At 36.6% G+C, this 144,179-nt stretch overlaps 5 protein-coding genes across 9 annotated transcripts in view; 4 read left to right on the top strand and 1 right to left on the bottom strand.

Annotated features, from left to right (window-relative positions):
- The window catches only part of LOC132111057 (toll-interacting protein-like), a 4,644-nt gene extending 3,422 nt beyond the window's left edge, over window positions 1-1,222 (bottom strand). The window contains exon 1 of the mRNA XM_059518228.1: window positions 1,091-1,222. Coding sequence (XP_059374211.1) covers window positions 1,091-1,123 — 33 coding nt within the window. The 5' untranslated portion in view covers window positions 1,124-1,222. The remainder of the gene's footprint in view (window positions 1-1,090) is intronic.
- Window positions 1,223-2,370: 1,148 nt separating this feature from the next.
- On the top strand, window positions 2,371-6,823 carry LOC132111048 (GDP-fucose transporter 1-like). Its single transcript, XM_059518222.1, has 2 exons — window positions 2,371-3,007; window positions 6,108-6,823. Exons 1-2 carry the CDS (start codon window positions 2,497-2,499, stop codon window positions 6,677-6,679), a joined length of 1,083 nt encoding a protein of 360 aa, XP_059374205.1. The 5' UTR covers window positions 2,371-2,496; the 3' UTR covers window positions 6,680-6,823.
- Window positions 6,824-10,792: 3,969 nt separating this feature from the next.
- On the top strand, window positions 10,793-38,592 carry LOC132111038 (RAS guanyl-releasing protein 2-like). Its single transcript, XM_059518213.1, has 17 exons — window positions 10,793-10,899; window positions 25,474-25,629; window positions 26,143-26,245; window positions 26,639-26,692; window positions 26,788-26,919; window positions 27,531-27,681; window positions 28,580-28,753; window positions 30,838-30,954; window positions 31,046-31,327; window positions 32,460-32,540; window positions 32,732-32,854; window positions 33,697-33,812; window positions 34,779-34,920; window positions 35,410-35,446; window positions 37,832-37,990; window positions 38,102-38,164; window positions 38,281-38,592. Exons 2-16 carry the CDS (start codon window positions 25,560-25,562, stop codon window positions 38,158-38,160), a joined length of 1,800 nt encoding a protein of 599 aa, XP_059374196.1. The 5' UTR covers window positions 10,793-10,899; window positions 25,474-25,559; the 3' UTR covers window positions 38,161-38,164; window positions 38,281-38,592.
- An 8,851-nt stretch (window positions 38,593-47,443) lies between these two features.
- LOC132111014 (signal-induced proliferation-associated 1-like protein 3) lies at window positions 47,444-95,040 on the top strand. Of its 5 annotated transcripts, none has more exons than XR_009424713.1 (18): window positions 47,444-47,625; window positions 47,793-48,108; window positions 62,751-64,357; window positions 66,295-66,419; window positions 67,765-67,953; window positions 68,478-68,652; window positions 69,084-69,187; window positions 70,117-70,274; window positions 70,377-70,980; window positions 71,688-71,962; window positions 73,164-73,526; window positions 81,916-82,045; window positions 84,725-84,848; window positions 88,317-88,415; window positions 88,560-88,644; window positions 89,707-89,785; window positions 90,017-90,096; window positions 94,673-94,810. XR_009424713.1 is itself a non-coding variant. In XM_059518188.1 (18 exons), exons 3-17 carry the CDS (start codon window positions 63,238-63,240, stop codon window positions 90,075-90,077), a joined length of 3,807 nt encoding a protein of 1,268 aa, XP_059374171.1. In that variant the 5' UTR covers window positions 47,444-47,625; window positions 47,825-48,108; window positions 62,751-63,237; the 3' UTR covers window positions 90,078-90,096; window positions 94,673-94,810. The 5 variants fall into 5 exon arrangements, 4 of the variants coding, with proteins under 4 accessions (XP_059374171.1, XP_059374162.1, XP_059374185.1 ...); XM_059518188.1 differs by having other exon boundaries at window positions 47,825-48,108; window positions 89,901-90,096; XM_059518179.1 differs by having other exon boundaries at window positions 89,901-90,096.
- Window positions 95,041-100,096: 5,056 nt separating this feature from the next.
- On the top strand, window positions 100,097-140,930 carry LOC132111004 (sodium/potassium/calcium exchanger 3-like). The gene is made up of 17 exons (XM_059518169.1): window positions 100,097-100,596; window positions 105,195-105,287; window positions 122,047-122,123; window positions 122,224-122,298; window positions 122,862-122,946; window positions 127,117-127,220; window positions 127,379-127,453; window positions 127,637-127,662; window positions 127,884-127,937; window positions 131,463-131,605; window positions 131,733-131,899; window positions 132,774-132,987; window positions 138,216-138,382; window positions 138,470-138,584; window positions 139,064-139,176; window positions 139,270-139,335; window positions 140,607-140,930. Exons 1-17 carry the CDS (start codon window positions 100,488-100,490, stop codon window positions 140,715-140,717), a joined length of 1,794 nt encoding a protein of 597 aa, XP_059374152.1. The 5' UTR covers window positions 100,097-100,487; the 3' UTR covers window positions 140,718-140,930.
- Window positions 140,931-144,179: the final 3,249 nt, after the last annotated feature.

Below are 144,179 nucleotides of genomic sequence, written 5' to 3'. Positions count from 1 at the left end.
CTTTGTGGATGATTAATAAAGACAGAAACATTACTTCATTAGATATTATTATAGAAAGAGAACATCCCTGGAGCAACACAGTTTAACCTTGCGTTGCATGAAACTCAGGTGATTTGCCTCCTATTAGAGATTGTATAATGTTTAAAAATTAATCTGCAAATAAATAATGCGAATAATTGAAAACATTAAGGTTGAACAGAACACTAAAAGCACATCGCTGTTGAAAAACCTACATTTTATTATTATTATTATTTAAATGTACAAGCATGTTAATATAATAATAATGTGATTGTTCTAAAATGTGCAGAATTTTTTTTTTTTTTGGGAATAGTCACAAACTCTTAAAAAAATAAAATAAATAAAAATAGGGAATAAATTGTGCTTTAGAATTTTTTTTTAAACAGTGTATTATACCTTGTTTCACATTGAGAGGAAATGCCATTTCACTTGCTTCTTGTAACAACAAGGAAATTATCTTTTAATAATTCCCAAAAGGACTCCATTCAGCTTGAATATGCAGCTATAAATCTCACAGTAGACACTTACAAAAAAAATGCTGCCAATTTAAAATATATTAAAGTGTAATAAACAAATAACATAAAATTACACATAATTTATAAAAAAAAATACATTATGCAATCCAAAAATAAGAATTCCTCCATGAACTGAGTTTGACAGCCCTGATTTACAGTATTTGTTTTTTATTGCCTCCGACTCTTTACTATTTGATATTTCCAAAAGATGAACAAAACACGGTTGAACATGCTACTGTTTTCGGTCTAATATAATGCTGATATATCTGTCAGTCACTATTCGGTTGTTATGTGTTCCCAAATTTACGACAAAGTAAATACAACGTTGTAAGTAAATGAGGAAATGAATCTAGTGTTGACGCGCACACAAACAGCATCAAACATTGAGGTGTTCAGATCCCACTTGATCTGTAACATCTATAACGTTAGATGAATATTGGTGCGTTTGTGACTCTGTTCTGCGCGACTTCCGATGTTTGTTTTTATTTGGAAAAATCATTCTTATGCTAACGTTACTTGAGCAAGCTAGCATTAGACTGTATTAAACCCCCTCTTACCTGTCCCCGCTGCGTGATAATTGTTGTCGCCATTCCGAGGTTATTAGATGTCGGACAAGGCCTGACTTATTTCCCAAATAAACAAAATGCAGTAATAATTACGTCAGAATGCAGTGATCTCTAACGATATGTATCAGCGAAGATCACTACCGGAAATAAGCAACCAGCACCCTCTCAGACTCCGCCCCCTTCCGAACGTCAGAATAAAAGTCCCTTCGGCGTGAACATACACAGAAATCCATGCAAATAAATGAATAAAAGGTTATTGTGTTATATCTGTACTTTCCAGAGCAAGAGGTAATTTATTTTCATGGTCTTTTTACTAGATTAATGCTAAATAATCTATTGAGGTACAGTTTTGTTCATAAAAGTACCTAAATGTGTTTAGAATACATGAGAGTGATTGAAAAGTAACACAAATCATAGAGAATTTACAATAAAGTCATTAAAAGTACACTATTAGCATATTAGTTGAGGATTTTATTCAGGACCAGTAAGGAGAACATCAATATTTCACCATTAAAAACCACCATGTTCAATTGGAAGTAAGTACATTGTATTACTCATAGCTCCGAAATGGAAAAGTAGAGCATTTGTGGCAATTTTATACAGACACTTTGGAAGGATGTATACAACTGTTACCCCCCATTTCTTATGAAATCGTCTAATTCAAGAAGAAAAAAAAATATCTAATTTGTGTACATAATATTAAAATAAGTTATTTTTATACATCAATTCGGATATTTAAAAATACCACCCCATCTTAAAGCTTTAAAATTATAAAATATTATTATAATTTTTGTTTGCAAATATAAAACAGAACTGATCTACGTTAGACAAGTTTAAACCCCTTGTGCTTCTTTATCTGTGTATTTTTATTTAATGTTTTTTTTTTGTAGTTTTTTTTGCGTGACTTAAGTCTGCACTGGACAGATATCTCATCAATAATAATTGGCCCGTTTTGTTGTATTGTAATAAAAACTTTTCTGAAAATTAAAATACCTTTTGCTTTAACTTCAAATGTCTGGTGCCCAGGAAGGTGAGTCTCAAGCATGACATCTGCACGTATTTTGTATTTTTTGTTACAATTTACAATTCGAGGAGATTATTACCATACAGTAGGAAATGTATATGATTAATATGAAACCTTTCCAATATTTTGTATTTTATTTTTTTATTCCTTTATCTATAAGCATTAATATGATTGTTGCCGTTCATATCTCATCGTAAGATCTGATTTTATTCAGTTTTATGATTTTGCAGAGTGTATCTCTTTAAGAAATCTCACGCGGAACCCGGAAGTTGTACTCATGGCCAGTGCAGAGCATCTTCGCCGCGAAATGTTATTGTTGTCATACAATAACTAATGTTCGTTTGCATTGTTCCTCTTCCTTAACACCTGAACCATGAACAGGTCCCAACCCAAACGCTCCAAAATATTAAGAATGGCTCTCTCGGACTCCACTCGGTCGGGAAAAGACGAGTCCTTTATCCTGAGAGCGACTAAGATCGCTGTGGTTGTGGCTCTTTACTGGTTCATCTCGATTTCCATGGTGTTCTTGAACAACTTCCTGTTAGACAACAAGGAGCTGGACGCGCCGGTCTTCATCACTTTTTTCCAGTGTGTCGTTAGCGTTGGATTGTGTTGGATCTTGCACTTTCTCTCTAAATTATGTCCTGGATTCGTGGATTTTCCGTCTTTAAAATTCAACTTGAGAGTGTCCAGAGAGATCATGCCACTGACCGTCGTGTTCATCTGCATGATCACATTCAACAACTTGTGCCTGAAGCACGTGGGAGTTGCCTTCTACACCGTTGGACGGTCGCTCACCACCGTGTTTAACGTGGTTCTGTCCTACGCGGTTCTGAAGCAGACCACGTCCTTCTACGCGGTGCTAAGTTGCGGAGTCATTCTTGGTGAGAGGAACCGTCCAATTAAAGGGACAGTTCACGACAAAATAAACATTCTGTCATTTACTCGTTCTCGTGTAATTACCTTACCTCTATGAGTTTCTATCTTCTGTTAACATTAGAAGATATTTTGAAGAATGTTGGTTAAATACTATGGAAGCCAATGGCTACCGTCAAGTGTGTGGTTACCCACATTCTTATGGAACTCTATAGCTCTCCCTGATAGCACACGTACGTCACAGAGACATCTATTTGACGTATGCATTTTTACATTTATTTTAGTTTTTTTTTCTCGTCTGCAATTTGTCAGTAGGATGTTTCCTATCAGATGGCGAATAGACTTTTAGAAGACATATTTAAGATGTTTATGATATGAAACTAAATGCTTTCTAACTAAATGCTTTAATGCTTTCTGGATGAAGAGATCTTTAACAAACATCTTGCGGACATACGTGTGCTATCTGGGATAATTCTTTGATTTTAGTCCAACAACAAAAAGTGCAATGTGCAGTAAACATTTCGCATAAACAATCATTAAAATATAGAATAAAATATCGGCCTTTATTTTTCCTAATTGCATTTTAAAACCGCAGATGATTTATTTTTTTCCAGCTGATGAACAGTTAAAACTTTGACAGCCAATCACAATCCATACACTTTTAACGAGTTTGAGCATATAATGATATAACTGCAGCACAGGCTTAGAATAAACAAAGCATTACCGTCCTGATGGTAATGTAGTTATAGTTATCTTGGTTGCACTTATATTACAGTATGTGCACTTACTACCTAATTAAGTTCTGTATGCACATGGGTTAAGCTTAGCTGTAGAGCAGGGATAGGCAACTCCGGTCCTGGAGGGCCACTATCCTGCAGAGTTTAGTTTCAGCCCTCATAAAAACTCACCTGCCTGTATCTATCTAGTAATCCCGAAAACACTGATTGCCTTGTTCAGGTGTGTTTAATTAGGGTTGGAGCTAAACTCTGCAGGATAGTGGCCCTCCAGGACCGGAGTTGCCTGTCCCTGCTGTAGAGGTTGCTCTTTATTTTACAATAAATTAAAATGTCGTGGAAAAGTTCATTTATTTCAGTAATTCAACTTAAATTGTTAAAGTTGTGTTTTAAATAATTTCAGTGCACACAGACTGTTTTAAGTCTTTGGTTCTTTTAATTGTGATGATTTTGGCTCACATTTAACAAAAACCCACTAATTCAATATCTCAACAAATTAGAATACTTCATAAGACCAATAAAATAAAAAAAATTAAAAATAAAATGTTTAGTGAATTTTTGGCCTTCTGGAAAGTATCTTCATTTACTGTACATGTACTCAATACTTGGTAGGGGCTCCTTTTGCTTTAATTATTGCCTCAATTCAGCGTGGCATGGAGGTGATCAGTTTGTGGCACTGCTGAGGTGGTGTGGAAGCCCAGGTTTCTTTGACAGTGGCCTTCAGCTCATCTGCATTGTTTGGTCTCTTGTTTCTCATCTTCCTCTTGACAATAGCCCATAGATTCTCTTTGGGGTTCAGGTCTGGTGAGTTTGCTGGCCAGTCAAGCACACCAACACCATGCTCATTTAACCAACTTTTGGTGCTTTTGGCAGTGTGTGCAGGTGCTAAATCCTGCTGGAAAATTAAATCAGCATCTTCAGAAAGCTGGTCAGCAGAAGGAAGCATGAAGTGCTCCTAAATTTATTGGTAAACAGGTGCAGCGACTTTGGTTTTCAAAAAACACAATGGACCAACACCAGCAGATGACATTGCACCCCAAATCATCACAGACTGTGAAACTTAACACTGGACTTTAAGCGACTTGAGCTTTGAGCTTCTCCACCCTTCCTCCAGACTCTAGGACCTTGGTTTCCAAATGAAATACAAAACTTGCTCTTCATCTGAAAAGTGGACTTATGTCCACTTGTGCAACAGTCCAGTTCTTCTTCCCCTTAGTCCAGGTAAGACGCCTCTGACGTTGTCTGTGGTTCAGCAAATTCCTTGACACATCTGTGTGTGGTGGCTCTTGATGCCTTGATCCCAGCCTCAGTCCATTCCTTGTGAAGTTCACTCAAATTCTTGAATGATTTTGTTTGACGATCCTCATAAGGCTGTGGTTCTCTGGGTTGGTTGGGCATCTTTTTCTTCCACACTTTTTCCTTCCACTCAACTTTCTGTTAACATGCTTGGATACAGCACTCTGTGAACAGACAGCTTCTTTAGCAATGAATGTTTGTGGCTTACCCTCCTTGTGAAGGGTGTCAATGATTGTCTTCTGGACAACTGTCAGATCAGTAGTCTTCCCCATGATTGTGTAGCCTAGTTAACCAAACTGAGAGACCATTTTGAAGACTCAGGAAACCTTTGCAGGTGTTTTGAGTTGATTAACTGATTGGCATGTCACCATATTATGATTTGTTGAGATAGCGAATTGGTGGGTTTTTGTTAAATGTGATCCAAAATGATCACAATTAAAAGAACGAAAGACTTAAACTACTTCAGTCTGTGTGCATTGAATTTATTTAATACATGAGTTTCACAATTTGAGTTGAATTACTGAAATAAACTTTTCCACGACATTCTCATTTATTGAGATGCACCTGTACATGTACTAACACTGTACTTACCTAAAAAGTACTCGTAATATAATAAGTGCATAGTATGTATGTGGGAACCAGATCACCAGGACTTTGACAATAATGTGCTACCTTTTTAAGGCTTGGTTCAGGGTTAGTATATGTACATAGTATGTGGACTAGGACTGTAAAAATAAAGTGTTATCTTTATAGTGAACAAACCATAAAAGGCAGAAACCAGCTTTCATAGCTAGTTAATGAGAATACAGCTACTGCAAAAAGTGTTAAGACCTATTTCTAAAGAAAGGAATGCTGTTACTTTGGATATATGAAACAAAAGTGGCTTTTGTTTTACAGATAAGCTTGGTTATCCTTCATTGGTCTAAAAATTAATAGTTGTTGTTTTGTAAACCAGGAACTAGATTTTTGTGATCCTATCACAGTGATTATGAAGATCCCGTTCATCAACACAATGGAGTCATGAAGTGATATGCTTACAGTTTATGCTTTGTTTTTGTTTGTTTTTTTTTGCCTCCAGGGGGATTCTGGCTGGGTGTGGACCAAGAATCTATTGCAGGTTCCCTTTCTTGGACAGGTGTCTTTTTCGGCGTAATTGCCAGTCTTTGTGTATCTCTCAATGCCATCTACACAAAAAAAGTGATGCCGGTGGTAGATGGAAATATCTGGAAGCTCTCCTACTACAACAACCTCAATGCCAGTGTACTTTTCATTCCACTTATTGTCATTTTAGGCGAACTGAAAAGCGTGTTGGAGTTTAACCGACTGACACACTTACATTTTTGGGGCATGATGATTGTGGGTGGAGTCTTTGGCTTTGCCATCGGTTACGTGACAGGACTTCAGATCAAATGCACGAGTCCATTGACACACAATGTGTCTGGTACAGCCAAATCCTGCGCACAGACCGTGCTGGCGGTCATCTACTCGGCCTCCAGTAAGAGTAAGCTCTGGTGGACAAGCAATATGATGGTGCTTGTGGGATCCTTCGCCTACACCTGGGTCAGAGGAGTCGAGATGAAGAAAGTTCAAGTGCCTCCGGAAACACAAGCCACAAACACTCTGAAAAGTAAAGAGGGTTTAGCGGTGTGAAAATAAATTTTAGAATAAATAGAGACTGATTAGCAGGTCTATATATAGGCGACATGTGTATATTTATATGAGCATTTGAATGTTTGATGTATATACATGTATTTTCTAGTGTAAATGATCATTATTAAAACCCGTTTAACAAAACTACTTGTTTTTAAGGGGACGTATGATGTGATTACAATTTTTCCTTTTCTCTTTGGAGTGTTTCAAGCTCTTGGTGCATGAAGAAGATCTGTAAAGTTGCAAAGACTAAAGTCTCAAATCCAAAGAGATATTCTTTATAAAAGTTAAGACATGTCTACGCCCCCTGAAACGGCTCGTTCTAAAACGCCCCACGTCTCTACATCACTATGTGGGAAGATTTGCAGAACGCCACCCACAGAAAGAAGGCGTAGCTTTAATAGTTTTTCTTACACTATTAAAAAACAATCAATACAATAGTTTTCTTTATAGTATTATTTATGCACTATTATGTTTTTATTTTATTATTTTGATTAAGCTTTTAGTTATTTTTTAAGTTTTCTTTTTAACTTATTTATTTATTTATTTTTTTGCAAATTTGTTATGTGTTTTTGTCAGTCTTATTAGGTTTTTAAGCCTATTACTATTTTCTGTGGTTATAGAAAATAATCAACCCCATTTAAAATTATTGCATAAGACGGACAAAGTTTTTTACATTTTTTTTAATACAGTTATATTTACTCGGTGCAACACATTACATCCAAGTGAAAGATAAAACCCCAACATCTCAGAAAAAAAACAACAACAAAAAAAAAACAATCATTGAGTTGGGAAAAAAATCAGCCCTCCTAAAAATGACCTGTAATCACCTTCTCAATGGCACACAAAGCTATTTGTCTTTCAGCTTTGATCAGCTGTGGTTATTCTGATCAGCTCAGCATAAAAAGAGCTTTTCAGGAGACCTTGGTAGTGCAACTGAAGCAAACAAGCAGCTACGAGTGGCAAAGCACTGTCAAAAGATCTGCGGGATAAAGTTTTGGACAGGCACAAGTCAGGAGATGGAGACAAGAATATTCCAAAGGCTTTATCAATGCCTAGAAGAACATGGAAGTCTATTATTAAGAAGTAGAAGGTATTTGGTAGAGCACAGACCCTCCCTGGATCAAGAACGTGTCTCCAAACTGATGAAAGAGCCGGAGGAAACTGATCAGAGAGGCAATCATGACAGCAACTCTGAAGCAGCTGCAGGACTTTATGACAAAGAGTGGTTATTGTGTGCATGAGGAAAATCTGCTGCCAGAACGTTGTCAATGGGAAGAGGGTCTACTTTCCAACATGACAATGACTCAAAGCACACAGCAAAACTGAGCACAGAGTGGTTAAAGGAGAAAAGCTGAATGTCGTTGCATGATCTAGTCAGAGCCCAGACTGAAACCCCACTGAAAATCTGTGGAATGACTTAAAGACTGCAGTCCACAAACACTCGCCTTCACATTTAACTGAACTTGAGCAGCTCTGCAAAGAAAAGTGAGCAAATATAGCAAAGTCTAGATGTGCAAAGTTAGTAGAAAACAAATCCCAGACGGCTAAAGGCTGTAATTAAAGCAAAAGGTGCTTCAACAAAATACTTACACAAAGGGGTGATTCCTTTTCCAACTCACTGATTCTGTTTTATTAATTATTAATATCTTTTTTTTCTGAAATGTTGGTGATTTATTTTTCATTTGGTTGTTATAAGTTGCACTGAGTAAATACAGCTGGAAAAAACAAAAACGGTATCCTTCTTAATGTCAGGCTGCAAAGCAACTAAATGTGATTATTTTAAAGGGTCGATTCTTTTCTGTACCCACTGTAGGTTTAATAAATTTTTATTGCAGTTTTGAGTCAGTAATTTTTGTAGGCTTCTTCAACTTATTTCAGTTAATTTTTAGTTAGTTTTTCTCTTTAATATTCATGTTCTTTTTGGTACCTTCTTTTCAGCGTAAATGGATCATTGTCACGTTACTGGCAGACATATGCTATTGTTTTAGCATTATAAACGTGTGTGTGTGTGTGTGTGTGTACTTGCATAGTGTTTTGGGATTTTATTTGTTTTACCGACTTACTGAATAATGACCCTGGTCTTGTTCTACTGATTTTGTCTTTAGGATTCACAGTTATTTAAACATTGCTGTTTCATCCTATTATCAGTGAATCATACCTCATGTACTCTGAACATGCAAAGAAAAGATTCAAAGTCTCAAAATACTGGCAACAGTGCTATCTGGTGGTTATAAATGTTACTAGGAAAGAACATGACGTGTGGCCAAGTGTGGTGTCCTATACTCTGAATTTGTGCTCTGCATTCAACCCATTCAAGTGCACACAAACAGTTCAGAGGTTCAGTGCCTTGCTCAAGGGTCTCACCTCAGTCCTGGTTTTGAGGGTGGAAGAGAGCACTGGTCATCTACTCCGTCCACTTACAATCCCTGTCAGTACTGAGACTCGAATCTGTGACCTCTGGGTTACGACTCTCTTACCATTAGGCCACAAATGCCCCACAGGTGGAGGTGGATAGACCTGCTTTGAGGGAATGCATCAAAGGTTTGTGGATCCACTGCACGTGTTAGAGCCTGTGAATCAGCATGAGTGCAACAAATTATGCAAGGACACTAGACCTCTTTCAAAACGTGCGTCTGCATGAGTTCAGCAAATTGCAAAACTTAAGGCGGTTAAACATAAGCTCACACTGTAAAAAACAACAACAACAACAAAAAAAGAGCAGAGTTAAAGAAACAGAATTGCTGAACATTTTATATCTACTTAATTTAAATGTGTACAGTCTATTTAAATATGTGCACTTCAATTTACTTTTGAGTTGGGACTACCAATTTTACATTAATTAAAACTGGGCAGTGGCATTCAGTAAATGTTGAAATTAAGTCTTATTTTGTGTTTTTGATTAAAATGGAATGCGTTTAACCTTTAATGTTCAGTTGTGTTCGGCATTTAAAAGATTTCCTGCTGTGCTGAAGAGAAGAGCTTCACTCATTGAGCAATAGCTGTACTTCTGTATCTTCTGACGTGAAGCTGTTTTGATAACATTCAAGAGTTAATAATACTCACTTTTTTACGTAATTAGTAGTTTAATGTATGTTTGGTAAGACAAATGTAAAACCGTGTATTGTCAACCTGTGCTAAATGTTTGCTGTCTTGTAGCTGCACACACAGATTACCGTCAAAACTCTCTGCAATTAGATCCTATGAATTATACACTGAAGCTTGTCCTTTGTAATTTTTTTTTATATGCATACTTTAAGACAAGATTGATCAAGTAAGAGACAAGATCGAGCAGGTCTTTCTTGCACTGCATCAGCCAAGCACAAAAAGTGCTGAGGCATATTCAAAGCATATTTGCTTTATATAAGCTTTCTAGACTGTGCTTTTATTTTTACAGACTGTAAAATATATAAAGACTATAAAACTAGCAAGACACAAATTGTTACTGTAAAAACTTGTTCATTGGTTAACTGTAAAGTAGCTACAATAAATACCTTACCATATATAGCCTACATGTACTGCAGTAATAAAGTCACTTTTTTTTCTCTTGTGTTATTTTACTTTAAAATACTGTGTTTTAGTGAAAACTGTGTTTATATTACTCGTTTATGGTGGAAAACAATAAAAGGACATTCCCAGAAGTCCACGTGACACATCACATATGATTCTATTTTATATAATTTTTATTGATTATTTTAATATTGAATGGGAGTTTCCTTAATGTTGTTTAATCTTTATGTATAGTGCATGTTTTATGGACAGGCCACTTACAGCCATGAACTCTTGAACAACCTGTGCTTTTACAGTGGCTATCCGACAGGAGAGGGCGAGATTTCATCAAAATCAGTCAACAGGTGAGACAGCGCGTACAAAATCGGAGTGTGCTCGTGGGACGCCGCCTTTATCCGGAGCATGTCGCTCTCTCCCTCTAGTGCCACTAATGGACCGCCTTCACACGCCTTCAGCTCCAGAATCAGGGAGAGATTGCTTCACACACGCACTCAGCCTCCTCCGCGTTCGCGTGTGCGCGCTCCCGGTAATTCTCCAACCCTGGGGGATCGAAGAGAAAGACACTTGTGGCACAGAGTGATGAAGAGCAGCTGCTTGTATTCATACTGAGCGCTGCACTCGGATCTCCAAAGTTTAAAGACCCGACCGATGTGGACAGATGTGCTGATCCCGATCTGAATGCGCAGCGTGTTCATCAGTCCATCATCAAGGTGAGCGAGAGCACTGTTAGTCTGATTGGACATCTGTGCGCGCGCGCAGCGCACTGCGCTTATCTGGGGCTCTGAACTCATTCCTGTTATTACGCATTATGCATATATCAGGAATGTAAGCACTGAAACGCGTTTATCTGTGAGAGAAAGAGAGAGAAACTCCTCTCACACCATGAGGTTATTTTAGTTAAATACTTGACACTTCTAGTGTGCGTTTGCGAGTTTTCCGTAAGCTCGCCTCTCATTTACACCCAGAGTGTGGTGCAATGCTGGCAAAGCTTCTAAGCTGTTCTGATCTTAAAGGAATGCTTCACCCTCCCAAAAAAAATTAGTCATAATTTACTCACCTTTATATTATTCCAAACCAGTATGCTTTGTTTCTTCTATGGAACATCTTCTTTCAATGAAAGTCAATGGGGTAGACAGTAGAATACAATCCACACAAGTATGGAAAGGTGAATAATGGTGAATAAATGATGATACTACAATTCTAATTTTCATGTGAACTAGCAATTTAAGCATTAACCATACAATGTCTTTCTTTTTTTTCTGTCAGGGAGCACAAAGTCTATGTTAATGTCTGTGTTAAACTATGTTAATATCCTGGATGTGAATTACACAATCTGGGGGGGGGGGGGGGGGGGCATCATTGATGTGGATCAATGATGATTCTGAAAGAAAACCCGCCGGGAGCGTGCTGTTGCCATTCATGCACATCTGATTGACACATAAACCACACACTCTTATTTGAGTGTTGTGGGACTTCAGCAGTTTGCTTCGTACATTCAGTTTAACAGTATAAAGTTAAAGAGGTCAAACTTTATCATTCAGCTGAACTGCATTTTAGACACTTATATTTAGCTGTTGCTCTGTCCATGCTATAAAAGCACATTCTTGAATGAGACGGGTTTTCTTGCATATTTACTTCTTACAACTAGGTAACATTGTCTCATTTCAGAGGCAGCCAAAATTAGAATTTAAAATCATATTGTATATTTATTTACAAGTTAAGCCCCTCCCCACATATTCCACACCCTGTTTATGACCTCAAAACGCTGTTACTACAGCGCTTGATTTGTGAACTAATGCATTTTGATGTTTGCATCACATGCAGCTCCATATGTTTGGCTTTTCTGGCGTGGTAAACTTGCTCGGGAGCGCACCTGGTACAGTGTGGCGCATGTTCCCGCAAAACATGAGTCATAGTAAAACATTGCAGTGACTTGTAGAAGCAAGCTTAAATGGCATGTTTGCTGTGTTTTTAGCTCATGCTTTCTCATATTAACACTATCGTATGGTTTATGGCAGGGTTTAGAGTAGGTACATTATTTAAAAAAGCAACAGAGCATTACCCTTTGAGCAGCGCTCACTGTACAACATAATAAAACAATTTTAATTCATACTCATTTGTTTTAGATAAAACTGAATGTGCTTTTGGTGCCACCCCATAGATTACCTTTAAATGTCAAATATGCAAGAAGCAACTAGGAAGCAATCATTTTGCAGAAATGTCGGCACAGGCACTTTTTTCCAATAAGCCTGATCTGGAATAATCATTGGTAATTAAAGCAGGCTCACGGGCAGTGTAATGAGTTATTAGCTCTAAGCCGAGCAATAAACATGGATTATTCAGCCACACAGAAATAAAATACTGAGCTGGGGAAAATCAATCCCTCAGCCTAGAGACGGAGAAGCAAGCAGATCAAAGAGCAAAGAGATGCAGATACAGTTAGAGAAAATAAAGTTCACTAAAGGAATGGTTTTGTAACAAAAGGATTTTCTTGGACCTGAACTTATAAACAAAGATAGAAAATGTAATATAAATGAACCTCCTATTGAGAAACATGGACATATTTGTCTCTGACTACAGTAAGAGTCAGACAGAGAAAACAGCAGCATGTTGGAGGTGAAAGCTGGATTAAGCTCAAGATTCAAAAAAGAAATGCCGCAGAGCTTTTTTTAGAAGAAAGATATGCAGAGAGGAGAATTTCAAGACGTGACTCATCAGGAAGACTGATGAAATCGTGTTATGTTTCACAGGAGAAAGTTGTCTGCCAGTTTCCAGTCTGTCAGGGTCACTTTATATATTGGTTCGAGGCAGTGTGGATCAGCTGAGATTCTAGCACAATTAAGGCAGTGTCTCACTAGATGACTTGAAAAACTTGATGGGGGCGTTAACCTGCAGACTCCTCTTCTGTCAGGGGTCTGTCACATTCCCTTCATTAAGAGTAGACGATTTTCACAATACACACACATTGGTTTGCAATGCAAGTAGTTTTACTGTTTACTTTTGGTTACACTTTATTTTAAGGTGTCCTTGTTGTTATTATACATTTAAGTACTGAGTAATATTAATTAACTAATGTACTTACGTACTGTATAGTTAGGGTTAGGATTAGCGTTTGGCTTAGGGTTACTTGCATGTAATTATGCATAATTAATTGTTATTATAATAATAAGTACATGCAAGATGATGTACATAAGATGTTTCTCTTGCTGTCACTGTCAGGAAGTGTTTGTTTTCTTGCGGAAGGATAGCATTTTTAACTAACTTTCTTCAAAAAAGTAATATATCAATACATACATTTTTGGTTTTAATATTAGTACTGTGTGGTAACCGTTTTCTAAAAGGTTCTCGAGGTGTGCTGTATTGTGAATAAGTAATGGCACGAAGCAATTCACAATACAGCACACCTCGAATGCCTTATTGCTTACATAACTTTGCTTTAGTAAGTTAATCAACACATCTAAATAAGTGGACTCATTTAAACCACATCATAAGATTATTAAACGGTTTAAAAGTGTGTTACTTAAGTATGTTAAGATTACTTAAGTGTGTTAAGAAATAGTCATGAATGTGTCTCTCTTTAAGTCACTTAAGTGTTCTTTTTGCTTTGATATTATATTATCTGCAAGTACAGTTTTTAAACAAATATACTTTTTAGATGAAGTACGCTTCAAGCGCACATTAGTACAAATTAAGCGCACTTCTTGTGAGTTATGAAACGTATTTTCTTGCACAATCACAAGAGATAGCTTACATTGCCCACCTCTAAAAATGTATACTGCTAGAACGTTATTTTGTAATTGTTTAATTCCTGCTTGCATCTAATAGTTTAAAAAGCTTTGTATAAAAGCAGGACAACAGCTTGGTAACCTCGAGAGGAAAACATGACTGCTGTGTGAAGTGGAAATATGTACTTTTAGCTGTTAATACAATTTTGAGTTCTGTTCTTAAGCGTCTATTATGGGGATCACCTTTTGTCAGAATATACTCAGGAAATCAGTGTTCACGGAGACGCAGTTATTCAAACTTTCACACACATGCACACAGACGTTTGCATGCATGCAACATACACAGATACGTATCACAGTATTAGCAAAAAACGAATGCAGTACTAGTCTGCATGTTGTTTCAGAAAGATTACAACTGTCTTAACCCTGTGCTGTTCATGCATATCACTCACAGATACATGGACATGCAAATATTTCTCTCAGCATGTCTAATCTCAACAATATAAGGCTGTATAGAGTACTGTCTGGCTCTGTTAGTGAGCCTGGGCCTCTGACATACATGTTGTAAAAACACAGGAAACAGGGCATGACCCATTCTACTGTCAGTTGGGGTAAACAGGAAGGCCATGCATTTAAGAAGGTGTACTGGAATTTTAGGGATGTCTTTACTTAATTTCTACTAGGAGAAGAATGAGAGATGTGCATATGAGCAGGCACACACACACACACACACACACACACACACACACACACACAAAGAGTGTTTCTCTTTGTGAGTTTTAGATGAGAGCATTTGCATTTCTGGTTTAATAAAGCAGCATTGTGTTGCTGCTGAAAGACAGAAGCTGGACAGAAAGAAAAACAAGTCTTCCTGTCTGCTTGTTCAGTTCACCAGACTTGTACAGTAACCTCAGTGCAGCAGCAAGTAAGAGCAGATCGGTTTCAGTTTTAGTGTGGTTTGTTGGCATGACTTCACTAAAAACTGTACTTGTACTGCCTAAGTGTTTGTTGCATAGCTGTGTGCACTGACTAAATATCAGAAGTGCAAATAAGTAATATTAACTGAAATAGATCTCTTTATCTCATTTGTACTATGCTCTTAAAAATAAAGGTGCTTCACGATGCCATAGAAGAACCTTTAATGGTTCCATAAAGAACGTTTTACATCTGAAGAACGTTTCACAAATGGTTCTTTGTGGCAAAAGAAGGTTCTTCAGATTATAAAAAGGATAGAAAGAGGTGTTTTTTTTAAAGAACCTTTGACTGAATGGTTCTTTGTGGAACCAAAAAATGGTTCTTCTATGGCATCGCTGTGAAGAACCTTTATTTGTGAAATACTCACATAAACAGTAACTTCCGCCATTTGTTAAACTGTCAAACTGCTCCAGTTTCAGCACAACAGGAAGCATCTGCACTGAGATAGTAAAATCAACCGAGAACATTCCCTCTTTCTTTCCTTCTCTCCCCCTTTCTCACACACACACACACACACACTGACAGACAGAGGGCCACGAGTTTCACAGAAGGTCACAAACATGTTAAATGTTATGAAGTGAAACTTGAATATGCAATAACAATCTGCTTTCCATTTAATTTACAGATCCACAAGTGAAAGCACAACTTCAGAGATGAGCAAAGGTTGAAAGTATGAACGGCAAACAAACTCACAGAAACAAACAAATGATTAAAAATAAATAAATCAAGTAAATTAGCTCCCTGTCTGAACGTTATTAGAGTTTATAGAGTTACATATGCTAGATCGTCTGATCATTCTAATTAAGCTCTGGCTAATTTGGTTCCTCAAACACTTCATGCATATTTTTGTGTTTATTAGATAGGGCAGATTTATCAGTAGTTGAAACCAAAATTTGCAATGTAGTCACCACTCGCTAAAAAGAATGCTGAACAAACATACACACCCACGATGTACATGCATTCATATACTATTCATGGCTCTGAATATATTTTTAGTGAGTGCAACTAAAGTTATGAGCACAATTCTTAAATTCTGATGGAATATATATATATATATATATATATATATATATTATTTTATATTTTATATACTGCTTTTTAAAGTTGCTTTCTGTAGGCACTGTAGCAAAACACAGAAAAAAGAAACAATAGAACACAAAACAGATACCAGAACAAATATATAAAATATTATTATGTAAAAAAGTACAGTATATATATATATATATATATATATATATATATATATATAGTACAGACCAAAAGTTTGGACACACCTTCTCATTCAAAAAGTTTTCTTTATTTTCATGACTATGAGTCACACTGAAGGCATCAAAAATATGAATTAAAACATGTGGAATTATATACATAACAAAAAAGTGTGAAACAACTGAAAATATGTCATATTCTAGGTTCTTCAAAGTAGCCACCTTTTGCTTTGATTACTGCTTTGCACACTCTTGGCATTCTCTTGATGAGCTTCAAGAGGTAGTCACCTGAAATGGTCTTCCAACAGTCTTGAAGGAGTTCCCCGAGAGATGCTTAGCACTTGTTGGCCCTTTTGCCTTCTGTCTGCGGTCCAGCTCACCCCTAAACCATCTGGATTGGGTTCAGGTCCGGTGACTGTGGAGGCCAGGTCATCTGGCGCAGCACCCCATCACTCTCCTTCTTGGTCAAATGAAATTTTCATAGTCATGAAAATAAAGAAAACTCTTTGAATGAGAAGGTGCGTCCAAACTTCTGGTCTGTACTGTATAAATACACATACATATATGTATGGAAAATTATAATAATAAAAGTATTTTTTAAATTGTCTTTAAAAGTTGCTTTCTCAGAGAACAACAAAGGCAAAACACAGCAAAAAGGAACGAGGCAACACAAAATAGACACAATATATGTGTGTGTGTGTGTGTGTGTGTGTGTGTCAATTAAAAGCTTTCCTGAAGCTTCTTATAATAGACACTTGTTCACAATTATTTCCATTATTCATCATATCTATCTCCACTACATCACAGGCTTTATGTATTTATTTCAATGTCAAGAGATTTTTTTATTGCAATGAGCAATTCATGTTATTCACTCTGCGAAGCGGCTCTGCTGCCCGATTGTCTTCCCACGTAAAGCCTGTGTTCTTACATCGCTTGAAAACAGCAACAATTGAGATAATTCTCGTAAGGGTCAAGAACACTTGGCACAGCAGACTGCACTTTTACCAAGTTCTCTACATCTCCTGTGCTGCAACAGTCCTCCACCCGCAGACCAGCTGTCTCTGTTCAAACTAACACACAACTCTACAGCTAATGCAAAACTCCAATGCAATCATAAATAGTAAGCTCTCAATGAGTAAAATCAGTAACACATCATAATTATTATAGTCAAATTAATATTCAATAATAATAAACAAAATAAAATTCCAGAGACACACTCACTCAAACATACCCACAGTAGTATAAGTTGGCAGGTTGTGTCTGTAAAAAGACTACAGAGAGTGAGAGAGAATAAAAACACCTGCACATCCACATGAACAAACAAGTCTGCCACATTACAAAAAAAAGTCATTTTCTGCATCACAAAGGCCTCTGCTGTGGTTCAGAACAGCCACAAACAAAAAGCAAGCTCATTTTCACTTACAGATGCAGTTACTTTTGTTCAAGAGTTTGAAACGATGATAATATGGAAAGGAAACGTGTAACGGTATCATATCATTTTTATCATATGAAGATCTAGTGAACTCTACAAACCTAGTCACCTTGAGTCATTCAAGATGGATATGAGTTTCTTTCTTCATCAGATTTGGAGAAATGTAGCATCGCATCACTTGCTCACCAATGGATGCTCTGCAGTGAATGGGTGCCGTCAGAATGAGAGTCCAAACAGCTGATAAAAACATCACAATAATCCACAAGTAATCCACACCGCTCCAGTCCATCAGATAATGTCTTGAAAAGAGAAAAGCTGTGTGTTTGTAAGAAATAACTCTGTAATTAAGGTGTTTTTTTTTATCTTCAAACCGTTGCTTCCTCCAGTGAAAAAGTCAATCTCCTGTTATTTCGCACATCAAAATCCATCCACATATTAGTTTAGACCTGTTTTGGACTGTTTTCATGAACTGTGCTTTATCTGTGCAGATATCCCTCCTGATTCAGAAAGAAAAAAAGAAAAAAAAAACTTTTATTGAATCGTATTTTAGCTGGAAGAAATAGTTTTAAGTTAAAATGCCTTGATGATTTGTTTCTTACAAACACACAGCTTTTCTCTTCTCAAGACATTATCTGATGGACTGGAGTGATGTGGATGACTTGTGGATTATTGTGATGTTTTTATCAGCTGTTTGGACTCTCATTCTGACGGCACCCATTCACTGCAGAGCATCCAATGGTCTGCAAGTGATGCAATGCAACATTTCTCCAAATCTGATGAAGAAACAAACTCATCTACATCTTAGATTATCTCGAGGGTGAGGAAACTTTCAGTAAATTTAAATGAATCATTGTGACTTTCTCAGTGTTTCAAATGATTGGCTTCTTACACGTTTAATCACAAGCATGGCAGTGTTAATCATAAACCTTGAGTTGAAAGAGAAACATATAGAATCTTAGTTAGATATGTTTTATTTTGTCTACTTGAAACCAACTAACCCAGAGTGCCTCTCACTTCTCTTTTCGCTTGTTTCTTTTCCCACGACAGTGAGTAGCCACGCTCTAACTTTGACAGCAATGATGAAACATCCAATAATGATAGTGAGATTAATAGTATCATTGAGATAGGCATCATTAGTGTTGAGCTGTGTGTCTGAATGAAAGCTTCTGTGTGAATGCTGTTATTTCCTCCTCTAATGAGTGTTGTGTATCTAATTAGATCTGGACCTTTATTGCACACAGTCATAACAGAGAAAGATGATGTATTCCATAGTTGAAGTTACTCTCTCGATTGGAGTCAGACTTCATTATGTTGGGTTAGAAATATCATTCAAGTCCTGAGCCTTCAGGACACACACTCTGCAGGAGAAACTGAAATATTCAAAACACCTCTGTCATAAAACACCGGACAAACACACAAACACACACACACACACACTTCGATTAAACCCCTGTGAGGATCAATAGTTCTGGGGTTCTGTCACCAAGCAACAGAAGCTTCAGAAAACAGCTGCTTACTGACGACAACTGCACACATACAATACACAAACACTCGCAGGTCTCATGATGAGTGTTTTAATTGCATCAGAGACAAACTAGAAGAGCTCAGAAGCAATTTTATTCACAACTTGTCTACACTTATGCATTTCTTTCAAAAAAGGTGTTAGAAATTCCAGGTTATATTCAGCTATTTCATTATTGATCACCACAGTCCAGGGCAGTAGTTGCTTAAATTTGTTATAAGAAATACTAGACAGGAAAAATTGCATTTAATTAATTTGCATTTGAGTGATAAGCTCAATGCTTGTACTTAAAATCGATATAAATTGAGGTTTTTATTGGTTATCATTTCTGTGGCGTATCCATGTCTTCACGTCATCACATGTGAGGATATTTAACTTTGTAATTTATTTGTTTATTTATTCTACTAAATAATTTATTGTAAGTTAATAATACAGTTTTCATTTGTATTTGGGTGACAAATAAGATTGTAAAGAAAATGAAATATCCTTCAAATGTGGTTTTAAATCACATAGACCAAATTCTTGGAAATTTGGTTTTTTATTCATGATGGTTTCATAAGTTTTTGATAAACTTTTACACCATTTTCAGGAAAAGTACAAATATAATGCCTCTAAAAATGCCATGTTCTGTAAAAAGCAACATGATAATCATTATTATCATTTAGTTTTTATGCATATTGTTCACAGTGAAAAGTATTGTTACAAATATAATTTTTGAGTTAATAATTTATAAATATAGTTACGTTTTTGGGTAGTCATTCCACACGACATTTTACAAACGTAAAATGTAAAGGTTCAACCCCTACTTGGCTTTACTCATTAACTTTTGTTTGTAAGCAGTGTATATGCTTTTCATTTTGTATTTCCTGAGGTTCAAGTATGGCCATTTCTCTGCCTGGCCACATAAAAGCTGCTAGATTTTTTTGCATAGTTGGTTGCACCACATGACATTTCATTGCACCACAAACTGTATTTTCTTCTCCGCATTTGTGTAGACTTATCTGAAACTGACTTGGCAGAGCAATGATTTTAAAATGCACCATGGTCCACTTTGTAGCTTATTCTGGACAAGAACCCATTTATGTTTTTAGATAAAATAGTTATAACAGGATATAGTGCATTATTCTCAATTAGCAATCAGTGCAATCTTAATATTTTACAATAAACAACTTATGAGAGCTAAATTGATGGGTTTATGATGTCAAGTGTGTTCACTATATAGTTTTGTTTTATTATTCGCTTTGATACTATTTTAGCAAACTGACACAACACTCTCATATAACAATTATACTTTGAACTGGTGGCTAATTCATATGAATTCCTATAATTTCATCAAACATGGCCATGCAATCTGTGCTTGTACTTTATTTTAAGGTATTCTTGTTACACTGTAATTATCTATTTAAATACAGATTAATATTAATTAACTACATGTACTTACTATATGGTTAGGGTTAGGACTGAGGTTTGGCTTAAAGTTACTTGCATGTAATTAAGCATAATTAATAGTAAATGCATGTAATGTGTAACAAGAAAACTTTAAAACAAAGTGTTACCCAATCATCTTATGTCCCATTGATGGCTTTATTCAAGGATGGATCTTCATCCTTATGTTTTTTTTTTCCTAAACTCATACTTTTTGTACGTCTGTTACGACCCAAAACTTATTTAATTTGTCTAGGGACATTACAGGAATGTAACATTCATAAAACTCTATAATAAAAGTTAGTATACATTTTAATAGTGCATATAAAATGGTGGGTAAGTTGTGAAGAGGAGAATACTACAAGTTCCAAAAATGCATTTATTAATTTCAACCCCAACCAATACACCAAAAGTAAGCGTTAAATAAAAAGAACAAAAAGCGTTACAGCGGGTGGCAACACTCCTAAACTAATGAACTAATACATCAAAGTAAACTACGTGAAGCCCATTGTACAGTATGTCACGTGACATCTTATCCTGCTCTCTCCTCAACAAGTGAGCAAAGAACACAGACACACTCCATGCTCAAATCAAATAACAAAACTAAATACAAGGGGTGAAACAAAGAAGGAAATTGTTTTACTGTACATTTACTCAATACTTGGTAGGGGCTCCTTTTGCTTTAATTACTGCCTCAATTCGGCTTGGCATGGAGGTGATCAGTTTGTGGCACTGCTGAGGTGGTCTGGAAGCCCAGGTTTCTTTGTAGATTCTATAGATATAGATTCTCTATAGATTCTCTCTGGGGTTCAGGTCTGGTGAGTTTGCTGGTCAGTCAAGCACACCAACACCATGCTCATTTAACCAACTTTTGGTGCTTTTGGCAGTGTGGGCAGGTGCCAAATCCTGCTGGAAAATTAAATCAGCATCTTCAGAAAACTGGTCAGCAGAAGGAAGCATGAAGTGCTCCAAAATGTATTGGTAAACGGGTGCTGTGACTTTGGATTTAAAAAAAACACAATGGACCAACACCAGCAGATGACATTGCACCCCAAATCATCACAGACTGTGGAAACTTAACACTGGACTTCAAGCAACTTGCACCCTTCCTCCAGACTCTAGGACCTTGGTTTCCAAAATAGTGTGTCAGTAATCCAAAAAGACAGTTCATCACTGAATTCAGTGATGTCATCATCCAGCTCAGTTCAGTTGAAATAGTATCTGTGCAATCAAGTCGACTAAATTGCTGTAAATTAAGTATCCCCAAATAAGCAAGCCAGAGGCGACAGTGGCAAGGAACCGAAACTCCATCGGTGACAGAATGGAGAAAAAAACCTTGGGAGAAACCAGGCTCAGTTGGGGGCCAGTTCTCCTCTGGCCAGACGAAACCAGTTGTTCAATTCCAGGCTGCAGCAAAGTCAGATTGTGCAGAAGAATCATCTGTTTCCTGTGGTCTTGTCCTGGTGGTTGTCTGAGACAAGGTCTTTACAGGGGATCTGTATCTGGGGCTCTAGTTGTCCTGGTCTCCGCTGTCTTTCAGGGATGTAGAGGTCCTTTCTAGGTGCTGATACAGCATCTGGTCTGGATACGTACTGGATCCGGGTGACTACAGTGACCCTCTGATCTGGATACAGACTGGATCTGGTGGCTACGGTGACCTCGGAATAAGAGAGAAACAGACTAATATTAGCGTAGATGCCATTCTTCTAATGATGTAGCAAGTACATCGTGTGTTATGGGAAGTGTTTCCGGTTCCGGTTTACCTAATTAATGCAGCCTAAAAATCCTTTAACGGATTTGAATATTAGAAATGTGTTACTGTGTTATGTGAAAGCCAGATACAGAGGTGGGTCTTTAATCTAGATTTAAACGGACAGAGTTTGTCTGCCTCCCGAACAATGTTAGGTAGGTTATTCCAGAGTTTAGGAGCTAAATAGGAAAAGGATCTGCCACCCGCAGTTGATTTTGATATTCTAGGTATTATCAAATCGCCAGAGTTTTGAGAAAGCAGCGGACGTGTAGGACTATAATGTAACAAGAGCTCATTCAAATACTGAGGTGCTAAACCATTCAGGGCTTTATGAGTAATAAGCAATATTTTAAAATCTATACGATGTTTGATAGGGAGCCAGTGCAGTGTTGACAGGACCGGGCTAATATGGTCATACTTCCTGGTTCTAGTAAGAACTCTTGCTGCTGCATTTTGGACTAGCTGTAGTTTGTTTACTAAGCGTGCAGAACAACCACCCAATAAAGCATTACAATAATCTAACCTTGAGGTCATAAACGCATTAATTAACATTTCTGCATTTAACATTGAGAGCATACAGTGGGTGTTGCACTGCATCGGTCCTTGAGAAGCTAATCCATTAAAAAAGTGTCTCACATGGCTCTGGGGTGTGAACAAAGTCCTCCTGTAGCAAATCGATGCATTTTTGTAAGAAAAATATCCATATTCAAAACGTAATAATCACTTGAATCTAAGTTGCGCTCACAGTTGTAAACAAAGCTGATCCAGGGGAATAACAGATGAGGTCAGTTTTGGATAATTTTTCTTACAAAAACGTATTGATTCGCTACAGAAGGCCTTTGTTCACTTTGAGACACTTTTTTTTTTAACTTCTCATGAACCGATGCAGTGCAACACCCGCTGAGTGGCATCAAACAACTTTAAAGATCAAAGACATTTTTAAAAATAACTCTGACTGCATTGTATGAAAGAAGAAAGTCATATACACCTAAGATGACTTCAAGGTGAGTAATTTATGGGCTAATTTTAATTTTGGGGTGAACTAACCCTTTAAGGCCTGCTGTTTAACGGCTAGTCAGTTAATAATAGGCTGTGAGCAGTTAGAGGAATTTGCCAAAATTTGCATCCTTAGTCCACACAGAACACAAGTCAAAAGGACATTTTTCAGCTTTTCTCAGGATTTGTAGACAGCAGTCCGACCGTGGTTCGCGATTCAGTCCTTGAGTCAGAAGGTTTTTGTTTTTTTTGAGACAGAGAGTCTTACTGCGGCTCCTCTATTAAATCTATTATTCTCTTCTCTCTCTCTCTCTATGAGGGCTGTAATTGAAAGTGTCCGCCCACCTCTCTGCAGCAACACACACACACACACACACACACACATGCACACATTCCACCATACAATGAGATCCTATATAAAACACGCTTCATGTAGCTTAATGGAGGCTTGTGTGTGTGTGTGTGTGTGTGTGTGTGAGTGGCCATACATCATTTCCCAAGATGCCTTATTTAAGGATCCACTACTGTCTACATTGTTTTCTTTGTATTTTCGGTGGTTTCTGACAAACAGAGAACTGAGACTAAATTATTAGACAGACAGAGGAAATGGCTGGCTGGGTGTTTTTATTTTATATTTATATTTATTAATAATATAATATATTTTATGTTTCTCTCTATCATCCGTATTGTTCTGTGCATTTCATTCATGTGGAATTCTTTGTAGTGGAATATAATTTGTGTTTCCATATGGAGAGGTTGATGACAATGGGATCAGAGTGTGTTGCCATGGTTTCCTGCTGGCCACCTTGCTAAGACTGCATGAGCATGTGTGTGTGTGTGTGTGTGTGTGTGTGTGTCTGTTGTATCAATACAGGAAAGCATAGTGAGAGATAAGTGTGTATGTTTTGTGAAGGATAGACTGTGGTTTGGTACTTGTATGAACATTTCTATTTTAGGATGTGCTAACTTGAGGCTTTTTGTTTTCTGAAGAGGTCAGTTCCTGAAAGCAGTCTGAAACTCATTATGACATTTATGTGTTTGTGCGTATTATGTTGAATGAGTTTATCACTCGGGACATTTGGTTCGTCTGTCATCCGGTCACTAATATCTCAGAAATAATGTCGTAATAAGTGGCTTGTTTGGTCAAAGATCAAAAAGCCTTTTAAACACACACAAACACAAGCAATCAAACAAACACATTGTTCTGCAGCATCAGCAGCTCTTTCATATTTTGTCTCAATGAAAATATGAATAAAATATGTTAAGTTGTACTAAATATTCTATAATACCTACTGATAAAGTTGCTCCAAAACCAAAATGGCTTTCTGTTTAAAATGTGAACTAAACTATTAAGCATGCCCTTGCGAATTAGAGAATTATAAGTACATTTTAGCATATTTTCAAAAAGAGTACTTATATTTGAAAATAATATACTTAAGTTCAAACTGAATGTAATGTTTTTGACACTTAATTGCATGCTAATTGTAAATGAATGAATGCAGTCCACTTAAGTAGGACACTGTTGTAGTCTGTTGTAGTTGAAATTTGAACGCTGAATGTACTACTAAACTAAAATATACTTTAATGTAATTTCTAATTAAACTTATTTGTCATGTGTTTAAATATTATTGTAATTACGCATTTCTAAGGCTGAAGTTGTAATTTAGTACATTTAAAACATTTACTTTAAATGTAATGACATTATTGCAAAGTGCACTTTTTAAATGTCTACATGAGTTTGAGATGTCTGTTTCTTAAGTGCACTTAAGTGACCTCACGTTGTGTCAATCATGTGCACACACTGCCTCCGAAACATTGGTCTGACATACAACAAATCGGATCAGGTTTGATTTTCTGCGTTTTCGCATCTGTAGCATGCCTTTTGAAAGGAAAGGATGGTGAATACGAAAAAACTGAAAAGCGCATGCGTACATTTCGGACTCGGTGTGCAAAAACCTTCAATATAAATTGAATCTGCAAGTACAGTTTTGTTCAATATATACATTTGAAGTACACTATAAAATGCACTTTTTTTAAGTGTTAAGACACTTGAGTACACTTAAGTACTCTTTTTAAGTACACTTAAGTGGCCTTTTATGTCATTAATACTAAATTAACTGCAAATACTAAATACTTATACTTTATTTTTTATGTACTTTTAAGATACGAAGTATACAAGTGCACATTCAATACAACTTTTTCACAAGGATGTTCAATGTGATCTCCTCCTTACAGTAACAATCTCTATTGACAGTCAAAAGAGAAGAGGAAGATCTCTGGAGGAGAAGAGAAAGACAGAAGGCTGTTAGAAAGCAGAGATAGAGGAAGAAAAACAGAGATATGATGGATCCGTTACCGATGGATTCAGGAACAGTGGACGAGTTGGTGGACTTCTGCATACAATCCTTTGGTGAGTCTGTAAAGATACAGTCCTACACAGTAGATGAAGAAGTTTGGCTGGAACATTTAGTCTGATGAATTAGAGCAGTTGAGAAGCAGAAGTTATTGCTGCAGATCTACAGAAATGGTGAGTCAGCAAACAATAAGAATGCTTTTTATGAACAAAGCTTAGCTGGTAAAGCTGGTCAAGGAAGTTGACCAAGGAAGTCACGACAAGAAAATGTGTCGGTTCATTTGGTAACATTTTAGATTAGGAACATTATTCACTATTACATTGTTTATTAGCATGCATACTAGCATACTGGCTTTTTGCTAGCACTTATAAAGCACATATTAATGCATGACCATATTAACCCTACCAATATCTAAATATAACTACACCAAACAACTACCTTACTGTCAATAAGCAGCAAATTAGGAGATTGTTGAGGGGAAACCCTTAAGTATTAATGAATATGTGTTGCCTAATCTAAAGCGTTATTGTTTATTCTTCATTAATGTTCTGTGATGTTTGTGCTTTCAGACAGTGAAGGCAAAATAAAAGATCCTTCCTTTGTGAAAATGTTTCTGATGATGCATCCTTGGTACATATCCTCCACCGATCTGTCCAAGAAGCTGCTGCTAAAGTATCCTTTATCTGCAAAACCCTCATGTGGTAGTTTTCACACAATCATACTCGACCGATATATTTCAACACCATTAGATGAAGTTACAACCCATGTTGCATTTAGTGGAACTGACTCTTAGATCCTGCCATAAAGTGCTAAATTGGATATTTTGGGTGAAGTTGTAATTCCTATTGTAAAGTTAAAGATACAAAACTAAATAAAAGAATACTTAATGCAAAAATGTATCAAATCTGGACTATGGTGTCGATAACTTTCTATTTTTTGTTTGTGTTTTATCTCTTCTTTACATGTTCTCTTTCATTGCTGGTGTTAAATTAAAATGAAAGGATAATGTCATGGTATAGAGTTAAGTAGTCAAATTAAAACTTTACACACTTAATAAATATACAGGTCACAGGAAGGCAGCACTGATGAGATCAGAGCCCAAATATGCCACCTTGTAAAGTAAGACTTATCCTGTATCTCATTGCTATTCTCCATGGGATGTCATATCTGCTCTTTTGTATTGCATTAGCTGTTCTGACTTTTTTTCCATGTAGGTTCTGGATTTCCGAATATCCAGTAGAGTTTGATCTGAATCCTGCTTTGGCTGACCAGATTAAAGACCTGAGAGAGAACTTGAACACTGGCGGCAATGAAACACAGAGTCAGCTTATCGATGTGGAGAGTGTGTAAGTGCACAGGCACACACCTACACACTCATTTCATGCTCTCAGTCTGCAAAGGTTAAGCGGTTCACCCAAAAAAAATATAAATTTGTCATCTCGCACTGCTGTTCAAAACACGTTTGTTTTTTAAGGAAAAAAAAAATACGTAAAAGGAGATGCCCAGGCTGCTGTTTTCCACACGATCATGGGTGGTAACCGCAACTGTTAAGGACCAAAAAACAGTCCACATGATCTTGTCTTGTGTGAAGTGTGAAGAACATTTTAATAATCTAAACAACTGTTTTCCACTATAAAGAACTTTTTTTGGGGGGGGGGGGGGGGGGATGGAAAGATTCCATGTATAGTAAAGATTCTATGTGGAATCTTATATGCCAATAAAGAACCTTTTTTTTCTTAGAGTGTAGCTTTCAAATTTTATTTCCGCACTTTCAAATGTTGCAAAATCAAATCCACAAGTTTTGCTCCATAAACTGAAGCCAGATAAAATCAGTTTGTCATGTTTGCTATGAAGGATGTTCTTGCACAACTCAACTTGTGAGATTTCAGCATGTTAGTCAGCTGCCAACAATAACAACTTTAGCCCTATCTGAAATAACATATTGTTCCTGCTGCAGGCCCTCGTATAAATGGAAACGTCAGGTTACCCAAAGAGTTCCATCAATGTCAAAAAAGAGAAAAATGTCTCTTTTGTTTGATCACCTGGACCCCTGTGAGCTCGCTGAACATCTGACCTATCTGGAGTACAAATCCTTTTGCAAGATAATGGTACGTATGTGAGTAGAGGTTTTGCTATCATTGTTGGAGTGAAAGTGCTCTATTTGTCCTCAGAAGAGATAGAAATAGACCAAATAATGCCCTAATTAAAATCTAAAAGTGCTGAAAGATGTCTGTCATGTCCGGGTGGAGTGTTAAGCTGATGCATTTATTTTTATCTCACATTAAGAACTGGATGAGAATGGCTCACCACATAGATTTCCATACAGTCCTGAATGTACAGTTGAGTGCATATGTTTGCATTTAACCCTTTGGTGTATACATTATATAAATTATTTTAAAATATTAAATGGTTTGCGCTGGATATGAATGGGAAGTGAAACATTAATTGATTTATTTATTTCAGTTTTAGCGTAAAACATGTTTTTGGAAAATATATTTCATGTTATATTTTAAAGTACTAACTTTGTGTTTTTTCATAACAAACTTCTGTAATTTCTTTTAGTTTCAATTTGTAAACATTTTTTCCCTGTAGCAATAATCTGCCAAGTGTCTTCTTTAAAAAGAGACCAAACTTTAAACAGTGCTCCAAAGCATTGAAGATTTACAACAATTTATAACGTTGTTAACAGGTGATAAATGGAGCATAACTATTCCATAAAAACAATACAATACCCTAAAAATATGAAATATGAAATATTAAAACCATCAAACTAAAATATAGTGCATTCATTTAATTGCATGAATAAAAGTAACTTTTGACCGCCATGTAAACAACACTAGATGGTTAAAAAACTGGACTTTTTTAAAAGAATATTTAGAAAATTCATAACTTAACAGGGACACTAGTGAAACACTCTTAGAACATGTTTTTGTTATCCGTGATAAAGTCATTATGGAGTTATTCCTCTCTCGTGATCGGTGACCATCTGTTGAATGTGTGTTTCAGTTTCAGGATTACCACAGCTTTGTGATGCACGGCTGTACGGTAGATAACCCCATCCTGGAGAGGTTTATAACGCTCTTTAACAGCGTCTCGCAGTGGATTCAGCTGATGGTTCTGAGTAAACCCACCGCACCGCAGAGAGCTGCTGTTATCTCACACTTCATACGGGTCGCACAGGTCAGCAAAAATTCTACTTAGTCCTACTTTATATTAGGCAAATATATGCTTCTATTGAAAAATGTTGGGTACATTCTATTTCCTGTTTTGCAAAACACTTTTAATCCACTATTAATTCATTGTGTTGCCGTTTCTTTGTAACTCATAGTACACTTTACTAGCAATTTCTGAGTGAAAGTTGTTTCTACACCAGTTTTTTCAGTGTATAATGTAAAACATGTGCATTTAAAGTACATAAACACCCCCAAAATTAAAATTCTGTCATCATTTACTCACCCTCATGTCTTTCCAAACATGCATACGTTTCTATCTTATGTTGTACACAACATAAGACAACTTGAGGAACTCTAAAGAAACAAACACACTCTTAAAAATAAAGGTGCTTAAAAGGTTCTCCACAGCGATGCCACAGAAGAACCATTTTTGGTTCCACAAAGAAACATTCAGTCAAAGGTTCTTTAAACAACCATTTTTATAATCTGCATAACCTTCTTTCGTCACAAAGAACCTTTTGTGAAGCAGAAAGGTTCTTTAGATGTTAAAGGTTCTTTATGGAACCATTCAGACTTTAAAAAGGTTTGTCTATGGCATCATGAAGCAGCTTTATTTTTAAGAATGCAGTTGTTGGTCCTCATTGACTTCCATAGTAGGGAAAGTCAAGCATTCTTCAAAATATCTTCTTTTTTTGTTCAACAGAAGAAAGAAACTCATAAAGTTTGGAATGACACGAGGCTGAGTAAATGATGACAGAATTTTCATTCCTTTAATATAAAGTGGGACCCTACTGTTAATTAAACTTATTTCCAGAATACAGTGGCGCATTTGGGCTTGTTAGTGCTTAGTCTATGAATTCTTTGTGTGGTTGAAATTATCATTTAAAGAGTTGGTAACACAGGGTTCTGGTGTAGACCTTCAGTACAATAACAGCTTAGACCCATGTGACTTTTCTTCTCTTTGAATTTTTTAGAAGCGCAGTGGGGCTCCATCACCCCCTGCTCTTCTTCCTCCTGATGATCCCTTGTTCTCTTCCTTCTTATGGGCCCCTGAGCTCTTCCTCTTCCAAAATATCACTTAGACTACCGCTTTATATCTTTCTGGTCCTTCCCTTTTCTCTTTCATAAGGTTTCCTGTCTAATTCCTTTTCATATTGTGTTATCTTTTTCTTTAAAGTCCTTTCATCTCTCCATTCATCTCCTAAAAGCATATTTAGGGGCCAAGCACCAAATTCTTGCACTTATTTATATTTGTATTAGGGGTTCAAGCACAAGTGACAGAACCGTAAGTCAAGTGGGATGCTTTCAAATCCCATAGTCAGGCACACATTCATCCGACACTGTAAAAAATGATTTAGCAAGTTTTTAAATTAAAATTATTGGAGTATGTTTTTACAAGGAAATAGTATTTCAGTCTTTCTCCTTTAAGATGTCACATTTTATTGAATGTGTTACTGATGTTTCTTTGAAATTATTCCTGAAATTTACTGGTTTCAAAGTAAATCCTCCACCTTTTGCATTGTAGGTGCTGATTTGATAACGTCAGTTCATACAGCGGGACATTTGAGACTGTGTGAGAAATTACAAAAATACAACTAAAAACCCATAATAAAGAGGCAACAAATTAATTAAGGAAGTCCATAATCTGGTGGTATAATAGTCAAATTTATGTTTCTACTATATTCTCTAAGTCTCTTTTGGACTTATTCTTTCAAACCTTGAACTTTTTCACAAATTAATGATGGAGTGAATGAATGAATGAATGAATGAAAGCACAATAAAATGTAATTTAGCATACATTCTTAATCAGATTTGTAGTTTCATATATAATAAATGTCGGTTTACTGTTCGTAACTTTATGTTTTACGTATGTTTTTGTTCTGAATGATCAGAGATCCATGGAATCCATACATATAACCACTATACTAAATAAATACCTTGAATTTGTTACACCCACGAGTTTTAAGTTAAGTTTGCAACGTTTTACTAGCATGAGTGTGTTCTTTGCGAACTATTTTTATTATTTTAAATTAACGTCAGATTTTGATGACTTCGTCTTCTCTTTCTTTATCATTAATTCACACTGTATAGAAACTACTGCAGCTGCAGAACTTCAACACGCTGATGGCGGTGGTCGGGGGTCTCAATAACAGCTCCATCTCTAGGCTGAAGGAGACACAGGCACACATCAGCAACGAATCTAATAAGGTACACAGCTGTCAAAATGCACTTAACATATACATCAGACCCAGCACCGTTATTTCCGACAAGTACCAGTTCATCTAAATATCCTTCCCAGATCTTTAACAGCTTGTTGGACCTGCTGACGTCTTGTGGAAACTACAGTCAGTACCGGCGCAGATTCGCTGAGTGCACTGGTTTCCGATTCCCAATCCTGGCTGTAAACCTGAAGGACTTGATAGCTGTTCATGTCGCTCTTGTGGACTGGACAGACCCACAGAAGACCCGCGTCAACTTGATTAAAACTCAGCAACTCTATGCAATCCTGCAGGAATTGGCTCTCGTGCAAAGCAATCCTCCTAACATCGAGGCCAACACAGACTTACTCAATCTTCTTACAGTGAGTGCGTCTGTCTTACGTAAACCATTTCAAGAGGAATGGAGTCTCTTCATGTGATTAGAATAAAACTGACTGATTGAATGGGTGTCTACTTGTAAAAACTGCAGTGAAAATATATTTTTGTAGGTCAAACTGTAAGTTAGCAATTTTTCTCAAGGATTTTCCATTGGCCAAAAAAAAGTTTATGATTCTGACATGTTTTTTAAGGCCTAAATGCAATACCCAGAGGTTAAAAGCTAAACATATGCTATAAGCTTCCAACAACTTATTTAATATACCAATTTTGTTGTTGTTGCATGAGCAACAGAGCTCAATGTGTTGAGCTTGTAGACCGACAGCTGTTTTATAGTTTATTGAAAAAATTTTCTGGTCATGTTTGGCTCTGATAAGTCTAAGCTCACATTCAGCACAGAAATAGAACAGGAAAGACATCTTCTACATTATATACTGTAGCCCATTTGACATTGTGGTGTTTTATGGAAGCTTGTTTCTGCCACTAAATATCTCATAACTTTTTATCTCACAATTCTGACTTTTTTCCAGAATTGCATCATATATACTCGCAACTGCGAGTTATAAAATCATAATCATAAAAATAAAGTTGCAATTTATTTTTCTCACTTCTGAGATAAAACTCTAAGGTCAAAGAAAAAAAGTATGAATTGTGACAAATAAACTCAAGAATTGCAAGAAGAAAAGTCCGAATTGTGAGATAAAAAGTTGCAAATTACCCTTTTTTTTTATTTTTCATAATCATGTGGTGGAAAGTGACTTCCATAGTTTTTACCTCTTTAATCACTTGCCATTTGGATAAATAAATAATTATATGAACACACAAAGTATATATGTGACCCTGGAGCACAAAACCATCTTAAGTCGCTGGGGTAAATTTGTAGCAATAGCCAAAAATACACTGTATGGGTCAAAATTATAGATATTTCTTTTATGGCAAAAATCATTAGGGTATTAAATAAAGATCATGTTCCATGAAGATTAAGATTAAATTTCCTAATGTAAAGATATCAAAACTTAATTTTTGATTAGTAATATGCATTGCTAAGAATTCATTTGGACAACTTTAAAGGTGATTTTCCAAAATTTTGATTTGTTTTCATTGAATCCGTATGTGTAGGTGTCACTGGATCAGTATCACACAGAAGAGGAGATTTATCAGCTCTCATTACAGAGGGAACCCAGAGCGGCCAAACCAGCGGTCAGTTACATTTAGTTAATTTGATATATTTATTCATGTTGGCAATCAATCTGTACAATGCATAAAGTGAAATGTAGATGATTGGAATCATTTACAGTAAAATAAGTAAACTCACAATATTAGGTTTAAATATAAAGTGAACTAACAATACCTGCACACATGTGTGACTTTGTTTCTGGTTACTGCATCAGAACTCAACCTCTTCCTCCAGTCCAGCTCCAAAACAGCTCTCAATGATTGACGAGTGGGCATCGTCGGTCAAGCCTAAAGCTGACCCTGCTGTCATCAGCAAACATATCGAGAAGATGGTGGATGTAAGAGAAGAACTAACACTTTTCATTTGAATTTGTTTACACTTTACATCACTTCAGTTGGCTAAGCCCCGCCCCTCTTAATTGCTGCTGTAAACTCAGTCAAACTCTACATCTTGATTAACCATGCAGTTCTAGTAATGAGTTTACCTGTTCGACAGAGAAATGTGTGATGGGAAGTACTTACGACAGTAAACTAAAGTCAATTAAGCTTCATTTAATCAGAATCACAAGTAAGGGATGTCAAGTACAGGTATTAATTAAATTAATTACATGAGTAAACTGAATACTTTAAGCACAACGTTAATTTCATTAGAAAGTGCGTTATTTCTATATTATATCATATGCACGCCAACAAATTTCATATCATATGCACACGAAAACTGCGTATTATATGCACGGCAAACACATGCATATCATATGCAGGCCAAAGTAAGTTTTTGCATATCAATACCACGAGTTTTAGTTTTTATTTGGCGTACTATTTCTATGTGTGTTCATAAGACTGGCCTCTGTATTCTGTCAATGGCATTGCATCTTGCTGTTTTTGAAGCATCTCACGACCTGAGCACTTTTTTTTTTTTTGATGCTGTGTCAAGTAGCTCATCTTTAAAAAACACAGAGAGACAGTCCAGTGTTCTATTTGTGAACCAGGTCAAGTCTAGTTTTAGATGCCAATGTAGGATTTGTCAGGAATGGTGCAGGGTCAAATATGTATATTTGTTGACACTGTCAAGTAACTGTATATTATATAATTTAACAGGCTCAGTATGTTCATTTACAGCTCATTCCACCAGTATTGTTGGTGATACATGTTCATAAAGCTTTTTCTGTTTTCTTTTCAGTCTGTGTTCACGAATTTCGACACGAACGGCGACGGATTCATCTCACGCGAAGAGTTTGAGTGTATCAGGAATAACTTCCCTTATCTCAGCAAGTTTGGAGAACTTGATAAAAATCAGTAAGTGTATCGATGCCAAACAAGAGCACTGTTGTGTGCACACCATAACATAAATGTAAAAAAGTTTCTTTAGGTTTAACTTAACACAGTGACTGTACATAACGGAAAAATATGGGTGTGATAAGGGTGTATGTTTTCTTTGAAAGCAAAGAAAACATACAGTACACCCTTTTATTCATTTATGATAACTCTCACAATAAAAGCCATCATACAAGCAAGCCTCTTTAATTGCAGCCCCTGTAACGCGTCTTACAAGAAAAGATTCAGCATTTTCAGGAGATCGATCTAATAGCTCAGTTTAATAGAGAAAACAGCACTGATGTGCAATCAATAGAGAAAAGTTTTTTTTGTAGGCAAGACTCTTAAAAACGAACTTAACACAGGATTATGAATTATAGGCATATCTAGTATCATTAAACATTAAATGCCTCCAAAAATAGCAAATATCTTATTACACAACAGGGGTAACTGTTTAAATTGCAGTCTGGAGAATTCAATGCTACTTGTCTGCAGATTTTGATCAGTCGGGGTTGACAGAATTGACAGAAAATCACGTAGTGTATGATGGGCTCAGACAACGATTGTTTTTAGCTCCATCCAGTCAGAGGAAATCAGCCATGTTCAATATTTAGATTTGATTTTTGAACATTTATGTCGTTAGTTGTGTTCAGAATGACTTTAAAGTCTGCTAGTGTGATCCTCAGTCGTTTAGTGCATGATGTTCCATTTTTCTCTGATTTACAAATTCAGCAAGCGTACGCTAACCATTTAGATGTTGTGTAATCTACTAAGTCTACAACTCATGCAGTGGTCTTAGGACACCGGGCCTCTTCTCTTGTGATGTACATGAAGCACCTTTTCCATGGAAGTGTGATTTGTCCCTCACTTATGAAACGATGCACATAAACTCACTTTGCACTGTTTGTTGGCTGTTGAAATGAGTGTCTGTTTTTCATGATCAATCAGAGATGGAAAGATCAGCAGAGAGGAGATGGTTGATTACTTTATGAAGGCCAGCTCTTTGCTCAACTGTAAGATGGGCTTCATACACACCTTTATTGAGACCACATACGTGAAGCCCACTTTCTGTGAACACTGCACTGGCTTTGTAAGTATCATGCAGTCATATAGAAATAGATTCAAAGCTTCCTAAATTATTGCATTTTGTATTTTCTAAGACGGACAGTTTTAGAAATTAGCTCTAGCCCGAGCAGATTTAGCTTTGATCTGTGGGATTATTTATAGCATGGTGTGGTGTGTAGCTTTGTATTGTTTGTTGTACCCCAGTCCCTTCCATTGAGTGTATGTGGTGCCTTCAGATCTAGTGTGTGTGTGTGTGTGTGTGTGTGTGTGTGTGTGTGTGTGTGTGTGTGTGTGTGTGTGTGTGTGTGTGTGTGTGTGTGTGTGAGTGTGTGTGTGTGTGTGTGTGTGTGATGTTTGTGCTCTCCCTTTCATCTGTTGTTTACCTGCTGGGATTCTCTCCCTCTCTCTTGATCGTAGTCCCTCCCTCTTCTCTTCTCCGTACTTTTTTCCACATCCTTTTTGCATCTGTCTTTTTTCCTCAGAAATAACTTATTTTCTTCTTTTTTTTTTAAAGATATGGGGCTTTTATAAACAAGGATACAAATGCAAAGGTAAGAGAGAGCTGTATGTGTATGTGTGCGTGTTTGGCACAGTTGTTATATACTATATATTAACCACTGTAAGCATATAATTTTGTAAATATCAAACCGTAGCATTTTAGTGCTGAGAATCAGAAGCTGTAAGTACTTTAATGCATTTAAGCCCACCAGCAACTATAGTTGCCGCAGTATATAGTTGTCATTTTCCTTTTGTAAGTATCTTTATAGAAGTTATCCATATTTTATTTCTCAATGACATGCAAGAAACCAACCAAATAAGGTATTTCAAAGAAAAAATGGTATTAACTTCCTTTCTGACACATGAGGCTGTCAACTTCCTACCCTATACTTCCAGGAAACTTCCCAAAGAAATGTGATTTTCATGTTAGAACCAAGTATTTTTTGTTGACATATATATATATATATATATCTACATACTCATGAAGGTGTCTAGAATCATCCAAACAAAACAAATCTTCCAGGAGATCTATAGTTGTTTGTATACTTAGTCTAAAGTCCAAGCGGCAACTATAGTTGCTGGTTGGCAAATAACTTATACATATCATGGTAAATGGGCTATACTGTGTTAACAGGTTAATAAATCAAGGTTATTGGTCTTGTATTCTGCTTTTTGCTTTCATAATATCCCACCTAAAACATAACTTAACCCTTTAACTGACATCTCTACTGTACAGTGGTTTTGCCGTTTAATTAGCATATGCATTTGCACCCCTTTGTGCACCCATGGGCGTGCTGGTCTAAAAAAGAGGTGTGTTCAGGCCCATTGCTGGCGCATTGCTATTTTAAGGAGCTGCTCCATAGACCAACTCAAACCTAGTCTAAAGTCAATGGCGCAGTATTTTTTTTGTTATTTAAAGAGTGCGTTGGTAGAAAATGCGCCCCTGGGCGGCTCCACAAGGCGTGTTGACTTTGCTTATTGCACACAGGGATGCGCATCACACAAACATGCCAAATATTAAAAACAAAAGGATTACAGTGTAAAACAATATTACTGTGTAGGCCATATAAATATACATATGTAATGAATGAAATCATTATTATCACCCCATGCCTTCTTCACCTCGCGAACCTTTGGTGGATTCCTGCTTGTCCCGTAGATGATCTGCTCGCACGTTTTAACACGCACGAGCAGATCAGTTTCTTCGCTTGAGAAGCGTTCAGCTTTTCCGCCAACAAATTCTGCCATGGAAATATTTATTTATTTATTTGTTAACTTATTGATACACAACACCCTGTTGGGTCACCTCAATGGCTGCTCTTTGTTCTGCATGATGCTCCATCATTTTAAGACAAATGGATTTGTTTTGTTTTCATATTCAAGAGATTATAAGCCAGATGCAGCCTTTTTCGGGTTTGCATCGAATGTTCTTCGACTTTAATGCATAATAAATTTGTTTTTGAATGAAGATTGATCTGTTGAAAGCAGTTATTTCGAGTCAGATACCAAAAGGTGTCCTCCTATTAAAATTTGACATTGAAGGGGTGAATACAACATATTTGCCCACCGGCATCTATAGTTGCCGCACATTCAAATACAAAAACAAAACAAAAAAAACCTGGGGGAAAATAATTGCAGAATGTTCACATAGGATACTCTTAACATGACTATATGCATGAAACCATTCAGAAAAAGTGTAAAGGTGGACCGTATAAATATTGCTTTGTCCTGCTGTGTAACACTTCCTCAAGATTTCATTTTGTGGTTTATTTTCTGACAATTTCCTCTGCACCAGCCTTTTATTTGATTATTATTATATTATCTGCAAGTACAGTTAAAATATACTTTGAAGATTTGAAGTACTCCGCAAGTGCATATTCAGTACAATTAAGCATCATTATATGTAATTTCATAATTACTTAAATTGTCTTTGAAGTAAGGTTAAAGCACCACTGAATGTATTAGCAAACATTTACAATAAACACAAATAAACTTTAATGTTATATCTTTTTAAACTTGTATATCATGTATTTAAATATATTCGCAAATACACATTTGCAATGATGTAGCTGCAATTAAATACACTTAAAATATATTAACTTTATATGTACTATCAAATAACACACTACAGTTAAAATGATAATCGAGTACTTTAGTATGTTTGTCAACACATCAAAATAAGTGTACTTCTTTAAAGCATCACAAAAAATGATTAAAATATACTACTACAAAGTCAATTAAGTGTGAAACAGTCATTAAAGTGTCTTACATGAACTAAAAGGTCTTTTATTTCATTACTATTATATTTTCTGCAATACAGTTAAAAGAAGTGCATATTCAGTACAATTAAGCGCACTTCTTTTCACATTCGTCCTCCACCCTAAATACTAACCCTGCCTCTCTCTCTCTCTCTCTCTCTCTCTCTCTCTCTCTCTCAGTCTGTGGTGTGAACTGTCATAAAGCATGTCATGGACGCCTGACGGTCGAATGCCGTAAAAGAACGAAGAGCATCAGTCATGAGACTCCACCGTCACTGCAGTCCAGATCCTACAGCTTCCCTCTGCCCAGCAATGCCCCGTCTAACTTGCAGAACCAAGGTACATTGTCTCTCACACACACACACACACGTCTCATAACTGCAGAACCTAGATGAGCTGTGTTTACCAGCGTCTCTCTGCCTATTTCTGCTTGTTCTTGGGTCTCTTCAGTCATCACAGAAGAGGATGTTGAGGCGGCTGAGCAGGGTGTATTTGACTGTCATCTCTAAACTGGTAAACCAACATTCTACATCACAACATGAATACATTTCTCAGAAAAAAACAACAATTTTAAATTGTTTTATTGTATTTATTAACTCATATTTTTCTCTGACTTCACAAATGGTCAGCATGTCAACAAGGAGTCTTGTATTGGGTCATATTTCTGAAGTTGAAGTCAATTTTCATCGAAGGAAAAAAGATCTAGAGTTAGAATTGAATTGTGGGGATGGACTGTGTTCGCTCACTCACACGGTGAGACATGGACATGCTGCTATCTGCTGGACCGTAGCTGCAACTGAACAGACCAACCACCTCTTCCCTGTGAAGTCTGAATGAAATCTCACACATATCTCAAAATCTCAAGCATATTTTTAGGATTTAACATTATGGTGTATAATCCTCCCAGGTTGCGTGAAATACCTTGAATTTTACTTTTTTTATATAAAAAAAGAAAGAGAAGGAGGAATTTTCAGTGACTGTGTTCTGAGGTACAGACTTTTTTTTAAGTACTTTTACTGTAGTAATAAGACATTTTTGTGTGTGTGTGTGTGTGTGTGTGAATGCAACTAAATTGGAGCTTGATGTCACCAAAGCAGTTGCGGCTGGATTTCAGTGTAAACTCATGGTGGCATCGATCAGGTGTGTTTGTGTCTGAAATATTATGCAATCAACTGTAATGTTCTTTAAAATCAAAATTCATGGGAAAAAAAACCCAAACTTTTTGTTTTTCAAATGAATCTGTCTTCTTGAGATAAAACTAGTTGATTTTCCAGCTGTAACTAGTGCATCTATGTTGAAAACTGATAAAACTATATATATATATATATATATATATATTTATATACACACACAAAAAGAAGGCAATTATATAGAATTAAAAAGCCAGTTCACGTTCACATTCAAAGGCCTTCCCTTTACTCCACAAATATTGTGTGTGAACAAGAATTTTAAACAAAACAATGATTTTCTGTAAAGTTATTCACACCGTGACTGAACATTTGTTTTTGTTCTGTCTCATCTGGTGCATGAATACGCTGGTAAATAAGATATCAGCTTTGGGTCACATGTCCAGAGCCTTTTCCAGCCGTGTATCTGAGCATTAAACACTAACTGATAAAGAATCTGAATGATTTCAAAGGGTCAATCACTCATGATGGTTTGAGTGTAATCCAACTGATTAAATGGCTCCATCCACCAAAGGAGATTTTAATGATTTCTGATACCTTATCCTAGAATACTTAACTCTAAAGTCATTAAATATAAAAACGTAAATGACATTTGGATGGGTAAATGACATAACCATGGCCTTTTGCTGATGAACTAAATCTAATTAGATAATGATAATACTGTAAGACGTTCTTGTGGTCCTGTGTTCAAAAGATGTTAAAACATTCCTTTAAAAAATAATGATAATAAATCTGGCTCTGTTGTTGTGAGATGCCAATAACATCATCTGTTTCACAACACTAGGTCCATCTTTCCCCATTCTCTCTCTCTTTATTAATGCACTATATGTTGTAGCATTAGCTGTTAAGATGTGATTTACAAAATTCTTCCGATGATCTGAGAAACTGTTGATATTAGTCTGGGAAATCTGACTCTATGTTAGTGAGGCATGTAACACAGGTATCGCATGCATATTAACTGATGTATTGTTTTGTTTTTATATGTACAGTACAGTGTTTGGCATTAATTAAAAGAGAAATTAAGATGTGTTTAAAATGAGAATGTAAATCTGTGGTGTTGCACACTGTAATACAAAAGATGACGTCTTTTCTTGGTTATGATTGAATGTTATTTTTCTCATGCAACTAACTTTTTTAATGTGCATGTGTGTAGGAATCTTTCAGTGACAATAAATATTGATATCAAAATATCTACACGAGCGAGCACATGATTTAAGCGTAACTTAATCAATTCAGTTTAGACTGCTGTTTAGTTTTTTTAAGTTTTTTTTTTATCCATTTCTATTGTAACCAGAATCTAGCTGTAGCTGAATGTAGGATTGTCTTCTTAGGCCATATAATTGCACTATTACGATTTTCTTAAGTTGTAGCGACCCCTAGTATTAGAAATTGATTATTAGACCATTTATATATTGTTCCAAGGCATAACATCTCAAAGTCAGTACTCTAATATTTACCTTAAGACATGCTAGTTTGTTGTATACTGTGGTAACACTAAAACAAACACAAAGACAAAATAGCTTACAGCTGTGTTTGATTTAATGGCAAGTGCTTTTCTAGTACTAAATTAGCAATTTAGCGTGATTATTCAAGGATAAAAGTTGGAGTGATGATTGCTGGAAATGTTGGCCTATCTAGATTTCATCAAAATTATTATTATTATTACTATTTTTTCCTAAATAGTGATGGTGTCCCCCCATTGTAAATGTGCTGATGTAAGTTGTAGTGCCCCCTAGTGTTAGACACTGATTATATTTGATATGTGTCCTCAAAATATTGTGTTGCATTTGATATATCTGCTATAAGTAAATGTATTTGAAAACGCCATATATTTATGCAAATCACGTGGGAAAATATGGTTATCCTTATAAATACAGAAAGATGACATCATTGGTAAATGTAATATGTGTCTTAAATCCTTTTATAATGATCATGTTAGTTAACTGGTAAATTATAGACAGTGGAGTCCACCATGTTTGCTGGAACACACTCAGAGACACTGAGTCTGTCAGATTTAAACAGAAATTCATCCACTTTTCACAAAAAACCATGAAAGTCAATATATGGTGAGCTAAACAATGTGTGTTTCATGAGACTAAAACATGCTGTCAAAGTAAAAAGTTATTCATATTTAATTACATTGCAGCAGCACAAAAATGTAACCATGGTTCCCTGAGTAGGGAATGAGACACTGCATCCTCTAGGGATCGCTATGGGAAAAGCTAGAGGACGCTGTTCGAAGTTCCCTTGAAAGGGAACGTCTCAGGTTACAATTGTAACCATGGTTCCCTGAGTAGGGAACGAGACACTGTGTCCTCTTGCTTTCCCCATAGTGATCCCTAGAGGATGCAGTTCGAAAGTTCCCTTGAAAGAAAATATGTCATACTTTCCGATTCTCCAGATGTGATTTTTCATACAGTCGATTGATGAGGCAGAGCAACAACTTACTACGTGACGGAGCCTAGAGAATATCCCTATCCCTATCCCTAAAATTCAAGATATTTGAAATGTTTGAAATTTTGTCTCATATTTACATCACATAGGCAAGTTAAAAAATATCACACGAGCTGTAGGCTAAGTGCACTATTGTTACGATCGGAACCCAGAGAAACACAGGAGACGAGAGATCCAAACGCAGGGTGGTATTAAATGGGTAATCCAAATCAGAATCCAACAAGCAGTGGTCAAAACTATAAATCCATCCAAACAATAAACAAACAGGGAAGGAACAGGAAACTCGGAGGACGAGGAAACTTGGAAGGCGAGGAAACTGGGTGATGGAATGAAAGGACTCCCTGAAGACAAACAGAAAAAGACCGGTTAATATAGGCAGGGTAATGACTATCAAGTGAAGGCACCTGAGTGCAATTAACAGGAGTGCAATTACTGTGATGAAGGGACAAGGCTTTGTGGGAATTGTAGTGCCTACGGTGAGGTGTCTATGGGGAAGTGAGACCACTAGAGGAGACTCAGGGAAACAGAGACCAGACAGCGGGACATTACCCCCTCCTCCACGGAGCAGCTACCAGATGCTCCACCTGAACACAAGAAGAGACCAAGGAACACAGAGACCAGGAGGGAGGTGGAGCGGCGGAGGACCAGGGGTAGGGACGGAGGGGCAGGTAAAATGGGGAAACAGAGACAAGAAGTGCAAAAAACAAAAATAAGGAGCCCAGGAGTGAGGTGGACCAGCGGAGGATCAGGGGGAGGGATGGAGGGCCAGGTCCATAGAGGGAAACACAGAAAAAAACAAAAACAAGGAGCCCAGGAGGGAGGTGGACCGGCGGAGGATCAGGGGGAGGGACGGAGTGCCAGGTCCATAGAGGGAAACAGAGAGAAGAAGAGCAAAAAACAACAACAAAACACAAGTCCACTCTGTCTGAAACAGAGAACATGAACAAGTTAAGGGTGGCCTCCGTGGCCACGACAGGATCAGTCGAGTGCTCAGAGAGTTCGGCTGAGACGTGACGAAGCTCTGGAAGTTCTGCAGAGATGAGAAGAGGCTCTGGTAGTTCAGCCGAGACGTGGAGAGGCTCTAGTAGTTCAGCAGAGACGTGGAGAGACTCTGGTAGTTCAGCAGAGACGTGTAGAGGCTCTGGTAGTTCAGAAGAGGCTTGGAGAGGCTCTGGTAGTTCCGCAGAGATGTGGAGCGACTCTGGTAGTTTCGCAGAGTTTAGACTGGATTCAGGAAGATCAATGGTGACTTGACTCTGCTCATGATGATCAATGGTGACTTGCATTTGTTAATGAAGATCAATGGTGACTTGCCTTTGCCCATGAAGATAGTCGGTGACTTGACTTTGCCATGAAGATCACTGGTGGCTTGACTTTGCCCATGAAGATCACCGGTGACTTGACTTGACTCCAGAGTGTCAACAGTGACTAGCCCTGGCTCTGGAGTGTCAACGGTGACTTGACCTGACTCTGGAGTGTCAACGGTGACTTGACCCAACTCTGGAGGGTCAACGGGAACCTGACTCCATTCTGGAGGGTCAACGGGAACCTGCTTTGACTCTTGAGGGTCAAAGGGAACCTGACACGACTCTGGAGGGTCAACGGGAACCTGACTCGACTCTGGAGGGTCAACTGTGGCTGTCATCTTGTGCCATGTCTCTGGACCGGCGGCCATCTTGGGCAGTGGCGCTGGGCTGGAGACCATCTTGTGCAGTGGCGCTGGGCCGGCGGCCAACTTGTGCTGTGGCGCTGGGCTGGCGACCACTTTGTGCATTGGCGCTGGGCTGCCGGCCATCTTGTGCAGTGGCGCTGGGCCGGCGGCCAACTTGTGTTGTGGCGCTGGGCTGGCGACCACTTTGTGCTGTGGCGCTGGGCTGGCGGCCATCTTGCGCCGTGGCGCTGGGCTGGCGACCACCTTGTGCTGTGGTGCTGGGCTGGCGGCCATCTTGTGCAGTGGCGCTGGAGCGGCGGCCAATTTGTGCTGTGGCGCTGGGCTGGCGACCACCCTGTGCTGTGGCGCTGGTCTGGTGACCATACTGTGCTGTGGCGCTGGTCTGGTGACCATACTGTGCAGTGGTGCTGGGCTGGCGGTCCTCCTGTTTGTAGATCCCTGTCTAGAATCGGCCATCCCACCGGGAGAGACAGGTGTGGCTGGGGTATTCCACGGAGACCGATGTTGTAGGTAGAACACAAACTCCCAGAAATTAAAAGCGTCCAACTGGTCCATTTCCCTTCGAGGCACCGGGTCATCCAGACCGGTGTTGAAAATGTCCTTTAGGGCCGTGTCATTGTATACCATACCATCCGCCAGGCTCCAGAACACATGTGAAATAGCACCCACCTCATTCCCCTCTTGGCGTAGGGTGGTTAATCTTATATATTTCGCCCTCTGCTCCACCAAACTGGCTGGGGAATGGGAATGAAGTCCGACACCGCTGGATCTCGAGATTGAAGGAGTCCTTCTGTTAAGATCGGAACCCAGAGAAACACAGGAGACGAGAGATCCAAACACTGTGTGGTATTTAATGGGTAATCAAAATCAGAATCCAACAAGCAGGGGTCAAAATCATAAATCCATCCAAACAATAAACAAACAGGGAAGGAACAGGAACGGGAACAGGAAGCTCGGAAGATGAGGAAACTCGGAAGGCGAGGAAACTGGGTGACGGAATGAAAGGACTCCATGAAGACAAACAGAAAAAAACAGTTAATATAGGCAGGGTAATGACTATCAAGTGAAGACACCTGAGTGCAATTAACAGGAGTGCAATTACTGTGATGAAGGGACAAGGCTTTGTGGGAATTGTAGTGCCTATGCTGAGGTGTCTATGGGGAAGTGAGACAACTAGTGGAGACTCCACATTTTGAACGAATTGGGTGAACCATTTGGTGTGTTGAACCATTGGCCATAGTTGCGTTGGCTTTGAAGTGGCACTGCACAGACCGATCTGTGTTTGAGATCAAAGTACCGCGAGAGCGATTCAAAAGCACAAGGAGTCGTCTGCTTTCTAAGCTCTTGCCGTTCTTTGATGTCACACACCGGTCGGTCTGATGGTGATAATCTGCTTCAAATTGAACAAGCATAATGATTCAATGAACCATTCATAAGAGAACCATTTACTTCACTCCTGAATGAATCAGCCATTTGAACGAATCAAATGAATTAATAAATGACTCGATGACTTAATCATTAAGACATTTACCACCATCTACTGGCAGTTTTAGTTTATTATTTAGGGTATCATATCATTAAAGAAATAAATTAATATTTTCATAGTAATAGTAATAAAATAGTAATCCTGTAGCTCAATTGGTAGAGCATTGCCATATCAAGCGCAAGGTTGGGGGTTCGATTCCCCCGGGAACACATGATAGATAAAAATTGATAGCCTGAATGAAAAGTTGCTTTGGATAAAAGCGTCTGCTAAATGCATAAATTTAATTTAAAATTTAAAATAAAAAAAAATATTGAAGTTATAAGTTCACCCAACCAAAAATGACAATTCTGTCATCATTTACTCACATGGTCCAAAAGAGTGTATGTAATACATTTTATCAAACTATCGAAATATTATCGAACAAAATATTTTCTCCAAATTTGATATTAGATTAATTAATCACCACATCATGTAATTAATTAGATTAAAACCAGCCCTAATATATATATATATATATATATATACACTGTTTTTTTGTTTGTTTGTTTGTTGATGGTTTTTTTGAACCCTCAGATTCCAGATTTTCAAATAGTTGTATCTCGGCCAAATACTGTCATATCATAACAAACCATATATCAATGTATTAATCTAAAAAATGTACCCCTTATAACTGGTTTTGTGGTCCAGGGTCACACACACACACACACACACACATAGCTAATCTTCAGCTCTTTCTAAACAAATTATGATGTCCTTGTTTTTTTTCTTGAGGTGTGCTTTGGATCATTGCCCTGCTGGAGTAGGTTTCTGGCAAAGGCAGTCAGGTGCTGATTTAATGTCTGCTTCTGTATTTGTACCTTAACAAGTTGTCCAGGGCCTTTGGAAGAAAAACAGCCGTGCAACATCTAAGACACCCCATACTTCACGGTGAGGATGAGGTCGTTTTCTGCACGACTGTCTTTCGGTTTACACCAAACCAACCTCTTGTAGTTTTTAGCTTTTTATTTAATTTATAGTATATAACAAACCTCACCAGGACCACTAATAAGAGGCTCTTCTGGTAATTGTTTATATAATATAGTGATAATTTTGTGAAAAGTGATGCAGAAGGTTAAATTGGGGGTTTGTTTTATTCATGAGAAGAGAAAAGCAGGTCATTGAAGAACTGCCTTTTCATAAATACTTAAAAATGACTAAATCTGCAGTTCAGAAGCATTCTGGGCAATAGCATATTACATGCACTTGTGATCTGTACAACTGCAACAGTAGCTACCAACAATGTCCACTAGATGACCATAAAATCATTAAAATGTCTGGGTATTGGACTGAACACATGATATCAGAATCCTCTTTTATTTTCTGAGAATATATTCTGGTGCAGAACATCACAGGGGAAAACCTTTAAAATGTTTAAATATTTCTATTTAGTTTTAATGTATTTTATTTCAGGTTTAGTTTTAATCATTTTAGTACTTTAACTTGACTTGGCAATTAACTGAAATACATTTTTCATCTAATATTTATGTTTTTTATTTTATAGTTAAATTATATTTTAGCTTTATTTTGAGCTTCATTTACATAAAATTATTTCATATTTCAGTTGATTTTTGAAGATTTTATAGTTTTAGTTAAGTGTAATTTAAATAGTATTATCGAATTAATTAATATTTTCAATTCGTTTTTTGAATGATCATTTTCAGTTTTAAATTTAAAGTCATTTTGTTGTGTGCTTTATAATTTCATTTATTTATTTATTATAATTATTTTTTTTTAGATATAATTTATTTTTGCAATTTTAGTAACAACATGTATATATATTTTTTTGTATCTAATATTTATATATACTAATTTTATTTCATCTTTATTGACACAAAACTATTTAAAGTTTTAGTTAACACAAACAGCACAGCTCCAGAAGAGCTCCGGTTGTTATTTCTTCGTCTGCAAGGTTTCAATAAGAAATGCATGCTGATTTAATTTACATATTCTATAAAAATAAACAATTATTTAATATATATTCTGAACCAACTCATACTTTTCTGTCTTACACTACTATTGTCATTTGGGAATAGGAAAGGCTTTCTGTGTGTTTTTGTGTTTTCATGTTTTTCTATCCCGGTGGTGACTTAAACCTGAATACACAGACCCGGGGGAACTGAGGTCCCCATGTGGAAACAAGCTTAAAAATTATGTTTTTTTTTTTTTTTTGAAAATGTAAAAATGCAGAAGGTTTTCTGTGAGGGCTAGGTTTAGGTGTAGAGCAATATAAAATACAGTTTGTACAGTATAAAACAATTACGCCTGTGGAGAGTCCCCGTAAGGATAGTGTGTGTGTGTGTGTGTGTGTGTGTGTGTGTGTGTGTGTGTGTGTGTGTGTGTGTGTGTGTGTGTGTGGAGCACATCGACCTACCCCACCTCAAATCACTCCTCCCCTGCTTCCGTGGTGTTGGGTTAGTTTCAGGGAGGGTCACCCCACATTCTGCTGCCAGATGGTCAAGCCGTAGGACAGTCCTCTATCTGTAATACTGAGTCTAGAGCAGAGCCGCTCCCAATCCTAGTCATTATATCACATCTCAAGAGAATGACTGTGTATGTGCTGACATAAGTCAGGAGTGTTTAGGCTTACACACACATGCATCCACACACCCATTTTACACTAAAATAATTCTTTAGATGATTGAAATGTTCTCCAGACTAAGAAAAAAACCCAAAGGAAACCACTATGGCATTGCTGTGAAACCCCCGTTTATTTCTAGTCCATATGAATGTAGTCTCTCTACTCATCCACATATTAGTCTAGAAACAGGATTACTGTAGCTACAGTGAGGAGGAGGCTGAGGAGCCAGAGGGCAAGAGAGATCCAAGCAAGCGGGTGAAGGAGAGAAAAGACAGAAAGACAGGAGGGGGTGGAGAGCAGTAGTGTATGCGGGGCGGAGGAAGGGGCCGGCTTTAGTTTAAAGTGAATGGGTATTAAAGACGGGGCAGAAAAAGACGGAGAGCAGCTCAACCTGCCCCTGTAGAAACAGCACAATGTGAGCTTCTTACAGCAAGCTGTCAACGGCGGATTGCATTTCGGTATTGATATATTTGGGTGAAGCAAAAAGAGAGCAGAGTGATCACAAAATGCTGGCGTGAGCCTTGGACGTTTGTGAGGAGCTGAGATGATATCTGGGAGGTGAGGCCCATGGGTTTTTTGACACAAGCTGCCTGCATCATTTGCCCATTTTTCTGTACACTGTGAAAATGATTGATTTTGAAGAATCTATTTAATTCAGTGTGTGCAAACTATTGTGAAATGTAGCCATTCCCGACTGAATTTTTGTTGTTGTCGTTGTTTTTCAGTGCACATGTCCATGCTGTGTTTGCTTGTGCAGTTTGTGGAGGACACAAGCAACAGAGAGGCAGAGAAGAGGATGTGTCAACACAGTAAAGGGAAACACATTGTGAAGCAGAGGAAGTGATGTCTGAGGTTGAAACTGTGCTCTGCTAGCTTCACACGTCTGCACGTCATCGCTGGTTTGTACATACACACACATACAGACCGACACACACACAGAGCCCCGCAGACCTTAGCTGAGGATGTGCACTAGATGAAGACAGACAGAGGACATGGAGAGGAAGGACACGAGGGAATGAGCGGAGAAGATCATTTAAACAGGTAAGGATTTCTTTCTAAATTTCTAGAATTCACATGGATTCATGAAAACGAGGATGGTGAAGTTTGCACAGATGAAGTTATTTCCGCTAGCGCTGCTGCTTCTGCTGCTGGTGTTGAAGGTGGAGAGGAAAATCAAGATGCACTGTAGAGCCTCCATCAATCTCTCTCTCTCTCTCGTTTAGGATGGGGGAAGGGTTGCTCTCCGGGCTCTAGGGATACGTTGATAATAGATGAGAACAGAGGGAGTGGAATAAGAATATCTTATGTAAGCATGCTCAACAAAAGACACGACTGCATGGCTTTTGACGGCATCACTTGACCCTGTGAAACTGATGTTAATGTGCATAACTGCACCTTGACACATTTGTTCGGATGTGGTGTGATGATGTTAGCGATGCATGAGTCTTGTTTTTTTTTTCTCATCCCCTCCTTTCTCAGTAACACATGCGCTTGTTGGGTTCATTTGATAGTTTTCTGCTTTGTGCCGTGAAAATCATAATTCATAAACTAAATATGTGAACCTGCTTCTGATATATCAGTATGTAATAGGACACAATTTTCCCCAATTACAAAAAAGAAGTACTGTTTCGCTGTTTTTTTTTTTACGGAAATAATATACTTAAGTGTGAACTGATTATAATCTTTTCAGACACTTAATTCCATGTTACGTGTTAGATGTATTATAGTTTCAATTTATACTCAATGCAATAAGATCACCTTTAGAGTATGTTTTGACCCACTTACGTACATCTTTATATGCAGTTTCATAGATTGTAAGTATTCGTACGTAACAGAATGATAAACAGATGATTAATAAAATACGTATTTTTTGTACATTTGGGAAGATGCTGAAACAAACGATATGGATGTACTGACAGCATCAAAAACATTAAAGGTATTACGTACAAATACAAATCATTTATATCATATTTCACTTGTAAATAGCGACATTTTTACCATTTTATAGATATACAGTATTCATAATAGTCATTTAACCTTGTAACCAAACTTAAGCAAAAGCACTTATATAATAATATCCAATTATATAAAGTTTAAGACTTGGGAGAAAAATGCACAGTGACAATGATTTTAATTACGGTATACCATCATCTAGATGATCTCTAAACCAAACCCTAACCATTTCATACAAATATACAGTATATGGATAAATGTAACAGGCTGACAAGTGTAACAGCAATAATTTAGATAGATTAGAATAGATTTTAGAGTGTAGTTTGTTTCAAAATATGCAAAGTCATGTAAATGTAACATTTCACACAGAACAGAATAAAGTGTTCGAATTTCAAAGCAACAACATTAAACACAAAGCCATTGATATTCAACACAATAGAGTCAGCCGATTAATTCCATGTGTTAAATGTTCATAAGGATTTGAGGTCTGTAAGGTTTATTTTGCTGTCAATTTATCAATATTGTATGTTTTAGTGTCTGTGCAAACATACGTAAATGTACGTGTGGTAGAAACCCATTTTACATCAAATAAATATGAATACATGAGAATATTTTGCCATTGTATGTGTACTTATGCACAGTACAGACTTATTTAAGGTATGTATGTATAAAAATATGAGACATACAGTATCATTTCTGATGAATTATAAGGATTTCTCAAGCAAACACATGATTTTTATATCTTAGATAATGCAAGAACGAACAGCACTCAAATTAGCATGTGATCAGTATGTCTTAGCATTTCTGTGGTGCAAAGAGTCGAAAATCAATAAAACTGCTGCGAGTATCGGTGGGAAACTCCGAGCTTAATGCCATGAACGCCAACTGCTGTGTGAGATAACACTATCAAAGAAGAGCTAAGAAATGCACAAAAATTTGCACCAATGTTGAAACTTTTGTTGAAGCTGTTTTTGCTCAGACGTATAACTGTGAGGTAAGGAGGATGAGAAGACTTCTTATAATAACATTATTCAGCACAACTAGAAAAAAATTAAAAAAAGAAATTGGATGAATGCATTCTATATTTTTTTTCCTTTTATTCCATTGATCTTACTCTGACCTGCTCTTACATGCAAGTGGAGCTAAATATATATTAAAATGGCACAGTTTAATATTAAATGCATTGACCTAAATGATAGGAAGCTGTGTTGATGTAGATGCATGATGCTTTATATAAGAGCTAGTGAGGGACACGGATCCTATCATCACATGACAGGCCACAAAAATATCCCAAACTGACTGGAAACATGATCATGTATGTATTTTACATTCAATGTGATTCTACCAAGTGTGCATTTACTTACATTTACATTACAATGCACACAATTGACAGTGTCTAAAGCGTTGATCTTTCAATAAACAACTTTATACATAGTATAGTTCGCCCAAACAAGCTGAAAATGAACTCAATCTAAGATCTACATGAGTTTGTTTCTTCATAGCCAACCGATTTGGAGAAATATAGATTGCATCACTTGCTCACCAGTGCAGTGAATGGGTGCCGTCAGAATAAGAGTCCAAACAGCTAATAAAAACATCACAATAATCCACAGTCCATCAGTTAATATCGTATGAAGCCAAAAGCTATGTGTGTGTGTCTTTATTCCAAAGCGACAGATCTGTAGAATAAGGATGTGTGTCTAATTTGGTAGTTTGTTGTTTCTCATTAGTGTATATTTGCAGTGTAAACTCTTATTATATGATTATTGTGGTGTCTGTGACATAATATAAGCATAGCATATGCTTGATTAGCTGCTAGCTTGACTGCTATTTGGTTTGTGAGATGGTGATAATTACAGGAAACCAAGAGAAGCCGGGTTGTAATACATTGTGATACAGAGAATCCTTGGGGGTTGAGGACTGAATTTGCATTTTAAAGGCACTGACTGAAGATAATCAGCAGACTTTCTGCACAAAATGCAAAAGAAGAAAGGAAGAAAGTGTGAACTCTAGTGTTCTAACACTTTTAATCATCGTGTGGCCTACATTACTGAATATTCAGACAGCTATTAGCGAGATATTAGCTGCCACAGTGTTGGCTGATGTGCCCAGTGCATTTTGCAGAAGTAGCAGTTTTCATTCAAATAGAGTGTCTTTAACAGCAATAGCAATGCAGCAATATCTGCCAACGATAACATGTCCTGACTCAACAGGGATCATCTTGCAGTATGTTTTATGATGGCAGACATCACAATAAATGATAAATGGACGATGAACCGTTAGAGCAGTGTGAATTTTCTTATGCGGTTAGGAAAGCAAAAACATCTTAAATGAACGCTCTCACACACAACTGTGGGCACTCGCACACAAAGAGGACGTTTGTGCATCGCTGCTGTTTATTTCTGTCTGGCCATCTGACAATTGCTTGATTGTCTGATAAGAGGCCTTTCAGTAGTCTCCATACATGTAAATACTGACTGGTTTGATTGGTCGTGCTGGATAAAGAAAACGCGCTTGTTTTATAGTAAAACAGCAAGGCTTACACGTCTGTAGTGTCTCAAAACTCATTTCAAGATGCATTTATAATAGTTCTTTTTTCTTCGTCTGATCACGCAAAAAGATTCCATCTGGCTGGTTCTAGTATAATCTAGGCTGTGATTTACTAAAGGTAGTAATTTGATTGTGCAGTCATTGCATGCAAATATACACACATATATAATAAAGCGTGTAATGTGCCTGTACTTTAGCGGTCTTGGTCTATAGATTAGGTAGATGAGTGAATGATTTCACTCAGTGTGCCTCAAGTACCGTTTTTAGTGTCTAAGCAATTATTTTTAACATTTGTTTTTCATTTAACAATTAGAAAATGTCTGTGTTTATGGTTTAGAGCATATGATGTTTATACACTAGATGTTTTCCAGATGAATAGCACTTTGACAGACAGATGTCTAATTCATCAAGACTCGAAACATGAGAGAGATTTGCTGTCGAATATTTAGAGTACTTTGTCCAGTTTCTCGTGTTTATAGTTTAAAACGGTTTTATTTTGTTTTCAGCAGATTCTCGTTCCATGAAAAACAAAAAGAAATATGAAACCTAGTCAAATCAAATGAGCTTAATATTAGAAAAACTGAGCCCAGGGCTCAGCTCAGCCATAGCTCATTAATATTAATTAGGTGGTGCCTGATGCCTTATTTTCAGCTGATAAATTGCATGTACTTTTACAGCATTTGGCCAAAGAGATGCAACCTACAAAAAAATTTAAGTTGTTCCATACTATTATTAATATATCTAATTTCTTTAATAATTTATGATGACATACAGAAGTTTCCTTGGAAGGTTCTTTAAGGAACCCAAAATGGTTCTGATATGGCATCACTGCAGAAACCCCCTTTTGGACCTTTTTTTTAAGTTTATATTCGTTGAAAGAGATGAGAGGAGAATGTAAAGCGGGAAAAGGAGGGCGGTGAAAGGCTCTGAAGCAGGTGCAGATGCATCAGTATGTACAGAGTGACAGAAGTATAATGGATGTAGTGATGGAGCGAAGGCTTCTCTCTGATGTGTCTTACTCTGTCTTTCACTGGACACTTGTTCTTCCTGCTGCCATTTGGGCAATAAGCCGCATTTCTGTAGAGATTTTAAACATAAATACATAGACATTAATGAGGACATGCTACAGACCACTACTGTTTCTATATAAATCTAATTTATTTGAAAAAAGTTTTGCATTTGTGGAAATGAAATATTTACACTAGCAGTCAAAAAATTGTGCAATAATGACAATTTTTTTTTTCTTTTTGAATGAGGGCTGTTGTGCTTACCAAGGCCGCATTTGTCTGATACAAAAAAAAAATATAGTGAAAACAGACAAATTTGGATGTATTTTGACATTTTTAAATAATTGTTTTCTACATTGAAATATTAAAAATGTTAATTTTTTCAGTGTCTTTACAGTGTCACGTGATCCTTCAGAAGTCGTTGTGATATGCTGATAGAAAAGAGTTATTTTAAATTCGAACAATATTTGTTTTACTGTAATTTTGATCATATACAGTACACAAAGCATTGGTGAGTAGGAGAGAACTCCTAATTATTTCAACCTTTTGACTTTCATGAATAAGGTAATCACCAGACTGCTCAAAAGGGGGGAATTTGTAATAATAAAGGCTATATACACACATGTTGTTAATAATACAGGAAGTAACATGTAGATACGTGCAGAAATGGATGCATAGATAGAGGAAGTCACCTGAACTCACACATAGAAAACATCCAAATTAAAGCAGCATAAGGAATAAAATACTCTCATTTCAATTACCAAACTTAATTCCCATTGTGTTGTTTCGTCATGCAAGTTCCTCTTCCTCTTCGTGCCTTTCAAACACACAACTCGTAAAACACATTCAACAGATTCAAAAGCTTTTAAAAAAAAATGTGTCTGTTTTGTTGCTTTAAACTTCTCTAACATGAAGTCTGCTTGTGTCGTCTGTCTCTGTCTGTCAACATTTTTAACATGAAGACATGACGTGCATTGGCAAGATTGTTTCATTTCACCCCCATGAACCAAGCTGTAGACTTCCTGCTTGAGGTCTTGTTCTTGCTCTAAAGTTTGAATTCGACTTTTTTAGCATATCCTCAATGTGGTGGTCTGATGGTTTGCTTATGAATAACAGAATATGTCTTTAAACATGTCCTTCCATGTTTATGTTGTCTTTATTTTGTCAGTCCTCTGCTATTTTTGTCGAGCAGACGTTTTTTGACACTGAACATAAAATGGCATTTATGTTTTATTTAGTGTTTGGTGTCATATGCTAAAAATAGTGTTGCTTCAAGCACTGGGGTGACCTTGCACTAGTGCCACATCAGGGGAACACGGGGCGGCCAATTTTTACTTGGGATGCTCTCTAAGTGTTGAGAAAAGACAAATGAGACACAACTAATGCACAATTTCCAGGACACCTGTGAAAAAAGAAGTGAATTTAATTATACATAATGATCACTTGTCGTGTTCTTCAAATTTTAAATCTTAAAAGTGAGTGTGTATGTGTGTGTGTGTGTGTGTGTGTGTGTGTGTGTGTGTGTGTGTGTGTGTGTGTGTGTATATACATATATATACACTGCCCTACACTAATATATACACCCTTGATAAATATGAGCAAAGGTAGCTGTTAAAATAAATCTGCATTGTTTATACTTTTGATCTTTCATTAAAAAATTCACCAAATTCTAACCCATTGAAGTGAAACACTGGAAAGTTGGGGGAAATTTACATTATGAAATAAAACAGTTTCTATATATTTAGATTTTTATCTGTTGGTATTTGCTAGAAAGATGTCCAGGACCTCTGGCAGAAAAATATGCCTACAACATTAAAGATCCAGCAGTATTTAACCGTGGAGATGGGGTACTTTTTATCCCTGTTTTTATCCCTGGTGGGTTTGTTCCTCACAAAAAAACTTTTTTTTTTTTTCTGACCATACACACGTCCTCTTCCAGGTAGCTTTGTAATATCTTTAGTTGATTGGAACCTCTTAATTATTGGTGTAAATGGGAATTTTCAATGCTTTAGCTCTTTTCTTACAGCCACTTTCCGTTTTGTGAGGCTCAGCAATCTCGTTTCTGCACATCAGAACTATATTCTTTGGTTTTACTCCTTGTGATGGATGATTAAGGAAATTTGGCCTTTGTGTTCCTCATATTTATAATCCAATGGAACAGGAAGTCATGTCTGGACAATTTCATGTTCCTAGTCACCTTGGTGTGCTAAATAAAAACAAACAACAACAAAAAAAGAAAACTACAAATTAATGGGAATATACTTCAGAAGTAATTGAGGCCAACATATTTTGGAGAAAAACATTTATTTCATAATGTGAGTTTCCTCGCCACTTCACTTTTTACTTTCAATGAAAGGTTAGAGATCTGTGATTTATTTATTTTTTAAACTGAAGATAAAAATAAACGATGAACGATGCAGATTTATTTTCTGCCTTTGCTCATATTTACCGAGGGGTTCCAATGTTAGCGGATATTAAAAATACTTGAAGGTAGTATAACACACTTTGTTTCCTAAGACTGAACCTGAATCAACAAACAGAACTAACAAATATTGCTACAAGTGTGACTGCATCATATAATAATTGCTGTTAATAATGTTCATCGTCTGGCTGAAAAAATCCTGTCGTATGCGCACAAACTGACAGTCACCACTTATAAGCTACTACTAAATATATTAGAAATGTAATTCTCTATAAAGTTGATTTGTAACGATTTGTATTGTAAAAAGCGCTATACAAATAAACTTGAATTGAATTAAGAGACTTAAGTACACCTTTAAAAAGTGCACTTTCCAATAATGTATTTTCAGATTCAATATTTTACTTTAACATGCATTTTAACTAATTACGGTTCAATAATCCTAATTTTTTGGTTGTGTTTTAAACAAGTACACTTAATTTTGATGTGTTAACCAACATACTAAAGCACATGTGAAGTACTTTATAATTTGAACTCTGTTATTCGATATTATATTCTAAGTTTATTTTTTGTGTACTTTATTGTAACCTCATCATTAAAAATGTGTAATTATACACTTAGAATTTGTGACTTATACGTTTCTGTAGAAATGACATTAAAGTATATTTTAGTGTGCCATAAATGCTTATCAGAACAGTCGGCAGAACTTTAATCATATTTAAAATACAATATAAGTAATAATGAAATTACATTTAAGATGCAGTGTTTTCGGACATTTAAATGCAAGTTGATTGCAATTAAATAAAAATGTGATATAGTTTAAAATTACATCAAATGCAATAAGCTGAAATTAAAAATAAATCAATTTTAACTATGATATATTTTAATTGGATTGCAATCATCTTTCATTTAAGTGTCTGAAAATGTCAAATTCACTTCACACTTAAGTATATTATTTTAGAGCGTATTAATTCCATAATAGTTTATTCTTGTTTACATAAAGACGAAGTTGGATTCCATAATCCAACTACAAGGATTTTAATACGTTGTAATGTTTTAAGTGGTGAAGAAGCTATAGACATTTTTGGCTAAGCGCAGAAGTGAAATTATCATCCATCAAAAGCACCGCCTGTAGATATAGATTTTATTTTACTCACCACTATATCAGTTGTTTCTAAATATCAATATGTGCTTAATAATTCACAGAGCATCTTCAGTGTGATATCAGCTTGCAGTGACAGACTGACATGACGTAAAGCAGGAGGAAGTAAAACACGATAAGAAGAACCAAGAATATATGAAATTTTGAATAGAGAAATGTATACACATATGCAAATTCACTTGTTCTTTTGTCCTGGGTAAGATTTGTCTTATTGAGATCTTAGAGGCACTAAATCCCATCCCTGATGATCACAGGAGATTCATTTGAGACGTATGTGTGTTAACTTCAATCTGTCTCGGTTGACCACTTGTGATTGTATCACACTAGATATGTTAATAGTGTAAGGCCTTCATTTGTATTTTTTATTTATTTTTTGTCTAGAACAATCTAGAACGTTTACACATACAATGTTCCAATTTTATCGACAAATATATGGAAAAATAATTTAGCTTTGTATCAGAGCATATGTTAAAATGTACAAATCACTTACAAAACGTGAGTGTGGAGGAAACAAAGTAGAGAAAAAACTACACACTGAAGCAAACTGAAGTTCACCTTGTTCTTTCAGGCCAGGCAGGATGGCATGATAGTTTCATCCTCCCAACATACAGTACATAAAGGTCAGCCAGCATCTCATCATTTCCTGTCAAACAGGAAGCAGACCCTATAATAAGGGTGACTGTTAGAGTCAGGCAAGAAACATAGGATATGGCTTCTCTGAAATAAAAACCACATTCCCTTTTTACTCTGCTTTCTGTTCTTCTATAACATATATTTATCCTATATGTGTTCCCATTATGTGCAGCATGACCCTTTTAGGCTTTTCACTGTTTAATTTATCACTGCATAACAGGGAACTGAAAACTGTAAGAAAGACTGGCCATCACAGCTGCCCATTATGGCGAACAAAAAGTCAGAAATTGAGAAAAAGTTTTATTGCCGGGTATGTTTACACACATAAGGAATTTGTCTTGATGACAAGAGCTTCCAGTGTGTACATGCACTTGTAAACGACCCTGATTCTGCTACATGGACCCTGTGTAATTCACTTTTTTCTCTTCTTTTTTTGGAGTCAAACACAAATGGCTGGATGAATCAAGTATTGCTACATGCCTTGTGATTTTACAACGTCAGTTAACCAGGTGAAAGTAGAGCATGTGTGGTATATAGCTACTAAATCTGTATATACTAAATGAGGTAAAGGTAGAGTTACATTTAAGTCATTTTAAGGCGTGAAAAAATTCTTTGCACAGGATTTTTTTTTTTAATATGTCATTTTGATTATTAAAGGAGAATTTTAGGGTTAAAATTAAATTAGTGACAGCAGAGGGACTTTACAAATTAGTTCAAAGGAACGTATCAGGCACATTTTTTTGATAAACGCATAAAAAAAATGTTTTGTGTGTGTTAAAGGTCAGGTTGAACAAGTGCATCTAAGAGCTACTTTGTCTTTGGCGATAATAAAAATAAACGCATAAATAAATATATTATCCTATAATGCTGATTTATGTTTGTGCGTGCATATTTGCCAGTCCATAAATTATATTTATGAAAGTGCATCTTATTCCACATGTTTTGACTCTGCAACATGAATGGCTGTTCCTTCATCTTAAATCAGATTTCCGGCTCAATAACGACTTTATAGTTGGAGCCTGAACATATAATATGCCAACATTTCCATTTTAGTTCCCAATCAGCAATGATCTATATGTAGATTCCTAAATACGGGACAACAACAAGCATTTCCCGCGATGTTTATTCTTAAAAATGCTGTAGGTTAAACATTAAATAGCCAGATTCGGATGTATTCATCTTGATTAATTTCTCGCTGCATTTACATATAGTATAATGTTCTTGACAAACACATTATCCTCAAAGAAATTTAATATTACCTCATTAAATAGTATTTTTTAAACAACTTTTTCGCATCTGTGAAAGGTTTGACTACTCTAGCTGGGTTGCGGGAAACATGTGAAAAAAGTTTTTAACATATTTGCATCTATTTTCAGCCACCAATTATTCATGCATGAACCCACAACTTAAAAAAATGATAAAACACATTAGCAGGTGATGCACCTGAAACTGAAAATAGGTAAGAGAAAGCAGAAAGGCTACAATCATATTGACATTATGAAATATGTATGATGTAAGATAATGCGTCCTAAATGTTTAATGTAGTGTAAACATAAATGACAAAAAGACAAGCAATAGTCTCCACTGAAAGTTCAAAATATCCTCTACCCACAAACATACAAGCAAAACTCAAACCACATAATGAGACATGTCTAAAGAACATCAACAGCTTTATAAAAAAAAAAAACTGAAAAACAAGGCCAAAAAACACTTATTCATGTGAGTGCGCTGTACCATAAAGGACATGTTTTGTGCAAATACGTGAACATCTAAAAAGTTCAAGCAACAGCAACAAAAAAAAAAAAAAATGTACTACATTTTTTAAAATGTCAGAAAATTGGAAGTGAAACTGAAAGGTGAATCTGCGTATACTGAGAATGGGGACTTAGTGATTTCCCATACCAGAAAGAGGAAACAGATAGTGCACAAGTAACCAAATGTGTTAAATGCACAACATAATTTACACGTAATGCACTACAGATTCTGTTCAATCCCTTGTTGGATTCTTTTAACAGCTGTTGACCAAAACAAGCATTAATCCCTCATAAAAACCCCCATCTGAGAGATTGAATTAGATGTGCAGATGTCCACCGATCTAACGAATTAGGGACCAGTCTTTACAGTAAGAGAAAAGCACCAGTCCTGGCATTCGATTCTGCTAAATTTCCAAATCTGCACTAAGCAGAAACCCCGTCTCTTTTAAGAGAGGAGAGTGTGAAATGAGATCAGGACACCGTGTGTGTGTGTGTGTGTGTGTGTGAGAGAGAGAGAGAGAGAGAGAGAGAGAGAGAGAGAGAGAGAGAGAAATGAAACCGTCAAATCCTCGTCGTTCACCTTTAAAACACATCACCGCAGTGTTCGCGTATTGGCGCTCGGCAGGCGCGCGCATCGGAAGGGCTCGCTGCACCATTGCACCTGTTCTCGAGGTTGCAAATCACAGGAAGTCGCTGTGCAAAAACGGCGTATTCGTCGAGTTTATGGTGTAGGCTCGACATGAATTACCCGAGGTGAATAAAAGAGAGAGCGGAAGAGCGCAGACAGCTGTCAGACATCGCTTTGTTGTCGGTGAGTTTCATTCGAGAGCGCTGTTTTTAATGCGAGTGACACCGAGTGCCACTGATGCAATCGGCGCGGAGACAGTAAGCGAGAGAGGATGTGCTGCTCGCTTCTTTGTTCGTTCGGTGACTTTGTCCTGTTCCGGTTGGCATTGCTGAAATGTAGCAGGCAATGATTCATATCGTCGTCTATTCTATGCGAGCAGCCTTTGTTGTTATAATTCTCAGATAAACGCTCATTTTATTTTAAGCGTTGATGAGTCGGAGCCAGGCAGATTATTATTTGCGTCCACACTGCTCTTATTGCGCTGCCCTCTTTTTAGCGACATTTGGATGCAATTTAGTGCATGGATGAAACGGCACATCAGCACAAAAACGATGCGGAGAAAGACATGCTCTATTCAGGGCGGTTCTGGGGTCAGTGGATATTTAGCCCAGACATCTGTGGATGCGTGTGGAGCCATCCATTGATTAAATGTTGAAAACATAAGAAGGACTATGCTTTAATTTGGAAAGTTTTAATGAAATGGGTCTCATTTTAAACATTACTGGCTAAAGCTAAAAAAAATAATCTCGAAATTGTCTTAGAATTGTGAAGGGGATAAAGGACTGTGGATTTACCAAACTTTTGAAGTTCATTGCATAATAATGATTTTTGCAAGAACCTCAGATGGCCTCATTCATGTCAAACGTTCTGATTTGTGTTTCTGAAATTTCAAGTGGTTTTTATATCTGGACAAAACACCAACACATTCTTTCAGTGTCTTCTATGGCAAGCCAATTCATCATAAAGCTCCAAGCATTATCGGTCATAATTTAGTTCTGGCTAATGCTAAATTAGATATATATAATGCCGTTTTGACGGGAGTGCATCAATTTGGCTGGTGCTAACATGCAAACATGCTAACTTAACAATGCCAAAAAAAAAAAAAAAAAAAAGCACAAAAAAAAAATACTAAATAATAATACAAAAATATTATTCTTATTCTTTTGTATTGTTTAGTTAGCATGTTAGTGAATTATGGATATGTTACACTGATTAAGGGGAACTACAGTTGACTTTTCACAAGTCTAATCCAAGAGCTGTCTAATGATATTAAGGCAAAAAAAACTCACATTCAGGTTATTCTTAATTTACTTAACTAGTAGATAACTGTAATTAGAACAAAATTAGACTGTAATTCTGTTATAATCTTATAACTTTATATAAGTCGTTAATTCAGAATTATATTCGTACTTATCAATTTAAAGTTACAGATATCATAATATGATAGATAGACATAGAAGGTCATGATTTTATTATTATTATTTTTTATTTTATTTTTTGTCAAAATTAAATTGCAACAAAGAACACTGGTGACAGTAAAATACAAAACTGCTTGCCATAGTTTTTATTTTATTTTAATTTTTTATTTGCACAATAGGCAATTCACATAATATTTAATTTTGCAGAATAAACTTTTGTTCCTGTAGCTCAGTTGGTAGAGCAAAGGTTGTGGGTTCGATTCCCCGGGAACACATGATAGGTTAAAATTGATAGCCTGAATGCACTGTAAGTCGCTTTGGATAAAAGCATCTGCTAAATGCATTAATTTAATTTAATTTAAACTACATGCTACAGGCATATGTCTGTGATATTAATCTTCCTCTTCCTCCATTCCCCAACAAACCAGAGTGCAGAGATAGACTAGAGATCCTGAAAAAGGGTGTGTGCAGGAGTAAATAGTAAGGCAAAAATCATGCAACCTGGACTTAAAAAACTTGGCAAATGTTGCAAATATTATGAGTACTTTCCAATGTATTGGCAAAGTTTGCAGGAAGCCCCCTCCTCCTGTGAGCAGAGCAACTATTGTGCAGGTCTGCTGGGTGGATGTGGTCTGATGTGCGCCATAGTCTGTGCTATTTTTGACAGTAAGGAAGTGTATAAAAATGAAAACTATTCTACCTTAGCAACCACATCATGTTTGTGCTGGTGTTTAAATAGGCCTGTGACCACCACCTTTTAATTACATTTTACATTTTAATTTGAAGGTTCACTAGAATAGACAGCTGGATTAGAAATTCGTAATCTTTTTGATGAGTGATAAAACGGACCAGTCATCTCTGTGGCTAATAAGTCTGCATGTTTTGTGTGTCTCTGCATTAATGAATGGCATGATTTTGTCTGATACACACACTGGAACACACATGACGCATGTTTTCAGCATCTGCATCTCACTATATGAGAACATGAACACTTAATCTCCAGAGCTGAGTCATTTCACAAGCTTTTCACTGTGTTATTATTTGAGAAAAGCTACCATCAAATACACACTGGAAATCAAAGATCTTTATGACAACCCATCAAAATTAAGGTTTGGTTTAACTTGAAGAAATTATGACACAGATATATTACTTTTGTGTACTAAAAGGAACTTCCTAGAGTAATAATATTAGTATTTCTAAGGAATATCATAAAGCCAAGACCTTCTTAATCTGTGTTTTAATTCATACACTTCTGTTATGAAGCATCTAATTTGACAAAAATAAAAATGCAATGTTTTGTTTTGAATTGATTGCAATTTGCATCAGATATAACTTTTGATTATAAATTTGTATTGAATCATAAAATCATGGAAATGGAAAACACAAGATTTTGTGGAAAATAAAATGGATTTCGTGGGACTCTATTATTTTAGGTGTACTTGTTACAGTGTAATTATACATTTAAGTACTGAGTAATATTAATTAACTTCATGTACTAACTATATGGTTAGGGTTAGGGTTTGGCTTAGGGTTACTTACATGTTATTATGCATAATTCATTGTTATTATAATAGTAAGTACATGTAACATGTAACAAGGACACCTTAAAATAAAGTGTTACCAAGATTAGTCCGTGCAGCTAAACGTATTTTTATATTAATTCTCAAGGTTTAACAAACATATGGAAAGCATTTCTCTCCTCATTAATGGTAAATCTATATATGATATAGAAAAATATGTTTGGCTATGTCACCCAGCCCTAGAGTGGAGCATATACACAGAACATTGAATGGATTCATTAGAAACCACCAATTATTTTCTTGTTTTTTTTTTCTAATTATCTTTTTTTTTTCTTTACACAGACTGTAGTTTTCTGCTTAGTGTCAGATTGTTAAACCTTGTCCACATGACAAAAATCTGACCTCTTTTAATATAAGTAAGTGATTGTTTAAAGTCAATCAACAAACCACTCTAATATAAATAACTTAAACCGACTGTTCCCAGTAATAGTCGGAAAGATCGATGAAGAGTACAGTGTAAGTGGTTCAGCTGATTTTACCACAGCATATAATGTACTGCCATGCAACACAATGTCATTTAGAAAAAAAACATCTATTATCACGTACAAACTAATAATAACCTGTTTCATTGTGTTTCAGGAATACAGTGGAGGATGCAGCCGGGGTCTCTGAAGGGCACAGAGCTTGTGGTCAGCCGTGAACAGAGAGTCACAACGAGGCGTACCTGACTGGGAATCCAATTTCAGTCAGTCCACATGCAATTATAGTCATTCTGCTGGATGCTTCCTATAGCAGTAATGATGAGAGTAATCCTGTATGTTAGAACTTAAGATGTTTACAGAGAGATTGAAATCATCTCTGGAGCCTGTGCAGCTGTTATTTTATTCCAAGGCAGAAGGTTGCGCTCAGCATTCGAAATATTTTAGTGAATGAGAAATTCATTGACCGGAGCTCTACTGGCAGCGCTGGGGATTTTTAGTGTTCATGGCTAGAACAGAAACATTTATGTTGGTCACTTGAGTTCCCCAAAAACTCCTTATTCACACAGATGCAGTTCTTTGGTGGGGATGTGTAACAAAAGGGGCAAGGGCAACTGAAAAGTGAGAACTTCCCACAACTTCAAATCATGCAATCAGACGATCTCTTCATCCGCAAGTTCCGCAGGCAGAGCCCACGCCCGACACTAGCGAGAGTGAACTTTGACCCTAAACAGGATGGTGGTAGTGTACGTACACGGGTCCTGGCAGAATGGCCCCCTAGGAGAGAGGGAGAGGGAACAAACAGCGAGACTGTCACACCCAGCGCAGCTGCCCTGAATCTGAGGACAGTAGGTCGTGGACACATAATGCAGCGCAGCAACAGTGATGTCACCCTTGGAGATTTGGATTCAGTGGGGCAAGTCGGGAGGAAGTTGCTACGAGTAGGGGGGGACAAATCTGGGACTGTGGGGCCGGGAGAGTTCCTTCACCGAGAGTACGGTAGCCTGTCCTCGCTAGAAAGACAAACCCAGATTGTAGACCCCGCTTCGGAAGATCGAGGTGTTCTCAGTCCCAGTGCCTTGCGCTTCAGAGATCCATTTGTTCTGCTGGGTCTGCAAGAGGCACCTCCTGAGGTGGACGGCGTGTATCAAGGAAACTGTGCTCCAGCAGCAGACACATCAAAACCAGTCAAGCCCCCAAAACCAGAGGGGCTTGGTAAGAAGGCTAAATCGTCCCCTCCGCAGGCTCCTCAGTTTTCCTGTGACCCAGGTGGTGCTTGGGTGCGCAATTTTGCACACTATGACGTACAGAGCATCCTCTTCGACCTGTCGGAGGCTGCAACCAATCGGGACAGCATCGGGCGCAAGAAGAACATCACGTCCGGAGCGTCAGCTGCCTCTCAGCTCCGTCCACTTTCACAATCCATACCTTCCTCAGTTTCTCAGGGCGGAGGGGGCAGCTTGGGAAGCGGGACTGGCTCGGAAGATTTAGAGCAGTCCTTGCTCGATGAAGGAGATGGGAACGATAATGATCTCCTGCTCAGCTGTCCTCACTTTCGGAATGAGATGGGTGGCGAGGAGACTGTGGGGCTCAGCCTGCCGCGGGCTGGTAGGCACAGGTGGAGGAGTCTTCAGAGTCCCAACAATGCTGTGTCCGTGTTAGAGGAGCCCAGAGAAAGCCATGTCCAGGCACAGGGGAAAAGTAACTACTTCATAGAGCATGCAGACCTTGGAGCTCGATATTATCACAAGTACTTTTACATGAAAGGTGAGGGTGTGTGTTTATGTGTGTGGCAAAGCTTGTTTGCACTTTTTGAAGAAACATATTGCATACTCATTTTCACTGCTTAGTCTACTTTACTCTCAGAAAAATGTGCAAAAAGCATACTTTTATGGGTACAACAGCTTGTGACTGGGCCTGTACCCTTTAAAGGAACATATTCCCACTATATTAACCCCTAAAAGTAGTACTCTAAGGCAAGGGTTCCCAATCCTGTTCCAATCTCCAGAAACAGGATCGTGCATGCATGCCTTAAGGGGTACTAAAACATCAAGTATTACTACTCTAAGGTACGCATAGGCACCTTAAAGGGACCTTAAGGCACTGGTTCCCAACTCCGGATTCGGGGACCCACTGCTCCTCACATTTTGTGTGTCTTTCTTTTCTGACTCTGCTCAGGTTGCATTTGCACTTGGCATTTACAATGCGACCTGTATCCGGGTGTTGTCCACATACACATTGAAAAGACAAGTGTAAATGTACTTCAGATTGGAATATTATATAAATATTGCTCGGGTAAGAGATTTGATCAGTTATCCAGATATAAAAGTCACTTGATGTTTCCAAGTGTAAATGCGCCCTGTCCTGATTGACTGATGAACTGATCTGCTTTACCGGATCACGGTGATCGCATGTTAATGCCAAGTGTAAATGCATTCTCAGGTCATGGAGCTCTCTCCTAGCGAGTTGCTATTCTGAATCAAGTGCTTTAAATAAGGAAGGTCCGTGAAAACAACTAAACACACAGTATTATGCATGCCAGGCCAGTAGTTGGCGATGTCACTTTGTAGAAACACTATGCATCTGCCTACATACACATTCCTATAGACTGAACTTGTGAAATGCATGCGACTGATGTCAGCGTTTTTACAAACTTGCCTTTTCATAGTTTACACAGAAATGATAACTGTATCATTTTCAAAAACGTGCATTTTGAAAGACATTTTCAAAAGTTTTTGTTTTCAGGCCTCCAAAACGCAGTTGTCGTGTACATGAATGGCCAAAATGCACTTCGGTTTTTAGGCTTAAGCGAGAGTCCACATACAGTATGTGTGATGCACATTATGTCATCAGAATAGTATGTGCGTACTGTATAAGCACTGTCTGTTTTGCCTTTAGTTAGATGTGACAAGGGGAACTCTGTCCTTGCTTTTTTTAATTATGACATAAAATTCTATTTTGTCATAATTAAAAAGTAACTTTTTTTAGACAATGTATGTGTTACTGCAGTGGTTCTCAAACTAGGGGTGTGAAGAGTACAGTTCAGCAATTTTGATGACTCATTCTGCACTTCAAAGTATAATCAGACTTCAGATTTCTCAAATGCCAGTGTAAGATTGCAGAGCATGCAATGCGCAAAGTTACATAATCTGTTTATTTACAATATTTTATCTTTTTCATTAAGTACTAAAACATAGTTATTAAAATAACAAAAAATAGTAATAGTTGCCTAAGAAATCTAATAGGGGGGATATATTAGACATTATTATTTTTTATTTTTTTTTACTGTCCGTCTGTCAGTCTGTCTTGAGCTCTGAAAAGGGCTGTGATATGAAGTTAAATGAAGTTTATACCTTGATGCTCTGATGTCCAAGCATCCCAATTATTTGCTATTCAAAAGCAGCGTAGAGTTGCAAATGTTGAGAGAGAGAGAGAGAGAAAGAGAGAGAATAAAAACACTTTAAGCTCATAATACAGGTGGAACAAAATTGACCCAAACTCTTGACACTATTATACATGTTGGACAGTGGTTTACCCATAATGCATGTTTGTTCATCTTAGTCATGACTCGTTAAAGGTTACTCAATCATAGTTCCTCTTTTTCTAGTGTTCAGTATTCTAGTGTTTCACTTGCTTTCACATTTATTTATTAATTAGCATTTCGTATGAATTGTTAAAATCTTCATTTCAATCTTTTTTTCCAGACCATCAGAATTTCTTTGGCATGGACGAGCGTTTGGGGCCGGTGGCCGTCAGTTTCCGCAGGGAGGAAAAAGAGGGATCAAGTGGGTCCCAGTACAACTACAGAATCATTTTCAGGACCACTGAAGTAAATATATCACTCTCTCACACACAGAAGTCATCAAAAAAGTTTAAAAAAAGCACCTATTTATTCAAAGGAGTTGTCTAATAATTTTTTAGCATTTTTATTTTTTCCTTAAGGGTTCACTTATAATGCTTTACACGTTTTCTATAACAGTGGTCAGAAATAAGACAATTTTCCACCCACTCCCTGCTTTTGATTTTGCTTGAAATAAATCAGAGATGATCACAATGTTTTTACACAAATGGCACTTTTCATTTTATTTAAAAAAAAAAAATCTAAATTAGAACATTACATTATTAATCAATATTAATTACATTAATATATTTACAAATGCAAAATTACATTACATTGGTAGGCAAAATAGTATCATAATTGTTAAATCAGGCTTTTATGGTTCTTATATTATTAAAGAATATAAAGCTGAAAAAGGATTAAAAAATACCTCAATTTTATTCAGAGGCCAAAGCTGAGAATAAACTAAATAAATAAATACTAAGATCTATAACGAAACTCTAGATGCGCAGGCAATGGGTGCTGAATGTAACTGATGATATTCTTAGCACTAAATGACTAAGCTGACTGGTTCCCATTGCATATGCAGCCAATGAGCTTGCTGCTTTACATTTAAATGACTGATTAGCATTCGCTTGAGCATTGCAGCGCGCTTTCAGAGTTCCTCTGAATCCCTCCACCTTCCCCAGCTCCACCTGTATAAATCTGCTACGGGTTATTTTATATGCTATTTGTGCAGCAGCAGTATGCCTCAAATACTCACAGCACCATATTGGCAGTAGCAAGTTCCTGTACTTGAAGCAGCAGCAGCAGCAATAGGGCCTTTCGCACTGCCAGAACCTTTTCATAGTACCAGAACTAATTGTGGGACTACCCACTTTTGGGCAATGCTGGAAATAGATGCGATTTTAGTAGGAGCCACATTAGCTCCTATTTCAGAGACATTACATGTACATTTAGTTCTGGAACTAAAGTGGTGCGAAAGGCCCTAATAATCTACACTTACAGCAATAACCAACAGCAGCAGCAATTCAGCAGCAGCAGCAGCGTAGCAGATCTATTCCGCTAAGACCAAATACATTAGCATTGTCATATCCAATACCATGCTAAAATCTTCAGAGAGTTCTCATGATAGAATTTTTGTGCAGACGCTTTATTTGGTCTAAAAGTAAGATGAAATTGACTTGTAAATCAATGTGATTCTTATCAATCTGCATTGGATTATGGACCTCAGGGGAAAAATAAATATAAAAATAAATATATGACATGACCCCTTTAAGTCTACATTATATCTTTTGCACTCATTAATTAATTGGTCCCTGCTGTTTTCCTGCAGCTGAAGACCCTGAGAGGTTCGATCCTGGAGGAGTCTGTTCCCTCCGCAGCGCGCCACACCACGCCACGTGGCCTTTCACCCAAGAGACTGCTGGAGTTTATTTTGCCCGATCTCAACCTACATTGCCTCAGACTAGCCTCCACATCCCCTAAAGTCAAAGACACGCTCCTCAAACTGGATGAGCAGGGGGTAAGAGTTTCTGTAGTTCTGCACAACTGACAGCTTGTGTTTACAAGTTACTGATAGGCTAGAAAAAGTGATGCAACAGACATCTTAAAATATTATATTGTGAATATATAGATAGAGGGGGAGAGTTGGTGCAACACCTATTTCAAACACAAAGTCACATGAACTGGCTTGACAAGTGCTGTTCCTCAATGCATTTCTCCTCCTCTAATCCTTGCTTCATATTTTAGTTGTCTAATGATCCTGGTTGACTCTATGACGAATTGCTTTTGCAAAGTGAATGATAAATGCATCTGATAAATGCACTGACAAATAGATAAAATGTTAAAAAGTTAAATGTATATACCTTGTAGTATAATATATACTTTTGCAATTGTGCACCTACACTTGTGCATTCAATGTGATTACAATGTGAAACTGGCTTAGTGACAAAATGAGGAAGAATGATGTTGTGTGTGTAAAAAATCAAGTTGGAAAAGTTACTGTAATTTCATCCCTGTTAATGTGTGTTTTATGTGTGTATAAAGTTGAATTTCCAGCATAAGGTGGGCATTATGTACTGCAGAGCAGGACAGAGTACTGAAGAGGATATGTATAACAATGAGAGCGCCGGACCAGAGTTTGATGAGTTTCTGGACCTTCTTGGAGAGCGAGTACGACTCAAAGGCTGGGAGAAATACAGAGCTCAACTAGACACCAAAAGTGAGACCAAAACTCAGCATGCAGTCAGTCTGCATATAATTGCACCATAGTACAATAATATTAATTTTATTGCATGTGTTGTATATAAGTAGAATGTAATTACAATATTGTTTATTTTTCTTTTTTATAATTGTTCCATGAAAAAATAAATGTAAATTCAAAAGTTTTGCACATAAACTCGGTGTTTATATTTTGTTCACAGGAATAAATAAAATTTTACAATATATTTAAACAAAACTTTTATTTAAAATTCGAATAATATTTCACAATATTCCTGTTTTTACTGTATTTTTGATTAAATAAATGCAGCCTTGGTGAGCATAAGAGACTTCCTTCAAAAACATTTAAAAGAAAATAGAAAGAAAACTGTACGGAGTGACAATTCCAGATTTTGATTGGGTGTGTGATAGTGTTTATGTGTTTATTTGCAGCTGACTCCACTGGTACACACTCACTGTATACTCGCTATCAGGATTACGAGGTTATGTTCCATGTCTCCACCATGCTTCCATACACAGCCAACAATACACAACAGGTAATCTACACAACCCTAGAGCATCCCATTAAAACTGAGCACCCCTTGCAGTATATCAATAGCGCAATGATATGAATCAGCATGTCTCCCCTTGTGCAAAATATATATACTTATTGCAGAAATAGAGTACTTTAAAAGAATCTACTTAAGTGTGAACTGAATGTTGTGTTTTCAGACTCATAGATGCATGTTAATTAGTATTAAATGGAAATGTATTATAGTTTAATTGTATATTAAATGCAGTTAGCTGAAAACCAGGCTGCTTTTTTGAAAAGCTTAAGTATCACTTAAGTACATATTTACAATTAATATAATAACTCTGTTGTCTATGAAATATGGCTAAAGCACTGCTGAATGTACTGACAAGCATGTATAATAAATAAAATATACTTTAATGTCATTTAAATGAAACTTGTATGTTATGTATTTAAATATATTTGTAATTACATATTTGTGATGATGAAGCTGCAATTTAGTACATTTAAAAATGTATTAACTTTAATTGTAATATGTAACACGGACAGTTAGAAGTATAATAGTAGGCCTACTTTGCCTGTTCTTTAGTATGTTATTCAACACGTCAAAGAAAAAGTTTTAATTTGACATTATTAAAAGTGCTTTAAAAGTGTACTTAAGTGTGTTAAAAAACTGTCTATTTTTAAGTCACTTAAGTGGCATTTTATTTCATTAATATTATATTCAAGTTTATATTACAATTTATATATACAGTATATATATATATATATATATATATATATATATATATATATATATTTTTTTTTTTTTTTTTTTTTTTTTTTTTTTTTAAACATTACAAATGCACAATCAGTAGAATTATGCACCCTTCTTTTTCACAGGGGTCCGATGGCTTCAGTATACTGCACTTTTCATTTAAGACGATGCATTGTTTTTTTCTGTCTCTCTTTTAGTTACTGAGGAAGAGACACATAGGGAATGATATCATCACTATAGTCTTCCAGGAGCCAGGTGCTTTACCCTTCACTCCCAAAGCCATCCGTTCTCACTTTCAGCATGTGTTCATCATTGTCCGAGTACATGAGCCCTGCACTGAAAACACCTATTACAGGTAAGAGAGCAGACAAAAAGAGCTGAAGGAAAAGAAAACATTTTAAATAAAATGTTTAATAAAATGTCTAATGTAACATGTCTTTATCTCCACCCTTCTCAGAGTTGCAGTAACTCGTTCCAAGGACATCCCTCTCTTTGGTCCTCTCTTCCCTAAAGGTGCACGCTTCCCACGCTCTCCTGCCTTCCGGGACTTTCTCCTCGCCAAAGCCATTAATGCAGAGAATGCGGCAGAGAAATCAGAGAAATTTCGCTCTATGGCCACACGTACGCGGCAGGAGTACCTGAAAGACCTGGCGGAGAACTACGTCACCACAACGCCCATTGATTCTTCCACCAAATTCCCCTTGCTGTCGCTGGGTGGGAAGCGCAAAGAGAAGCTGAAGGGAGCTAAAGGTGCGGAGCTTCACAGCGCAGGTGCTTTAGTGTGGGCCGTCACCGTCGTTCAGGATGGCGAGAACAATGGTCTGAGCCTTTCCTGTCTGCTCGGTGTGTCAGCGGAGTCGGTCGTGCTCATAGAGCGATCCACGCGAACCGTCATATTCAACTGCAGCTGCCGCGATGTGATCGGCTGGAAGGCCGTGACTGAGTCTGGAGCTCAGGGTGGCCCTTCCCTGGATATCTTCTACGAGAGAGGCGAGGCGGTGACTGTCACGACGTCGGAAAGTCAAGTTGAGGATATTAAGGAGGTTGTCCAAAGGCTGGAGGTGAGATTTAATGTATATGTGAAAATATTGGAGTACACTTTTACAAGATTTTACACTATTTAAGCCTTTCTACTTCCAATTTCATGTTTAATAGAACGTGTACCTTGCTGTTTGTTTGTATTTAAAGGAATATTTCACCCGGAAATTAAAAATTGCTGTTAATATACTCATCCTCAGGCCATCCAAGTTTTTTTCTTCAGTAGAACAGGAAAGAAGATTTTTAGCTGAAACCGTGGTCCTTGGGGATTCATAAAATGCAAGTCAATGACTACCGTCACTACCGATAATAATTAAAAAAAGCATATACACTCAAGACAAAATTATTACTCGGAGATCCAGACGATATATTGAGGTCTTATGAAGCGAAACAATCAGTCTGTGCGGGAAACTGAACATTATTTACAACATTATTACCTGTAATCCAGAGCCTCAGGCAAACAGTCCATAGTGATGTCCAAATCATTCTTTTAAACCGGCTCTTTTAAGTGAACTGGATGAACCAGTTCACCGAATCACACTGAACTGTCTGAATCAGTTTGTGGCTCGAGCAGCACAGATCTACAATTTACTTTATTTAATGAGCCATTACAGTGGCATATCTGGTCCTCTGATGAATGAAACTGATTCAGTGCTCAGTGTTACGACTTGGATCTCTTTAAGATATGCTGTATGCTGTTTTAACCTGATGCTCCTGAACTTCTTCGCAGCTGGTGACTCGAGGGTGTGAGGCACGTGAGGTCATTCCCCTGCGGGACGGTGTCGGCCAGCCGGGCTTCCTGATGAGCGAGGAAGGATTTGTAACAGAGCTCCAGCGGTTCGGATACGCGGAGAGCGGTGGGCTGCAGCTGGGGGCTCGTGTGGTTCGTCTCTGTGGGCAGGTCCTGGTGCACCTCAGCCTGGAAGAGCGGAGCCGACTCCTCCGCACGGCTCAAAAGATCCACATCACAGTCATTCCTCCAGACGAGAACGGAAAACCACGCAGGTAATAGAGGTGACGGGTTATTTGTGTGTGAAGGAAGGAGGATAAAATGGAGGGATGAGGTAAAGAATGCATACACTGCAGTAATTTTGAGAGAGAAGTGGGCTGTGGGAGTGGAGCACTGTTGATCATGTAATTAATAATGGTAAATGTAATGTGTATCCCGTTTAAAACCACCGCTAAAAAGTTTACGTTTTTTATGTTTTGAAAGAAAACATTTTTCTTTTTTTTGTTGTTTTTTATCCCGTGGCGGAAACAAGATTCCATAAACCAACGCTGAATTTTTTCGATCAAAAATACAGTAAAACATTAATTCTTTGAAAAAAAAATGATTTAAAAGAACTGCTTTCTATGTGGATGTATTGTAAAATTATATTTAATCCTGTGATCAAAGATGAATTTTCAACATAATTGATCCAGTCTTCAGTGTCACATGATCCTTATACGCCTTATAATTCTAATACGCTGATTTACTGCTCAGTTATTAACAATTATTATTGATGCTCAATTATTGATATTTCTTATTACAGACAATGTTGAAAACAGTTTTTTATGCTTCATATTTTTGTGGAAACTGTGATACATGTTTAAGGATGCTTTGAATAGAATCATTTGTAACATTATTAATGTATTTACTGTTACTTCTGAGCAGTTTAATTCCACAAATGTTTTATTTATTCATTTATTTAAAGACCCTCAGCTTCTGAATGGTAGTGAAAATAATTAGGCTGACAACATTTTGTTGTGGACTAACAATTAATATAATGCTTAATCTATCAATATATTTTTGTACCTATGTATTTGTATAGTATATTTTGTCATATATGTCCCTAGGGAGGGAAACAGATGGATAGAAAGAGGGAGGGAGCAAATAAATGAATTGTTATAAGAAGTGACCAGTGTTTCACCATCTGCTCAAATGTATTCAACTCTCATAATGCTTATTGATCCAAACCAACACACACAGATCGTGGGTTAAAACTGCACTTTTTTCAAATCCTATATACAGCGACTTACTCAGCATGATTTATGTAAGTCTTTGATTATGTAATATACTTCAAAAAAGAAAACCAAAATAGCAGGATTGATCTTTTCATCCATGACTAACAGTGAAATGTGTACGCTGAAATAAATGAGCTCAAACTTTGTTTGTTGTTCTTCACTTTCTTTTCCCATTGTTCTTGTTTTATTTTTCTGACTTCAGGAGTTTCTCTGAGCTTTACCAGAAGGCCATCCAGGACGCGGAGAGCAAATCCGGAGAGGGACAGTCAGGCGAGGCCTGGGTTCTGGATGACGACGACGATGAGGTTGATGGAGGCGGAGGGGAGAAAGAGGAGAAGAAACAGATTGAAAATAAGATGACAGACTGTGAAACTCTAAAGCAGGAGATTGGATTTCCGGAGCCCATGGAAACCGATTCGCTGCTCTCTCCACCCAGCCTGCCTCTCTTACGGGCCACTTCCCTGCAGGACAACATGAAGAGCCAGAGCCCTGAAGTCACCCCCGTCTCTCTCACACGGAGCTACTCGCTAGAAGCACACGCTCCGTACCAGAACATCATCGAAGAGTATGCAGTTCTCTCTGTTCTGTTTGTCTGCTTCGGATTTCACTCTAAAAATGAACTGTTTACTCTTTAACAAACAGATTAAATCTGGGTTCAAATTGACCTTTCTGCAACTGTTAATTTACTATTATTTATATGTTATTATAGTTTTTATCAGAGTTTTGAAGTAGGTTTTATACGTTTTGTATTTTCAGTTTGCATTACTTCAGAATCAGAATCAGAATCAGAATCAGAATCAGAAAGAGCTTTATTGCCAAGTATGCTTGCGCATACAAGGAATTTGTTTTAGTGACATAAGCTTCCAGTAAACAGAGACAACAACACACAGACAAAAAAAAAAAAAAAAAAAAAAAAAAAAAAAAAAAAACAATTTACAGGAGATTTACAAATTGGCAAATAAATAAGTGTATAAACAATTGTGCTATAAATGATAATGGAATAGGATTGAGTGAGATGCAGGAATGTTCTAGGATGGAGGGGTAACAAATAAATATAAGGATATTGCACATTTTTGCATAAGTTTAAGTGGGAAACATTTAACTGTTCATGAGGTAGATTGCCTGGGGGAAGAAACTATTCTTGTGCCTTGCTGTTCTTGTATTTGCGGCTCTGAGGCGCCGGCCAGATGGCAAAAGTTCAAAGATGGGGTGACTTGGATGTGAGGGATCCAGAGTGATTTTCTGAGTCCTTTTCCTCACTCTGGATGTGTACAGTTCTTGGAGGGTGGGCAGGGGAGCACCAATAATCCTTTCAGCAGTCCGAACAGTTCTCTGTAGTCTTCTGATATCTGATTTTGTAGCTGAACCAAACCAGACAGTAATTGAAGTACACAGGACTGACTCAATGACGGCTGAGTAGAACTGTTTCAGCAGCTCCTGTGGCAGGTTAAACTTCCTCAGCTGGCGAAGGAAGTACAACCTTTGTTGGGCTTTTTTCACAATGGAGCCAATGTGATTGTCCCACTTCAGGTCCTGAGAGATGGTGGTTCCCAGGAATCTGAATGACTCCACTGCAGCCACAGTGCTGTTCATGATGGTGAGTGGGGAAAGTGCAGGGGGGTTTCTCCTAAAGTCCACAGTCATCTCCACTGTTTTGAGCGTGTTCAGCTCCAGGTTGTTAAGACTGCACCAGACAGCCAGCTGCTCAACCTCCTGTCTGTAAGCAGACTCGTCACCGTCCTGGATGAGGCCGATGACTGTAGTGTCGTCTGCAAACTTCAGGAGCTTGACAGAGGGGTCTTTAGAGGTGCAGTCGTTGGTGTACAGGGAGAAGAGCAGAGGGGAGAGAACACATCCCTGAGGGGCACCAGTGTTGGTGGAGCAGCTGTTTGACATGAATTTCCCCAGTCTCACTAACTGTTGCCTATCTGTCAGAAAGCTGGTGATCCACTGACAGATAGAGCTAGGAACAGAGAGCTGGGTCAGTTTGGTCTGGAGGGTTGTTGGGATGATGGTGTTGAAAGCCGAACTAAAGTCCACAAACAGGATCCTCACATAAGTCCCTGTTTTGTCCAGATGTTGCAGGATGAAGTGCAATGCCATGTTGATTGCATCATCCACGGACCTGTTTGCTCGGTACGCAAACTGCAGGGGGTCTAGTAAGGGTCCAGTGATGTCCTTCAGATAAGCCAGAACCAGTTTTTCAAACGACTTCATGACGACAGACGTTAGAGCCACAGGTCTGTAGTCGTTAAGTCCTGTTATCTTGGGTTTCTTTGGAATGGGGATTATGGTTGAGCGTTTGAAGCAGGAAGGCACTTCACACAACTCCAGAGATCTGTTGAAGATCTGTGAAAAGATGGGGGCCAGCTGGTCAGCACAGGTTTTCAGACAGGCTGGTGTAACGCCATCTGGGCCTGGTGCTTTTCTTCTTTTGTTTTTCTTGAAGACCTGGCGCACATCATCTTCACAGATTTGAAGAGCAGGAGGTATGGAGAGGGGGATTGCAGGAGGTGTTAATGGTTGTGTAGGGAGATGGTCAGAGTGGGTGTTGGGGGTTTCAAATCTACTATAAAACTCATTCAGGTCGTTAGCAAGTCGTTGATTAGCCTCAGTGCAAGGGGGTGGTGTCTTGTAGTTTGTGATGGCTCTCAGTCCTCTCCAAACTGAAGTAGAGTCGTTGGAAGTAAACTGGTCTTCCAACTTTTTAGCGTAGGTCTTTTTAGCCGCTCTAATCTCTTTGTTCAGTGTGTTCCTGGCCTGATTGTACAAGACCCTGTCCCCATTTCTGTAGGCATCCTCTTTGGCCTGACGAAGGTGTCTGAGTTTTACTGTAAACCATGGCTTATCATTGTTGAATGTTAAATAAGTCCTGGTAGGAATGCATATATCCTCACAGAAACTAATATAGGATGTTACGGTCTCTGTGAGTTCGTCCAGATCGGTGGTAGCAGCTTCAAAAACGCTCCAGTCTGTGATGTCAAAACAAGATTGTAAATCCTGCTCTGTTTCGCTGGTCCATCTCTTCACAGTCTTTACTACAGGTTTAGCAGATTTAAGTTTCTGCTTGTAGGTCGGTATAAGATGAACCAGACAGTGATCAGAACGTCCCAAAGCTGCTCGTGGAACAGAGTGATATGCATCCTTTATTGTGGTGTAACAGTGATCCAGTATATTACTGTCTCTGGTGGGACAGGTAACATGCTGTCTGTATTTTGGCAGTTCACGGGAGAGATTGGCTTTATTAAAGTCCCCAAGAATGATTAAAACAGAGTCCGGGTGTTGTTGTTCTGTGTCTGTGATCTGATCAGCGAGTTTCTGTAAAGCCAGACTTACTTGAGCTTGAGGAGGGATGTAAACACTAACCAGAATGAACGAGTGAAACTCCCGCGGCGAATAGAACGGCTTGCAGTTGATAAACTGCGTTTCTAGATCAGGACAGCACATCTTCTTTAATACAGTTACATCTGTACACCACCGTTCATTGATGTAAAAGCATGTCCCGCCGCCGCGCGATTTCCCCGTTGATTCTGCGTCGCGATCCGCTCTAAACAGCTGAAAGCCCGGCAGATGGAGTGCGCTGTCCGGTATGGCGTCATTCAGCCAGGTTTCCGTGAAACACAGAGCAGCAGAGTGAGAGAAATCCTTATTTGTCCGAGAGAGCAGAAGCAGTTCGTCCGTTTTGTTGGGTAGAGAGCGGAGATTTGCGAGATGGATTACTTGTAGTGTAAGTAGTTTAACAATGTCTTTTTTTATTTTTTGTAATATATTTGTCTTTAATTTATTTTTATTTTATTTATATTAATTTTAGTATTTCAACTTATTTTATTCCAGTTAGGCATTAAAGCAACATACTTTTTTTTTACACCAAAATTATTAAAACTAATATTTTTCTTAAATTAAATGACTAAATCTACTACAATTTTCGAGATAATTTTAAGTGTTCATCTAATATTTACTAACCCTAATTTATAATATTTATTTCATAAAATTTTTATAAAAAATATATAAAATAAATACATTTCATTATTTTAGTTTTAGTTAAAGAAAATTAACTTGTGACAATGGGAAAATTAAGTCGGTATAACGAGAAAACAACTCTGGTTATGTCGAGATAACGAGAAAATTAAGTCGTTATAACGAGAAAACAACTCTGTTTATGTCGAGATAAGAAAATTGAGTCGTTATAACGAGAAAACAACTCTGGTTATGTCGAGATAATGAGAAAATAAGTCATTATAACGAGAAAACAACGCTGGTCATGTCGAGATAATGAGAAAATTAAGTCATTATAACGAGAAAACAGCTATGGTTATTTGAGATAATGAGAAAATTAAGTCATTATAATGAGAAATAAACTGGTTATGTCGAGATAACGAGAAAATTAAGTCATTATAACGAGAAAACAACTCTGGTTATGTCGAGATAACAAGAAAATTAAGTCATTATAACGAGAAAACAACTCTGGTTATGTCGAGATAACAAGAAAATTAAGTCATTATAACGAGAAAACAACTCTGGTTATGTCGAGATAACGAGAAAATTAAGTCATTATAAAGAGAAATAAACTCTGGTTATGTCGAGATAACAAGAAAATTAAGTCATTATAACGAGAAATAAACTCTGGTTATGTTGAGATAACGAGAAAATTAAGTCATTATAACGAGAAAACAACTCTGGTTATGTCGAGATAACGAGAAAATTAAGTCGTTATAACGAGAAAACAACTCTGGTTATGTCGAGATAACGAGAAAATTAAGTCGTTATAACGAGAAAATAAGTCATAATGAGAAATAAACTGGTTATGTCGAGATAACAAGAAAATTAAGTCATTATAACGAGAAATAAACTCTGGTTATGTTGAGATAACGAGAAAATTAAGTCGTTATAACGAGAAAACAACTCTGGTTATGTCGAGATAATGAGAAAATTAAGTCGTTACAACTACAAAACAACTCTGGTTATGTCGAGATAATGATAAAAAATTAAGTCGTTATAACGAGAAAACAACTCTGGTTATGTCGAGATAATGATAAAAAATTAAGTCATTATAACGAGAAAACAACTTTGGTTATGTCGAGATAACGAGAAAATTAAGTCATTATAACGAGAAAACAACTCTGGTTATGTCGAGATAACAAGAAAATTAAGTCATAATGAGAAAACAACTCTGGTTATGTCGAGATAACGAGAAAATTAAGTCATTATAAAGAGAAATAAACTCTGGTTATGTCGAGATAACAAGAAAATTAAGTCATTATAACGAGAAATAAACTCTGGTTATGTTGAGATAACGAGAAAATTAAGTCATTATAACGAGAAAACAACTCTAGTTATGTTGAGATAACGAGAAAATTAAGTCGTTATAACGAGAAAACAACTCTGGTTATGTCGAGATAACGAGAAAATTAAGTCGTTATAACGAGAAAATAAGTCATTATAATGAGAAATAAACTGGTTATGTCGAGATAACAAGAAAATTAAGTCATTATAACGAGAAAACAACTCTGGTTATGTCGAGATAACAAGAAAATTAAGTCATTATAACGAGAAAACAACTCTGGTTATGTCGAGATAACGAGAAAATTAAGTCATTATAAAGAGAAATAAACTCTGGTTATGTCGAGATAACAAGAAAATTAAGTCATTATAACGAGAAATAAACTCTGGTTATGTTGAGATAACGAGAAAATTAAGTCATTATAACGAGAAAACAACTCTGGTTATGTCGAGATAACGAGAAAATTAAGTCGTTATAACGAGAAAACAACTCTGGTTATGTCGAGATAACGAGAAAATTAAGTCGTTATAACGAGAAAATAAGTCATAATGAGAAATAAACTGGTTATGTCGAGATAACAAGAAAATTAAGTCATTATAACGAGAAATAAACTCTGGTTATGTTGAGATAACGAGAAAATTAAGTCGTTATAACGAGAAAACAACTCTGGTTATGTCGAGATAATGAGAAAATTAAGTCGTTACAACTACAAAACAACTCTGGTTATGTCGAGATAATGATAAAAAATTAAGTCGTTATAACGAGAAAACAACTCTGGTTATGTCGAGATAATGATAAAAAATTAAGTCATTATAACGAGAAAACAACTTTGGTTATGTCGAGATAACGAGAAAATTAAGTCATTATAACGAGAAAACAACTCTGGTTATGTCGAGATAACAAGAAAATTAAGTCATAATGAGAAAACAACTCTGGTTATGTCGAGATAACGAGAAAATTAAGTCATTATAAAGAGAAATAAACTCTGGTTATGTTGAGATAACGAGAAAATTAAGTCGTTATAACGAGAAAACAACTCTGGTTATGTCGAGATAACGAGAAAATTAAGTCGTTATAACGAGAAAATAAGTCATTATAATGAGAAATAAACTGGTTATGTCGAGATAACAAGAAAATTAAGTCATAACGAGAAATAAACTCTGGTTATGTTGAGATAACGAGAAAATTAAGTCGTTATAACGAGAAAACAACTCTGGTTATGTCGAGATAACGAGAAGATTAAGTCGTTATAACGAGAAAAGAACTCTGGTTATGTCGAGATAACGAGAAAATTAAGTCGTTACAACTACAAAACAACTCTGGTTATGTCGAGATAATGATAAAAAATTAAGTCGTTATAACGAGAAAACAACTCTGGTTATGTCGAGATAACAAGAAAATTAAGTCATTATAACGAGAAAACAACTCTGGTTATGTCGAGATAACAAGAAAATTAAGTCATTATAACGAGAAAACAACTCTGGTTATGTCGAGATAACGAGAAAATTAAGTCATTATAAAGAGAAATAAACTCTGGTTATGTCGAGATAACAAGAAAATTAAGTCATTATAACGAGAAATAAACTCTGGTTATGTCGAGATAACGAGAAAATTAAGTCATTATAACGAGAAAACAACTCTGGTTATGTCGAGATAACGAGAAAATTAAGTCGTTATAACGAGAAAACAACTCTGGTTATGTCGAGATAACGAGAAAATTAAGTCGTTATAACGAGAAAATAAGTCATAATGAGAAATAAACTGGTTATGTCGAGATAACAAGAAAATTAAGTCATTATAACGAGAAATAAACTCTGGTTATGTTGAGATAACGAGAAAATTAAGTCGTTATAACGAGAAAACAACTCTGGTTATGTCGAGATAATGAGAAAATTAAGTCGTTACAACTACAAAACAACTCTGGTTATGTCGAGATAATGATAAAAAATTAAGTCGTTATAACGAGAAAACAACTCTGGTTATGTCGAGATAATGATAAAAAATTAAGTCGTTATAACGAGAAAACAACTCTGGTTATGTCGAGATAACGAGAAAATTAAGTCGTTATAACGAGAAAATAAGTCATAATGAGAAATAAACTGGTTATGTCGAGATAACAAGAAAATTAAGTCATTATAACGAGAAAACAACTCTGGTTATGTCGAGATAACGAGAAAATTAAGTCGTTATAACGAGAAAACAACTCTGGTTATGTCGAGATAACGAGAAAATTAAGTCGTTATAACGAGAAAATAAGTCATTATAATGAGAAATAAACTGGTTATGTCGAGATAACAAGAAAATTAAGTCATTATAACGAGAAATAAACTCTGGTTATGTTGAGATAACGAGAAAATTAAGTTGTTATAACGAGAAAACAACTCTGGTTATGTCGAGATAACGAGAAAATTAAGTCGTTATAACAAGAAAACAACTCTGGTTATGTCGAGATAACGAGAAAATTAAGTCGTTACAACTACAAAACAACTCTGGTTATGTCGAGATAATGATAAAAAATTAAGTCGTTATAACGAGAAAACAACTCTGGTTATGTCGAGATAACGAGAAAATTAAGTCGTTACAACTACAAAACAACTCTGGTTATGTCGAGATAATGATAAAAAATGAAGTCGTTATAACGAGAAAACAACTCTGGTTATGTTGAGATAACGTGAAAATTAAGATAAGGTGAAAACAAGAAAAAAAAAAAAAGCATTGTCGCTTTCAATGTCATTTTTATTTTATTTTATGTAATATATTTGTCTTTAATTTATTTTTATAAACTTTTTTTTATTAATTTTAGTATTTCAACTTATTTTATTCCAGTTAGGTGCCAAGGCAACATTTATTTATTTTTTACACTAAAATTATTAAAGCTAATATTTTTCTAAAATTAAATTACTAAATCTACTAAATTTTTCAAGATAACTTTGTTTTCATCTAATATTTACTAACCCTTATTTAATAATTTCATTATTTTAGTGTTAGTTAACAACAATAACAAACTATGACTTTTTCTTAACTTTAAAAAATGCACTTTACATCAAAGTTTGGTTAAAATACATTGTAAATCTGTTGTTTTAATAATCTTTTGTTGTGCTTTAAATAACTACATTTGACGTGTCGACTAAAATACTAAAACACCTGTAAAGAACTTGATTATATTTAAAACTTTGGTGTTTTCAATATTACACTATAAAGTTAGTATGTTTAGATGTAATAAATCACAACTTCATTATTTTAAATGTGTAATTACAAATAAAAGCATGACACTAGTTTCAACAGAATTGATATTAAAGTATATTTTAATTTATTATAAATGCTTGTCAGTACTTTCAGCAATATTTTAACCATATTTCAAAACGACAATAGACATACATTTAAATTACAATTAACATCTACGGTCTAAGTTTATTCTCTTCAAATATATTATTTCCATAATAAATACTCATATTAAAGTATGATAAAGTGTACTTCTATGGTAACCAAGATTATGCACGACCGCTTTAATGAAAGCTTTCATATTATAAGCACAATAGACAACACAAATATTTTATTTAATTCGAAAGTAAAGTAGTATTTTGGATGCTGTAAAATAATATTTATTCAATTCTATCATTTATTTATTCTGTTTAACTAATGTTTCTCCTCTGTGAATGTGTTTGTCTGTCAGGCATGTGTATGATAACGTGGGGCAGAAAGCAAACAGGCACATCTATGAAAACCCTTCAGAGCTTTGGGGCGAGACCCCTGACCTCATACTGGCAGTCAAACCCAAAGTGCCTCTGGAGCAAGAGGAACAGGTATGTCATTCACACTTTTTTCTTTTCATTATGAGACTATATTGTTTTATAGTCGATGGGAGAGCGTATTGAATTAACTGATTGTTAACCTCTTCTTTCACACAGGCACATTACTTTATTGATACAAACAAAAGGTTTTAGATGTTTTCAAATTCAGAATAATTATTTTTTGATGGTATTCACAATGAGATTCAATTTGAGTTGAGTGAATTTTTTTAAGTGCATTGATTGGTTATGTAAATGCTTATCTTAATGTGTCTTAGGTAAGAAAAAGACAAACTACTTCAGATGGTTTTTGCATCAATAAAATATTTTTGAGCTGGAAAAACAAAAACATGCAAATAAAATGACTATAATAAAATATTGAGAAATTATTTCATATTCATTTAAAAAAAAAAACTTAAAATGCTTAAAATCATATGAAGGTCATTTTTAAACCAGGGTAATTATAGTTAACCAAAAATAATAATAATAATTAACTGAAATAAAAATCTAATATTTAAAAAAACGTAAAAAAAAAAATCAGCATTTCTCATTTCATTTCATTTAATGAGTACTAAAATAACTAAAAGTGAAAAAAAGAATAAACTAAAATAAAAAATTATAAAAACTATATACTTATAGTACAAAATGTATAAATATTTAAGAAAAAAAACACTGTCAATTTACATAAGATTTAACTAAAATTAAAATTGAAACAGAAAATATTAAAATGCAAATTTATATAATAAAATATTTTAAAGCGCACCATTTTTATTTATTTTTTATTTCCTTGCGATTTCTCAGTCTGAAAAAAAAGCACTGCCTTATCAAGCGCAAAGTTGGGGGTTCGATTCCCCGGGAACACATGATACGTAAAAATTAATAGCCTGAATGCACTGTAAGTCACTTTGGATAAAAGCGTCTGCTAAATGCATTAATTTATTTTTTATTTATTTATTTTATTTATTTAAATTTATATATATGACCATGAGAACACTGCATTTAACTTGAAAAATATTATTTATTTTTTTGAATGATAATATACATAATCATGATTAGTCTTTTATCATTTTAAATTTATTTTTAACAAAAACCAAATGATTCATGAATCAAAAATCCATGTTCCAGAATTGATGCATATGCATCGGCAGGATTGCCAAGAAACAAGTGAATCATTACATCATTATCATGATGTTCAGTGTGTGTCTCCCACACAGAGGGCATCCGATGGATCCGCTTGTGTAACTCTCTGTATTTGGAAAGTGATTGCTGTGTTTTCAGAAGGGTTTTAACCTCTCAGATCTGTCTCCCACTCTCTCCCCCTCTCTCTCTCTCTCTCTCTCTCTCTCTCTCTCTCTCTTTCCTTCCCTTCTGTTCCTCCCACTTCATCCTTTCCCTTCTTCTCCTCATAAAATCACTTTCTCTCACTCCCTCTATTTCCTGCATTTTATCTACTCATATTCGTCATACTTTGTCCCAATGAGCGCATTGAGTAATAATTATTTGTTGATTTATTTATTAGTTAGTTAGTTGAATGCTGTGATGAGTCTTTTGTTTTTAACTCAGCTTTTGATGATACCAAATTTATCAGAAATCATGTATAAATTAAATGAATAAATATAATTTTGGTTTGCATCCATCAAATCAAATTCAAATGAATGAACGTACAAACAAATAAATAAATAAATGTACTCAGTGGGGCAAAAGATAAAGTATGATAAGAACATGCAGGAAATATTTACTTATTTATTTGTTCGATTGTTTTGAGTCTTTTTTTAAGCTTTCTTTTAATTATGATTTATCATTAATTATGCATATTTATTTATTGCTTTTTGGTTGTATCCATCAAATAAAAACAATAAATAAAGTGTGTTTTATTACTGGGACAAAAGAGAAAGTATAATGAATGTAATGAGAAAATAGAGGAATATTTATTTATTTATTTTTCTGACAGACTGATTGATTGATTGATTGATTGATTGATCTGAGTTTTTGTTTGTAATACTTTTTTTTAATACCAAACTTAACAATCATAATATATTATTTGAACTTTTTTGGCTTGCATTCATAAAATAAAATTCAAATGAATTAATGAATGGATAATACTCAAGATAAAAGAGAAATTCTTTGATTAAATCAAACAAGAAAATGCAGGAAACATTTGATTGATTGATTGATTGATTGATTGATTGATTGATTGATTGATTGATTGATTGATTGACTGATTGACTGATTGATTGACTGATTGATTGATTGATTGGCTGATTGACGGATTGACTGACTGATTGATTGATTGATTGATTGATTGATTGATTGATTGATTGATTGATTGATTGATTGATTGATTGATTGATGCCGTTTTGGCATGGTCGTCTTGAGTCTTGTTTTGAACTCCGCGTTAAGCATTTTTTAATGATACCGGACTTATTAATTAATCAAATAAAATTCACATACATAGGCCTACATATGTACATACAGATGTAAATGAAGGAATTAATGATATAAAGAACATTTAATTTGTAGCATTTAATTCTCTAATTACACTTTATGCATAATTGCTGCATACATATATGACAGTACAATACATTTGAGGGTTAATTACAAGCAAAATAACTATATTGCCTAATAGATTTATCATGATCTAGTGGTCTTCTTGCTGCTTCTACTCATTGATGGTTTCATTGGTCCTCTCTCTAGTCTGTGTGTGATCTGGAGCCTGAGGAGACGCCGTCCGTCAGTGATGTGACCATGAGGTCCTCCTGCATGGAAAGTGCAGAAAGAAACTCCAGAGCCCTGAGCATCCATAACTCCATCACCAAGAGTAAGTGATTCTTAATGTTACCGCAAAAACAGGGTAAATGTATTATTTTTAAATGACTGATATAGTTAATGCTATAGGTTCAGACCACTGTTGCTACAGCAGGCCATTATTTGCAGTGGGTTATTAAATAATCCTTCACAAGTGCTTCCACAGTGACTGTGTGGCTTCAAAACATCTAAAGCTTTATTTCAGCTTCTTTTATTTATATATATATATATATATATATATATATATATATATATATATATATATATATATATAATATTTAATTGTAACTTTGCAAAGGTCCAAAAGTAGTATTTGTAAAGGTACAGAAATGTAATAATTATGTATAAAATAACAGTACATAGTGTTCACTGTATAAACTTAATATAGATTAATATTTGTCAAAGCTGTCTTTTGTTGTTTTATTAGCATTCATGACAGCAGAAGGTATTTATAGGCTGTTGTACCTTTAAGACCTGATGTACGGCTCCAAAATAATTATACACAAATGATTTATTTGTCAACTGTTATCATTCACTTAAAATATCAAAGAAAGAATGAAGGGGTAAATAATGCTACAACATGTATTACTGTGTACTGTAGTGTTATATTGGTTTGATGATTACTTTAATGATTTATTTAAAGGGGTCCTATTATGCTTTTTCACAATTTCAATTTTAGTTATTCTGTAATGTTGCTGTTTGAGCATAAAAAAACAGATATCACTTTTCAAACACTACAACGAATGACTTATTTGGACTACAATGCATATTTTCCGGGATTTGGGATATCACCAATATCAACGAATGGAACAAGACCTGGTTCGGAGACACACTAGCTTTCCCAAGACAGACGAACTTAGGGTGGTTACAATCATCTGGGTGTAATTCACGCTCAAATTGATTTGATTTTGACAATGTTTAGACTGAAGCTCGCAGGTGGCTATGGGAAGGGGCATGACATTTCCCAACCACTGCTGCCAATCACAACACACAGTGACCCAGCTAACCAATCACAGCACATTTCGTGTGTCAGAAGGCGGGCTTTCATTTGATGCAGGAACTATTTGAGCCGTTCATGCCATGGGGAGAGAGGTGTTGTAATAATGTAAAATATATGAAAAATAATGTGTTTATTGAGCAACCTAGTATGACAACCTGTTCTAGTATGCCCACAAAACAAAATCATGAAATCATTCTTACTTGTTTTAACTAAAAACAAATGTAGAAAACATGCCTTGAATATTTTACGTCCATTTCAGGGAGAGAAAGATAAATTTTAGGTCATATTCTTTATCCGTTACTACTGGCATTCCTCAAAGCTCTGTCTTGGGCCCTCTTTTATTTATTATCATCTGGTCATATGTTTAAGAAATTTGGTATTAATAGATAACATCCAGATCTATTTGTCCTCCAAGCCTCTACTCTTCTTTCTTTTTCCCTTTTTGACTGATAAGATTAAATCAAAGCCTGGTTTCCGTGCAACTTTCTCAAGCTAAATGCCGATAAAAATAAAATAAAAAGTTATTGGTGACACTAAATCCAATTTGGCAAAATCCAACGGTACATTTACTATTGATAATTCAGTAGTTAGCAATTAAATTATATATATATATATATATATATATATATATATATATGATATAATCAATTTAATACTAACTTTCTGTGTTAGTATATTGCCCTGTTCATCACCTCACCTTCTTTTGTATTCGTTTGTCTTTAGCTACAGGGAGGCTCTGTTCCTCCTCTTCCCCTGGGAGGTTTCATTTTCCCTTACTCCTGCTTTCAGTCTCTTTTGTTTCTAAGCTTTTGTTACAGAAAATGCTGCCTGTTTAAAAATAAGCTGATCTACGACAAGCCTCCGCTCCATAAGCAAATTTAGCAAGCCTTTAAAGATACGAATCAAGGCCTGAATGGCACTGACATTTTCAAATGAGTGTAAAGCTTAGACAGATGGGGGCTAGGCTGGGGCTGTTTGGGATAAGGGTATTAAACAGCCTCAAATCAAGACTCTGTCTCTGGGCCATCTGTTATGTGCCTCTGCCCTGTTCTTCTGCCCCTCGATTGTTCAGCGGTTACATCTTCCAGGCCCTTCTTTAAAATGCATATGGGTGTGCATGTGTGTAAATACTCAACAAACACAGACTGTCAGTAGAAACCACCTCTCAAATTTTGCAGTTCGGGGCAGAGTTAGAAGTTATTGGCAAAATGATTCCGAAGCCTAACTGCAGTTAAAATGTTATTTTCACATATAAATTATTATTATTTAAATTATTATTATCCAATGGAAGGATATATTTTTGTGAATTAAAAAAAAAATCAAAAGGATTAACAATGCAGATGAATTTTCACAGCCTTCTTTGTTCATATTTACCAAGGGTGCCAATATTTTTGGCCATGACTGTATTTTAGTTTATCCTAAATGCTTGTCAGTACATTCACCAGTACTTTAATCATAGTTCAAAGACAATAGAAATAATTATGAAATTACATATAAAGATGTAAGATGTAAGTCATTCTTAGTGGGTCAAAAATCACTCAAAATTTCAGTTTATCACATTAAATATAAATGTAAACTATAATGCATAATGTATTTAACTGTAATTAACATGCCATAAGGTGTCGGAAAACATTACATTTCATTCTTTTAAACTGTATTTTCCTAATAAGGCATCATACATCCTTCACCATGCCTTTCACTTAGATGAACACATGAACTGTAAAAAGTGTTATTAATTTATAGAATGATTTTAAATGCTATATTCAGATTTAAAAACAGACTAAAGGCTTATTTATATTTCTGTGCCCGATTCATGCCGTAAGCTCTGCATAGTTGCAGTGGTTGAAGTGTATCCTGTGCCATACGTCTCTCCAGCGTAACTCATGTTGCATCTACACAGACAGCAATAGCTGTGATTGGTCCAATTTGTAACCAGAGACCCCCAGGATGACTAAAAAAGTGCATTGGGACTGAACGTAATGGAGAACAGAGAAGGTCATAAACCATAAACAAATCTTGTTATCCAAAAACATCCAAAATGTATTTGTTGAAGCATAGAACAATAATTTCAGTCTTAAGAGATGAAGAGAGAACTCCACTAAGCTCCAAACAGTTGCAAATGTGGCTGTCAGCACAAAAAACAAAAAAAAAACATAAATAGAAGCTGCGGTTTATTTGTAGCAATTGCCCAAAATACATTTTATGGGTCAAAATTATTGATTTTATTTTTTTCTGCCATAAAATATTAGGATATTAAGTAAAGTAAATAAAATAAATTCCTACTGTAAATATATTAAAACATACATTAATATGTATTGCTAAGAACTTAATTTTGACAACTTTAAAGGCGATTTTCTCAATATTTAGATTTTTTTTTTTTTGCACCCTCAGATTCCAGATTTTCAAATAGTTGTATTTCTAATAATAAATGCTAAATACTCTCCACAAAGCCATTTTACAATATAGTTTTGTTGATTTCAGTTCTCTCAGAGACCACAGATTCGTCTGAGGAAGAGTGGCAGTCGATTTCTGATCTGGCCAACGCCTGTCGGAACATTCTGGAGGCTTTGTCTCGAGAAGGTGAGAAATGGCAATTTTCAGTGGAAGAAATGTGTCTGAACATCTGAAAGTGTGAGCTGGAGTCTGTTCAGTAAGAATGCTGCTTTGGTTACTTTTCTGTCACAAGATGGAATATTAATGATGTAATTTCCTGCTGGGTTTCAGACCGTAAGTCGGGAGATGGATCACAAGCATCCCCAGAAAACCAGCCAGGTCAGACAGACACCAGGTTTAAAGACGTCAAGGACAGGTGAGGATGACTGTGCCATGAACTCTTCGACATTGGATTACACAGTACTAAATCTGACAGCTTTTAAGAACACCTCAGAAGTTTGGGGACAGTAACATTTATTTATTATTATTTATTAAAAGGAATTAACACATTGAGCAGTAAATCAGCATATTTTCATGATTTCTGAAGATCATGTGACACTGAAGACTGGAGGAATGATGCTGAAAATACAGCTGCGCATCACAGAAATACATTACATTTTACCATATATTCAAATTATACAATACTATTTCACAATTTCACAATTTTAAAATAAGTTTGCATGTTTTGAAGTCCACTTTGTTGTTCAAAGAAATTACAATGGCTGTAGCTTTTTCTATCATAACAAAGTGGCCAGTTATTGAAGATTAAACATTTGAATTACATACAAAACATACTTCTTGTATTACTTTTTCTGAAAATGCAATGATTTGTATCGTAAAAAGCACTATACAAATAAACTTGAATTGAATTGAAGATAGTTTGGCCAGTAATAAACAAGGACTTGATCACCAGTCCATTGACGCCCCCTGGAGACATTTGTTAAAATACATTCTGTTCATAAGATAATTGTTATAATGTATATTATTCATTTTAACAGTGTTGTTCTATTAAATTCTTTGTTACTTTATTGGAACAAAATAGTATTGCCTCATTGATATTATATGTATATTTTAAGTAATTTTAAATTCTTGATTCTTTGGCTTAGGTCTATTACCACCAAAAAATTAAATAAACTGATTAATCAAATTTTTTTTTTTTCAAAATAATCGACAGATTACTCGCTTACCAAAATAATAATTTGTGACAGCCCTACAAAATATTTCTGAAGATCACGTGACACTGGAGTAATGATGCTGAAAATGCAGCTTTGATCACAGGAATAAATTACATTTGAACAGATATTCAGATAGAAAACCAGCTATTTTAAATTGCAATTATATTTCACAGTATTACTGTATTTTTTACTTCTTTCAAAAACGTTAAAAAACGTCATCATTGTGTTTTTTGGTGTTTTTCTTTCTCTCCCTGCGTTCGCAGTGACTCGCCTGGTCACCTTGAGGAGAAAGTGTCCCAGCTAGAAGCCATGCTGAAGCACCTGCAGGACGACCTCCAAAAGGTACTTTGTCCTCTGTGGGTTTGTCACATCACAGCTCTCTCTGTCGCAGCACTCTTCCCACACTGTAACATTCAATACATCCACCCATCCTTGTCTGTATATCTGCCCTGTCCAGTCCTTGCCCTCTTCGCTACTTCAAAGAGCCACTGCTACTTCACAGAGCCAATCACACAGAGGGACTGTAGAGGTAGGGCGGGACAAGCAAAAGAAACCTGTCTTGTCATTGAGCAGGGTGAACAGAGGAGGTGAGAAGATTGCTGGAGGGACAAGCCATGCTCACTCTCAACACTAACCCACCAATGGCAGTTAAGGCAAGTAGAGCATGAGATTTTTACTCAGATTTTAATGAGTAACAAAAAAAAACCAACAACAACATGTTTTGACATTTCTCACTTGATTTACAACAAAATGATGGAAAAGTATAGCTGAAAGAAATAGTTCACCCAAAAATAAACATTTGCTGAAAAGTTTGTTTCCTCATCAGATTTGGAGAAATGCAGCATTGCATCACTTGCTCATCAATGAAGTGAATGGGTGCCGTCAGAATGAGAGTCCAAACAGCTGATAAAAACATCACAGTAATCCACAGCACTCCGGTCCATCAGTTAACGTCTTGAGAAGAGAAAAGTTCCATGTTTGTAAAATGAAATCCATCCTTAAGACATTTTAACATTTTAAACAGTTGCTTCTGGCTAAAACACTAGTTCTCTATACATATAATTGCTTTCTTCAAGGAACAGCCGTCTGTTCTGAATCAGGAGAGAAATCTGCGCAGATCAAGCACCATGTACAAGCTCTAAACAAAGATGTGTGGAGGACGTTCACTGGAGGAAGTTTTATTATCGATTATGGACTCATATTATAGCTGGAAGCGATGGTTTGAAGTTAAAAACATTTTAATGATGGATTTTAATCAAATCGATTCATTTTAATTGATGGACTGGAGGGGTGTGGATTATTATGATGTTTTTATCAGCTGTTTGGACACTCATTCTGACGGCACCCATTCACTGCAGAGCATCAGTTGATGAGACACTGATGCAATGCTACATTTCTCCAAATCTGATGAAGAAACAAACTCATCTTCATCTTGGATGACCTGAGGGTGAGCACATTTCCAGCTCATTTTCATTTGAAAGTGAACTATTCCTTGAAGGATGTGAAGGAGGTGAAGTTAGTTAGTTATTGCATTAACTAACATTAACTAATGGGACCTCATTGTAAAGTGTCTTCATTAACAGGGATTTGTTCGTTTAGATTAATGACTCGACCTTCAATTTCTTGGTTTGGAAAAGCAGTTTTAAAACACAATGTTAAGTTAGAATATGTTGTACTAACAAACTACTAAAAAAATAATTATAACACTTTATTTTAGTGTCATTGTTACACATTTCATGTACTTACTGTAGTAATCACTGTAAATTATGTATAATTACATGCAACTAACCTCAAATCAAACCCTAATCCTAACCCTATACCCGTCTTGTTGATTAATATTGCTCAGTACTTAAATATATAATTACACTGTAACAAAGACACCTTAAAACAAAGTGTGACCTGATGGCAATGGAAAACATAATCTTATCAGCCCTTAAGGGTGAAAGGTTTTTTTTATTCTCACTATTTTCTATTATTTAACAGCAACACAAAATAGGCAAAATAGAATTTATTCAAACTAGAATAAATAAAAAGACCCTGAATTTATTTAAACTAGAGCATTATCTATTCAATTCTATTGAGTTAATATTACTATTAATGGATTTTAAACAAGACAGCATTTTTGTCATTTTTGACACTTTAATTTTGCCATAAAGCCTAACTTGTGTTGGACCTGGGAATGTTCCTTTAAATGATGAATCACTCTGACACAAAGAACATTTCACACTTTTCAAAATGATTTTCCTGCTTATGGGAGCTAAATTTCTTTTGAGTGTTTTAGTTTTGTTGTTATTGCTCATTTGCTACAATGGATGTTAGGAAATGGAGAGATTTGAGGTTAATTTTGATTGGCTGCTAAAAGCACACAGAGTAGGTGTGTCATAGTACACACACACACTCACACACACACACACACACACACACACACAGACACACACACACACACACACACACAGACACACACACACAGACACACAGACACACACACACACAGACACACACACACTCACACACACACACACACACACACACACTCACACACACACACACACACACACACACACAGACACACACACACACACACACACACACACAGACACACACACACAGACACACAGACACACACACACACAGACACACACACACACACACACACACACACACACACAGACACACACACACACACACACACACAGACAGACACACACACACACACACACACACACACACACAGACACACACACACACACACAGACACACACACACACACACACAGACACACACACACAGACACACACACACAGACACACACAAACACACACACACAGACACACACACACACACACAGACACACACACACACACACACAGACACACACACACACACACACACAGACACACACACACACACACAGACACACACACACACACACACACACAGACACACACACACACACACACACACACACACACACACACACACACACACAGACACACACACACACACACACACACACAGACACACACACAGACACACACACACACACACACACACACACACAGACACACACACAGACACACACACACACACACACAGACACACACACACACACACACACAGACACACACACACACACACACACAGACACACACACACACACACACACACACACACACAGACACACAGACACACACACACAGACACACACACACACACACACAGACACACACACACACACACACAGACACACACACACACACACACACAGACACACACACACACACACACACACACACAGACACACACACACACACACACACAGACACACACACACAGACACACACACACACACAGACACACACACACACACACAGATACACACACACACAGACACACACACACAGACACACACACACACACAGACACACACACACACACACACAGACACACACACACACACACACACACACACGATAGAATTACTGCAGACCATTAACATTACCCTACATCTGTATGACTGAAGTGCATGTACACTTGTATCATATTATTGCTTTAAGGTCTCTGAGTCAGGATGAATATTATAGCTGATCCAGGGTCTCAGTTCTCCTTTGTTTGATCCCATTATCCACATAAGGTCAGGAAGGGAAAGCGAGGGTGAGCATGGTTGACTGCATAATGTCCCACAGGTTTCCAGCACACTCATCTAGGTAAATCATAGTCTACTGAAGACTTCAGTCACCTTGAGAGAAAAGTGTGGCCTTATGAACATTATAATACATGCTCAGATAACAGTCTACTGTCAATTGCTGCCATGTTTAGAGGCAACATTGCTCTTTCAGTGTTTTTAGGCGTTAAAATCATTCAGCATGCATGAATACTATGAATAAAATGCATGTGTTTTTCTTTTAAAGAATGTCCAGAGCTTAATGAATGCTTCATGTGACTGATGCAGTATGTCTGATGCCACTTTGGGCTTTGTTTTTATTTTTTTGCTGAAATCAAGAACTAATTTGCATGCAGGTCCTGATTTACTGAGGGATAATAAAAGCTACTAATTTGCTTCTTCAATCTAAAATATACAGAAATTCATTCAAAATGTATTTTGTGGAAAAATAAGCACACCCCTGTTTTGTAGCTAGTCTTGCATCCATTTGACAGAAAAACCTGTCGACATTTGAAGAATTTTCCGTCAGACCATCACCAAACTTTTTTATGATTACTTAATGATTACCTTTATTATTAAGAATTTATTCAATTGATCAAAAGTTGTAAAGACATTTCGATTTTTTTCTAGGATTTATGAACAAACCAGAGCAGTATGATGAGGCTCATATAAAGTGTGGCTCCTGTTTAGGGGTTTTTTTTTACTACTAATTTTATGTTATTATTTTTTTGTAGTTTAAGGCACTTAATAAATGTAGGGGTGTACTAACTTTTTCCACACAAAGAATGGAAATTTAAACTGCCAAATTAATTAATAAAAATACATTTTTTTGCTTTTTAATACATTGCCATTGGTGAAGTGCCAATCAAATATATAAAAACGTTTGGGGTCAGTAAGAATTATATATATATATATATATATATAGAGAGAGAGAGAGAGAGAGAGAGAGAGATTATTACTTTTATTCAGCAATCATGCATTAAATTGATCAAAAGTGAAGACATTCAAGTAAATGCTTTTGCACTTTCTATTTCTAAAAACATTATCATGTTTTTCTTTAAAGATATTAAGCAGCAAAAAGTTTTCAACATTGATAATAATCAAAAATGTTTATTGAGCATGATTTCTGAAGATCATGTGACCCTGAAGACTGGAGTATTGATGCTGACAATTCAGCTATAAATTGCATTTTACTATATTAACACAGAAAAGTTATTTTTCTGCATTTTTGATCAAATAAATGCAGCTTTGTTGAACAGAAGAGACTTCATGACACTGTTTACACATGCAAACCTCTAGTAAATCAGGGCCTCAGCGTAATAATCAGTTTTTTTGTTCATCTAAGGATCAATGTTTGCATTGCATGTAATAGTGTGGCATATTTTGTGGTGTGTGCAAATCAAGCAAGCCATCCTTTCCCCAGCTTCAGCCATCGTCTTCATCTGTGTGTCATTCCATCGATATATTCAGACGTAGCATCCCCTCATGTGGCGTGGATGTGTCCTGCCGATACAGCGTGAGAACGCTCAGACCTGAAAGTGATTATGTTTGCATGCCTCCCACAGGAGAAAGAGGACAAGGCAATGCTGCAAGCAGAGGTGCAAAGTCTCAGGCAGAACAACCAGCGCTTGCAGGAAGAGTCCCAGAGCACCGTGTCACGGCTCATTAAAGTCACCGAACTGCTCTGCAACGTCAACAAACCCTGTTAGCATCGAAGGCCAAACCATGGCAGCAAGAAAGATCAGAAGACGCATGAAAAGGCCAATGAAAATGTTAGCAAATCCCTAAAAATGTATCTTAAGTGACAAGAACATTGATGAGCCTTACTAGAAAAATGCACGAAAACAAACTGATCAGCTAAGTACATTCTTACCCAAATAAATCTTACTATTAGAGTCATCTCGGTTGCACCCTAAAAGGTTTTCAGGGCTAGATTTAAATAGGTGGCTTCATGTACTTCAGTGTATATATTAGAGGAAAATTATAAACATGTCAGTGTAATTGTAACCCTGTATTAAACATCACAGTATCAGAAATAGACAGAGCCCGTTTTCTCTGCTGGCAGTTGGTTAAAAGCTTCTTGCTCATCTCCAGAGTGAATATGCTAACGTTACAACACCACAAGCAAAATCATACAATTTGTGCATTTTGGTAAACTAGTTTTTGTTTTGTTTGTGACTACCCTTGTGAAAAAGAAGTGCACTTGATTGTATTGAATGTGCACTTGTAGTGTACTTCAAATCTTAAAAGTACATTTTTAAAAAACTTGAATTGCAGATAATATAACATTAATGAAATAAAAAGGTACTGTAAGAGACACGTTCACGACTATATTTCTTAATACACTTAAGTACACTTTTAAAAAGTTATAATAATGTCAATTTAAGGTTTCATTTAAAGTACATTTTAAATCAGTTTAAATCATTTTCATCGTACTTTAAAGAAGTACGCTTATTTTGATGTGTTTTTTAATATACTAAAGCACATGCAAAGCACTTGATTATAATTTTAACCATCGTGTGTTATTCAGTATTACATTTAAAGTAAATAAATATTAAAAGCCCTAAATTACAGATGCGTAATTTAAAAAATATATAAGTTTCATTAGGAATTACATAATATTTTAGTTTATCATAAATGCTTGTCGGTACATATCATCAGTACTAACAAAGACAATAGAATTAAGTTAGAAATCCTACTTAAGTGGGTCAAAAAGTCACTGCTGTTTGTCTTTTTTTATAAATGAATTGCAATTGCATGAATTATAATATAAATTTAAACTATAATAATTATAAACTTTTCATTTAATTGCAATTAATAATTTAATTAACATTAACACTTACGTTTATTCGTTTTAAGGGTATAATTTCTGTAATAATACTTTATAAAAGTGTACGTCTTTTTCACAAGTGTACAGAATGCGAGACCATGCAAAATTACTTTCTGCGGTAATTGGATGTTTCTTGTTTTAGCACTGAAAATTTTAGTTTAAAATGAATTCCTGCTTTAAATGCACTGGAATAATTCACTGGACTTGTTTTGTATATTTTATGATTATTACACTTTTCAGATTAGCCTTTTCATAGTCGAAGAACTGTCCAGTCGGAAATAAGTAATGGGACAAAGTGTATGCCGTGATTTGTTTTTTTTTATATGAAGCCTTATGCCTGATCCCACTGAATCTGAACAGCTCTTGATTTGCGAAGAAACTAGTTCTTAGTGTTAAGTTACTAAGGAAAGAATGACTTAAAATAGAGCATTTCTATTTATAAAGACTGCAGTCAATTTGATTCAAGTGTTCTCACAACGATTAAAGAGACAAACCAGACCAGTTCTACTTTGTTCTCACACAAATTTCCGAGTGCTTTATGTTAAACTGTGTGACAGCACATATTTATAAAACTCTTTTATTTTCATATGTGCACCCAAATATCACTCTTTACCTCACCTAAAGGTGCACTGATAATGTGACGAGAAGAAGAGCAAAATGACTGGACTCTTGCCTGCACACACACACACACACACACACACCAAACATGCCGGACTTGAGTACCACCGCAAAGGGAAATGAAATGTTAAATATCCATCCTTCAGCGTTACTCTACATCATACATGTCCTCTCCCCTTCAAATGTTTTTATTTTAGAGTCACTGTGATAACCTGGTACCAGCAGATTCTGATGTATTATGATGAAATCTATATCTTTATTCCTCTGTAGAGACAAAGTAAGTGTTCCTTCCCTCTGATGTTTGCTGATTAGTTGTTGCCATTAGTGGAGAACGTGTTGAGTTTGAAGAATGCAAGCAGACAGGAAGTACACTGATGCAATCGGTAATGCATTTTGTGGGATTTACTTAGCTAAAGAGCAATGTAAAAGAACTACTTCCTGTTTATCTGTGTGCGACATAGTCTTTTAGATCGTAGGAGGCTGTGAACGAGCAATTTCCAAGCCACCTTCTGTATCTGTGTATGTATTTATAAAAATGTAATAACTTATTAATCTTAAAAAAATGTGGATGTTATTGCTAGATATGTATATTTGAACTGGAAGGGATGCAAATTTGTGAGCCAATGAATGTTTTATTTTTTATGTTATTTTAAATTGTAAGAATATTAAGGCATGACATGATAGCAGGTGGCCATATTTTGTTTTACTGGATTAATATCAATCGTTAAGACATTTTCCTTGGTGGAAAACTCCTGAAATTACACTGGAAGTGGCTGCTTGGAAACTTGTGTAACATTCCATCTTTTCATGTTCTTAACAGTTTTATCATTATTAGTTTTTTTTTATTATTATTGTTAATGCTGTATTGTGAATTTACCTTGTGTTCGATACCGAAATGTTAACTCTTGACTGCTGTGGTGACCCAAGTGATTTTCTAGTTTAAAATAACTTTCGTTGTGATTTATGGATTGGATCGGGCCACTTCATCAGCAAAACCTTTCTGAAAAAAAAGAAGAAGAAAAAAAAAGAATGCATTTAGACTAAATTACTTTCAAACACATCTGTGATTAAATGTATTTTAAAGGGACAGGTTTGTTCATGTCAAGCTAATCCCTGTCTTTTTTATGCTATGATGTTTTATGAAGCCATAAATGCTTTTCGACATATACTAATGCTTTATGTTACAGTTCAGTTTTACTGTTGTTTACAAGATATCGGTCCTTTTGTTTTAAAAGTGATGCTTATATTATGCACTGAAGCATCTGTAAGGTCTTTTAAAGTAGTACGTCCTGCTTTCACTGGAACAAAGCCACAGTCAAATTTTGCAAATCATGCAGATGAACGGAAAAACACGAGTGGATTGTCGCAGGGCCAAATTTTGCGTCGTTCCACTACAACTGTGGCATTTGCAGATTGTGCATTTAAAAGCTTCTTACAGACAATCCAAACCACTCCCAAGAATGTGCATTTTCCACTTTGTTAGCGATCATTCTTAGATGTGTTGCTATTTTTTATGTCATGTTGCTAGCCATGTCATGCCCGAGGACAGATTTACAAATTAAGCTTAGTCCCTGTTAGTACAGTAGTTACTACTATGTCAATGACTGTTCTAAATTGCCAAATCTGCCAATAATAGCATTGTATCTTACCAATCCCATAAATGATCAGCCCCCAGAACAGAATCAGTAGTTAGCAGGCACTTTTATAAATAAGTATTATTACATAAAACAAAAAAACACAAATCCGCACACTATGCACACTGGTCTACGACATCGGGAAAGAATTATGACTGGACCGACAGGAATAATCCATCCAGTCAAAACACACAAAGAAATGGTATGGTGATCACTGGAGCTGTACTCGTTTCTTTTAACTACTAGGGATTGATCATGTAATGCATCTGTGAAACTGAGGGATCCTGGCAATAAAAACTGAACTTGTTTCTGTATGAGCTGGTGTCAGAAATGTGTCATTTATAGTACTTTGAACTCATTACTTAACACTGAAATATTCAACTTTAGCCGTGAAGAACTTATGGGCGAGAGAAGAGCGCTATTATCATCAATTTATCGGTTTAAAGGTAGTCACATACTAACTGTTCATCTTAAATTGTATGTATTTTATAACAGGGTCTGAGGATTGTTTTGCACCCAACTCTAAACTTAAAGTTTTGTTGTCACATGGCAGTATTCCCACGCACACATCTGAAATATAGCATGGGTGAGAGTAAACGTCGATGAGTATAAATAATATTCATAAATATTACATTTAACTAAAGTAAAATTACAGCAATTAAATGTGCAGAATGCACATCAAAATATTGATCATTTCCGTTTTTTATTTCCATTTATTTTATTGCTCTGTCTTTACAAGGCTTCATCCAGGTCGAGAGGTTTTGCAGAGATACAAGCAAAAATGGCTGGAATTAATTTAACTGCGACTGACTTGGTGGTTCAGTAACTTAAGTGCATTCAAAGGCATTCTCTGTGTTACGTTTGTTAAGTGTGGACTGTTGATGACAACAATGCTCTGGGTTTGGTCTTTGTTTGTCTTGAGTGTATTGTGTGATATCTTCCAGAACATGGAAGATAAACATGTCTCTGACATCATGCTGAAGTCGTGGCTTATCGGGCGCTCTGGAAACACGAGAGTTGTGTGTACAGTATGGTTTCTCTAAAGTTCTCAAACTAAACTGAACTGTTCAAAACTAAGAAAAACATCAAAACAAGACTCAACCATTTTAACAGGAAACACGTTTGTTGGTTTGTTGTCTGGTCTTTTTCACCGTGTAATGGAAAATGAATCACGTAAATGAGTATTTTTGCATGGAGAAGGATGTCTTGACTTGGCTTCATGATCAGATAGTATGACAAATATTTGACCAAAATATTAAGATATGACATTGCATACCTCAAATGTATTATCACATACACTCTACAGTGAGGAGTTGAAGTATGTCAAGAGCAAGTGCAAATACAACACAGTAAAGATCGCCACCTGGCGGTGAATATCGGTATAAAGTTACTTAACTGTGCCTTGTTTGCTTTCTATTTCAATTATCTTTAAGGATATATATGTGTCCCCGGACAACGAAAGCAGTCTTTAGTTGCTGGGGTATATTTGTAGCAACAGCCAAAAATAAAAATAAAATGGGTCAAAATTATAGATTTTTCTTTTATTCCAAAAATCATTAAGATATTGAGTAAAGATAATGTTCAATTTCTTACCGTAAATATATCAAAACGTAATTTTTTATTAGTAATATGCATTGCTAAGAACTTCATTTGGACAACTTTCAAAGCTGATTTTCTTAATATGTAGAATTTGTTTTTGTTTTTTTGCACCCTGATTCCAGATTTTCAAATAGGTGTATCTCGGTCAAATATTGTCCGATTCTAATAAACAATACATCAATGGAAAGCTTATTTACTATTCGGTATAGTATGTTAGTCAGCTCATCAGCTCATAAGTTTAAAGCACAAAAAGTGTGATCAAACATGCCATGGGGAGAGAGAGAAAAGCTACCGCTCCGTCCCAGTCTATCAGTCTCAGAGTGTTTTCACTTTGGTCGTCTACGATCACAGCACAACTATTGGCAAGAGCCGCCCTCAAGTGGCAGCTCAGTGATCTGTGTGTGTGAGAGAGAGAGACAGAAAGAGAGAGGGTACCATTTACAACGACCAATGGCATATGAGCACATTTGCGCGCTTTGAAGCAGATGATACCTGCGCGTGCGGGTCCTCGCGCGCGGTTCGATGAGCGATGCGTCTAAACAGTTCGCAGCAGCGCAGTGTTGACTGTGATGAAGGAAAGCAAGACAACTCAAAAGTTTAGTGCAGTAAGAAGGTAGTTATCAGCCCCGCCTTCCAGCAGGAGGAATCCGCGGCGGTCATGTTCTGATTCAGAGGCGGGAGCCGAACAGACGGAGCGGGATGAAGGCGGTGATGCGGAGCGCCAGACGGCGGCCGTTCCGACGCTTCTGCTGCTGCGGAGTCGGGCTTCTCGCGCTCGTGTGGCTCGCACAGGTCCTGCTGCTGACAGGTCAGGACGATCACAGACAGAACATTCATTAGTGTCACACCGGCATCCCCCTGCTCGTGACATGCATTTTCAGTTTGGTTTTTTGGAAATCTGAATTGTGCGTCTCCGCATTGGTGCGCCCTAGGAGCATACATATTAAAAATAAATAAATAAAGGAAATAAAATAATTTTAAATAGTTGGTATTTTATACATATATCCTGATAATTTAGCCAAAATGTGAGCAAATATTATTTGTAAATAGTGTTTTTTTTTTCTTTTTTTGCTGCTGCTGGTTAAATCCCCTTCACACCTGCGTCACAGCAACACTTAAAGGTGTTTGCCCATGCTTTATATAGAAGCTATGCATACCAATTAACTTGGAGTTTGTTACTGGTGCTGTATGTATTATGTTGAACCAATCAATTGGCTGAAAGCAACAATTATGCTTCCTATAGCAATATTGTTTTTATATTAATTAGTAGTAGGCTGGTGCACATTATATAGTGACATACTCCCATGTCCAAAAAAAAAAAAAAAATATCCTGTTTTGGCTTTGTCATGTAAGTACACATCTTTTCAATGAAATTTCTTAAACATCTTGTTCATTCCTTTGTGCAAAAAAAAAAGGCTGATAATAGTTTGCAGAAAATTATTGAGTGTACCTTTAACTTACAGATATCCAAGTCAGCGTGGAATTAAAATTGACCCACTATTCATTAATTGATTTGTATAATCAGAACCAAAACCTGTTTTAGAGTGCTTCTTAAAAATAAGCATATTTAAAAATATATAGCACATTATATAAAACATATCAACCCTTGCCTTTTTTAACCAAGCTTTTCTTTAATGGTAGATCAATACTTTTGTGGTTTTGAGAACCTTAGAGGTGTTGTCTTTATCAAGTATTTATCTCTTGAAACACTCAAAAATAAATGAGCTTTGTGTATGAACTTGAGCTTCTTGGATTGCAAACATATTATATGCGGCAGCTGAGTTTGCAAGCACAATGTTAACATGAGAACTGGAAGAACCAATGGAAAGCAAGCAATTTACAAAAATAATTTTCGCATTTTATTTTTTTCCTGGTCAACCGGCTTACATTTGACTTACTCGCATGATTCAAACCAGTAAAGTGTGAACTTTTAATCCATTAGTATGATCTTTTCTTGACAGGTGACTGCATTATTTAGTTGACCAATGAAATCGGCTGTGGGGCGAGGTTCATGCATAACTGTTTTAGGAAAAAACCATGCATCATACTTGTATGTCAGCGCTACAACAATAACCTACAGTAATGCATGCCAGCTGTGTGTTTGCTTGCCCAAAGCAATATCAGTCACAAGCATTTAAGCAAAAATAAACAACATAAACATTTTAGACAGGATTAGTAAAATATGCTCTTATATCTCCAGGTAAAACCATTAAAACTACCTAACTTTTACATATTGTCTATTGAAGTATAATAGCTTTTGTTAAAAAGAGTTCTTATGGAAATAATGTACTAAAGTGTAAACTGAATGTAATGTTTTTGGACACATGTTGCATGTTAAAATGTAAATTAAATGCAATTAGCTGAACTTTAGCGCTCAAATGCTTTTTGACTCACTTAAGTAGAACTTAAGAATATTTTATATGTAATTTTATAATTATTTCAGTTGTCTTTTAAATTCTCTTTAAAATTACATTAAATTACATTTATGCATTTAGTAGATGCTTTTATCCAAAGCGACTTACACTGCATTCAGGCTATCGATTTTTACCTATCATATAGGAATATATTTTTCTTATCTATCTTTTTATGGTAAAAACAATTAATATACTTAATTGGCATTTCCAGTGTAATGTAATGATGTAATAGATATATTTGTAATGATGGTCGCAATTTAGCACATTTAAAATATATTAAATTTAAAACACTACAATTCAAATCCAGCACTTAATATGTAATTTAGCAGGTTAGTTAACACATCAAAATAAGTGTATTTCTTTAAAGCATGACAAAAGTTAACTAAAACATAATGATTTAAATGTACTTTAAAGTAAAACTTTAAATTGGACATTATTGCAAAATGCACTTTTTAAAAGTGTACTTAAATGTGTTAAGAAACATCAAAGTGTCTCTCTTTATGTCACCTAAGTGGTATTTTATTTCCTAAATAATATATTGTCTGCAAGTACTCTTTTTCATGAGGCACATTAATGATATATAGACAGATGGGTAAAAAACAACAACAAAAAAACTGTTATTCTACTCAAGTGTATTTGAAAAATCTGATTATTTTGACATTGCTTTAATAAAGAACAGCCACAGGTTTATACCTACTGACAACAGAGCGACCCAGGACAACAAACCGTTCCAGCTTGCAGTGGTGACACTGATCTTCGTGTGTGGCATAAGTTGTTTAATTTTATGTTTTGTGATGACAGAGAGGACGGTACTGCAGCAGAGGAGCTGATTTTACCCATATATAGCGTCACAAAATGAAAGCTGAAAAAAATATGCCCTATAAAGGGAGCAAGAGAGACAGTCTGATAATAACAACGTTCCAGTGGTTTCTTTCAACAAAAAAATAAAATAAAAAAACCCCAAGACTCAACGTAGAAATCACACGTGAATCCATGTTTGCTGTGTTCTTGATCTTTAAGTTCAGCTTACATTGTAAGCATTCAGATATTGTGTCTTTGCAAGCTTTCGGTTCTTCCTCCTTTTATTCAGATGAGGATGAGCGCTTGCTCTGTCTAGTTCAGTCATTGAGTGTCATCCTAGGCTTGGTCTGAATGTTTTTTGGATGATAATTGTCTAAGTGCAGACTTGATAATTGCCTAAGTGCAGACTGGACATCTCTTCATAATGTTGCCGGGTTCTATAGCCCGAACGTTTCATCCGTGAAACCAATTGATTAAGATAATGTCATGAAAAACTCAGTTGTTTATTCTCACTCCAAACTCAAAGACTTCTTTAACTGTAAATGTAAAAAATCTGTGATTTCTTAGTTCAGACTAATAGAGTGTGGTTTAAGTTTATACCATTTCTAATGTGCTTATTATTATGTTGTTTGCAGTGCTATGTAAGATATTTTAAAGTTGTATTTTGACAAGCCACAAGTTGCTCATAATATAAAGTAGTTAAAGGAATAGTTGACGCAAAAATGAAATTTGCTGAAAATGTCTCACCCAGTAGATGAGTTTGTTATTTATGGGAGCAGATTTGGAGAAATGTAGCATCACACCACTTGCTCAGCAATGAATGCTCTGCAGTGAATGGGTGCCGTCAGAATGAGAGTCCAAACAGCTGATAAAAACATTACAATAATCCACAAGTAATCCACACCACTCCAGTCCATCAATTTACATCTTGAGAAGAGAAAAGCTGGTTGTTTGTAAGGAAAAAATCCATCTTTTAACTTTAAACTGCCACTTCTGGCCAAATGTATAATCCATTATAACGCTACCTCCAGTAAAAAGTTCATCCCCTGTTGTCCTTTCACATCAAAATCCACCCACATATTTGTTTAAAACGGTTTTGGGCTGTTTTGGCGTGTAAACGGTGATTGGTCCATGCATATTTCTCTTCTGATTCACACAAGAAGATTTTTTCACTGTGGATAGAGGACTCGTATTTTAGCCAGAAGCCAAGATTAGAAATGTCTTAATGTTGGATTTGGTTTTATACAAACATGTAGCTTTTGGCTTCACAAGAAAACAACTGATGGACTGGAGTGGTGTAGATTGCTTGTGGATTATTGTGATGTTTTTATCAACTGTTTGGACCCTCATTCCGACGGCACCCATTCACTGCAGAGCATCCATTGGTGAGCAAGTGATGCAATGCTACATTTCTTCAAATCTGTTCCCATAAAGAAAGAAATTCATCTACAGGGTGAGTACATTTTCAGCAAATTATCATTTTTGAGTAAATAGTTCATTTAAAGAGGCCAAACAGCTCAAGTACTCTGCATGAACAGTTGTTGTTGTTGTTTTTTTGTAAGTGAACTCTTTGGCATTTGAAAGAGAGCAAAAATGCATTGCAATTATGATTTCAAAGAGTATTTTTTATTTTCATTCTGTGTAGACTATCCGGACACACACAACTCACAAAACAAAACACAAAATTTTTGCCTGAGGCAGATGTTGTCACATCTATCATGAAATACAGAACTGAATAATTTATCTAATTTATGGCAGATTAATTATTCAGTTTAAAAAGTAAATTGTATATGCATATATGTGTAGTCTTTGACGTGATGTATCTTCACAGTATTATATACGTATATACCCAGCTGCCCTGAACAACAGAACAGGATGCTGCATAGCTTTGCCACACTGTTGTTTTCTCTTGCTGCCAAGAGAAAACTAAACAAAATGGTTCTGGTTGTACAGTATGTGCGTCAGGACGCACACTTACGTAGTGGAACTTGAAGTGCTTTCTGGTGCCAAATGTTTTCACTCAAGCATACTTGCTTGCAAATACCTTTTTTGGTTTACCTGATGGATTCGTAACTTTGTTTTCATTAACATTGTTGACTGTTGCAGTGATACTTTGCAGATACAAAAGTAAACTTTTGTACACATTTGGTTGTTTGGTGCACAGATAAATTAATTGCTCATGTCATTACAGAGATCGAGTCTTCATGGCCAGAAACAAACTTTCCCAGACGCAGGGTCCTGCAGTATGGTGTCGAAAATCAAACAATCGACACTCCCAGAGCAGGTGGGCATCAAACCTTTTATAATGTTTGCATTACAGAAAATGTTAAATCTCAAATTTGTATTTAAGATTTTATGGTGTGTTATTTATTGAGTGTTTTCCTGGTCATGTATACAAACTAATGAGAGTGAGAGCAAATATTTGTTGTCCCCAAAGTCCACTGCTTGAAAGATATACAACATTTACACAGTAAATATATTTGTATGTGTGGATATCACTTGGCTATTATAAACTCCCCTTATGAAAACTTGTGCACTTGTAGCGTAAAAAAACACTAAATGTTTTAAAATCTAAACATCCTTAAACTCAAGGTACATTTACTTCTGATGCAAATGTAAAGTCTTGGAAAATGTAACAAAATTAAATGAGTTTGTACTTAAAACAAAAATAAAAATCGTCTTGGTTATGTATGGTAATCCTCGTTCCCTGAAGGAGGGAACGGAGACGTCAGGTCGGTGACAGACGAATTGGGATATCACTTCGATAGACCAATCTACTTCAAATGTAAACTAATTAAACCAATGCACATTGGCATGCAGTTATTGCATCCAGCTGCCTATATATAGCGTGACTATAAGAAGACATCAGGTGCAATGCATACCAGGTTTTCGCTGAGGAGCCTAGCCGGTGACCTGGCGGCTCAGTGATGGTACAGCAACCATGGCGACGGGACATGACGTCTTCGTTCCCTCTTTCAGGGAACGAGGGTTACCACACTTAACCGAGATGCTCCCTTTCAGTCGGCCACTGTTGACGTCAGTGACCGACGAATTGGGATCCCTACCAAAGTGCCATGGGTGCTGCCCCTTCCAGTGCCCTGTGTGAGGCGATTAAAATCCTCTTGGAAAGGCAGAAGTCTGCTGGGAAAACACAGGATCCAAGGCTATACCATGGACTATACACATATGAGTACCGTTTAGGTCTCAATATGGAAACCAGCCTTCCATGGTTCTCACGGATTCATCATGAAGGCCTGGCACAAATATCTGTCAGCAAGGTGCCACAAGCCAGCGGCTGGGTCTGCCTCCTCCAGGGGCAGCGCATGCAGGTTCACCACTTGGTCTTTGAAGTGTGTAGTGGGAACCTTGGGCACGTAGCCAGGTCAGGGCTTAAGGATTACCTGGGAGTCAGCTGGCCCAAATTCTATGCACGAATCGTCAACCGGAAATGCATGGAGGTCCCCTTGATGGAGACCAGTGCAAGCAGGAGAAGAGTTTTCAATGAAAGAAACTTTAGCTCAACTGAATGCAAAGGCTCGAATGGGCTCTGCTGAAGTAATATTAGCACTAGAGTTAGGTCCCAAGAGGGTATAGAGGGGGGCCGGGAAGGATTTAACCTCCTGGCCCCTCTAAGGAACCTGATGACAAGGTCATGGTTACCTAAAGACTTCCCATTCAAAGGGTCATGGTACGCAGCAATAGCAGCAACCTGGACATTGAGGTTGGAGGGAGACAGCCTTCACTCCAGCCCTTGCTGCAGAAAGGAAAGCACAACCGCAATCTGGCATCTACGGGGGTCATTTTGGCGAGAAGAACACCACTTGACAAACAGGTTCCACTTCAAGGCATAAGCGTGTCTCGTAGACAGTGCTTTTGCCGAAGTGCTGGTGTTCACTACCTCCTGGGTAGGTCACCTAGAACCTCCGTGTCCCATCCAGGGACCATACATGGTAATTCCAAAGCTCTGGACGCAGGTGCCAAACGGTGCCCCATCTCTGAGTCAGTACATCAATCCTCAGAAAAATCGGCCAAGGAGGGGCTGTCGCAAGGAGTACTAGTTCGGGGAACCAGGTCCGAGTGGGCCAATACGGCGCCACTAGCAAGACTAAGTAAAACAACTGGCAGTGAGAGGTCTCTGGAGAAGCAAACAGGTCTACCTGAGCGACTCCAAACCATCTGAAATTAGCTGGACCATCAGGGGATGGAGTCAGCTCTCCCTTCGATGCTGAGATCGACATCCGGTCGGGGGGAGGTCCATTGGATACCGCTGGTACGCTCTTTGAAGAGGGCCCACCATGTTCCGTGGGTCACTCCACTGGTTCGGAGGAGCAAGAGGAGTGGTGGTCCCCAGAGGGTTGATTCACTGCGGGGTTTGCCACCACTGTTACCCTCAAACCACCCGCGCTACTGTCGGAAGTGGTTCTTGTCTGTCCAGCAGAATGAGCCCCAGATCATGGCAGAGGCAATGGGACTCCGCCACCCTGAAGGTAGTGGAGCCTGATTTGCAGCTCCGAGATGGTCATCTTCCAAAAATGGGAACATGACTCATCCACGAAGGCCACCTTAGCATGCTTGACACCCAGACACGTGAGGCAGCAATCGTGACCATCACCCGGTGCCAGGAAATGACCGCACCCAGAAACGCATGGGTGAAATGGCATCCTTAAAAGGACGAGCTGCAGACACAGTTGAGCAGAACTGTACTGTCGCTCGGCTCCAATGCGAAAAGCTGGTATGCATTGCACCTGCTGCATTCTTATACCAACACTGTGATCAGCGGCAGCTGGATGCCATAATTGCATGGCAATGTGCATTGGCATTTTTAGTTATATCCCATTTCGTCAGTCACCGACGTGACGTCAAGAGTGACTGACTGAAAGGGAACTGTCAATATGGATTTGAAAACTTTTGATTTTTGATTTTTTGAAGTTGATTTTTTTCTGGGCCCATTTGCAGGTTTAATTTTATTTCTTGTTTAAATCATAAACTCACTTTATTTTGATCGATTTCATAAATAACAAGATTTTTTATCTTATGTCATTTCTCAAGTAAAAGTGTATTTATTTTAAAATCATCATTGTTTTCTTCAATTATTAATTTTTTTTTATTTGATCTTAAATTTTTTTTTAAAAAGTCTTAAATGTACTTCAATAAAATGAGCATGAGCCCTGTTAATGAAATAAAAGGCTACTTAAGTCACGTAAACAGAGATGTTTTCATGATTTCTTAACACATCATTTCTTAACACGCTTAAGTACACAAAAAGTGCACTTTGTAATAAAGTCAAATTAAAGGTAATACTTTTAAATCATAGTTTTAATAATTTAGTGTTGCTTTAAAGAAGTACATTAAGGCCCGGTTACATAGACAGGGCTTAGACTAAACCAAGATTAGGCCATTGTTCAATTAGGAAACGTAAGTTATTTTTATTAACATTTATTAACATTATAAACATCAATATTTTAAGATCAGTCAGTTTCTTTCAGTTAAACAGCTCAGACTTACACTTTAGTCTGGGACTAGGTTTAAGCCTTGTCTGTGAAACTGGGTGTAGGTCAGTGTATTAAGACAAAAGAAGTAATTATGAAATTACATATAAAGATGTACTTAAGTCCTACTTAAGTGGGTCAAAAATCACTCTTATGTTCAGCTGAATGTATTTGATACACATTTTAAGCTATAATACATTTTCATTTAATTTTAACAGTCAAAAGTAAAAAAACATTACATTAAGTTTACACTTAAGTATATTATTTTAAAATACATTATTTATTTTAAATGCATGTTAGAGTGTACTACCATTTTTTTTCACAAGTCTGCTCAGTCTTTGGAAAGCAGAGTTCTGCCTGACAAGGCCATATGTTGTTGAGGTGTATTAATTACTGTAGCAAAACAGAATAAAAAGGACATAAAACGGATGGAAGAGAAAACATACACTGTCCAGAGATATCAGGAGGCTACAGCAAATATAAACAGATGTCAGGAACAGACACTCTACTCCCACATCTGGAAAACACTTACAGCCATTGATCTCAGACAAATACCTCTGTTGTTATTATTGTAGTTCTGTTGCAGTTTGTATATTATGCAGACAAAGTACTGAGAACTGAGATCACAGCATGGTCTGTCTGCTTTAATCTGTGAGCGCAGCAAGCAGTTTAAATAATGGCGAACACCACAGACTGGATGCTTGCGGCACTGTTAGTTGCCAGAATTAGACCTGGACACTCAAACATTGAAGATACACAGTCTTCAAATCAGGGATTTCAGGGATAAAGTGAACCACAACACTATCTAACTAGATCTTTTGACATAGACAATCTTATTTCCCCAATGAACAGGTCAAATCAAAGAGTGTTAGAACAAATTACATGTTATTGACTGAAAAATCAACATGATTAAAACCTGAGTACATCAGGTTTCTCCACATTATTAAACTACCATACAAATACATGCAAAAACACACCCTTGTGAAAAAGAAGTGTGCTTTATTCTATTGAATGTGCAATAGTACTCTACTTGAGACACTTTCATGACTTTTTCTGAACACACAGTACATTTAAAATCATTGTTTTAATAATCTGTTGACATGCATTAAAGTACACTTATTTTGATGTGTTAACTAGCATACTTAAGCACATGTAAAGTACTTTTATTATAATTATAGCTATAGTATTTGATATTACATTTTAAAGTTTGTTTGTTTGTTTGTTTGGGAACAGTACCAAACGTTTCCACTAGGTGAAATTCATTTCCCATTCATTTCCAATATGGTCATTTTTGACTGCAAAGAAAAATAAAATAATTTCTTTGGTCAAAAATCAGCATTAGAGGGTTAAGTGTGAGACATAAAGTTGAAATACTAACTACTGTGAACATTTGCGAGTTTCCTTTTAATACATTGTGTTTTAATATTATAATATTTATAATTTAGTATTATAAAAAGTAAGTTAGTATCGTTGTTAAAGGAATTAAATTGTGTTTAATCTGCCTTAAATCTGTATACTCAATCATTGTATGGCTATTGTAAATGAAGTGGATGTGAGCATTTTGTGAGTATGAGAAGAATACAATAAGTAACTCATCATTTCAAAGAGCCCTTGCAAAAATGAATGAGTTGATGACTGCTCTCATCATCAAATCTGCAATTTGATGAAATGCTACTGGCAAAGTATCTGGCAAAGCTTGTCTGTGAGAGCTGAGCAATATTATGTTTAATAGGTGCAGTTCCTTAAACTGCTCTTCCATAATTAGAGGGGATTATGTAATAAGTCTGAGATTGATTTCTTTTTTCTGTCTCTCTCTGGTCCTCACCATTGTTTTTATTCCTTATAAAAGGACGAGACAGCAGACCTCGTCTTCAGATGAGAATCCTTTGAGGTTTGTGTTGCTTGGCAACTGAATGCTAAATTTTTGGGAGCGTGTGTGTTTGTGGAGAGCCGTGTGAGAGCGGGAGCTTAGATGAAAAAGAAAGGCGGCGAGGGAGAGAGAGAGAGAGAGAAAGGGAGAGGTGGGAGGAAATAAATAATGAGAAGGAAAGAGAAGGTTCTATTTTTAGACATGTCAGTAATCATTGCACATGATGTTCTTTGTGTTGGCCAAATATTTTGTGTACATTTCAGAAGGAGAAGGTGGCTAGAAAATCCCTCGAAGACAAGGACAATCACTGCAGTCTAATAAAAAACAAATCATGCTGCATCATTTTTACTGTATGGTAATCAGACCTGGAGTGTAATCTCTTCTGACATGATGCATTAAGGTCACATGGCATAAGCAGAAGTAACTGCTTTCAGTTGGATATGATTTGCCCAGTATTTAGGGAAAGTGACCCATATAAGCCCATGGACCAAATAAATGCAATTGTTTGTTAGAAATATATAAATAACAGTAATATTATAATATAAATTATAAAACAGAAATATAAGAATGACAAAAGCATGAGAGAAATAGTTCAAAGCAATGCATATGTTTCTTACCTTAATTTTACTTTTTATCTTGAGTCTTGATATCTTGATCTTGAGTTTTTATTAATATTGTGTTGTAACTGTCTGGTTGAAGTCACATTCAAAAACATTTTTTTTTTTTACAAACCGTTGATTAAACTAGCTGCATATTGATACAATTATGAGATTTATAAATCAATTAAAACCTAAACCTATTATAATTTAAATATATATATGTATATATGTACATATATATATATATATATATATATATATATATATATATATATATATATATATATATATATATATACACACACACTCACCGGCCACTTTATTAGGTACACCTGTTCAATTGCTTGGTAACACAAATTGCTAATCAACCAATCACTTGGCAGCAACTCAATCCATTTAGGCATCTAGATGTGGTGAAGATGACTTGCTGAAGTTCAAAACGAGCATCAGAATGGGGAAGAAAGGGGATTTAAGTGACTTTGAACATGGAATGGTTTACAGAGAATGGTTACAAAAAGAGAAAATATCCAGTGAGTGGCAGTTGTGTGGAAGAAAATGCCTTGTTGATGTCAGAGGTCAGATGAGAATGGGCAGACTGGTTAGAAATGATAGAAAGGCAACAATAACTCAAATAACCACTCATTACAACCAAGGTATGCAGAATACCATCTTTGAACCATCTCTGCAAAAAATGTCAAACCCTGAAGCAGATGAGCTACAGCAGCAGAAGACCACACCGGGTGCAGCTCCTGTCAGGTAAGAACAGGACACAGAGGCTACAATTCGCACAGGCTAACCAAAATTGGACAATAGAAGATTGGAAAAACGTTGCCTGGTCCGTTGAGTCTCGTGTTCTGCTGCGACATTCAGAAGGTAGGGTCAGAATTTGGCAAAAAGAACATGAAAGCATGGATCCATCCTGCCTTGTCTCAACAGTTAAAGCTGGTGGGAGTGGTGGTGTAATGGTGTTTGGAACCTTAGTACCAATTGAGCATCGTTTAAATTCCACAGCCTACCTGAGTATTGTTACTGACCATGTGCATCCCTTTATGACTACGGTGTACCCATCTCCTATAATAATGATGCACCATGTCACAAAGCTCAAATCATCTCAGACTGGTTTCTTGAACATGACAATGAGTTCACTTCACTCAAATGGCCTCCACAGTCACCAGATCTCAATCCAATAGATCAGTTTTGGGACGTGGTGGAACGGGAGAATCACATCATGGATGTGCAGCCGACAAATCTGCAGCAACTGTTTAGCTATCATGTCAATAAGGACCAAAATCTTTGAGGAATGTTTCCATCACCTTGTTGAATCTATACCACAAAGAATTAAGGCAGTTCTGAAGGCAAAATGTGGTCCAACCCGATACCAGCAAGGTGTACCTTATAAAGTGGCCAGTAAGTGTGTATATATATATATATATATGTATGTGTGTGTGTGTGCGCGCATGTGTGTGTGTGTACATACATACAACTGTTTTACAACTGTAGCCATGGAATGTGATGCTGTGATAAAACATGGTGGGAATGCCTCTGCGTAACCTGCGTCCTGCAGCATGTGTGAAATTAGTCCATTGGAATGACGAGATGTCACTGGTGGGGTGACGTAGTGACCAAGAATCTTAAAAGCGCATCAGGTGTAAATGGCATTAGCTTCTGGTAGGTCGAAGTAAGCTGCTCACAGGGATGCAGGAAGTGTGGGAGGGAGACACAACGTCTCATTCCCTCTCATTGAACCATAGTTACAGTTGTAACCCAAGAGGTTTCCTTTCAGGGGAACTAGCGCTATGTCAAAACGCTGTGGAAATGACAGTGCACACTCTGCCATGCTGACAAATGCATGTGTGAATCATGGCAAGCACAACTAAGATAAGAAAACTGGAAAGCCTGGCATAGATTCCAGGATCTCAAGACTGATAGACTAATGTGATTGGAAAGGAACAGCCCACCGCATCACAAACATCCTACAGGGACACCCCTGAAAGAAAGGTGTTTGAAGCCACTATACTTCTGGTTGAATGAACCCTGATTTCCAGAGGCAATAGAAGTTCAGAGGACTCATATGCAAGGATAGCCCCTCTGCCAGAACCACAGCCAGAATGAAGAATGGTCTTAACAACCTCAGCCGAGAGACCGGAATCTATGAGCTGTGCCCCCTCAGAGGCCACACCCATAGCTTCCACAACTCTAAACATGGGTTAAGAATTTAGCCCCCAGCCTGAGAGAGAAGATCACTTTTGACATGTTCCTCCAATGAAGAACCATCGAGGAGGGCCACCAGGTCCGAGAACTACACTCGAGCCAGCCAGAACAGGACTACTAGCAGCATTCACACCCCATCCTGGCACACACCCTCCAGAACTCCCGGGAGCAGAGTAATCAAGGGGAAGGCATACAGATGCAGCGTTGGCAACATCGACAGTGTCATCTCCTGAGATGCAAGCAAGTCCACCTCCGCCTGGCTGAACTCCCTCCAAATCTGCTCCACCACCTCAGGGTGGAGCCTCCATTCCCCAGGTCTCAGCCCCTGCCTCGACAGGATGTCTGCTTCTTGATTGAGGTGCCCAGGGATGTAAACTTCCCTCAAGGAGAGAAGTTTTCCTGAGCCCACTGGAGGATCTGCTGTACCAACCTGCAAAGCAGGCGCAACTGCAGACCTACCTGATGGTTGATGTAAGAGACAGCTGATGCATTGCCTGTGAGGACAAGCACATGATGGCCTCTCTGGTCTGGGAGAAAGTGTTTCAGTGAAAGAAACACGGCCAACATGTCCAGGCAATTTATGTGCCAAGAAAGATGCCGTTCTTCCCATAGAACCCGAACTGAGTGACCACTCCTGATCGCTTCCCAGCCTTTAAGGGATGCATCTGTCATTAAGTGTTACACAACCACAATAAGGTTTCCATCCAATTTTTAGCAGCAAAAACTGATTTCAACATTGATAAACAAAATTCTTAAACAGCAAATCAGCACTTTTGTGTTTGGTGGGGTTAATGCCACAGTTGTTAAACCCTGCTTACTGTGTGCATTGCTGCAGTTTTTCTTTCTTTTAGTTTTCCTGCCAAAGAATGTAATTACTGCTTTCATTTCTGCAGCTAGAGCACTGATTTACAGAGTGGAAGAAGTTATAAAATTTCTTATTTGGTCAGTTACAGAAAGAATTGACTATCTTCACGATCAAGTTTATATCGTTTTACCATCTCCATATCATCATATAATTCCAATACATCCTATCTTCATTGAAAAGTGTGTGTCTCCTCCTCTTTGCTGCCATCGTGTTACTCCTAACTAGGTTAGGAGACCTCTCCATCTCTCTTAAATAATTTATGAGCTGAGACCTAGCCTTAAAACTTAGGAACTTTTATGAATCACACTTATTTTTAAGTATCGGAATAAGAGTAAAATTACATCATTCTTACAATTTTGACACACTAAAAACTATTTTCTTTTTAAAGAATTTTACTATGAGCAGCTTTATAGATATGGCCCCAGGTGTTATATAATCTCTCAACAAAATTGGACAAAAATTAGCGTGAATGATGACAGAATATTTGGCTTAGCTATTCCTTTAAACTTATTGATTCTAAGAATTGAAATAATAATAAAAAACTGAAATTGTTCTAAAAGTTTGTGAAAATAATGATGCCACAAATATTTTTGTGCCATTTTCCGACGCAGTCTGAAAAGGGCTTATTTTTGGATTTTGCACCCAACTGAGGCTTTCTCACTTGCACCCACATAGTGAAAAGGAAACTCTGCCACTCTATACCCAGATCTGCATTAGTAAATTGTGTCCTGAACACGTTTCCTGATATCTGTTTGCACTTATTCTCACTTCTTTCTTGCTTGGTTTCTTTTTCTTTTCTTTCCCCACTCTGACAGAATTCACAGTTCAGTTTAATAGAGGTGAGACATGCTATTTAAACACATGTACTGATTTAAAGCTGTACTTCACCTTCCTGAATCATTCAGTGCGTCTCTGTGTGTAAGACAGTGCTATTTTAGTATCACTGAGATACTGTTTATTTTAACATTTTGATTGTAGATTTAGTAATTTAGCTTTTTATGTCATTTTTATTATTTTTTGATTATATAATATTTGCATACATTTTTATTTAATTTTTAGTTTTAGTTATCATTTGTACATCACATGTAATAAAAGCACGTGCAGTGGAAGTAAATGGAGCTGATTTATAAATGTTATAATACTCAGTTTCAATAGTACAGCCACAAGACATAAACAATAGGCTTGCTAACATTATTTAGTGTGAGAAAAATGCTTTTTAAACTTTTCTGTGCAAAATTTTATTCAGTTTTATTTATTGTATTTATCCAGTGTATTCATAGTTTTATCGATTTTTTTTTTTTTTTTTTTTAATCAAAACCCTTAACCTTAAACACCATGAAGAATCATGATTTAAACATCTTTACAGCTCAAATAATCCACAATTATTTACAGAAGAATTGATGTATGCACTATTATAAGATTTTACATTTACATCTCATATAAATCATATAGACAGACATGCTGTCAACTGAGCTTAACTTGTATTAAACCCAATATATTTTCTTTTTATTATCAAATTTCATTTTAATTTTACATTTTATTTTAGCTGTGGTTTTGTCATTTAGATTTTTTTTTAAATATCTCTATATAATATTTATACTTTTTTATTTTAGTTTTATTTATTTTAGTAGAACAAATAAACTTGAGAAAATTGAGAAAAGTTGCTTTGGCAAATGTGTGAAATTAGATAAAATAAGATTAGGTTTATTTATATGTGTATTTATATGTTATATGCATATTTGTTTTATTTCATTTCAGTTATAGTTCGTTTATTTCAAATAATGAAAATATTTTATGTTTAATGTTTTTAGACTTTAGTTTACTGTAATAACCCTGGCGTAGTATGTGATGCACAGGATTTTAGCATGTGTGCTGTATCTTGAGTGGGTTGCTGTTGTAGACTGCTGGGTCGTGTTTTGCAGTTGATAAGCCAGCTGGACACCAAGACACCCTGCCATTTTAAGTCAATAGCATAACATTCTCTCTCTCCTCATTCTCTTTTGCAGTTTGTCACTCACAGCTTGCAGTCACACAATCAGACAGAAAGACAGATGCTGTCACTTTTTCCTCTCATACATTCAAGCCACCAAAGCTTTTTCTCTTATCCATTTTTTATTTCATTCTTAAAAGTAAATGTTCTTTATTGGCATTGATGGTTCCATGAAGAATCTTTAACATCAATGGAAACTTTACATTAAACAATAGGTTCTTTATAGTGGTAACATTATATAGAGAATAACTGTGACAGAGGATTGGGTGAGCCGTCATCATTTGAGCGGCTTTCAATGATTTGCTGAGGGCTGCTGATTTGCTCAGCTGCACTGGAGCTAAACTTGGCTCCAGCTGGTAAGAAAAAAGGAAACACAAGCCCTGAATTGTCTGTTGCTGTGAGGTGAAAGGTTACAGTGACGTATTTGCACATCGACGCAACTTGTGTCTGTGGCGACATTTCTGCAAAATTATATTACATTGCTTCTTACAAGTTTTGCTGTGTTTTCAGAGTGAAATGTCTAGTGGGTGGCACTAAAAGAGTGTTCAGTTTTATCCAAAACATATAAATGTGAATCTGGCAATGCATTAAAATGTTGGTTGTTGTTCGTATCACCACAGTTCGTAAATTAAATATCCAGTCAGTGGCGCAAATGGGTTTATGCTCTGTTGCATTTGACATGAACTTACGACCTACACTAAACTGATATTCCTAACACAAGCAAATGTAAGATAACAATTAATTTGCTGAAGCAACTGTGTAATTTTAGATTGCTTCTAGAAGTCTCTGAACTTTTTTTATTGTGATTTGTGTTTCTAGGACTTGCACTCGAGAGCTTTGTGTCTCAAGTGCAGTGATGCACCGGGTATGCTATCGAGCAAGTTTACTGCATCAGAAAAGCCATATATATGGAGCTGCTTATTTGAAGCAAATGTCAAAATGTGTTAGTTTCTAAATAGTGCACTATTAAAAATGTTTTGAGGTCATAACAGAGTATTGTGAAGGAAACCGGAAAAAAAATCTTTTTTATTAATAATCTGCCCTTGCAAACATAATTTTTGTGAAAAGGACTACAATTTGTTGCTGTTTTACTGCCACTAATGTTCATTTCAGCTGAAAACTGCTGTTACTTGTATTTCTATGTACATTTTGGGAGTTTTGCACAAATCTTTCCAATGAAACTATGTTGCACTAACAAACGGAAAATACATGAGGTTTACTTGAGACTACAAACACTAGGGAAAAAAAGTGAAAATTGAGAACAAGTGTGAAAGTTTCCATTATGCAAGCAATTTCCGTTCTCTGATTTGTCTTAAAATCGTTCACTTGCTCTGCCATCTTATTTACACATTTTCTCTATTTTTGTTGGAGTCAACCACCGTCTTATATGTGCGTCTTTCTCACAGAACCCCAAGACGTTCCCCCTGGGAGAGGAAAATGAGTATTTTTAGCAGTTCCACTTCTGTGTTGCTTGTCATCTCTTTAGTCCCTCCTTTTTTTCCATATTTCCTAAATCAAGTCCATGGGAAAGATATATCCTCCACCCAGTTTCTAACTTTCGCTCTGTTGCCATTGGCTTCCTGCCGCTGCTCGTCAACAATTCACTGCCCTAGGGAAGACGTTGCCATAGTAACTGCCTTCACTGAGGCAGCTCGTCAGGATGTTCATCTGAGGTGGTTTTTTCAGTGCGATTCAGCAATTTACATAGATCCAAAACATGTCTTTTGACACTGGGCTACAGAAGAGGATGGGAAGACGACAAAAAAGAGGAAGGAAATGGAGTATAGAGAGAGTGAGATAGCAATGAGAAAAAAAGACGAGCAATGAGAGAATACATGAAAAGGAAATCATTGTAAATATCTAAGGAGGGGTGACAAAGTTTTTTTCTGGGATGAAAAGGGCAAAACAGAAGATTATTCCTGTGCATGTGTTTGTTTTTGTTAGTGGAAAATGTGGACAATGTTATTGAGTCAAAGGTTGCTTTTTTAGGAGACGTGATCGTACTTTAGTACATCAACTTCTCTTTTCTAAAATATCTTAGAATTTTTTTTTTTTTAAGAAACAAATGAGTCAATGAACATGCTATAAAATTAATGTGGATGGTAGCATCATCTTACCATGAATATTTTTTTGCGTAAAATTTGGTTCACATACATTTGCATAGACACTAAAACATACAATGCTAACGTATTGACAGCAACTTAAATGTAAATCATGTCCAACTTCACAGATGTACATATGTTTATGAATCCTTATTTAATCTATGGATATTTCATTAATGAAATAAACAGGTTGATTCTATTGTATTTATAATCAATGAGATTATGTTTCAGTTGCATTTATTTTACACAGGTGACTTGTTAAGTTAAGTTGCTTCACTTAATTTGAAATTGTAACATTCATAACATTCATATTTTCAAGTCAAGTCACCTTTAATTATATAGCGCTTTAAACAAAAAGGATTGCGTCAAAGCAACTGAACAACATTAATTAGGAAAATAATTAAATGCAATGTCAATAATGCAAAATGACAGTTAAAGGCAGTTCATCATTGAATTCAGTGATGTCATCATCTCAGTTTAGTTTAAATAGTATCTGTGGAATCATTTGCAATCAAGTCAACGATATCGCTGTAGATGAAGTGACCCCAACTAAGCAAGCCAGAGGCGACAGCGGCAAGGAACCGAAACTCCATCGGTGACAGAATGGAGAAAAAACCTTGGGAGAAACCAGGCTCAGTTGGGGGGCCAGTTCTCCTCTGACCAGACGAAACCAGTAGTTCAATTCCAGGCTGCAGCAAAGTCAGATTGTGCAGAAGAATCATCTGTTTCCTGTGGTCTTGTCCTGGTGGTCGTCTGAGACAAGGTCTTTACAGGGGATCTGTATCTGGGGCTCTAGTTGTCCTGGTCTCCGCTGTCTTTCAGGGCTGTAGAGGTCCTTTCTAGGTGCTGATCCAGCATCTGGTCTGGATACGTACTGGATCCGGGTGACTACAGTGACCCTCTGATCTGGATACAGACTGGATCTGGTGGCTACGGTGACCTCGGAATAAGAGAGGAACAGACTAATATTAGCGTAGATGCCATTCTTCTAATGATGTAGCAAGTACATCGTGTGTTATGGGAAGTGTTTCCGGTTCCGGTTTACCTAATTAATGCAGCCTAAAAATCCTCTAACGGATTTGGATATTAGAAGCATATTAGTGTGTTATGTGTAAGTCAGGTTAAAGAGATGGGTCTTTAATCTAGATTTAAACTGCAAGAGTGTGTCTGCCTCCCGAACAATGTTAGAACAATGTTCCAGAGTTTAGGCGCCAAATAGGAAAAGGATCTGCCGCCCGCAGTTGATTTTGATGTTCTAGGTATTATCAAATTGCCTGAGTTTTGAGAACGCAGTGGACATGGAGGATTATAATGTAACAAGAGCTCATTCAAATACTGAGGTGCTAAACCATTAAGGGCTTTATAATTAATAAGCAAGATTTTAAAATCTATCAATGTTTGATAGGGAGCCAGTGCAGTGTTGACAGGACCGGGCTAATATGGTCATACTTCCTGGTTCTAGTAAGAACTCTTGCTGCTGCATTTTGGACTAGCTGTAGTTTGTTTACTAAGCGTGCAGAACAACCACCCAATAAAGCATTACAATAATCTAACCTTGAGGTCATAAACGCATGGATTAACATTTCTGCATTTGACATTGAGAGCATAGGTCGTGATTTACACATTTTTGACATGAAAAAATGCAGTTTTACAAATGCTAGAAACTTGGCTTTCTAAGAAAAGCTTGCGATCAAATAGCACACCTAGGTTCCTAACTGATGACGAAGAATTGACAGAGCAGCCATCAAGTCTTAGACAGCGTTTTAGGTTATTACATGCAGAGTTTTAAGGTCCTATAATAAACACCTCTGTTTTTTCAGAATTTAGCAGTTAGAAATTACTCGTCATCCAGTTTTTTATATCGACTATGCATTCCATTAGTTTTTCAAATTGGTATGTTTCGCCTGGCCACAAAGAAATATAGAGCTAAGTATCATTAGCATAACAGTGAAAGCTAACACAGTGTTTCCTGATGATATCTCCCAAGGGAAACATGTACAGCGCGGTCATATAAGTACAATTTAAACCATGCTAATGCACTTCCATTAATGCCAACAAAGTGTTCAAGTGTGTTATGCAAAAGAATGTTGTGGTCAATAGTGTCGAACGCAGCACTAAGATCCAATAACACTAATAGAGAAATACAAGCACGATCAGATGATAAGAGCAGGTCATTTGTGATTGTTTCCAAGTCATTTCAGAAGATAAAAGCATTCTATATAAGACTACACTTTAAAATAATTAAATAAAATATTTAAAATTCTGGTAATCATTCAACCATTACTTTCGTAATATTTATTTTGTTTGTCATGAGACACTGCTGTAATCCATGTTTAGAATGGATAACCAGAGAACCAAATTGACAACAATAATAATAAATATTAAATGAAAGATAGGAAAGGGATTATCAAAGTAAAATTATTATCACTGTATTTATTATTATTATTTTTTAAGTGGTTTTGTTTAGGTTTAAGTAGACGTTTAAGAGACCTAAAATGTATCTATAAAACTGTAAAATGTACTTATATAAAAATATATTTATGAAATAAATTGTAAATATTTTAAATTTCTATAGCTTTATATACATTATACTTTTGCATTTTAGATGCTGCCATTAAAATATGATATTCCACATTGTACTTAACAAAGTACAAAGAGACTACATACAAATTCAGAATCCAGGCTCAGATAATGTAGGTCTTTAATGAGAATTTGATGAGAATTATTTGAGATCAGATTGAAATCTCTTACTTTTGAAAATTCTTCTAAAATTCATGTTTAGGCATAATTTCTGAGGTAACGTAATCTAGAGAGTGGGTCTAGTGCAGGGGTTGGCAACCTACGGCACGCGTGCCAACAGTGGCACGCAGAGGGATAATCGCGGGCACGCAAGCAATAAGGAAAACTGTATAATGACGTACAGTTTGATGTAATAACTTCTCATAGTCACACAGCCTGTTAGGAGCTACAAATACTATTAAAGCGTGAGAATTAACTTGCATGGATGCACGTGCAAACACTACACATACTAGGTGCTTCAGATCAAAGCCTCGGTCTAACAGCACTCGTCAATGTCAAAATGACTGAGATGGCCAATCAGATCAAAGTAGGCGGGGTTTACTGTACACAGAAGCAGAGCGCGAAGCGTCAGTTTAACGTTAAAGAGAGTGAGGTAAGATGAAGCTGCAAATCAATTAACATTAGTCAACTTTGAATAATACGTTTTACCATAGAAATGTTAAATGACCTAAAGCTCTATCCAGTGATGAAAAATTTTCTGAAATATGGCCATTTTGAGAGAAAGAAAGTGGGGGGTGGGGGGGTAAATTGTCTCTCTCTGCAGACAATGAAGCGATTTTGCCCCTTTGTTGTTGAGAAATATAATGTAGCGAGCGATTCAGTATCGATTAATAAAAGTAGCGTGACAACACTCATAGGTTTATGAGCTTCTGAATGCTACTTTTTGCACAGCACGATCTCAGATCTCTGTGTGCGAGTGGTGTGTGTTGTGTGTGTGTCTGTGTGTGCACGTTCATCAATTAAAGCAGTGCATTAACGTTGATTAAACGTTAAAAAAACGTTTTTTTTATCGTATAATAACCGTTTAAAGTATGTACCGTTTAAAACGGTGGTTAACCATAAAAATAAAAAATGGCACGTCATGCCGAAAAGGTTGCTGATCCCTGGTCTAGTGTGTATGTTTTCACATGAGTGTAGAATGGAGGATTCAGTAGCACAGTGATGGGTTGCTATAAATAGACTCTGGTTTTGTCAGTCTTCTGTATATTTTACCTGAACATTGGTGTCATATATGCAACTACCCCACCACACATTCAGCTAAATTGATTTTGAAAATCCAGCAAACACAGTTGTTTCTGATGATTCCATGTCCAAACCATGTGGTGTTTTCCCATTAGCAATTCATGAGTTCCCTGAGGACATCTTCACCAAAGAGCAGCGTAAGAGAGGAGCCGTACTACTGCACGTGCTATGTGTGAGTGAATCATCTATCTATCTATCTATCTATCTATCTGTCTGTCTGTCTGTCTGTCTATATCTATCTATCTATCTATCTATCTGTTCTCTTATTACAGGCTGTCTATATGTTCTACGCACTGGCTATCGTTTGCGATGACTATTTTGTCCCATCCCTGGAGAAGATCTCAGAGGTGAGTGCGGCCACCTGCCAGACATTTCAGCTGGAGTAAGAATGACAGCACGTTACTTTTGCTATCCTTCAGAAAATGAAGTGATGACAGCCTTGTTTTTCTGCTCCCACAGGTCAGTACTGATGCTATGTGTCATGAACTCTGGCTAAAGTGTTAATTAACATGTGTTGCCTTCTGGGAAATTCTCTTTGTTCACGTTCCTTTAGGAAATTGGCTTTGTTCATGAATTGTCAAGAGCAGTTGATGTTTAAATAAACTGCAGAGATTCAGGCTACCGAAGAACACTTTAGTATACTTTAATATACTTTTTTATACTTATTTTGGAAATAATATTCTATAAAAGAATATACTTACATGCAAACTTAATGCAATGTTTTCTGACATTTAAATGCTTGTTAACTGCAATTAAATGAAAATGTATTATAGATCAAATTTATATTAAATGCAGTTAGCTAAACTTTAAAGTAAAACTTTTAATCTGTCATTTCTATTTAAAAAGACTATTTTAAGTTAGCATTATTGCTAGTATTCGTGATTAATATTTTATATGATGCTTTGATTAGAATCTGCAGCTGAGTGAAGATGTGGCTGGGGCGACTTTCATGGCTGCAGGAAGTTCAGCTCCTGAATTATTTACTTCCTTAATTGGTAAGTTTGCTTTTGCACAACTATTGAACCTCCACTTGGATGAATATAATTTTACATAAGATGCAACATATGCATATACTACGGTACATATTCAGTAAGTAATTGATTTATATTACAAGTAGGCTTCTAGTGTAAATCAATGAGATATTTATAAAAGTATAGCGGACTCATTAATGCATATAAATGTCAGTTGTTAGTATGTCTTCGTAAAATTATATTTGAATGCTCAGTTCCCTTTCAGTCAGTCACATTTGACGTTATGTCGATACTGATTTTAGGGCTTTAACTTGGGAGCCCCAATTGCTTCTGAGTAGTAAAAAGCTGCCCAAATGAACAATGGCAAGTGGAAGTTTCATGCCCAGCCACTCCCCCATACACATGGTTATATAAGATGGTAGATGCCCATGTTTGAGCCATCAATCTTCGATTCATCTCTAAATGAGTAGAAGTGATTCCTGTCTGGGCACTTCAGCAAATAAAATAACAATTTTCCCTAAAACAGCAAAACAGATGGTAAGCATCTTTTTAAAGTTGCCTCTCTGTCCAAGCATTTTCTTGATGCTGCCTTTTTTTTTTACCTCTTCTGACGGCCATATCTGACAAGCATGCTGAGACTGTTTTTGCTCTCGCTGTGAGAGCATAACTATGGCGAGGCTGTGATCACTACTTGCCACAAGTGAGTCCCCTCTGCCACAATTTAGCCTTGCTGTTTGAGCTCCCAAGTGATGTCGATCATACATGTGATTTGGGTCTCCCGAGGAGGATCAGATTTTGATGGCTGCATCGGAGTGTGAGCCAATGTCCTCTGAGGATGAAGACTTAACTAAAGCTCAACGTCACCCCTTTGGGTCTGATTGTTTAGTCGGAGACTGACTCAGAGTTGATGGCCATGCTTTCCCATGCTGACATGAGCATCAGGCTGGAGTGGAACCCACTGCCCTCTTCCAAGCATTTGCGGTTGGATTATTGGTTTCTGCTGCCATTCTTCCCAGAAGTGCATAGGTTCCCCAGGAGGAGAGTGTGATTGCAGTGTCACAAAAAGCATGGGGGAATCATGCATGCCTCCTGTCCTCATGCATGCCTCCTGACTTACTCGCCATTGGATAGGCCACCTCCAGCCTGCATGTGATGACTGTCCTGCAAATATATCAGGCCAAAGCACTGTATTGCATGGGTTTTTTTTCTGAGCCAGGGTTGATGCAGGAACTACACAAGGTTGGTAGGTTTTTGCCTCTGGGCGACTGATCAAACTTGGTTTACAGCAATCGACCTGAAGGATGCATACTTCCATGTCTCGATATTGCTTCAACGCAAACCAGTTGTTTGGTTTGATTTGAGGGTGGGGCATATCAGTACAAGGTCATGCTGTCTCTATGCCTTTACCAAAGTTAAAAAGACCACCCTTGCCCAAGTAAAGGAAGTGGGCAATCACACTCTCAGCCATCTCGACAACTGGATTTTTTTAACTCACTCTTGAGATCTATTGTGCAGACACAGGGACCTTGTGATCCGGCACCTCAGCCAGTTGGGGCTTCGGGTCAACTGGGAAAAGAGAAAGCTATCTTCTGTGCAGAGCATCTCTTATTTCTCAGTATGGAGTTAGACTCAGTCAACATGATGGCACATCTCACAAATAACCATGCCCAGTGAGTGCTGGACTGCCTGAATGCATTCAGGGGGGAAACCGGTTCCACTGAACAATTTCAGAGGCTCCTGGGGCATATGTCATCCTCAGCAGTGGTATTGCTGCTCGGATTGCTACATATGAGACTGATTCATCACTGGCTACTTGGCCAAGTCCCGAGATGGTCATGGCACAAATGGCACATTCTACATGTCCATTACATTGAGTTGTCACCAGACTTTTGGCCCTTGGTCAAAACTAGGCTTTCTACAGGCAGGGGTGCCCTTAGAACAAGTGTCCAGGCATGTTGTTATTACAACAGATGCCTTCAAGACTGGCTGGGGTGCTGTATGCAATGGGTACCAGAGATTCCTAGTAGACAAGTAGACAACAAGTCCATGGCAAAACATGACATGGTCATCAGGTTCCATTCCTAGGCCATGCCTCATCCCTTATTGGGATCTCTCTGTGATCTTTTTTTAAGATCCTGTCTCTGAAGACAGCTCTCCTGACTGCACTATCCTCCAACAACAGGACTATCTATCTATCTATCTATCTATCTATCTATCTATCTATCTATCTATCTATCTATCTCCTTTATAAGATCAAGTGGTGAACTTGCAAATGCTGCCTTTGGAGGAGGCAGAGATAGCCCTTGTTTCCTGTTCACGCTCTGTGCGTTTACGTAGAGCGCACATAAAGCTTTAGAAGTTCTGACCTGCCCTTTGTCTGCTTTGGAGAACATCACAAGGGGAAGGCTGCCTCCAAAAAGGGGTTGGCCCACTGGCTAGTGAATACCATCACCTTGGCGTACCAAACACAAGGTTGGTCATGCCACCTAGGAGTGAGGGCTCACTCAGAGTGTCACCTCCTCCTGAGCTCTGGTGCACAGAGCCTCTCTAGCAGGCTTCTGTAGAACCATGGGCTGGGCAACACCTGATACCTTGTTAGGTTTTACAGTGGCCAACTTGAGCTGGTTTCTTCTCATGTGTTGTGTACTAAGGTAAGTGGCAGGAAGACCTGCTCTGTGTCTCGGCGGAGGAGTCTGATGCCAGGTTCAGTACTTGAGTTTGCTTGCCTCTTCGGTCATCCCCTGTACTGGACTTTGTACCGTACTGCCCACATGAATTGATTCCCTTCTGGTAATCTCATTTGGGTATTGTATTCTTGCATGGTATTGTTTTCCTCTTTGTTAATCATATCTTCCCTTGTCAGAATTACTTCTTTCTAGTCACTGCTTTGGTAGTAGTTCCTCCCTTTTTCAGTCAGTGACTTTGCTATATGTACAGTAGCACTGCCCTGCTGGCCAGTCCATATGTTTACTCTCCACATGTTACATCCCTTCGGTCAGCATGTGTTCTCCGTAGCATCCTTCTCTGCACTGACTTAGCCACGCTTCCCCAGTGTAATGCAACTGGTCATGTTTGGAAATGAGAGAGCTGAAGCACTCTTCTTTATTCTGGATAAAAGAACAGCAGCTGCAACCTTCATCGCTGTAAGTACAGTCCTTAGGTAAGTGTAGTCTTTTCAGTCCCACTTCAGACCAAAAGACTATTCAGCTCATGACAGGGCACTGGGTAGGTTGCGACTTGGGATGACAGCTGTTACTTGGCACGCAAGATCTGACATCTGCATTGCAAGTCCTTGTAAAAGTTTGGATGTGGCATTTTCCATAAGGACCCCTAACGTTAGTGTTGATGTAATGTTAAACGTGACTGACTGAAAGGAAACGTCTTGGTTAAGTATGCAAGCATTGTTCCCTGAAGGAGGGAACAGAGACGTTATATCCCCCCTGTCACAACTTTGAACTACCCCTCTAAATGGCCGGGACATGATATTGATTCCTCAGCACAAACCTGAATGAGTGGATGCACAATGCCGCCTTATATACCTGTGTGTACAGGGAAGTGACTGGGCATGCAAATTTCATTCGCCAATGTTCATTGGCCTAATTTTTACTACTCACAGGTGATTGGGGCTCTCAAGTGAAACCCCTAACATTAGTGTTGATGTAATGTATCCAATCCCTCCTTCAGGGAACGAGGATTACATGCATAACTGAGAAGTTTTATGATCAAAGCTCTGTAGTTTAAAAACATATAATGCAACGCAATACAATAATATTTGAGAGTTAAATAAACGTTTCTCAAAAGCTTGATGGATCATATTAAAGTAAAGATATCACACAAAATACACTTGAAATATGAGCTGAAGGTGGACGTTTGTACAATTATATACTAATAGAACTTTTACTTGCTAAAAAGTATGAAATATCAATTAGATGACAGAAGGAATATGGTTGATTGTGTGCAACATTTTTAACATTAAACTTTTGATCATGCCAGTAATTTAGATATTTAGAGATTTGTTTATCAAACACAATACAGAAGGATTTATAGAGTTAAATGGCCAAACTGTGAATATTAATATAATAAGCCCTCTGATTTCACAATTTAAACCACACAGTAAAATGTGCAGTTTGTTAAATGATTAATGTGATTTTGACTATCGTATCTGTGACCATGATTCATGTGCTTGACTGTCAGGTGTATTTATCACAAAGGGAGATGTCGGCGTTGGTACCATTGTTGGGTCAGCAGTCTTCAACATACTGGTCATCATTGGAGTGTGTGGCATCTTTGCCCGTCAGGTAGACATACTCTATCTATCAAATCTATCTATTAAAGGAGGTAAACAGTATTAATAATAAGAGTTAATTTAGCCTTACTCCGTTGAAATCATAATGAACACCTGAAATACGCATATTGCCACAGTTTCTTGTGTGTCTTTTGACCATTTCTGCCCTAGACGGTAGTCCTGACCTGGTGGTCTCTGTTCAGAGACTCACTGTACTACATCTTCTCAGTTCTGGCCTTGATTTTGGTGAGTCTATGTTTAACTGTATATATGAGAGAGGACAAAAAAGAGAGGGGAATAGTATAATGCAGTATAAACATGGCCTCAGTAATGACTCTAGATTTTCTTCAGTAGAGTTTCAATTATACAATGATGACTTCATCAGCAACCAATATTCATTTAACTTCTTCGATGTCTCTTTTTATCCAGGTTATCTATGATGAAAGAGTTGTATGGTAAGTCGCACCACTGTGTGTTTCCTCTAAACCCATGTCCACATGTTCAAGCAGATGATAAAAATTGTATTGTATCTGCAGAGGTACTGCAATTATTTAGAAACATTAGGAAGTTCATATGTTTGGACGAATCGCTTTTTTGATAAAGTGTCTGCTAATGTAATGTAAATGTACACGTATGAGAGTTATTGATATTTGTGTCCATTAATGCATTATTATAGGTGGGAATCAGTGCTTCTGGTCTCCATGTATGGAGTCTACATCCTTATCATGAAGTGAGTATCATGCTGTTTTCAAAATCAAAGCGATGATGGGAATGGAAAGTTCTGCAGTTGATCTTATGCCAATGTGGATATTAAATAATACAAACACAGCCAGATCTGTTTCATAATGACAATTGGAATCTACTATGAATAGCTCAAATTAGCAACTGGTTTAAGACATGCTTTTTTTTGGCAGCGGGGAGGGGGGGGCATTTAATTATGGCACAAATACCAGTAAATTGACTACTGCAAATATTATTACATCATGTTGCGTGATTCATCTGAATACTCTCCTCCTATATATTTTACATCTGAAAGGGAAACTCCTACAAAAGCATATGCAATAATCTCAGTCACAAAAATAACTGCCCACACCTTTTTAGCACTAAATTTTCACTGCATACCTTAAGTAAATCCTGACAGTAGTCTTTTAATGCCAAAAGAGGGCTTGCACTGGCACAGGCCGTTAGTAAATCTGGCCATTTGTGTAAATATTGAATATTTTCATGGTGCATTTAGAAGATATTCAGAGTAGTGTTCATTAATTATTCAGGCCGCTCCAATTTTATCACCCATTTCTGGAACATTTGAGAAGATATTTCAAGATTTTCCAACACATAATTGCATTGTTTCTTTTGAAGTCTGGAGCACACTATGATCCCACAATTCATGCTGTAACAGTGCGACTGAGACATTCTACTGACAAGCATGATCACATTTTGATATTGGTTGTTGGTAAAAGCTTAGCCTTAGACATAAGCATGTCAGTAATATTGGTGTATGATTGTTAGTTAAAGAATTAGCTACATTAATGCACATCATAAATGCTTAAAAATATATATAAAAAAATGATGCGGTGCATTGTGCTGTTTCATATCAGATTCACATTCTATATACTGTACTTGAGAAAACTGTTTTTGGCAGCCAAATGGAAAAAAAAATCTCACTCACTCAAACTACTCAGATGAAATATCGATACTGCTCAGTGCATGAAGGGAACATTTAATATATTGAGAAAATCAGGTTATAGAGAAATTGTATTTTAATTAAAGCATGGGTTTACACATTTATTGATCAGAGGGGAGGTGTTGAAGTTCCATGAAAGATCCTCAGAGATATGGACAACCAGGAATTTGAAGCTAGACACACAGTCTACTTTGGTCCCATCAATGTTGATGTGTTTGTGTGTGTGTGTGGGGGGGGGGGGGGGGGGTGATGATCAGGCTTAACACAGTGGTGTTTTCTGCAAACTTGATTATGGAGTTAGAGCCATGTATAGGGCTATGCAGTCATGGGTGAAAAAGGAAGTAGAGAATTGGGGCCAGGACATAGCCATGTGGTACACCAGTGTTCAATAAACCGAAAACGGTTCACCGGTTCATTTGCGCTCGACGTAATGGCATCATTGGCTATGACTGCCCTTGATTCAAGCCTTCGGTTTACCTGGGCTCATAACATTAGCACAGAATCAGTTCAGAATCAATCACCAAAAGAATCACAGCTTAAGTAATTTGTGGATTAATGCTTATTGGAGACGTGAACCGTTTAAAACGATTCAGTTCGATTTGGTGAACTGGTTCAAAAAGATCCGGTTACATCGAATGATTCGTTCACTAACCGGATATCACAAACTGCTTTGTTTTGAACTCTCTCTCATAACAGACATGGAAGAGAAGACAATGCTGAATAAAGTCGTAGTTTTTGCTATTTTTGTACCAAAATGTATTTTCGAAGCTTCAAAAAATTGTAACTGACCCTCTGATGTCACATGGACTACTTTGAAGATGTTTTTCTTACCTTTCTGGACATGGACAGTAGACCGTACACACAGCTTCAATAGAGGGACTGAGAGCTCTCGGACTAAATCTAAAATATCTTAAACTGTGTCACGAATATAAACTGAGGTCTTACGGGTTTGGAACGACATGAGGGTGAGTTATTAATTACATAATTGTGATTATTGGGTGTATTAACCCTTTAAGTACACTTTTAAAAAGTGCACTTTGCAATGATGTCAAATTTAGTTAAAGTTTGTTAAATTTAAAAGACAATATAAGTAATGATAAAATTGCATATATAGATGTACTTAAGTCCTACAAAATGTAATCTACAGTACATTTCCATTTAATTAAGTGTTCAAAAACATTCAGTTTGCAAAACTGTACTTTTCCACAAGGTTTTTCTTTTTACTTTTTAACATCTATTGATAAAAAATATGATTAAATATTAATAATTATTAATAATTAAGTAATATTACTTAAATTCTTATCAACAGGAGAGAACATTTGATAAAAAAGACAGCTGTTGAGTGTTTTATTAGCATAGCAATTTTAAACAATACATACTGTACTGTGCTTCAAAGAAGTGTTGCTGAAACTTGTGCCTGAAAACTACTTGAATGCTAATGTGTTAAGGAGAAACTCCCTGGATGGTTACGTTTGAGAGGAAGAAACCTCAATCTGCAAATCAGCAAAGTTGTACAACAAACAATCATAAAATTAATACTTAATTTGAAGAGTTTGCAACTTATTTTCAAGATCAAATAATAGCCCAGATCTAAATGTCTTGACCTCTCTGAGGTTGCTTCAATCGTGTCTGTTTTCTAGCTTTTCTTCTCTTTATTGCTCTGCAATTGCAAATGCATAACACCTCTTGCATGTGTATGAGGGAGAGGATCATGTTTCATTTATTTGGAAAGGAGAGCTGATGAGTACTAGTGTTTTAGAGACAACACAGCTTCTAGAGAGATAAGGATCTTCTACATGACAACAACCTTCATTAAGCACCTTTTAAGGCCATTAGGGGAGGCTTGAGCTCTTCAAGCCGCAGATAAACATCCCTCCTCTCTGTTTTGTTGGAGGAGGGAAGCTGAAGCATTTTTTCCACAGAGATGTTGATAATTCAAGATATTACATATTTATCCCAAACAGATACAACAGCCCTGTTGAAAAGATGAAGAATAGGTTGTGGTTTGAAATGCGTTTGCGTTATGTTGCCAGCAGATGCCTTAAAAAGACACAGCGACTCAAAAACCTTTGGAGAAACTTTCAAAGTTTATATAAGTAAACTGTGAAACTGAGGAATGTATAAAAATTGAAGGTAACTTTAGAATAGTTAACACTTGTCTGCTATTAACTATGACATTTCTCTCAATAAATCTTAATTTGCTGCTTATTAACAGTTAGTAAGGTAGTTGTTAGGTTTAGGTATTGGGTAAGATTAGGGATGTAGAATAAAGTCAAGTAGAATAAGGCATTAATATATTCTTAATTAGCACTAACACATGGCTAATATTGTAGTAATATGCATGCTAATAAGCAACTATTATGTGTTAGCTATTCTAAAGTTTCACCAAATTTAATAACACCCATTTACTGCCATTATAAAGCTGGAAAGAGCCAGGACATTTTTAAATGTAACTCCGATTGTATTCGTCTGAAAGAAGAAATTCATATACACCTAGGATGACTTGAGGGTGAGTAAATCATGGGGTATTTTTTATTTTTGGGTGAACTATCCCTTTAATCTCATTGGCAGGTTTAACAGTCAGATTGCCAGCTTTGTTCAGAGATCATGTGGCAGTCCAGGCCAATGTTGTGTCAGGAGACAAATATCCAGAGATAAAGAGGCTGATGAAGCAGGAACAGACGGCAACACCTCCTTAGTGCTGTTGAGGAAAGGTACATGCATGCATGCATGTTTTGCATGACTTTTGTTTTGTATGAGATGCATTGCTTCTCATAACATGCATATCCAGTGTAGAATCTGGGTCCTGAAGCAGAAGCAATTTCCTGTATTTACTGTCAGCTCCAGCAGGTTCGCCGCAGGAGTCTCCAGTAGTGATGGTGGATGAACTGCTCATCTTAAGGCCACACCAGCTCTCGTTCCCAGAGGCTGGACTGCGTGTCATGATCACACCGCATTTCTCTCCACGCACCCGTCTCTCTATGGCCGGACGCATGCTCATCAGTGAGGTGAACTCCAACATCGCTCTTTTATTTATTATTATTATTATTATTTTATGTTACCTAATACAGACAATTTCCTTTGAATTCCTTTGAAATTTAGTTTTTAATATATTTTTAACTAGAAATAAAAATTGTATGGAAAAATTGTATTTAAATACACATTTGTTTGTGAGGGAAAAAAGTAAAAATTTGCTCAATTATGTTGTAAATAAAACAACCATAAGTAAATAAATGAGAAAATAATCATTTCATTTTTTCTACTTCAAAATTTCATGTTTAATTCAATGTTACTTGCTGTTTCTTTGTAATTAATTGTAAATAAAAAAAAAAATTTTTTGTGTAGTACTAAAATGTATTATTTTATATATAAAACTTTGTTTTCAGATAAAAATAATGTGGTAGATATTTGTCGTGCTGGTTTACAAAATCACTATTTAACTTGAAGGATGTTTTGATAGTACTGAAGACAAATAGGTCTGATAAGTTATTTTTATTATGCATACCATGTGTTCTATATTAGGAAATAAATAGAAGAGTTTATCAAAATGAATGCTGATTTTTTTTGTCACAATGTAAAAAAAAACTTTTAAGTTATGAATAAAAAAGATTATTGCAACATGTTTTACAATATATATATATATATATATAAAATGTTAAATGGCATTTATTTGTATTATTTGAGATTTATAAGCAATTTCTTGGTGCAATTGTTTTTTTTTTTCGTTTAGTTTTTTTCTGTATAAATTGCCCCAATTGATACATTGAAAAGTGAGTCAATTCTTGAATTAAGAATCTGGTTCAGGCCTGTATGATGCAACTGGCTTTGACACTAATGACGCACCAAAATGTAAATTCCTCTCTTCTCCTTTGCTCTTCTCAGAGACAGAGATTGCTCCAGGAGAATAAGATGAACAGGACCTCAGGGAAGACATTTGGGTCTAGAGGAATAGTAAATGGAGGAAGTGTTGAAGCACAGCAAACACCTGAGGACACAGAAATGACGGATGGCAAGAACGGAGCAAAGGTGGAACACTCTCAACATGAGGAAGAGGATGAGGACGGGGACGAAATGTTCAAACCTCACCATTTTCCTGGTTAGTGCATTTAGCCAGATCGAATGCCAATTAGTATTAAAAACATTCAGACATTTTTGCTTATTGGTTTATTCTGCTGCTTGTGGTAGGCCTTGAATCACATAATCTAGGAGAATCTCCAGTTACCTTTATCTAATATGTATACAACTGTATGTAACGTCAAGTCAAATCAGGTCACATTTATATATTTAGTGCTCTATACAATACAGATTAAAGTAAATTTAAATGTACTCACCCTCAGGCCATCTAAGATGAGATCAGATTTGGAGAAATTTAGGATTGCATCACTGTCTCACCAGTGGACCCTCTGCAGTGAATGGGTGCCGTCAGAATGAGAGTCCAAACAGCTGATAAAAACATCACAATAATCCACAGCACTCCAGTCCATCAGTTAATGTCTTGTGAAACCAAAAGTTGCATAGACTTTTTTAAAAAATTTTTTTTTAACTCTTACTTTCGGCTAAAAAATCAATCCGTAATATTGCTTTCTCCAGTGAAGTCGTCCCGTCTCAATCAGGAGAGAAATCTGCACAAATCAACCACAGTTTACAAGCCAAAACAGTCCGAAACAGCTCTAGACAAATATGTGGGTGGATTGTTGTGTGAGAGACAACAGGAGATTGACTTTTTCACTGGAGGAAGCATCTTTATGGATTATGGAGTCATAAAGTTACAGTTTAACCTGTTAGCCAGCACCCCAACGGCCCGCGTCCTCAACACCCCTAAACTCGCACGTGTCAGTGTTCACGAATAGATTAAATGAAACGGTACAAATTTAATCTTGACAATCTATATATGATTCTAAAGATCTAAGCCTCAAGCATCGACGACAGATCGCTGTTTTTCAATGGAAAGCTTATAAAGACTGTATTTGCTACATTTATGTAAGCAGTACACATACAAACATGAACAATGGAAACGCTGTACATACCAGATCCGTCGTAATAACGACAGTGTTCCCACGCGTCCTGGAAAACCTGGAAATCCTGGAATATTAATGACCAATTTTCCAGTCCTGGAAAACACATGGAAAATGAGAGAAAACATAGATTGTCCTGGAAAAAATCTTGTTGTCCTGGAAAATTATTATTTTTACATTTTCTTGATCATTAAAGAATTGGCCGACAGCTGGTTGAAACAATTAACGTAATACAGAAAGTGCTCTGTTCAGGGATGCTGAGTTTTGACACGTGAGCTCACGCTGTTTAAGCTCCCTGTGACGTATGACGCTGTCTCGTGTTGCCGGTTTTCAGGTGCTAGAAATTAAGTGCTCGAATGTTTGCAGCAAATTTTCACTGGTATGGAGGTAATATTTAATTACATGTTAATATTATTGTAAAGAAATTATTTTGATACGCATGTGCAAGGGGTCTGCACGGCGAATTACAGCATGAGTGACAAGGGCGTAGATTTGGTTTGAACATTGGGGGGGTTGAACGTTGTATGCTGCCCGTTATTTTTTTCAAAAAAAAATTTTATGTGTATTGTTATTGGATAATTTATTTCTTCCTATCTATCTATCTATCTATCTATCTATCTGGCAACATGCTTTAACTGATTAAAAATTCAACATATACAAATATGAAAGAGACAACATTTAGACATTTATTTTAAGATTTTTACATTCCACCTTAATGCTTTTTAATTTTTTTTCTAAAGGGAAACACATCTTTAAAACATTAAAGGCATTAATGTATAGCCTAACTTTACAAAACTGCTGTTTTTCTATACTGTTTCCTATTTTATTTTATTTTATTGATTGAATGGCATCTTCTTTACCTGATCACCTGCTCCTCCTCTCCCTCTACTGACTTTTCTACCCTGCAGCTATATTTACCTCGAATCTGTTATAAAAACATGTTAAGAGATTATACAACTCATAACGTTATGAAATTTGTGTATAATCATCATTCATAAAATTCTAACATAGTAGAGATTATCAAAAGAAAGAAATTAAGTATTGAAACCCGCCAGTAGGCGGCAGTGTTTCACTGTTTTAATGAGTTAGCCACTTAAATCGTTAATTCATCCAATTCGTTCAAAAGTCAGATTAATTTAATAAGAAAACAAACACCGATGTGAATACTTTTGTCGTTGATAATTACAGACACTATTGAAAAATATACTAGCAAAACAGACAGCTGCTTTGGTAACTTGTTATACTGATAGTTATAGCTAAATACATTGCAATGGATTAGCTAGCTAAAATATATGTGGTGTGTACTAACTATTACACAATATTCTCATACCTCATTCTCAGTACATGCTTTAATTTTTTTTGCATCCCTCTCTGACCAGCAGTTAAATATAGTCCGCTGTGCAGCGCTTCTCTTCATTTTTGGCGCTAACATTAACCGTGTGCTCTCCCATTCAAACACCACTCGCTTGTTTTGGTGAAAGTGCGACTCATTGGTTGGGCGTAACCAATCGGTTCAATAGAGGGGGAGTATGTATTTTTTGTCTGATTTATTATGACATACTCATATTTAATTAGGAACAAAATTGTTTTTACAAAATAAATGAATTCTATTTTTTCATATTATATTTTTCATTTGATCTACTGTGATTTTCATGTTGAAATATTGGGGGGGTTGTAACTGATGGATTTGAATATTGGGGGGGTTACCCCCCCCCATCCCCCCCATAAACTACGCCCCTGATGAGTGACGACATTTGCCTGAGGAAAGGTTATCGATTTGTTAAGTCTATTTTATTTAGAATCGTTGGAACGTCTTGCATCCCCATGACAAATCAGACCCAAATTTCCCAAACCTGTTTTATGAACGATATAGGAAGTGAAAATGAAATGCTGACGCGATGCACAGCGATAATTGCGTGTTCATAGTGCAGCACAAACTTGTGAACATGATGTGGAGGCCGGTAGTATATAATAGTACGTATATAAACGTATATATAAAGGCACGTTTGCTATTGTACTATTGTCTGTTTGCTCTGTTTCACCAACCTAGTAGTTCCAAACAGACGTTTCTCTTAGTAACAAACAGTACAGTGACGTTTCTTTGCCGACTGAATCTTTGAGAAACGATTCATGACTCATTCATGAAGACCGTCATTTTCTTCATTCCTAAATAAGCGTTTTGAATGAATCGTTTGATAGAGTGACTCCAATGATTCACTCAGTAAGACTGTTATCTGCTGCCATCTGCTGGTGGTAATAGTTTAATTTTTTAAAGCATCTTACCTTTCCTCTTTCTATTCTAAATTGTATTTATTTTAAAACATTAAATTTGTTGAGTTATTTATACAATTGTGATATACTGTTCGTTTATATTTTATTAAAACACTAGATTATTACTAGTGGTTTTTTATTAAATAATGAACATTAACACAAGGAACATCCTGTAAAAATTCAGCTGTTCAAAAAAGAATGTGTCTCCTTCCTTTCCATGACTTGCAAGAAAATAATGGAGAGAAGTCCCCTAATGTACCCAGCTGTGTGGCACTTGAGCTCCCTTGACCCTGTGATCATGGTTGCAAACAGAGATAATTCAAGAGAAATGTTTCAAAAACTCTTGCAAGTTTTGCTCAATGCTGGTTGATACACTGCACCTCAGTGTGATGAGGTTCTTGCACAGTGCAAAATGTTTTTAATACACACACCATAAAGCATAATTCCCAAATTTTGCTTACACTTCCAGGCTGGACAAGTTTCGAAACCAAGCATTGAAACCATGCAGAAAGAGGCAGATGAACTGGCCGTCAGGGCAGAGAGAAAGCATAACCTCACCTTACTGACAAAATCAAATGCGTAAAAGTGTCGCAGACAAAAGTGAGGAGTTAACAGCTCTAAAACAAAGCTTGGAAAAGTTGCAAGAGAGTTTGAGCCAACTCAAACAGTAAAAAAAATGCACAAGGTTACTGTGGAGCTTAATGCAGTAAATATTTTGGACAGACATTTATTTGTTGTTTAGTCTGTTTGGGAGAGATGCTTTTTGCAAACTATTTTTTTTATAATGCCCTTTATTTATTTGGAGACTGCAGTTGGGGGAAGAGGGAAGGGGAAGCTTGACAAGAAGGGCCTAGGCAGTCGTTATAATGTGTTCATTAAAATAAAGTGTAGAGTTTACCTTCAGAAGCTGTGTGTGTGTGTGTGTGTGTGTGTGTGTGTGTGTGTGTGTGTGTGTGTATTTGGTGCATTTCTGATTTTATAGTTGGGTTATAGCCATAAATTGTATGCTTTTTTTAAGAGAGGAGAGAGGAATATATTACTTTAGGCTGTAAATATGTGATCCTTATATTTTATTCCCATCATCATGAAATTTGAAATGTCCTGGAAAAGTCCTGGAAAATGATCTCTGAAAAAGAGTGGGAACCCTGAACGAGTCATAAACACATCCACAGCTGTAAATCCCGGTTTAGTTAGAAAGGTAAGGGTCCACTGAACGACATCTCATGGAGCATGTTTAGTCCAAGGAAGCAAAAACGTTGTAATATTGTAATCATAATTTCTTTGTTTATGTTTCAGTTCTTCAGCAAAAGAACTGTTTGTGTCCATTATGGAATAACTCACGGTCAGAAACTGCGTCTTGGTAGTAAAAAAACGGCATGGTTTTGCAGCGTACAGTGTCACAAACAGAATAGACGATCCACAAAAATGAAAGATAGTATATTTGAATTTGGCGCTTCCTCGTGACGAAGTCTCATTTTTCATGATACCTTTTTCAGATTTGAATTAGAAACTCATGAGACATGTGACTTTCAGCCCATTACTTTTCTAGATTGCTCCAGGACTCATTTAATGTATTTTTATATCAAATAAAAAAATTATTTATGTGTGGTAAAAAAAAAAATTCAAGGCACTTCAGTGTCTAACTTTTAATATTTCCGAGCATTATCAAATCTGGTTGATGAAAAGTAAAGCCAAAAGTGTCTTCTTTCCAAAGACACCAAAATTAGCTGTGAGTCCCATAATGGGGGGTCAGGTTTACAGGTTAAAGTAAAAAAATTCTTAACAATGGATTTGTTTCATACAAACACACAGCTTTTGGCTTCACAAGATGTTAACTGATGGAGTGGAGTGGGTTGGATTACTTTTTGGGTGAACTATTCCTTTAAGATAGGACCATTATTGTCAATCTCGGTAAATAATTGTGTATATGTATACATAGGTGATTTTTTCTTTTCAAAAAAAATTATTCATAATTAATGAAAATAGTACTTTAAAAATGTCCTTTGGTTATTTATTCTCTGGATCTTGTGTGCATTAGCTGGCTACAGTGCGCGTCTGAAGTGGCTCGTGTCCTGGCCTCTGGCTGTTCTGCTTTATTGCACAGTTCCTAACTGTGTTTTGCCGCGTTGGCATCGCTGGTTCATGATCACCTTCATTGCATCAACCCTCTGGATTGCAATTTTTTCCTACCTCATGGTGTGGATGGTAAGAAAAAGATGAAAAATAGACCCCTTTATTAATTACTATTGATTCTATTAGTTCTATTCTGTCATTATCTGGTGTGTTTTGCAGGTCACCATCATCAGCTACACACTTGGTATTCCTGATTACATCATGGGAATCACTTTCCTGGCTGCTGGCACTAGTGTACCCGACTGCATGGCGAGCCTCATCGTCGCCCGCCAAGGTGTGTGACCTTAAATGCACATAAAAATGTTTGTATGCATGTTTTTATCTTAAAGATTCATTTTATATAAAATCTTGAAGACAGACAGACAGACAGACAGACAGACAGATAGATAGATAGATAGATAGATAGATAAATCTATCTATGCTAATAAATAGCATTTGCAATTGCTAGCATGTTTTATCATGGGGTTAGCTTGTCTCACGTTGTTAGCTTTTTTAAAGCTTGTTTTAGCACATTGCTGGAATGCTTTGCAATTTTTTTTGTATTTTAATAGCATATTTAATAGCATATTTTAGCATGTTTGTGGCATGTTTTAGCATTATGATAGCATATTTAATGTTGCTAACATCTAGCATGTTACTAGCATGTTTTAACACATTGCTAGCACGTTTTAGCATGTTTCGGTATGTTGTTTTAACATGTTTTAGCTTGTTATTTGTAAAATACATTATATTCTCATTTTAATTGTGTCTCAGGAATGGGGGACATGGCAGTGTCAAACTCCATAGGCAGCAATATCTTTGACATCCTGCTGGGACTGGGCTTCCCCTGGGCTCTGAGGACGCTAGTAGTAGATCATGGATCAGCAGTGAGTCTTTGACTTATTGTACTGTTCATACAGTGCAGATGTGATTCTGCTGATGCTTTCCTCCTTTTTGACCGCGCTGTGTCTTTTTGTCAGATATTCATCAATAATAAAGGCCTGGTCTATTCTGTCATCCTGCTGCTCGCATCAGTTTTCCTCACGGTGAGTGATGACTACCCATAATCACAACATACAAGAACAAACACCAGAGGCTTTGGGGTTCCAGAATTGTTAAGACTTTGCACCACCACAGATCTCACAGTCTTAACTGGCAAATTAGTCTAAAAATGTTAAAATATTCCATAAAAGATGGAATAGATCATAGAAATCTACACTGAGTTTATCTCATATGGGTCACTGCTCTACAGCAGGGTTTCCCAAATGGTGGTTGGTTAGGGAACTGCAGAGGCAGGAGGCTAATAATTATTTCAGTTGTATTTAAAAATAAAATAATTAAAAGAGGCTGCCCAATATCCAATATTTCTCTGGACAGAAGTTCACTGAATTTATAAATAATTGTAATATGAAGTTGTGTAAAGCCCTGTGTATGAATAATTATTAAACAAAATATTTTTACTTAATGAAAAAAAAAATGGGTGTGATTTGTAAAAAATAGATAAAAATAAATAAAAAGCACAGACGGTTGATATTGGAGCTAGAATGTCATCATTGAAATTTTAATGTAGAAATTTAGACAGTGTAGGTTAGAAAGTATAAAATAAAAATAAAATGAAAATAAAAATGAACATTAAGAATACAAAAAATATTTAAGGCGATTTAACTTTTCTTAAATTTTACATTAATTTAATTATTAGATTAATTATATGAATTTATTCTTATATATACATATATATATATATATATATAAGTTAATATTAAATATAAAGTGTATTTTTAACAATTATCTTGAATATCAATGTATTTATACAATTTACAGAACTCATGGAGTATTAAGGTAAGCTGTCAATCATTTTGAACACATTTCAACCATCTATCTTAAAAAACATTTATCTTTATCCATATTAGTCCAGAATAAGTCGTAGTGTCGTGCACATTTTACTAGGCTATTTGTGGTGACAAAACGAACATCTGTATCAAATCTGGCCTCACGCTGATGATGGAAATTGCTAGTGAAACTGTTGACCTGCCATTTATAAAAATTAGACTTAAAATTATAATGTAATGTTAATCAGATTAGTTATGTTCCACTCAGATGAATCTATAAGGCAAGTTTTAATATGCCAGTAGGAGAACATACATCACCATCTACTGTAGGAAATGGGAAATGCATCTCGTCTGACCAGAAACAGGAATAGATGAACCGAAAGGAGGATTTTAAAAGCAGAGGCATTGAAATCCCCCAATCGCCCCCCGATTACACACATTCACAGTGCTGTTAGTGTCCATGCTGACTCTGGGTGTGTGTGTTGTAGGTCCTGAGTGTGCATCTAAACGGCTGGAAGCTGGATCGGAAACTAGGTCTTGGTCTCCTGTTCCTTTACTCCATCTTTCTGCTCTGCTCCATCCTCTTCGGTCAGCTCTAGAGGCGCTGACACACTCTTCAGTGCGTTCTTGTTATGCTTTCATTTTTATAGTGCTTTTACTGTAGATCAGGTACTAAATCTTGGCTGATTTCATGCCTGCGTACAGTAGCAGCAAAGGGAAATTTTATGCTCTACAGAAACAACCTCAGAATGGTTTTCAAGATCTGGTCAGTCCTTTGTTCTGAACACAGCAGGAACGGATACAGTTTTTGATTGCCTTCCCTTATGAAACAAAAATATATTGTAGGATATATTGTACTTTACATGTGCTTCAGTATGTTAGTCAACACATCAAAAGTGTGCTTCTTTAAAACATGACAAAAGTCATGTCAAAATAAAACAATGATTTAAAATTAAATTTGACATCATTAGTGTAATTTAAAAAAAGTGTGTTCGGAAACAGTCCTCTCTTCAAGTCACTTAAGTGGCCTTGCATGTGAAAAATATTATATGCAGTTTTTTTAAAGATTTGAAGTACACTACAAGTGCAAATTCAATACAATTAAGCAGACTTCTTTTTCACAAGGGTAGGCCTGTTTCTGTGTTCTGATTGCCTGAGCTGCGTTGCAAGAGCACTGATAAAGAGTACAAAGCACTGGGACATTTCACAGGTTGTATTACTCCGCTGGTCTGCGTTCACAGTGTTTCAGCCTATATATGTGGCCCTTTCTCACTTTTAGGAAATATCATAATAAAATTCATAGTGGAGCTGGTCTAGATTGTTTACAAAATGCTTTAAGCATGATAGGAGACCTCTGTTGTTCAGCCTTACTGTTACCTGATCTACACGAATACAGCAAATGTAAAAGTGCTGAAAATGCACCCACTCTTAGGGCATCCAAGATGTAAATGAGTTTGTTTCTTCATCAGATTTGGAGAAATGTAGCATTGCATCAGTGTCTCAGCAATGGATGCTCTGCAGTGAATGTGTGCCGTCAGAATGAGAGTCCAAACAGCTGATAAAAACAACACCGTAATCCACACCACTCCAGTCCATCAGTTAACGTCTTATGAAGAGAAAGGCTTTCTCCAGAGAGCACTATTGTATTGTTTTATTCTGACAAAAAAACACAAAGACCAAAAAGGAACATATTCCTTAAACCACTGCACACACAACACAAATAGCCTTAAATTGATTCGTTAAATATTGTTTTGATGAAAATGTAATCACTAATTTGTGAATTATAGAGCTAGTTCGCCCCAAAATTACAACTGTCATCATTTATGTCGAAACAAACCTGTATGGCTTTCTTCGGTGGAACATAAAAGAAAATATTTTGAGAAATGTCTCGGTGTTTTGTTTTTGTCCATACAATGTAAGTCAAAGGTCTCCAGAACTAACTGGTTACCAACATTCCTTAAAATATTTTCTTTTGTGAAATGATTTTTGGGTGAACTATCCCTTTAAGAATCAATCGACACTCATCACACAAAAGTAAACTAGCACAGTAGACTATTGAAGTTTGCTAGTTGACGTTTGTTGTGGATATAATACAAAACAAACCAAACAAACAACTCTTCAGTAAATCACAGAATAATTTATTTCTGTTGACTGATGGTAATGTAATCCATATGAATATCAGTATGTCAGCATGTAGCCCACGAAAAATTAACTGTACTCTGATGACTTAGTTTTTTATGTTTTTTAATTGTACTCAAATTTCATGTACTTGGTTTTTGTAATCAGATTATGTAATAGCACTAGTTATAGAAAGACTGTTTATTTCCTGTAGTTATTGACCAAGTAATCACGTTGTGGTAATTCTGTCTTTAATCAGTTTGCACTGACTGTAGCAATACTTCTGAATTCATAGAGACTGATAATTTGTCTTTGATGATTCATGTACGTGTGGGAATATTTGTAGAAACATAATAGGTCTTTTAGCGATAGACTAATATATATTTAAACAACAACAACACAGGTTGGCCTGTAGTAGTCATTTAATGTGATTGTATTTTTGATAGTTGTTTTCTTGATGGATGTTTTTAAAAAGAGGTTTGTAACTGGTTGTTATAGAATATAATATATGTGCACTGAATTTTTTTAGTGAAATTTCAGATCATCCCCCTAAAAAAACAAACAAATAATAATAGTAATTTTAATAGTTGTAATTGGAAAATACGATGTTTATAGAAAACGCTATATGGGGAATATTTAGGGTTATTTGTTATTTATGTAGATTTAGACCTGTTTGTTATTAAGTATGAGAGTACACGAAATTACTCTCTATATTTAACTACGATTTGCCTAGTTTTATAAATTCTAGTTGGAATGTTTTTAATATTTCTATATTACATAGAAATGGATATGGTGTGAGTAGAGTTGTTAGACTGGAGGGAAATCAGTGAGTCTAGCAATAATGTCTACTCTATACTCTATACGGTTGTAAATTTCACTGTTGATAACAATTGTTGGCATGTATTTAGATAAGCAGTCTGTGAGTTCTGTCCTGTGAGATTCATCTAATTTTGTAAATAGTGGTAACACTGAGATGATATTTGCTGAATGGTTAGTGCAATTACAAAACAGTGATGTCACTAAATAATAATTATGGTGGAGAGGGAAAATTCAAATGCTTCATGCCTTTTCCATAAAGGAATGCTGTAGAAAAAAAAACTATTATATATTGTGTGCAATAAAATGTGCAATAATAAAATGAGAGGTTCTGTCCAGTTTTATTTTAGCATCATTGAGCCGCCATTATAGGTTTTTATTAATAGTTTACATACATATATATATATATATTCAGTATTCTTTTTAATTAAAAAAATTGTGTTTTGTCATTTTTACTAGCTTTTTATTGTGACTGGTTAATAATGTTTACATTAGTTTTTAATTTATTTCAGTATTCATTTTCATTTTAATAATTGTTTTGTCATGTTTACTAGTTTTTAATGTCTATAGTTTTTTATTAATTTCTATTTCAGTTTTAGTTTATCATGTCAGTACATAAATTTAAACTAAAATGGGAAATGTTTCCTTGGCATCTAACTGTTGTTTTAATACTTTCAGTTTTTATGGTTTCAACAAAATCCATTCTAAAATTACTTTAGTCTTAAAAAAGTTATAATAGTGCAAATATTGTGTTCTTTAAAGGGGACCTAATAAGCAAAATTCACTTTTGTATTGTTTTTGAAAATAATTATGCGTTGGTAGTGTGTGTACAAAAACCACAGTGTTGTGGTAAATATTTATCCACTCCATTAGTTATTTACCCCATAAATCAGAACTGTGTCTCAAAATGAGCTGTTCAGGAATGTTCTCCAATGTGATGCCATTCTGAATAGGCTCCGCCCACCACTGGTAAGGATCTCTACCTTATTAACTAAATTATACTAAATTAGCATATCTGCATGAGGTTAGTGACTCACCGAAAGCACTTGAGACACCTAGGATGGCACATCCAACTTGTAAAACCTGGCAAAATATTCTGTGAAGACCACCCAGCTGCAAAGCATGCA

Source organism: Carassius carassius, chromosome 2 (genome assembly GCF_963082965.1).
Source record: "Carassius carassius chromosome 2, fCarCar2.1, whole genome shotgun sequence".
NCBI lineage: Eukaryota > Metazoa > Chordata > Actinopteri > Cypriniformes > Cyprinidae > Carassius > Carassius carassius.
The sequence above is the reverse complement of the archived record's forward strand: the minus strand, read 5'-3'. Positions and strand labels throughout refer to the sequence as shown.

What these genes read in the sequence shown, in the direction of transcription:
- LOC132111048 (XM_059518222.1), top strand. Translation starts at nt 2,497, where the DNA reads ATGAACAGGTCCCAACCCAAACGCTCCAAAATATTAAGAATGGCTCTC. An exon ending in AAGTTGCGGAGTCATTCTTG is followed by an intron (nt 3,008 to 6,107) that starts GTGAGAGGAACC and finishes TTTTGCCTCCAG; the next exon opens with GGGGATTCTGGCTGGGTGTG.
- LOC132111038 (XM_059518213.1), top strand. Translation starts at nt 25,560, where the DNA reads ATGATGGATCCGTTACCGATGGATTCAGGAACAGTGGACGAGTTGGTG. An exon ending in ACTTACTCAATCTTCTTACA is followed by an intron (nt 31,328 to 32,459) that starts GTGAGTGCGTCT and finishes CCGTATGTGTAG; the next exon opens with GTGTCACTGGATCAGTATCA. An exon ending in ATATCGAGAAGATGGTGGAT is followed by an intron (nt 32,855 to 33,696) that starts GTAAGAGAAGAA and finishes TTTTCTTTTCAG; the next exon opens with TCTGTGTTCACGAATTTCGA.
- LOC132111014 (XM_059518188.1), top strand. Translation starts at nt 63,238, where the DNA reads ATGCAATCAGACGATCTCTTCATCCGCAAGTTCCGCAGGCAGAGCCCA. An exon ending in CAAGTACTTTTACATGAAAG is followed by an intron (nt 64,358 to 66,294) that starts GTGAGGGTGTGT and finishes CTTTTTTTCCAG; the next exon opens with ACCATCAGAATTTCTTTGGC. An exon ending in GGAGGCTTTGTCTCGAGAAG is followed by an intron (nt 88,416 to 88,559) that starts GTGAGAAATGGC and finishes GCTGGGTTTCAG; the next exon opens with ACCGTAAGTCGGGAGATGGA.
- LOC132111004 (XM_059518169.1), top strand. Translation starts at nt 100,488, where the DNA reads ATGAAGGCGGTGATGCGGAGCGCCAGACGGCGGCCGTTCCGACGCTTC. An exon ending in CCCTGGAGAAGATCTCAGAG is followed by an intron (nt 122,299 to 122,861) that starts GTGAGTGCGGCC and finishes TGCTTTGATTAG; the next exon opens with AATCTGCAGCTGAGTGAAGA. An exon ending in CCTCATCGTCGCCCGCCAAG is followed by an intron (nt 138,585 to 139,063) that starts GTGTGTGACCTT and finishes ATTGTGTCTCAG; the next exon opens with GAATGGGGGACATGGCAGTG.